This window comes from Fusarium subglutinans, assembly GCF_013396075.1.
Source record: "Fusarium subglutinans strain NRRL 66333 chromosome Unknown NRRL66333_c0000171, whole genome shotgun sequence".
NCBI lineage: Eukaryota > Fungi > Ascomycota > Sordariomycetes > Hypocreales > Nectriaceae > Fusarium > Fusarium subglutinans.
The window spans coordinates 1-107,227 of NW_023502234.1; the positions used below are offsets into that span (position 1 = coordinate 1).

The window sequence follows — 107,227 nt, forward strand, 5'->3', positions numbered from 1 at the left end:
TTTCTAATTTAATATTATTTCTTAATATAATATAAAATACTAAGCTAGTATATATTAACCTTAACTAGGTAATTACACTAGTAAAAAAAGCTTGTCCTATAATGCCTTTCTATTCTAGGTATATATATACTTTTAACTACTTAAAAAAAGAAAATTACTAAATAATAGCTTTTTCTCTAGACGCTATAGTTTATATAAGGGCTTATAATCTATTAAAGGGGTAAGGGCTTAAAGAGATATATATATATTCTCTAGCTAGGATTCTATAGTTAGGCTATATATAGAGATATGGGGCCTGAGGGCCTGAGGCATATATCTCAACAGAAATGACAATCAAGTGGCTGATTGATAAAGGTGGCTCCCAATCAACCGAACCAATCAAAGAAGAGATTTGTGCAAGCCAGCTAGCGTTGCACAAACCGGTCACTGGATCGGCAAGCATTAGATCATAGCCCGTCATGGAAAAGAAGCAGAGGGAACTCTTTCGCCGACTATCGATACAAGATAACAAAGACTGCATAATCGAGTGGAAGATTGTTATAATCCGGAGAAAGGATTCCCGTGGGTATATTTGGTGACAGGAGAAACAATATTTGGAGATGCTGAGCCCACGTGCATCTGGTGAGACAAACAACTGCACGCACTGACTGACTGACTGAGTGATTGATTAAGCATTGATTGATAACGAAATTGCGGCAAGGGAATGGCCCTGTTTCGGAGCTCCCTTTGTTTCTTTATGAGCATTGGCCAGAACAATGGATAGCCCTCAAAGCTCCTTTTTCAACATCATCATCTCAAAGCAATTACTATGCCTTTCTTCAATCTATTCTGTGGCCTGTTGCTGGAAGGAGAGTTGCTAGGGGCCTAGACCGGGTTCTTTCGAATTCGGGTTTTATGATGGGCTGGGGAAGAGAATAAGATGCCTGTCGCTGGTGACCCGACTGCCAGGTGATTGGGTTACAAGGGATCTAATTATCGCGTGTACCTGAAAAACATGATACAGATTTGATATAATTTGAAGAATTTAATGATGATATAGTGAATATTTATAATGCATTGCTCATCTATTGAATCTATCCATACCAACCATCGTATCAAATGGATATCGGAAGGCCCCAAAGGTAGCGATAGTGGACGTCCGGGACTGGCTACAGCGCAGTAAGGTAGGTAGTCAAAGTAGTATAGGGCCACACCCCCCTGCCCGCTGGTCTGATAGCCCCACAGTGGATATCCCCAAACGCATCGGGGGGCGCTCAGTTCAGGCTCAGGTTCCCTGGATTTTTAAAACCTCCCGCTGTCGGCCACTACTTACTATTTGAGTCTTTTGCCCCCTCCAGCTTTCCTCAGCTTCTTCCTTTAACCACACCAGCAAAGCTTCTTCATTCTAGCAGTATCTTCTCAATCGATTCTGCTGCAGCTTGAAGTCTACTCATCCTACAATCTATACCCTACCTATTAGACGACAGCACGTACTTGCATCCCTGTTGCTGGACCGTCATGCTCTTTGCGTCCTGACGTCGCTTTCGAACCATATCATACCACACAACTCACCACACAAACCGTCACGATTTACTCGCTGCGAAGAGCAATCCAACAACACCTACACTCGACCCTACTCAACTTTCAGCGGGTGGCTCAAACACAATTTTGGCCCATCATGACTGCTCCTGCTATTCGAATTGACGGCATCGTCAACCCCGCCGCTCCACCTCATCCCGAACTGATCATGGCTGAGGGTGCCCCTTCAATTGCGCCCTCATTGACTTACTCGGACGATTCTGACTCTCAAGAAGATGAGCCTGTCATCCCCCTCGAGCGCCGCCGTCGCGCATCTACACGTCTGATTGCCCAGAATGCCAGAGACATTCAGCGAATCACTGGTGAGACACCAGCTGAATATATGGATCGCTGCTGTGGTGGTGCTTGCTGCATGGGTGACCGAAATAATGTCGAGTATGAGCAAGTTACTCTACCTGATAACGATGCTTTCAAGTCTCTCGGTCTAAGGCTTGAAAATATCCCCGCCAACTTGACTGGCATCATCGATATGCCTGAGCAAATTGTGTCTTTCACCTCGATTCCTCGGCCAACTTCCTCACCATCCGACTCGGCCATCTCTCTCGGCTCCGACTCTGAGCCTTCGCCCACAGCCACCATTCCGAAGAGCAATTATCTCGTTCCTGGACCTGGATATGAGGGTGTCGACACCTCAATTCAGCCCCCTCGCTTTGTTCAACCTCATCCTCCCCACAATGTCTACCCGGCCAGGATCCACAACACTCGCGAGCTCACCAAGCCCGGCGCCGAGAAGAGAACCTTCCACTTTGACCTCGATATTACCGACTACCCTCCTGAGGAGGTTTTTGACTTCAAGGTTGGTGGTGCCATTGGTGTTATGGCTCCCAACGATGAAATTTCGGTCGATGAGATTCTGGATGCCCTCATGATCCCACGCTTCCAGCGTGATAAGCCTGTCCTCATGAAGACCACCAAGGGCCGCTGGCCTACCGTGTGGGGTGATGACAAGCCTCGTGAGCTCATTACCACACGTCGCGAGCTCCTCACATGGACCACCGATATTCAGTCTTATGCCCCTACCAAGGAGCTCCTCCGTGTCATTGCGGAGCACGCCACTGCCCCCAACGAGAAGAAGATTCTTATGTATCTCTGTTCCAACGAGGGTGCTAGCATTTTCTCCGACTTTCGTGGTGGCCCTCACGTCACCCTCTCACAGATTCTCAACGCGTTCCCCAGCTCTCATCCTCCTATGAATCAGCTCCTGTCCGTCCAAGCTCAGCTCATGCCACGATTCTACTCTCTCTCCAACGATCCCACGGAATCATACACTCTCCGAGAACACGCTCAGCGCCGCCTGATCGAGATCGCCGTCACAGTTCACGACTCTATGGATTGGCGACGTGGCTGTCGTGCTGGTGTTGGCTCTGGATTCTTTGAGCGACAGGCTCACAAGTTCATGAGAGCTCAGGCTGCCGGTGAACGTGCCCCTCAGATCTTCATTCCCATGTTCAAGGGTCTGATGGCCAACCCTCTGGCTAAGCAATTCAACTCGGATGGTCCTATGCTCCTAATTGGTGCTGGTGTTGGTATTGCTCCTTTCCGTGGCTTCGTCCAGCGTCGCCTCAAGCAGGCCAACTGTGCCAATAAGGTCTGGGTCCTCCAAGGAATCCGAGACTCGCTGGTAGATGAGATCTACAGTGGCGAGTGGGGTGTTCATGAGGAGGAGGTGAAGCGTGTTGTCCAGAGTCGAGTGGGTACCGGCAAGTATGTTCAGGAAGAGGTTATGAATCAGTCTGATCTGGTCTGGTACATCATCAATTCTCTGGATGGCCGTATCTTTGTGTGCGGAAGCAGCAAGGGTATGGGCGAAGGTGTCGAAGAGGCTCTTTGTGATGTGGCCATGGAGAAGGGCAACCTCGAGCGCGAGGAGGCCCGCAACTTCTGGAAGCTCAAGAAGGAAGAGGGGAAGTACATCTCCGAGACATGGTAGATGTTCTGGCCTGCGAATTTATTCCAGTCAGTTAATTGGGAAGTTTTGGATGACGTCTGGTTTATACTGAAGAGGAATCATGGAGATCATTGTAACAAGATAGGAAAAGTTGCAAGCCTGCGCAAGCTGGATGGCCGTGAAAGAAGGGTGGCATATGGCATTATCTGATTCGAGACAAGAGGAGCATTGGGCTGGGCATGGTAACGGCGTTATCGGAGTTTAAAGTATAGGGTGGCATTTTGCATAGTGCTACTATTTCTTCTACAAAAATACCCTCGGCAGCGGTCTGGACGGGATAGGATTGACAAAGAGCTTGCTCTATCCTCGCCGAGAAATGAATTTACAAATATTAAGAAATATTGTTCTACTAGAGTTCCAGTGACGGCGGTGACTGTATGATTTACTTTCATTCTAAGTCTTGGGGTCTGGTGTATTCAGCTGATTTCCCAAGGCTTTTTACCAGGTGCAATGTGCCTTGCACCTAGAACAATCAAGGATCATTCCCCTTGGCAAGGTACTTATGCAAGCAAGTGATTAAAATCTCACCAACAGAAGACCTGTCAAACGTGAGCCTCCCGTTGTCAGATTTCCTTTTTTGGCATCTGGTGAGATATGATAGGGCAGATGGGTTCGGCATCCAGTCTAAGCGGGAGCTCCAATATGCATCATGGGTTCGTCTGCTGTAGAAGAGGAATACCTATGGTTACCTACCTTAGGTAGGTATGTCAGCGGATCTTCATACCATGCGCCCGGATGCATTATCAATCTCGCGCGCGCGCGTATTGTAAATCACGAGCGGTCAAGAGTGAGTTGAGAAAGTCTCCGAGTGTACTCGAGTCTCACGATTAATCAAATGAGACAATTTTGGAACAGTACATCTCAGTCAGTGATTGACTCGCCCGAAGTAGATTTTGCGAGTGGAGATATCGATTCAGAGGATACGGCAGCTGAATACTCAGTATCTAGCTGATGCTTTGCTTACATGGAATTATCAAGCTGCCAGGGCTGTCCAGTGTGTCGTGTGTAACTAGATGGGATGGCTGGTTACGTTTGTCATCGGAATTGTAAAAGTCTTGTTCCGATTGATATATCCGAGTTTCTGTATAGCTCCACCACTTCATGCTACCAGACTCGACATTGAAAGCGACTACGGCGTCGGGGAAATATTCAAGTTCAAGACTGCTGATTGGAGACACCATTAGTCGCAGTGATGCTATTATGGTAATTAATTGAATGATCTTTCCCCTTCATCATCCGAGAAATGAATGAAGCCCAATTCAATCGTGGCTACAAGGCAACTTCTGAACGACGCTAACCTCATCTACTTTTTGTATATCCGGATGGAATCGCTCGGAAGGATATCCAAGTCTAGCGCGCGCGAGAAGAAATTGTTAGTGGGTGGCTGACAAACTGATTAGACAGGCACAGAACCGAACCCTTCCCTTCACTGATGCAATCCTGGCACCGCATTAGTCGCATTAGTCAGTGGAGCTTGGCGATTGCGAAAAGTTGGCAGGGTCTGATGTGTTTCTGCTCTTTACGGATGGGATAATGGGGAGGAGGGGTCGATATGATATGGCGGGGCCGTTGCTTTGATACAGTGGTCGGCAACTGATTGAGGGTTTTCCATTGTTATATATATTCTAGCTGTTTCCCCGTGTTGTCTTGTCTGTCCATCCAGTTCATCATCAGTCAGTCTCTCAGCTCAAATATCACTTACACCACTTACACCTACAAACCAACACCTACAAACTATTCACAATGGCCGCTAAACTCTCCGCCAACGCCCTCATCGAGCTGGCCAAGAACCGCCGCTCCATCTACACTCTCTCCAAGAACCTCCCCATCTCCACCCAGCGCATCACCGAGATCGTCAACCAAACCACTCTCGAGACCCCCTCATCCTTCAACTCCCAGTCCAACCGTGTCGTTGTCCTCTACGGCGCTGAGCACGACAAGCTCTGGGACATCACTGCCGATACCCTCAAGGCCATCGTCCCCGCTGAGACATGGGAGGGCACCTCTAAGCGCATCTCCGGCTTCAAGGCCGCCGCCGGAACTGTCCTCTTCTACGTCGACAACGCTGCCGTCGAGGCCATGCAGACCAAGTTCGCTATCTACGCTGATCGCTTCCCTCCCTGGGCCGTTCAGTCTGCTGGCATCCAGCAGTACCTCCTCTGGACCGCTCTCGAGGCTGAGGGTCTCGGTGCCAACCTCCAGCACTACAACCCCCTGATCGATGAGAAGGTTGCTGAGACCTGGAAGATCCCCTCTACCTGGACTCTCAACGCCCAGCTTGTCTTCGGAGCCAAGACCGCTGAGGCTGCCCCCAAGGACTATGCTCCTCTCGAGGAGCGTGTCAAGGTCTTTGGCGCTTAAAATAACTTTATGAAAGCATGAGAAACGTCAACTAGAATTGGCATAGAAACCTGCATTTTTAGCGAGTTGCAATTAGAACATGGAGCCCTGAGCTCTTGTTTTCCTTCAATAGACAAAATTATCAATCATACCCTAAGCACTTGCATTGACGATGCCCTTGTCCTCTGACCGACACTTGAATATCCATGTTGACTATGCATGTACCAACTGCGACCCAGCCCAAATCATACTACGTTCTAGCGATAATCTTTTTATAGCTAATGATACCAAAGTGAATTTTGAGATATTCTTCATAAAACGTGACATCATATATAGTAGTATACAATTATATATATCTTTAATTATCCAAACGCTTAACTCGCTTCGTCTTGGCTCTGCACCGCCGTACTGTACCTCACTCAATGACCCGTCCCAGAGCTTGTCCCATTTTCACCTTCTGTCCCTTCTGTACAGCCCACTCCCAGCCGACATGTCTATTGTCCTCATCTGTTTTGCTTAAAGGTGCCTCGAAAACGAGTACGATGGTGCTACCCAACTGGAAACCACCCATTTCTTCACCGCGTCGTAGCGCATGACCCCGCAGGACAGGGCTGGCTGCTTCATATGTGGCTTCAGCAAATCCATGGTACACTTCACCCCTACGGGCAGCTTCCTCTGCTGCACGGTCTGCTGCCGTATCAGTCAGCAGACTATTGGTTCGGAGTTCCTTATCAAAGTTGATCACAATGGAGCCGACATTGGTGGCACCGACTGGCACATAACTGAAGAAGCCCCAGCGCCAACGGCCTAAAAGTACCACGCGCTCGTTGAGTGTGAAAAGACCAGGGAGGGTTCGCTGAAGGTATGGGGACACGCTATAGAGTTCTCCTGCAAAGTGGCGTCGGCGGTCAACAACCCAATTCGTGGGAGAGTGAAAGCGGTGGTAGTCGCCGGGAGCCAAGTAGATAACGGCATAGTAAAGCGATGTAGTATTGTCGGGAGATATGAGATCGTACCAAGGTCGCTCACCAAGAGCGAGTTCGGCACGGACCTCAGAGACTGTACCAGGAGACGCGGGCATAGACTCGTCCTTTGCCGAAGGAGCCTGTTTTCCAGTGCCGGTGAGAAGATCGGGAAGACTGTATGAAATGCCATTGACTTGAGCAAACTCCTCATGTTGCTTAACGAGCGACTCCTCCTCTGAGACGTCGCCTTGACTTGTTGCAGGAGTTGAAGTACCAGAAGCGCCAGAGATGCTTGGAGCAGGAGTATTCTTTCCAAGGAGAGCATCGATAGTGTAAGTCATACCCTTAACTTGCTCAATGTCATTGCCTTGAATCTGGCCAAACTGAAGTACTTTTCCATCGGAAGGGCAGATGAGAGTATGGGGATCCTGATCAAGTGGTCGAGCACCGGGCTTGAGCGTACGGTAGAAGAAGGATGCAAGGTTGGGATAGACGTGGAGATCGGGTTCGGCGACTTCGTCGAGGCTGCTATCGTTAGCAAAAGGATTTCGAGCGTTGAGTTGAGGGTACAGACTTGACACCAAAGACCCAAGAATAAAGCTTGAAACCAGGAATTCGAAGATAGTAAGGAATAGTAAGTTCATTGAATCGTCCCCAAAGTCTAGAGATAGCCTTTAGGGGTAGAGTTGACATGACCTGGACTTGCCTGGGATTGATTGAGTTAGCATTGATGGGAATAGGGGCATGAACAATCAAGGCAACATACCATGGACCATCAGGTCGGATCCTGGGGCGCTTCTTAGGTGCCTTGGAACCCTCCTGTCCATCTTCATTCTCTAGTCTCTCCTTCTCACGGGAAGAGACCTTATAAAACTGGACGAGGCCGAGGAAACCAATACCTAGACCGACAGGGATCCGGTACCATTGAATTTTGGTGTTTCGCATGGCCTCGCCGAGGCGCTGGGAAAATCTTGGTCTCTTGCCCGAATTGGAGGCGAAGGTTCGAATGGAAGAGACCGAAGGCCGTGATAGGCATCGCGATCTCGTGGAGGCCAGAAACATGTGTCGCGAGGCAGATGGCGAGTAACAATTTGTCCAACGGCCGTGGGTGTAGAATGAGTTGCGGAGCATGTGACTACCGAGCTTGGAGGAGCCAGGCCCAAGGCCAAGGGTCGGAGCCATAGCGGGCAGTAGAGACTGACAGCGATTGAACGCTGCCTCCTTAACTTTTATGCAATTGCGTAGAGTTGCTGGGAAGAAGAGAGGTAGCTGAAGCCTCTCAAAGAGGACTGGACCCTTGTTTTCGATGGATGTTGACGTCAAACCCAACGATGACGATGGATTGCGGCTGCTCGAGCTTGTTAGCCGCACACAGCCAAGACACACAGCTTCTCGGGACAGCTCTCGGAAGCAAAAGACGCCGACCGCCGAGCGATGGCGCCCCTTGAAGAGAAGAGTGTGGGTTGAACAGGGGTCTCAGGACACTAGCCAATCAACACCAGCACTGTAAGGACCTGATCTCAACAGACCGACACCGCAATAGCGGGCTGTCACTGCCCTGGCCGTTCCCCATTGTCGCAGGCTAAGGTGAGTGTGTGCCTGAGCTTACCTGAATATGGCCCCAAAAGGCAAAAGGCCACCCTAACCATATTGTCTTCCGTGTCTTGATTGTTACATAGTAATCAACCACAACTATCAAAACCTTCTGCGCCCTCATTTCACCAAACCGTATTTCCACAGCGAATCACAGCAATATATTCTAGCACATATTCGTGCTGCTGCTAGCCGTCGCATTTTGTCATCCCTTTCTGTATCATCCGTCGTCAGACTCCCTTGGACATGCGACCCTTTTAGTGTTAGTAAGACGACACAACCGACGTCAGTTAACGAGCCGGTGCTTTCTTTCAACACGCGAGCTCTCGTAGATCGAAGCCACGATTAGGGAGGAGCGAAACCCTGTCGATTACCGATATATGTTCCTGAATCACAACTTCATCGACGACGACCCGACCTGTCCTTTATTCTTCGTCGCCATTCCTTGATCCCCATACTTCGGACCACTTCATCCTCCCTTAGTTCACCTGCCTACCTGGGAGTGGCATGCTATCAGCTTGATCATCATGGCTTCCATGCCTTCTGCTACTTGTCATCAAGAAGATGGACCTTCCGCCGCCTCTACTGCGACGACCGACGAACAGACTGTCAACCTGCAGGTCCTGTCACCGTCTGTTGGTGTGAATCGGCCACTGCTTTTTCCTAACCTTGCAGCAAATACTACGATTAAACAGCTCAAGGATAAAATTCGCCAGACTCTTCCCTTGCGGCCCGCCGACGATCATCAGCGATTGATTCATAGGGGACACGCACTCGTCCGTGAAGCGGATACACTAGTCGATATCTTCGGCGCTGATGCGGTACGTGACTCCTGAACGGTGATCTGTCCAAAGAGTTGCAACATACTAACCCGACGACTTGTCATGCCTACAGGTTCGCACTGCTGAACAGCAAACGATTCACCTTGTTCTTCGCGACATGACCGACGGCCCATCTTCAGCCCCCAATGCGCCCTCTGCGCCACCGTCCCTCGCCGCTCCTGTTCCTGCACCTGCACCTGCACCTGCGCGAGGTCCGAGTCCAACCGCTTCCGCACCACCGACACACCCTCAGCCTCAGCAAGCTCCCGGCCAAGCCTTTGGATACCAGATGCCGCCAGGTTGGCGGAACTCGATGCCCCCGACTTCCAACCCGTTTCCTCAACCACGCATGCCGTCCCCTTCGCCTTCGCACACCCCCGAACAAGCGGCCGCTTTTCAGCACCAACATCAGAACATGACACAGTGGTTGAACAGCATCCAACGAGAAGCCATGGCTAGAGCTCTCAACCAGAACCAACGAACGAGAGCTCAAATGGGGATGCGCGGCGTTGGTGACCCCAACAACACTGGAAACACTGGTGGAAACAATAGTGGCCGAGCAAGCCCAGCTCCAGGCCATACCGTTTACCGTGAGCACGTCGGACCAAACGGGAGCACCTATCAATTCGAGACTGTGATTCGGACTATGGTACCTGGACAACAGAGCACTGGTGGTGCTAGCGGCTCAATGTCTCCCGCTGATGTACAGAATTTTTTTCGAAACGCTGATATCAACCAAGCTACGTCGGCAATGGCCAGCGCAATGCAACGAAGCGCTTCGAGCACATCTCTTCACAACCGACCTCAACATGGTCTGACGGCGCCCATGTGGCCCATGTCTCAGCCCATGACCGGCAGTGGTCGTGGAACCCCTGATTCGTCTCTCAATCGACTCAATACCACTGCAGCTCCCGGAATTTCGCAGACAAGGCATGGGCCTGAGGTGTATATTCTCTCGTCTCCCGAGGGACCCAGAGCCTTACTTTTGAATAACACTAGTTCTGAAACGTATATCACCCCACGGTTGCGAACTCAGACGAGTCTACCTCACCTTCGACAAGTCGCTGCTCTCAGTAGTGCCGCTCTGGATGCTCAGAGTCAAGTGCGAGCGAGACACCACCACCACCACCACCACCACCCTCATCATCACCACCACCACCATCCCCGTTCCCAGATCGCGCCGCAGCCGATACCTCAGCTCCAGGCACAAGGACGACCTCTGAATCTACAACCCCTTCAGCCTTTTCAGCAGCAAGCTCAGAACCCTGCGCCGCAGCAGCAACCCGCATACCCTGCCCAAGCCCAGGGCCAAAATCAGGCGCAGGAACCGGACCCTGGGGCGATTATGGCTCCCCTGATGCATCGGGGAAACCCACCTATGGCTGCGCTTCCGCCTCTCCTTATGCAGCTCTGGCCGCAAATCTGGCTACTGTTCCGGCTGGTTCTGTTTGTCTGGTTCTTCACTTCCCCCAACGCAAGCTGGTCCAGATGGTTCACCATCATTGTGATTGCGGTGCTCATCTTTTTGCTTAGTACTGGAATATTTAACGGCGTTCCTGACCACGTTTGGCAGCCTTTGGGACGACACCTTGAAAACCTGATTCCCGCTGAGCCCAGACGCCACCAAGCTATCGCCGGAGAAGACCAGCAGAATCAGCAGCCTGGACAAAACCCAGATCCTACTGAAATGGCACGTCGACTTATAGCTCAACACCAAGGTCCTGAGAGTTGGCTGTTATCACAAGTCAGACGCGTGGAGAGGGCCGGCCTCTTGTTTCTGGCCAGCATCGCACCGGGTGTTGCAGAAAGGCATATAGCCAATCTGGAAGCAGCTGCACGAGCGGAGAGAGAGCGCCGAGAAGCCGAGGTGAGAGAGGCTGAAGCTGCGGCGGCAGCTGCGGCAGCTCAAAATGAAGAGAGCCATGAGAACCAGGACCAAGCCGAGAATCTTGCTGAAGAGGCGACCACCAGCACTGGCACAGAGCACAACGTTGAAGCACAGGCGGAGCAAGGAGGAGTTCAGGATGATGACCGGCGAAGCGAGCCAGCCAGGGAAGAGCTTATTGAATTGTAGCGTTGTCCCTTACGATGATAATTTAATTGGTTGAAATGTGTTGAAGTGAGATGCGGGATGAGTGGAAAAGTTAAGACCAACGCTGCATATGACAGGTATTGGAACGAGGTGAAACATACTGGAGTTGGCGGTGTTTTCTTCGTACCTAGGGAATCTGGCTTAGTCCAGTTTTCTTCTTATTTCTTGCATTTCTTCTATCAGCGAAGAGATTCACCACAGAATAAAGTTGAGCCCAGGCCTTTCTGTTATTAGGAAGCGATGATTTGACAGTTTTCGAAAAGATTTGCTGATACTTGAAGGTGAGAAGGACGCATTGCCTATAGATTTGATGTGGAATTTGAGTGTGGAGGTATGAAGAAAAACAGGCATTGCATCCTCAAGTTGAGAGTTACCAACCTAGGTTAGTACCTAGTTACATGTCAACTACTGGCCTTGTAAGTGTGGTCATATTGGAAGTTTTAGAGACATTACCTACCTAATTTCAAGATCAAGTACCTGCCTAGTAGTCAAGGCAAAGAACTGGAGTGTATGTAATGCCTGAGGATGGACTGCCAGGAATACTTTTAGTGTAACTACCTCGAAATGATGTCGTAGCTTGTTGCTGCCTTTGGCTTTTCTTATCTTATCAGCAACAGATGATATCAGTGTCGTGTGGCTCCAGGCTCAGCTGTTTGCATTTGAAGAGCTCCTACTTTTCATTCCCTCTCCAAAACAACTTCACGTACCTGGGAAACGTCCGCACTCTATCAATTAAGTTGCATACACTTTGAGCGACTACATTCATTTTAATTCGTTCTAATACCTTACTCATAACCTCTAGTTCTAGCTGGAGTTGCTGGGAGACGCCGGACTTGTCGCAACAATGAGTGGCGGATGGAATACCAGTTAGTTTCCTGCTCCGTACATGATCTCGACTGATAGACTGACTTGAAATTCTACAGTTGAGTCCGATGCGGTATGACTGAGTTATGCTTGCGAGCAGTTGAGATTGGGGAACTAATTTGAAGCTGTCAGGGTGTCTTTACCTCTCTTATCGAGAATCTCGGCGTCAAAGACGTACAATTCGAAGAACTCCTCACACTCGACCCATCTGAGCTTCTGTCCTTACAGCCCGTATACGGCGTGATCTTTCTCTTCAAGTACCCGACTGATCAACCATATGCGACACCCGAAGGACCCCGCGACGGCTCGTTCGACAATGCCGCATCCGAAAACATCTTCTTCGCTGCCCAGACGATTCAGAATGCATGCGCAACACAAGCTCTGTTGAGTGTACTCCTCAACAAGACGAATGATGTTGAAATAGGCGAGAAGCTCGGCGACTTCAGAGAGTTTACCATGGTGTTGCCACCCGAGTTCCGCGGTGAGGCGCTGAGCAACTCTGACCTCATCCGTGAGGTGCACAACAGCTTTGCTCGCAGCAGCCCTTTTGCCGACGAGACAGACAAGACTGGCGCTGAGGCGGAAGATGCTTTCCATTTTATTGCTTACACACCTATCAACGGTACACTCTATGAGCTCGATGGCTTGCAACCGGCGCCCATCTCCCACGGTGCTTGCAGCTCTGAGGACTTCCCCACCAAGGTAGTCGACGTTCTCCAACGTCGCATTGCACGATATGATACCGCCGAGATTAGATTCAACCTCCTCGCCATGTGCCGAGATCTACGACAGCGTGCGCGCGACTTCGGGGACGAGGAGCTGTTGGCAAGAGAAGAGCGCAAGCGACGAGATTGGATGTTTGAGAATGCTCTGCGAAGACATAACTTCGTGGGCTTTGCGGGTGAGGTGATGAAGGGCGTTGTGCGCAGTAAGATCGCCGAGGGTGGCGACGCTGCCTGTGAGAAGTGGGTGAAGGAGAGCCTAGAAAGGAGGAAGAATGCAGAGCAGGCTATTAGAGGTCGAGCTGGAGGTGGCGACGGTGATGGTGATGTTGATATGGGAGCTTGAAATACTTGATGAAGGCCATGGTGGAGGGAGATACCAGGTTCTGTGACTGAATATTTAGACAGACGTTCCATGATACCAGGTCTACAATACTCAGAGCCGATGGTTCTTGATAGACGACATATAGAGAGAGCGAAATCTCTTGTTGCATCGCTACCCAGTCCGCTTGTAATTTGCGGCATAACGATATTCGTGGTTCATAATTGCTTGTATACGTTACTACATCACATTTGACATTTCAGTATCTTGGCCCCCCTATCGGCAGTTCCCCTCCATCCCCCTTCCTCTGGTATCGCCCATACCAGGGTGCACAGGCTACTACTATATACTGCTCTGAGGGCGATACTGACCCTTTCAACTGTCATCATCCAGAAGCAAACATTGTCCCACAATTCCAAAATGAGGCACCAGCTCTCAGAAATTGATCGATACAGAGAATAGAAAGTGTCACGCGTCAAAGTTATTCGTTGTTCAGTCAACGCTCCCATCGTTCATTGGAGGGTGACATAGGCTGATCGTCTTTGCCGCTGGAAGCAGTCCTGGAGCTGCTGTTCTCACGACGATTGTCGTAGTCAAGATCTCTCATGGCATGACCAGAATCACCTGGCTGGTCTTCATCATTCTCCTGGCCAGTGTTTCGATTGTGGCGAATGGCGCGAATGAACCAAGGAGCGCGACCTGAACCCCTCCAGGTCCAGTATTCCTTGAGATCGTACTCGCGAGGCTCAACATAGCCACGTGTAACCCAGACAACGAGGCCGACGAGACCGTTGAGGACTGCGTAGACGAAAACACCGCTAAGGACTATTAATGAGTATATATAGGAGGAGATGGGAGACTTACGCAATGAGACCATAGGCTACACTGTAGCTGAAAGGGATAAATGTCATGACGACGAAAGAGGGCAGGACGTCGCCGATATATCGCCAGTTGATCTGGGTGATTTGACGGATCATCATGCAGCCGACCTACACCTGCTATTAGCTGTGATCTACTGCCTAAAGAATGAACAAGACTTACTAGAATCAGAGTGCAACCAGTTGCCCAAGGTGGTACAGAGGCAAAGATGGGCGCAAAGAACACAGCAGCGGTAAAGCATAGCCCAGTGGTCATGGCAGTCAAACCAGTTCTTCCACCTTCAGCGATGCCAGCACCACTCTCGATGAAAGCGGTAACAGGCGAACTGCCCAGCAAAGCACCGACCGAGATGAAGAAAGCATCAGTGCAATACGCAAGAGTTGAGCGAGGAAAGTCACCGTCGCGAGGGTTCACAACACCACAAAATCGAACCATGGAGTAGAGAGTAGCGGTAGCATCGATGATGTCGACGTAAAGGAAGGTGAAGAGGGCGAGGGCGAATTGAGATGCTGAACCACCAAAGGACCAGTCGAGTTGGTTAAGAGTTCTTTGGATCGGGTGCCACATAACAACTTGACTGAAGAAGTCAAAACGGGAGTCTCCTTCGTCAGTGTGCGGAAAGTACGTGATGGGAGTGTTGCGACTGTGAGAATGTTAGATGAGAGTAGAGGGTATAGGGGGAGAACATACGGCCATGACAGAACAGAAACGAGAGCAATGCCGAGGATGAGGGCGTACTTGACGCGGAACGCCATGAGAAAGGCAGTGACGATACCACCGCAAAAGACAGCAACCCATAACTAAGGTACCCGAATAAGCACACGAATCTCAACGGAGGTCAGCCGACTTACCTTGGGACTCGACATCTGCCCTTCTGTGCACATGCCAGTCACCTCATCAAGTAGTTCCTGGGGACAGCCTCCAAGCGCAAGAGGAGTAGCCTTTCCACCGCCGGTGATAGCGCCAATACCAGCAGAGTACGAGAGACCGATTTCAGTGAGGAAGAAGCCGATACCAACCCCCGTGGCAGTCTTGATGGTAGAAGGTATAAGCTTAACGAGCCACTGACGCATACCCGTGAGAGCAAGGAAGATGAAGATAAGGCCTTCGACGAAGACAGCTGTAAGTGCGAGACGATAAGAGATGGGGCCGCTTCCGTTGTATCCGACAACTTGGAAGGTGAAGTACGCATTGAGGCCCATACCGGGGCTATTAGGAATCAGCATCATATTATAGGCAGTGTAAGGAGGCGAGAGACTTACGCCAGGGCAACAGGGAGGTTGGTCAGGAAGCCGAACATGAAGCTTGCCAGGCCGGAGACTGCAGCTGTAGCAGTGACGATATCTCGTCGAATGTCTATTGCACAGTCAGGATCTATCTCCCCATAATCGGTGTGTCTTTACTCACCTTCTTTGCAAGCAACATATGAATCAATCTTGTCACAAGCGTGTCTATCCGTCAAGTCACATACACAAGTCCCGCCAGACTGAGCGAGCAGAGCAGCCTATCTATCGTCAGCCAACTGAACTGCGGCAAAAGAGGATCGAGAACTCATACGTTTACCGCGATAATGTACGCCATAGTCGCAAAAGTTGTGATACCAGCGCGAACTTCTCGAAAGAAGGTCGCTCCAGCAATCTCTTGAGGCTACAAAGTCATCAGCTTAGACTATTCTCAACATAGATAGATAGATAGATAGAGAGAGAGAGAGAGAGAGAGAGAGAGAGCGCATCATACGTGTCCAGTACCACTGAGGGTGAAGAAGTACCCAAAGGCTGAAGTGGTGACATAGTGGTCAACACGATCAAAAAAGTCACGAAGACCAAAGTATCGAGAGCGGCCAAGATGTTGAGCAAGGTCGACATCTTCTTGGTTTGGAGTAGGCGTAACGCCTTGCTGCCCTGGCGAGGTTTCCATCTTGAAGGCAATGTGCGTTTTGTGGTGTTTGCTTTGACGATGTGAAGATGGAGTGGGAAGAATTGGAGGAGAAAAGGAATAGAGGGGGACTGATTAAGTGAAGAATTAAGTGAAGGAAAAATGTCAGAAGGAGAGGAAGAGAGTGAGGTTGGTTGTGGCGTCGATAAATGCTGTGAAGAGGAGGAGGTGACACCAGAAGAAATGAGGAAGAGAGATTCTGTCTTGCGGCAAAGTTGAATGAAGAAGTAGAAGATTAGATTATATCAGAGAAAAGCAAACAGAGGCTCTCAGTTTCTGGCGTCAAGAACTGCAACTGGCAGACACTGGCAGCCGTCTCGCACTGCCAACAACCTCGACGTCAGTCAGTATCTACACCTCGAGCCCGATAAGATAAGTTGAGTACTCTCTCGCCAGGTTAAGTTACCGAATTAACGGGCATGCATCACAAGACTCGAAGTTCGAGTCCAAGTTGCGAGTTGCGCAAGATGCACGCACACGCACATGCACGCACACGTACAGACAGACAGACGGACAGACACAGCATAAGCCCAGAAAGAACAAGAACGAAAGTGAACAAGCAAGATCTATAAGGCTGTGGGTGGTTTTGGGTACCTTTATGTGTACACAGCGTTGAGAATGTTTGCCTTGGTCAAAGGGGAGGGCATTGTTTCCACGGGCCGTCTGTGTAATATTAGTTACCTTGGCTCAAAGACCGGACCCAGATTTTGGGACTTGGCTCTTTGTCCGAGCCTATTGTCGAGGTGATGTGTTTGAGGCGTTGTGATAAGTGAGCATGCTGGCAAACGGGCCTCATTATTGGCAAGTCTAGGATGAACAGTGATTAAGAAAGGAATTTGACCTGCGAGGATGTATACTTATACTGAACTGATAACTAAGATATAGATGAAATAAAATCCATCTCGACAGGAGCCATTGGATACCTGAACATGGCCAACAGTCCGAGTTGATTCACCTACCACACATATCCCACCCCTGAGCTCACCAGAAAAGGGTATTCTTCAATGAGATCATGATCCAGGAGGATCCCGTTTCCACCACTGAGTTCCTGGTACCGACCCCTAAGGACACGGGTTCAGTGTCGTACAGACCAGGTGTTCGTCCTACCACATGCAGCTCGCCGACGTTCGCGAAGCGAGAAGGCGTCGGGTGTGAATGGTGACAAAAGACGTGGTTGGCTGATACAGATGTAGGACAATGCCCGGTATGTCTGTAGCCGAAATGAACTGGCTCTTGCTGGTGTTCTATCGGCGTGGAATGCAGGCCGAGAACTGTTGGGCGAAAGGGGTACACTCATGTGTTTATGGTCGATACGCACATTCGAACATGAAAGAACATGTTTTTTTTTACCATATCGTATCGTAGGTTCTCTGGTCAATGCCTTGGGATGTTGCTGATCATTGGTTGATATCTAATGCACTGAAAGTCTCCCCTTTTCACTTACACAGAGAGCTGGCTGAAAGTCATGTGGTCTTTTTGTGAAACCAGTCGACATCTGGTATATCAATCAAATACAGGCAGAGAATATGATATTATTAATCAGGGGCGATTAGCATTGCCCACATGACTTGATGCTGACATTCTTACCAGGCTGCGAGGCCCTCAATGACACCGTGCTGCATATATCAACTCGTCTCAACTTCTGCTGTCACACATCCACCCCGAAGTCCACAGTGATTGACTGCAGTAAGGATATTTCTGGAGCTATTTTAGGCCAATGAATCAGTGACATGAGTAAACCTTGAGCTGATCATCCCATCACTTGATCTCCCACCTAATCATCGTCCTGTCTACCAAACGCGTATAAGTGACCTTTCAGGACCCCGGAATTACTCCTCACAGTGATGGAACAAACTCTCACCACTGGCTCTTTTTCTCCGAACTGGGACCGACGTTCTCGTTTGACACTCACAATCACTTGGTGTACCTGACACTGGCACGCGGGTGCTCAGCAACTGTCAACCGCACACTTCACTTGATGGTCAACAACAGTTTCAACTCTCCCAGTACAATAATTTTGACCTTATATTAGAGGCTAGTAGTAACTCTCTGAAGTCCTCGGCCTTTCGTTGACCTTCACTCCTCGACTTCTCGCAGTCTCCACCCCCACTCCTCTGAAAACACACACATTCATCTCACAACACCACCTCCTTCGATATCAAGAAATAGAAGATAAAGGCATCCGGTTTTTGTTTCCAAACCTCTTGAAGCCCATACGCATTCTACTTTGTAAATCATTCTTTCACCTAGAATAGATACACCTACCCACGAATCACTCCGATCTCATAAACAACAAACAAATCGCCCACCTTGACAACAAACGCAGGAAAGGATATAAAATCGTTGAGCACCAAACAAAATGTTCGACGTCATCTGGGTCGATCCTGACCGCGAACTCGTCGGCGAGCACCGCGCCAAAAAGGAAATCAAGCGTGAATTGAAAAACAAGGAGAGAGAAAAGGATCAGGAGAACTCAATCCTCAGCCGCTCCATCTCCGTCACAAGCACTCGATCCTCTACAGAATCTCGTTTCGGGTTTCTTCGACCTCGAAATGGCAAACAAGCAAAGGGCAAGGAGAAGACTCCGTCGGGTCTTTTGACTCCAAGTCATCACTCGTCACGCTCAAACTCGGGGAGCTACCATCGCTCGGCACTTATGGCAAACCTGTCGAACGTCTCTCTCGAGGCAGAGCGAGCACACAGAACGAATACCCCGGTTTCCACTGATGCTTCGTCTTCACACGTTGTTAAGTGCAACGAAGCTTCACAACCTCGACCGTCTGACGTGGAGAACCCAGACTTGTGTTCAGAGGTGTACGGCTGCTCTGAGCTAGAAGGCGATCACCCCCCTACGCCAACGGGGTCAATGGGAGATAGGTAAGTTTGTTTATCACTCACCCAAAAAGAGAAAACCACTGACATTTTTGCAGAAACTTCCCTGCCCCGATACTCCAGCCAGAGTCACCCAACAGTCTCGTGCCTAGTCTCAACCTCCCCAAAGAACCGAAAGCCCCAGTCGTGATCAACTTCCGACCCAACGATCCTGACTCATGGCGTCCCCCCGAAGAATGGGAGTACATCGACCGACAAGCAGAAGAGGCCCGGATGCTGGAGAACCAGGAGGATGTCGAGATGACCGTTGATGCAGAAGAGACGGTTCAAGTGAACCCGTGCACAGACTTCGAGAGCGTCAAGGATCAAGTCAAGGTTATGGCGGCTTCGAGTCCCAGCATGATTCTTGCACGTATCAAGGAGATCTGGGCCGTCACCGACGAGAGGCTCCATGGAGAGTTGAACATTGAGCTGAAGCGTTGGATGCTTTCTGTCCTGCATCATCTGGACATTGAGGCGAGAGAAAGTGCTGGTGTTGCCTGCGTTGTCACGAATCCGTCTGACAATCTTGGGGTACTGGCTCTATACGAGTCTGAAAGTGAGTGAACCAGTGACTACCAAAGTCACGTAGTGCTAACAGCCTTAGTTACGGCAACTTATCTTGCAGCTATTCACTCACCGAGAGAAGTATGCTCCCTAACAACAGCGTCTTTCCAAAACAAAGAGCTTCCGAACATTCACCCGGTATTGGTCCCATCCATGACGCTCTCGACACTCCCGATTGACCAGCATTCATTCACCACCGTATATTCGCTCTCTTTACCCGCAGTGTGCTCTTCACCTGAGATACCAGGTGTGCTTAAGAATATCAGCAACCGTCTAAGAGTCGGTGGTTCTCTACAACTCACTCTTATCGACCCATTGCCCTGCGCAAGTACACTCGGACATCGCATGCGAGCATGGCTTCAAGAGCATCTACTGATCAACCTCGAGCGACACTTCAAGTGCACGAACCCAAGTAGACTGTTCCAAGAATGGATGGGTGATGCTGGTCTGCGCGGCCAAGGCAGTACTCTCACAACCTCCAAGTTCTACGCTGTATCAGCTAGTATTCGGAGCCAAGCCGACGACAGCGACCCTTTCATAGACCGAATTCCTTCTGAGAGAGAAGTGAAAGCAGAAGTCCGTAGCATCATCGGTCGTCTACTTTGGATGGAAGTCTGGGGCAGTTTCGTCACCGGGGATAAATGGTGGTGGGAAGACGAAGGCTGCGTCAACGAATGTCTTCAGCTGGGCACAGTTTGGGAATACCACATGATAGATGGCGTGAAGCAAGGTCAAGAGGATATTCCAGAAGAGGTAGAAAGCCTCGAGAACTTGGAACACTAGAGTCCAGAAGAGATGAAAGATGTTGCTGATTTGTGCTTTTGCGCTGCAGTTTCTTTTGTCCATGCCTCATTAGAAAAAGAAAAGAACCAGGGAAAAGGGCCTCGACGAGAGGAAGATACCATATTATGGAAAGAAAGGGTCACAAGGCAAGGATATGCATATGGTCGGATTTGTTCGGAGAGATAGAAGCAAGTTTTTATTTTAAGATTAGCCAGTGAGCAACTGTGACAAGATTTATATGTAAGGGACTGACTGTATGATCAGACGGATTGTGGAAGACTTCGAGATAGAATTCATGGTATCCTCTGTCAAATGGACTTGTCTGAACTAGTATCTTACAACCTTGACGGTGTTTCGTGATTCAAAACTCCTGCTCGCTTCTTCTGCGCTTGTATCGACGAATCTTTTAACATTTTGACATCGGCCTTGATGCTATTCTGTCTGAATGTTGCCTTTATAACAATCGATGCCGCTAGTTTTATTCTCAGACGGCCTAGACATCATCATCACTTACGACCTATTGGTTGGAATCATCCGAGTTTTCAGATCCGTCCTCACTTTCAAATCCATCCTCACTGACTGATCCTCCATCATCAAATTCCCATAAGTAGCCGTGTTTCGATGGAATCTCCCAAACCGGAGTTGCGAGTTCTTCTTGCAAATCTAGTAAGTGACCCTCTAAATCTTCTGCTGCTAGACCCCATTCCGCGTGCTGAATCCGCTTGTCAACAGCTCGATACCAAGAAACCAGATTTTCACGCTCCCATCGTTTCTCTTTTTCGGCCAATAATAGTAGATGTTCTCGGGCGATTGCAATGTCCTGACCTTGTAATGCGTTAAGGACTCGCTCAAGACTCTGAAGATCGTTCTGTAGGGCTTGATCTCGAACGCCCTGATAAAGCTCGACAAAAGCTATCTGCTCAGCAAGACTTGGCCTACGACAAGCTCTCAGGATCCATTCGTCCGGATCACCAGAAATCATGACGAGATAATCAAAGGGGGTGTCGCCAAATGAGTCTTCCTGCCATGGATTGATACCGGATAGGTCTAGGATAGAAAGATACTGAAGTAATATTAGTGAAGCGTGATTGGCTGCAAGATGCAACACGTTCTGAGATTGGGAATTAGAAATGTTGACAGAGTAACTAACCTGCATTTACCAAACCTCTGGCGACTTCCAATTCATTGAAAGTAATTGATTGAAGAAAAGGTGTATCCCCGAAGTTGTTCAGTGCTTCAAGGTCAGATCCTGCCACGAGAAGCACCTCAATGGCTGCTTCGTTCGCTATCTTGATGACTGATGTTTCCAGAGTGAGCTAGCAAATGAAGTGGCGTGTAACCAAAGGCATCTCGCTGCTTTGAAGATGCTCCCGCCGCAAGCAAAAGGCTCATGACCTCGGGGTTGACTGTGTCCGAAGCCCAATGCAATGCTGTCGCGTCTGCCTCATTGCACAAATTTACATTGGATTTAGACTTGAGCAGCATCTTTACAGCCTCGACGTTTTCTGCGCGGACTGCGGCCGTGAGAGGTGTCCATCCCCTATACGATTGTTGATTAACATCAGCTCCTGCTGAAATGAGAACTTCCATGGACCTGACTTGGTTCGGAGAAGTTGCAAGGTAAAGGGGAGATTCGCCGGTGTCGTCAATCGTGTTGATGGCCCAAGGTTGCTCCTGTAATGCTTCTTGCAGGTTCGCACATTGCACGATCGCCTCGTGAACCTTGGTCGTTGTCACTTCAGATATATCCCGACCAAGATTTGAACGAGATACGTTTGTTTATCGTTGAGTTCACTGTATCGTAGTATTGAAGCTGCAGTAACCGCGACACGTCTATCATTGGTCAGATAACTCAGCAACTTCGACAACCGACATGATAAAAGACTGACCTGGGTAACCCATCCTCAAATAGGATGTTCTTCCATATATCTAGAAGAGCCTCTAAAGAGGAGTAAAGTTGCTTACCAAGAGCATACTGTTCATGTCAGTGCACACAGACTGCTCCGTAGTGATTGGGAATTTCGACCAACCTCTATGAGTCCCATGCCACAAATATCCGTATCATGGGGGTAAATCCCATACACAGCCACTGATCTCCTAACTACTTGGCCTGAGCCTTTTTGGCTAGCCCACAGGGGAGAAAGTTCTTCAATCAATCTAAAGGGTCGTAGGGCGCAAGACAATCCAGAGAGGCTGCTATAAGACGCACAAATCTTGAATGTCCTGATGAGAAACCATTTCGGAACTTGGTATTCCATTCTCAAGGCCGTGGATTCCATGCAGTGACATCCTGGATTCGAACAATCCTTTCGAGACGAGCTCTTACAATGTACAAGCCAGGATCCAAGAAGTGAATGCATCCAGCCAGAGCTTCGGTATTGGCTCTCGGAGAAGTGGCATCGGTACCGGCATGCCGAATCAGATGCTATTCTATGAGTCGATACGATAGAGTTTATCGGCACAGAGTCGTCCATATGTTTCAGGTTGCGGTCATGGCCATTGTCGATAACAACTGCATCTGACTCTGATGTATGAGCATCCTGAAGTTGTTGAACTGGTAGTGGACTCTCTAGTGGTGGGTGTGGTACACTCACCGAATATCGTTGGATACGCGAGACGAGTTCAGAGCAAAGTGAAGAGTTTCTTTGGATTGGCCCATCCTCTGTTGAAGCTTCTTGATGTCGCTTTTCTCTACAAGCCACTTTCTCTTCCTTTTCTTGCTCCTCTTGTTCCCGTCTGGGCCACTCTCTCGAGAACATATCCGTAGTAGCGCTTCGAGTTCTGCGGTGATCTCATTGAGTTTTCGCGCTGCAGTGGTGATAAGATCTTGTTCCAGTGCTGTAGGAGCCATTCTCGAGACAGCTTGCGCCATGGATTTGATCATGTCCAGCTAGGAACCGCATGTTAGGCCTAACCACAATAAATTTTTTCAGCAAGTTAGGGACAAACCTCCTTCATCAGATAGTCAAATTCTTTCTGAATGTCCGGAATTTCTCGAAAAAGAGAAACGGCATGTTTCCCGGCTGCCAAAGCCTGCACCACGGCGATGGAGCTGGCGACGGCACCAAGGACCTCCATCGTGTGTGATAAGTTGTGCTTGTTCGGAAAGATAACTTGTTTAGGTTCAGATTCGAAGGCTTTACAGAGAAAAAGAAGGAACCGGCAAGGAAGAATCAAGGTGATCCCAGCTTGAATAGAAGGAAAATGGATATCAGGCTCTAACAATGCCTACTTGGTTGGGCGAACCACCAACCAACCACACCAATCAGATCTACATCCTCACAGCCTCGACGAACGAACACAGCCAAGGCATACTGAGACAAAAACAATGAGATTGGACTGGTGGGAGGCCCAAAGCTGATGTCTTGTGTAACAATTCCCAAGCCTCAGATACAGCAGTGCAGCTTGATCTAAAGCATTGAGAGGCGATTAAATAGGTAGATTCGTAACTCCTTGAAAGACAAAACTAAAATATACGACCTAGTGTATTTTCTAGGCCCTGATTTCTTTTATAGCTGAAAATGAATGAATATAGCGATATCATTTCGATATTACGCATTGACACAATAACTGACAGTGACTAATGCCCGAATATCACTGGTGTTTTCAAAGCATTCTGAACGATAAAATCAATGAAGAAGGCTAAATTATCACATGAAATATCAACTCTTCACAGAGTGATAAAAGTATCGCCCTTTTTCTTCCGCTGAAAATGTCTGGAATCCAATTGGATCGTGAAAAGCCACATCAGGCGAGTCTGTAGATGGCTTCATCTTCCCCGCAAACTACAAAAGCCCATATCCAACCAAGGCGCAAAATACAAATCCATCCCTCTTTCCCCCGCATTCTTCACAGTCCCCGACCCTTCCAGATCATACGATACCCCCCACCAAGATGAATCTACCTACGTACATCACAGAACAAAGATACGGCTGATGAGTCGTCGAGACGGCAAGCCCACCCTTGGGGTAGGCAGGAAATCTTAGGGTCTCTTTTCTAAGTGATGAAATGACTTTGGTCAGTTTAAGATATCTTAGAGGGCCTTTGGGTCACTTTCTTCCAGCTTCTTGATTTACTGTCATGAGTTTTCTCTCTCCCCAAGGCCACCCTTGGCAAGCCACTGTCGATATCAAAGGGACCTTAACTCAAGCCCCCATGTCACATCCTTGACGGCATCGTCCATTAGAACCCCAGATTTCGCATCACCTGTCAATCTGATTGCGTGAGTGTGTTCCAGAGTCAAACCTGCCAGTGCTTCCTCCGGACGACCGGGAATGCATCGTCGAGACATGGATATCAAGCCATCCTGTCCTTGCAGGTGCTAAACTAGCTTTACCTTACCTCGTGTTCCGCTCTCGACATGAGGAAGTCACACTCCAGCCACGTGTGTTGAGTAACTGATTATCAAGCTTAAAATAAGGTTGATTCATATTCGCGTGGCAGATATTAGTTTTTGAAACACAGTGCTGTATCACAAGATGGGAAAGGCGACAAATTCGATCTGTAGTAAAATCACTTAAATGGCTCTCAGACTTTGATCAGCATTTAAATACTATTTGTAACAATACTGGGGTATCCGTTCTCCTCCATCTTTCGACGCTGGTGAAACCAACAAATGTCTCCCAACAAAACTCGCCTAGCTGTCTGGAGCACGCCTTGACCATCAAAGTCGTGTCTTCATTATATATAGTAACAAAAGAAAAGGGGTATCTGCAACATCGTTTCCAAGCAGACCCTTAGAACTGTTATACACGCACGTTGTCTCTCCGCTCATCGTCCGAAGTTGGCCGACTCTCGTTGGCCAGTTCAGTCATGCTTTCCGTCTCGAACTTATTCGATCGTCGGAACTGACCGAGGTTGTGTCGATGATGGCTGGTCATTGTCCTTGCGTTATTGGCCCCGACCTCTGGTGCCATGCCACCAACGAGTTCTGTCACATCCGGCCTTCGACCCATACGTAGGTCAGTAGCCAGGTTCTTGCACGCACTCCAAGATGTAACCATGTAAATGAGAGCATTCCAAAAGCCCTGAAGAGGAAGCACGAAAGCACTCATAAACTCCAGAGGTACAGATGAGTTTTTGGTGTGGAATACTGAATACACACGGTTGGCGCTTGATGGAACCCATGTGATCAAGATGGCTGTGAAGAACAGCAGGGCACACTTTGTGTATTGCCATGCTGCATTGCTGAGTTCTCGATTCCTCCTTCGAGCGGGATTACCTCCCGATCGCTGCTGCTGCGGTGCAGGAACTTGAACACTCGCCCGTGTCTGTTGTCGTTCAATAGGGAGAACTTCATCCCCAACATCCCCAGAGCTAGGCTGCGCTGAGATATGGACCGAGTATGCGTTAGAGCTAGGGTTACTAGGGTCGGGTGCTCGGCGACCCCCCATGGGTTGAAGATGAATCGCATTCGGAGTAACGACCTCTGTGGTGACCGAAACCTCTGTGGTCTTAATAGTTCCCAGATGATCTCCAGCCCCATAAGTCAGATCTCGATCGGTGGAGCTAAAATCATCAAGCTCCTGTCGCTTGCGATAGATGGTGCTACCAGCACGGATGTAGATAAAAAAGGTAATGGCAATGACAACCCTGTGATGGTCAGCGCCCACTCCAAAGTCAAACGAGAACAATTACTTACCAGACAGGTCCGTAGAAAGTGATGATACGCCAGATATCCCACTCCATGCTCACCCAACACCAAAGTGTGGCATTACCATACATTCGGTGTCCCTCGTCGTTCTTGATGAAGATGTATACAAAGGCGGGGACGAAAGGAATACCGTAACATCCGATGAGATAAGGAATCTCCATCTTTCGTAATTTCCGAGCATCGAACTTGAAATAAAATGTCAGGTAGACATTGATGGCCATGGACAGTGTCCAGAAGGCATCGGCAGGCATGAACCTAATGCATGTTAGTATCCAAGAGCTTCGGTATGGTATAAGTGAGCCTACATCTGGATGAGGAAGGCCTGGAATTGGCAGCCCACAGAGTTTGGTGAGCCTATATATGATCTTGACATTAACGTGCCGACATTGGTCATCATGTTTCCAAAGGAAGCATAAAAGACTAGTCGGTTGATGGGTTTATGGAAGGCCTTGGATGACAAGAATGTGGCGATAATGAAGAGTGAGCCGAGCAATGAGAAGACAGAGCATGTTCGCTCAATGATGCTCAGAGCGCGGAGCTGCGAGTCTGAGAGATGTTCGGCGGAAGACATGATGAAAGCACCGAGACTCAAGAGGATGGACGGTAGTTAACTTGGGTCTTGGTGGTGATCACCAAGCAATGGGTGGTTCTCGTCGTCGAGCCGTGGTGGGGATGGAGAGTCGGTTTTATCGGTAGTTCACCATACTTCCAGCGTCTACTCAATATTTATGATGAGGTGTTGTTGGATGAAAGTAGTAGGTAAAGTCCAATGCTTTATTGTCGGTCAAGGTTGGTTGGTTGGTTGGTCAGGTGTCCTCGAGATAGAAGGAGCGTTGGTATGCGCAACGGTCAAGTCCCAAAGCGTTCGAGGCTAGGTTTTGTCTTATACCCAACAACCAACACTAGCAATGATTGCACATTCAGGACAAAGGTGCAATTCCAAAGCGTGGCAAGCAAGGAGGAAACTATGCAGTGACCAAGGGGGAGGGTGATTGGGTTTATAAAGAAGACTGCTGCAGATCCCTATTGCATACACAATCGTAACAAAGAGGAGGGCGAGCAAGTTGATGATGGCGGGGGGCGAGAGGGAAGGCAAGATAAAAGTAGTTGAGGAAGAAGTAAGTGATAATTAGTCTAACCAAGAGTCCGGCACAAAGGAAGACCTGCTAGCATGTAAAGGAGGGGGGACTAGATCTGTATGTAATATGGCTCGCGGGGAGACTGAGAGGCGAGGGCATGGCCTGGCATGGCATGGCATGCATATGCCCAAAGAGGAACACGGACAGAGCAAGACAGACACAGACGGTGGTGATATTGGCGCTTATGCTTAGGACATGGGGTGTGGGAGGGTACAATAGACAAGCGATGAACTCGACGAGGATCCCCTGTAACCCTTGAGCTGAAGAAGGACAAGCCTAAAGTCGATGTCTTATCCATGTCCCGGGGAATGCATGGGGATGGGAAATCTGTAAGACGGCTAGGACGGGCTACGGGCCAGCAAGGCCAGTTCGGGCTCCACAGCTGCTGATGTGGTAGATCCTACAGCAGAAGAAAGAACGGACATGTTGCCGATACCGATAAAAAGAAGACGTAAGCAAGTCATACATTTACCCAACGCCTCCTGAAGCCAACAGCATGGGAGAAGGATCAAAGTTTCAAGCCACGGCGTCCTCGCCTAAAGAGGTATGATAGCACAGCATCTTGTGTCAAGTCTGCACAGCGAAGGGTATCACAGAAACAACAAGAGGTGAGTGAGATCTTCTATATTGATCAAGTGATGATATTGCATTGGCTTAGACTGAGAAATATCCCAGCATCTGCTGAAGATCCCCCAGAAATGATAATGGAACCATGCTTGCATGTCCCCGGGCATGAGGAATTAAAACCACGCACGTCAGAGATTAGAGAGTGGTGAGTGATATTGGTAATTGGTTGGTCGTCATCTGTTGGACCAGATGTGAGAGAGAGACAGACAGAGACAAGATTCTTGGGTGGCGTCCAGCCCAAGATCTTCACCAGTGGAGAGGGATTGTGGAGTTTAGCCCAGTTTGTGGGGAGACCCCACTAACTCTACACTGGCCAAAGCCTGGAAAATCATTCAACTCATCTCATCTCAATCAGTGCAAAACACAACATTTGTGTTGGTCAGCAGTGGATGCAAGATGAGCATTGACATTTTTTCCTGAATCAATTAATCAAAGCCAGATCGAAAAAAGAAGGCGACAGCACATCTGCCTTCATGGTTTCAGGAACGGCGCCCCCTTTGCCGGCCCTTCTTTTAGTTGCCTTGACGCTCACTCACCACACATGGCACGGACAGAACCCCCCCTGAACATCCCCTAAAAGAAACCCTGGGCTAATGCGTGAGGCATGGACCAAAGCCTCCTATCAAAGGATTTGCAGCTGACATCGAGTCAACTCTATGTATGAAATGCTCCGAGCACATGGCCGCCAGGCACTTTGATAGTAAAGATCATCGCTGTCAATGGATTTTGTTTCAATGACTGTCTGTTCGCATGTGCTAAAATGCTTCTCTCCTTCTATCTTGGTCTTGGCGCTGTATATCCTGATATCCCCATCGCAGAGAGTGAGACCCTCTCCCAGGTTCTTCTCTGTCTAGATGTCTCTCGCATGAGCTCCTTTTCAGCGTCGACGTTGCACTTGGCACGCGGGGGTTCTGCTGCGTCGACTGGCTTGGAGCTTGGCTTGGCTTTACGGGGACTCGGTTGCTGTAGACGCTTGGCATCTGGGGGAGAAGAGACAAAGAGACGAGAGTGAGATATGGGGAACGGTAGATGGGGGGAGAAAGAGAGGGTCCGGAATTAACAAGAGCCGACGATCACCTTTAGGACTTGTAAATCAAGTCAATAGCGCGAGTCGTTGAAGAAAGAGAGTGGCTACCGCTAGTGGATATCTCAGATGCCTTCTTTTCCGTGCTGTCTCCAGAATCAAAACTCACTGAGCACTCACCGTCCGCTAACACGCTCATCACAATGACTAACGAGCCGTATATGCCGAGGAACCTATTCTCGATTCGTCCTGTGTCGTCCAACTCCAACGTCGCTCGCTGTCGCTTTGACCGCCAGGTGGAACTTGTTAATGAGCGAGTCCGCTTGGCTTACGCTTGCCAAGCCACTCAAGCTCAATGGCAGATATCGTCTTTGTCTTGTTTCATATGACCTCCCCTCTTCTGTCTTTGTTTTACAATCTAGGTACCTAGTTGATTAATAACTCGAGTCAAGCCAAATGTTTCTGTTTCTTCCCCCCTTTGAACGCCTCTGCCGTTATCCGGTAGAGCCTTTTACTCGCGCTGTAATTAACCACGTGCGTTGGACGAGTATCATCCCCATGCTTGGAAACGATCGCTGAGAGATGCCACGCGAGCAACAAGGCGAGACAGGGCAAGACAAGGCAAGACAAGGCCTGCTGCAGTAGCCAGTAGGTAACATGTCGACTATCGTGTTACATCGTTTGCATGAGAGCGGTCTGCTTGTTTCCGCTATCCCAGTATCACTTGCGGTGCTCAAGCCACCTCAAAAATCGGTTTGTCCTGATGGATCAAGTTACCCGTGAGCTAGTTATATCATTATGCCACGTTTTTGATATCAGCTAAGATGGTGTCGTGAGGTCTAGACTTGGGATTAGATCCTCCTATAGCACCCTCTTAAACAACAAGTGTGTGGTATCGTGCCATCACAGACGCAAGCTGACGGCACAGTCTCAAATCCTTGTCGCATCAACCTTAAGACCCCGGATTTCTACGTATGTACGCTTCTCTCTGCCCATTCTTTTTATCCCGCCCGCCCGCCGGACTGGCTTACTTACATCTTAATCTGGCCCATTGCATTTGCTTTTTGCTGTCCCCGCATCGCATCGCTTCGCATCACATCACATTTTATCACATCACAGTCCACTCTGGTGGGACTGTAATGGCAATTCAAACTCGTTCGACAATCTCAGATTTCTCATAACAAACCCCAGAATCTGGGGTGGCGAAACCTGGGGTATCTTGCACCGCCGTCTGGGGTTTCTTGGCTATGACCTCTTTGAATGCCGCTCATTCATCGTTTTGGCAATTGAGCACCGAATTCTTTGCCCTGAAACGTTAGCTCCCCACGGTCAGGCATCCAATTAGTCTCCAAACATTGACACACCAACACCGGTCAAATTAATCCCATAAGGCGCGTTCCAGCTAGCCAGCCTAGCCTCCATTTTCTCCAAGTTAGCCTGTCCGGCTAAATAAATGCACCAACGATAGCCTCATTTCTGAGCCATGTGTCGGAGCTTCTTCTGTAAACAACGATTGACTTTCTCGCCTCGTAAGGCGCAGACACTTGCAGGCTCTTTTGTATGTCTCTTTTCCTGTGCCTCAGGTCAAGTCAATAGTTGATGGCCTCTGAATCCTTCTCGGGTCCGTGATCTGGAGTCATCAATATTACCCCTTTTTCGCCTCCTTTCGCCATATTAACATGTCCGTTATCGCTCTCTCTGAACAAGGAGACTCTGCCAAGCTGTCTGATGAACAAGCTCCAGAGTCCAGACTTGACTCACAAGCCAGAAGTTCCGGAGCTTCAGAGCCAGGCACCTGATTTAGTTAGCCTCTACGTTGCATCAAGACCCCGGGCTTATCCTTGTTGTCGAGATTATGCTTCAAACTCTGTTTCTTCTCTAGATCCTCTCTCATCGAATCCATCGATGCGCGATACCATGTTCTCCCTAACCAGGATCCCCTCTGTTGCCTCCCGTCCCCCCTAGCCCTCAAAAGACGATGTTTTGTAGTTTCCTGGACAGCGAAGCGAAGTCATCGTAAGCACAATGGACGGCTAGACGCATCAAGGGCAGGTAACACTGCCACATGGATGTCGGGGTGGACGGTTCGCATCACACAACTAAGCCAAATGGATAAAGTCGTTCCAGATGCATCGGACTTTGCCTGCCATCTTCGCGATTTGTCTATCATGTTCCTTGCATCGGACTCCAACTCTTTCCTTCCTAGGCAGGCTCCGCAGTGGCTCCCGGTTCGCGATGCTCTCGGATCGATTCGCGACAAAGTCTCTCTGGAAGAGTCACTGACAATGCTACAGTATCAGTACTGAGCCCTTCGAGAACCTCTGGCTCGTGTATCACCTTGATATGTAATCAACATCTTCCCGAATATGGTCATGGTTTCGAGGAAAACAGATCTCACACTGGTACTCCAAAAAACTTCAAGATTCTTTCGCAAATATCACGGCATCGCCGAAACTCTGACCAGAGTCCCCGGCCACAAACAGGCATGCTGCTATAAACAGTCACTTCCATGTTTGCCCAGAAAACCCCTCGAGCCTAAATGCTTCTTTTTAGTCATAAGAACTCAAAGTCTGCATCGACCTCGATGCACCTGTAATGGTTCCGGGTTCTTCACCGTTTGGTCTTCCGCATCGAAGGAGGCTGGGTGTTAGTCAGTCATATGACATAGGAAGACCTTGCTATAGTAAGGGGCTCCCCGAGCTTTTGGCTTGGTCTAACACTGGGTTGTTACAACTGCGGGTTGATAGCCCAACTGGGAGTCAAGTTCCCTTGGCTGTTACTTGTCTCTACTTTCTCGCTTGTTCCTCGTGACTTCGCTGTGAAATGATCAATTTACCATCGAAATAGAACTGCCGAAGCAATAGCGAATGAACTCGGTAATGAATACAAACTGTTCTTTCAAGCCCAAGTCAAAGACAAGGTAAAACTCCGTGTCAGAATGACGCTGTTTTGTAACCTGTCTGGACATATGAACACTTGAACGGTTTAAATCCAGACAAAGAGCGCGATACAGGCTGGACATGGGGACAGTCATAAACAACCACCGACCCCTTTGCGTGCTTTAGAAGTGATATAATAAACATGTAAGGACGTGGTTTGCAATCCTTTGTACGAAACCGCTGCTTGGTATATAGAACAGTGAAGAGTTACCCTACGCATCCGCAGTCATCTAGGAATGATAGGAATTGCGCTATTTCGCAGGTGGTTCTTTCGATCACTAAGTAACGCCAAATTGCAACTCGCATTTGATTGGGTTGGTTGCACATCCCGTTCTTGGTTATATTTAGCTGTAGTCAGGATGAAGCCTCAGCAAACCAAAGTCATTCAGGCAAGGTAGCTTCATTCGTTCATCAAAGAACCCAGCCTGGGTTAGACTCCAACATGAAGAGAAACTTCAATGAATCGAATCGATAGAGAAATATCAGTCAATGAAGTCAGTTGCGAATTGATCCGTATCTCCTGTGACTCGTGATATGATGTCCAACTCACCTACATCCGCCTCTGATGAATACCTTGGCTTAGAATGAAAATCGTTACCCAAATCACTACACGATAAAGGCACATGGGAACTATTCGGAACTGGAAAATCCTTTCTTTTACATACCGAGTCCTCCCGAGCCATCATTACTATCGTCGCCGGTGCCTACGACGATCTAATATAACCTTGATCATTATGATCAAGGGACAACGGGCAAACATTGCTGCCAAAGCCAATAAGACATTCAAAAAGCCGAGACCAAAGTCGAAGCCAAAGTCGCAGTCACGTAAGTAATCGATTGAACCCAAAAGACGATATTATGCTGACCAGAAGATTAATAACCGTCGAGGACCCCTAGAAGGGCCAAGTTTGCGACTATATCCGGAACACGTTGATAGCACTGCAAAGCGCCGTCTTCAATAAACGTAAAAATATCCCAGCTGAGGTGCAAGAGTTCTGCTATCGTGTCAGTATCCTACATACATGTGTGCTCGAGTTTGCCTTGGAGGTTGGCATCGAGAGACAAGATGGAGAATGTATGGACTGGCAATGGTAACCGAAGATCCCTGTTCACCTCGTTCGTACGGTCTATGAAGAGTCATGTTATCCTGAGGGAGCGGTCGCGAGGCCTTGGGATAGGTATGGGTGATTCTCAAATACCTTAGGGGATGCAATGTCATGATAGACCTCGCCATTACTCAATATGACCGCAACTTGAACTTATTGGTACTTGGGTATCCTTCAATTCGAGTTATGCATTCAGGAAAAATTCTGTCTGAGCTGAAGATTTAGTATTTTTAGTCTAGGTACAGACTCTTCTATACTGAGTTCAAAAGAAACTTCACTGCCCGGCAAAGAAGTGCAGACCAACTGCGCGGAACCTTTTCAGAGACGCCGGTAACACGCTTGGATTGATATCCGCAAAGCAAATGCATGGCTTACTTGGCTCATGCTTCAGTTTGACTCAGCATAGGAGAAAGTATGGTAGGTAGGTGTAGGTAGGCAGGTACATAGAACAACCACTAGATACTCTAACTTTCCATAGATGAGCTCTTTGCACTCTCTACGGTAGGTACTTACCAACAATGACCTTCGCCGACACGGTATCCAATAAATAAATCAAGGAAGGCAGTTAAATATCACCTTACTACCTACCTTATCATAAGTGTTGGGGCCTCCTTCTCTCATATAAACAATCTTATCAAAGCCAAACTTCTATTATCTTCCAACTCCTGGCTTCGATTCCATTCCAACACTCAAATGGACGAATCTTTATATATAAATTCTACCGTTACCTCTAGATATTCTATCTTTCAATCATGGAAGACGTAGGGCCAAGAACAGTCGTTGCAGCAGCCACGGCAGCAGACAGTCTTACGGTCCCTCCAAGTACCTATAACCACACGACTCTTCCAAGCAACACCTATTCTTCCGATCAATCTCGTGATCCGTCGCTCTCCAGCCGCCCTTCTTTGCCTTGGACCCCTTACTCTGACTCTTCAATTGGGCTAGACAAGGACTCGATCGATGATTATCATTCACGATTCTCGCATGTGCACACCCCGGAATCTTCCTATGGGACAAGGCCACCATCAGTCAACGAGGAAGCCATGCGCTATCATCGAAGACGACAGGGAAAGTTCAAGATCCCTGAAGAGAGGTTCAACCCAAGTGACCGCTACAGACGTTCTCATCGTGGACGCCGTGGTCGCCATGCTCACTCTAGCCATCGTCATCCGCAGCGCAACGAAAGGCGTAATAACACAAATACAGGGTGTCTACGGTCTACCAAGCATACCGAAACCCCAGCCGACATAGTCTTAGAACCTCAGCCAGAGAAAGCCAAGGTTGTGGGTGACAAGTTGACCAAGAAAACTGGGAACAGCGGCATGACGTGGCGGCGTATCAGTCAAGGCTTAGGAATCGGGAAATCTAAAAAGAAAGAACAATCAGAAGAACAGCCGCCTGTTGAAGCTGAGGATGTACCGAAGAAAAGGAGCAAGTGGAGGTTCTGGGCCAAGCAGCCACCTGGTGACGATGCCGAGGCTAGTGATGCTCCCAAGACGTCAGACCCTAACGAGGAACCTATGTTTTCGGTCACCTCAGATTCGAGACCAAGCTTACTGGAAGCGCATGAGGAAGCTCCTATTTCAGTTCACCTGCATACTGTAATGAGACGAGTATCCAAAGGCGAGTGATCAGGGGCATTCGCCGGGACAGAATTAGACCAATTTGGATAATCGAAGGATACAAGGGATCAGGACCTCTAGTTCTTTCTCCAGTATAATCATCTCTACCTAATAAACACGAGATACCAAGTTGCTATGTTGTGATCGTGGCAAGTGCCCCAGTGCGTATACAAGCAACGCAACGTAAGGTACTTAGGTTACAACTTAGTACCAAGTTCCTGTCCCTCTCAGGAAATCATGGCTTATCAGAAACATTGAAGTGTCTCGGAAAGTTAAGGCATAGTTATTGTATTTGACGCTAAAAAGTGTGAGACTTAAGCCGACCCGAGATCGATATAGACTTTCAACACCAACATGAGGTACCCCAAGGCACAGAACCAGCAGTAAGATAAGGTAAGTACCTATGGAGGCCAATTTGTTCTAGACCTCAGGCACTCAGCTCAAGTTAAAGAAGCTGATCTTTCCCCTCGTGAAAATACCAGCATGCACGTCATACCCAAACCGGTGCAAACCAGCCCCATTCAGCTGTATGTATAGAAGAGCCGCACAAACATCACGATCTGTTCTCCTCTGACCTTGGAAATCCGAGCATTATCGCACTGCACCCTTTACAACTGCTGTATGACGTCGGGGACGGCTCGAGGGATGATCCCCCACGAGAAGGGCTTGGTGGAAGACCGGTATGAAGCGGCTTTTGAAGGGTCTGGCCTGGAAAACGTGGGGAAGTATGTTTTGCATGTGGTTTGATGGTTAGTCTGGTGATTGATTGTACTGTGCTGATATGGGGTAAGGTAGCTTACCTAGTACCTAGGTATGGACTCTGCTCTACCGACATGGGTCTGGGCTATCTGCTGTTATTTGAGAGTGAATTATATGGTTCGATTTCTGTTTCATCTGGATAAGCTATCGATAAAGATAGGCAGACACTGCTCAAGGAGGTGATGATGACCTGCATTGTAAATGTCGTGATTGTTCACTCTCATAAACAAGATGTGCACATTTACAAGCGCACTCGCATCATCCCGTCCCGTCCCCCAGCCTTACAGGGTAAAATGAAACTGCCAAAATGGGGGAATCATTGTTAGTCAAAGCACTTGGTCATCCATTTCTAGCACACCTGGGGACATTACAATACAGTGCACTTGAGGGAACTAATTGTGTTTTGCTGCTACTGCACGGGCGCTTTGTCTCAGCACCTCAGCTGCATCGCCAATCAATCCTGGGCATCTAACACATTTTTGTAATTTATCAAACTAAAGTCTCATAACAAACCATGAGCTAGAAAAACAAATGAGACTCGCCTCAGTGGCACGACATCACAAATGAGGCAGTAAGAAACCAAACAGCCAAGCCAGATCAATCCATTAAACCAAAATCAAAAATCAAAATCAAAATCACAAACGAGGAGGTAGTTCCCAGTCACATGCCTCCTCATCTCGGCCGTTTGATGCACACTCCCCCACCTTCATTTGGGCGAGCCGAGAGAGGCTTGGATGGCGTCCAAGTACCAGTACATACCGTTCTTCCGTCGCTAGACGGCCAAAGTGGAGAAACTTGGATCTTCCCCCCGCGAGGCTCGTCCCGAACCCTCTCATCTCGTGGCCGCGGGCCCACCGTTAGAGCTTCAGGACCCGCCTGTTTGCGGGAACTATTCATTCGTGGTGGGGAAACTACAGTATGAAAAAGAATGGACAAGAATTACAATGGAATGGATGGTTCGTGCCATTCTCGTGACAATTCAGAGGCCATTTCTACTACTTGGTAGGTAGTTTCTCTCTATAAAGATCAACAACACCCCGAACCATCAAATATCACGCATACATAATACACCACGCAAATAATCATGATACTCGCCTCCGCTACTCAAAACTCCATACGCTAACCAGTCAAATAACCCTTATTATCTTCACCTTTTAACAAAACTTTAACCAATCTACATGCTCTTTCCATAATACCAGCCCAAGGGTATAAACATCCGGATACATTACCTCCTTTCTCAAAGTCCAATAACAACAAGAATGGGGTATATGACATCGCTTGCGCCAGAAACAATTCAAGAACCGCAAACATTAACAACACGCTGAAAGAAGAAGAAAGAAAAGAAGAAGAAGAAGAAGAAGAAGAAGAAGAAGAAGAAGAAGAAGAAGAAGAAGAAGAAGAAGAAGAAGAAGAAGAAGAAGAAGAAGAAGAAGAAGAAGAAGAAGAAGAAGAAGAAGAAGAAGAAGAAGAAGAAGAAGAAGAAGAAGAAGAAGAAGAAGAAGAAGAAGAAGAAGAAGAAGAAGAAGAAGAAGAAGAAGAAGAAGAAGAAGAAGAAGAAGAAGAAGAAGAAGAAGAAGAAGAAGAAGAAGAAGAAGAAGAAGAAGAAGAAGAAGAAGAAGAAGAAGAAGAAGAAGAAGAAGAAGAAGAAGAAGAAGAAGAAGAAGAAGAAGAAGAAGAAGAAGAAGAAGAAGAAGAAGAAGAAGAAGAAGAAGAAGAAGAAGAAGAAGAAGAAGAAGAAGAAGAAGAAGAAGAAGAAGAAGAAGAAGAAGAAGAAGAAGAAGAAGAAGAAGAAGAAGAAGAAGAAGAAGAAGAAGAAGAAGAAGAAGAAGAAGAAGAAGAAGAAGAAGAAGAAGAAGAAGAAGAAGAAGAAGAAGAAGAAGAAGAAGAAGAAGAAGAAGAAGAAGAAGAAGAAGAAGAAAACAGACTGAAGAATACCGTGCTGACCTAGGTTTCTGCCTAGTCCTGTTTTGCACCAGACTGGAACTGGTCTGCTCAGATCTTAACCTGGAGATAAGCAGATGACCATCTTTGACCACCAAATGGAAGCCGAAACAGATTTTGACACAAATGAAAAAAGAAGGGAGAGAACGGAAGCAAAAGAACGGGCGGAACAGAAAGAAATATAACAGTGACCTCACAGCATTGGCATTCTCGTCACCAGGCAGAATGTGCGACACTGCTCGACGTCAATAGGCTCTGTCTACCGCCCGACACGCCTGGGGTATAGGTCACTGCCCTTGAGAGCTGGTTCGTTCCAATTCTTGAGCCGTCATTCGAGTGTTCGCTTGTTACAAGCTGCGTCATGTCTTCTGGTAGTTCTGCACCCTCGTCGTTCCACCAATAGTGCAGTACATCACTCTGCCAGCGATCAAGATCACGGATCTTGAGTCCCCGACTCTTGGTGAAGGTTGTATGGAGAAGCAGCGCATTCACTGACGACAGCCTAAGCTGGTGCAAAAGCCATCTATTAATAAAATCACCCTTGCCACCCTCTCCATGATCCAGCATTAGCCGATCGATGGAATACTCTTTGGATGCAAGCTGCATGCGGCTTGGTTTCCCCGGGTCAGTCACCGGTAGGGCTGCTGCTGCCTTGAGTGCATCACGCGGTGTCAGGGGGAATTCGTCAGCCATAACGTGTTCAGGCTGGCTCAGAAGAACAGGGAATGTGGGATGTGCAAGATCTGTCCGGCTGCGCAGTATCACGGAGGCGTCATCGAGTTCTATGTCCTCATACCCATTTTCAGGATTGAGAAGATAAGCAACGCGTGACGACAAATGCTTTTGCATCACTCCCTTTTCCTCGCACAGCTTTCGGAGAGCAGTTGCTTGTCGCTGCAGGCTGGTGACACTGTTGCGCATTTCTTGCTCTTCCAGAGGGAACTCATCGAAGAATTCGATCTCAGCCTCGTTCAGCTCCATACCCGCGGCTGCCTTCATCTTTAATTCTCCCTCATGCTGCTCCTTGAGAAATAGTAGCTCGTCAAGCTCTTCCTTGGCGTTCTCAAGGTCACCGACTGCAGCCATGAGATCCAGATACATAGGATGCAGATCCTCGGATGGGCCATCTGGAGATATGCCCATTAGATCATTGGGAACATTCTTATCTTCCTCATGCTTTTTGTCGTCTTCTTCAGGAGGCTGCTCGAGAGGAACGGCTTGGCCAACCGCAAGCAAACTAAAGAATCGAATCTCTAGCCTGTTGAGGATTTCCTCTTCTTCATCCAAGGTGATCTCAAGATCTTCGTAATCGTTTTCATAGGCTTGGTATTCAGTTCTCAGCCGCTGCAGCTCTGCCAGATGTCGTTCCAGAGTGGCAGGTCCTGTTACTATCTGCCCTTGTTGAGCAATCAGCATGGGTCGAACGACACCCATGAATGTATTGTCTGCATCGTCCCTCTGTCTCCTCAACTCTCTTAATCTTTTTCGCTTCTTGGCCATTTGGCTCTTGATGTCGTTCAACTTGACCCGTTGATCTTTGAGTTTGACCCAGAGTAGCTCCAAAGTATCCTCAGCAGGGGCAGACCCTTTCGATCGATGACTTCTGCTACCCCTGGTGGTTTCCAAGACAGGATCGAGGCTGGTGCTCAATTCCAGGCGATCTTTCGGGGCGCGATCTCGCTCATATTCAGATATCCAGTTGGTTATACGAGTTGTCATAGAAGTCTTACGATTTCCTCCTTGTGGATTCAAATTGGAAGCTGTAGGATATAGAGGGGGAAACTGACGCGAGTTTCGGAGGACAAGAGAGTCCTCATCGGACAGAGAATCAGAGAAAGATACCTCATCATCAATTAACCGCGGGATTGTATGGTTTGAAGATTGAGATGTAGAAGTGGTATCCCGAAGTTCGGGCTGAGTTGATGCTTTTGGGGCCAAGTGGAATGCCAGATTACTCTTGTTTCGCGACTGGTGAGCGCTGTGTGGTGGTCCAAAGCTAACAAATCCTCTCGGTGGTCCCAAATTTGGTGTTTGAGTCTGAGCGGGTGCATCACCTGGAGAATTGGATACAGAACTAAAGGTCATTCGAGGTGGTGGCGTCGGCAATGTCTGCTGAGAGAGCCGCTGTGGAGGTGAAACCGTGTCAAGGTTATATGTGAATGGTGGGCGTAGATTTGTATTGGTGATGAAATTGCCAGGTGGTGGTTGAGGTGGAGGTGGAGGCGGCGGTAGATAGAACGAGGGGCGACTTGACGCGTGCGGGGATGACGGAGATGATACAGTTGGAGGTCGAAGATAGAATAGACGTGGCGGAGGAGGAGGAGGTGGTGGTGGTGGTGGTGGTGGTGGAATGTCAAGGCCAGGTTTCCATGGTGGAGGAGGATGAGAAGGCGGAGGCGGGCCCGACATGTCTATTACGCTGGCCTGAGTCGACGGTGCTTGATTGTTGGAAAACACCGTCTCGACTTCGGACATAGGGAAGCTTGTCGAGACATGAATCGGGGTTGATGGCGGTAGAGCATCGTGGATCGGATAATGCCCCTCGCCTTCAAGCTCGTGCTGGTAGCGGGAATTGCCATGGGTCCCAGGCACGGGAAGAGGCGAAGTCGAAGAATGAGGATATTGGTGATGCGAGTTTTGGTGGATTCGGGCGTAGCTCGAGTGGTTGTGGTTGTCGTACGCTACGGCCTCCATCGACGTACGTAAGATCAACAGAGCTAAGATAAAGAGACGAACTCATTAGAACTGGAGGCGGCCTGTCCATTTCTCTTCTCAGATAAACGGATGTGACGATCAATGCTTAGTCGATCGTTGAGGCTCTTTGCAATGACTGTCGACGAAAGGGAGAGGGAAAGGGAGTTGACAAGGAAATGAGAACAGCCAAAGCCAGCCAGGGATTTGATTTGCTTTTTCTTCATTTGGCGAGATAGCATAACTTGGGGCGGACGGCATAGCTCTCTGGCGGCTGATTTGCACGTTTGGAATGAGATTCGTGACACACAACAAGGTTCGGTTTCTAGGGGAAACATCCCGGCGTCCGGGGGGGCAGCGGCCACTAAAAGCTAGCGACAGTTAGCGCCTGAATGTGAGAAAAATGCATGTGGGAGCTTCTGATTTATGCATTGGCGATTACGCGACAAAGCAAGTCCAGGACTTGTCATCTCATGATCTGGACTGACCAAATAAGAACGTGACAGCAGAGCGAGGGAGGGGGAGCTATGAGTCTACACAGATTGTGCAGGAAATGCTGGGCCAGTGAGAGTGACCGTGTCAGACAATACTGGGCGGCTGTTAAGGAGTGGAGGTCCACTACGCGATGGACGGGTAGGTACCTATGCAGCCTGGTTTATCATATCCCGTGTAAACAAACGGTGGAGAGAAGAAGGTAAATAACTACCTATCCACGTCATTGGATCATAATAAAACGTTCAACGGACGGGAGCTTGTCAATTAAGTTACGCCTCATCTCATCGCAAGCTTGCTTCACTTGACTTGACTGAGCTTGCCTGGTCACCAGACTTTTGAGGCCAGCGCAGATTCCACTAATGGTGGATGCTCAAACGCACACTGTGCTCTCCCCGTCCACTTATCCCGTGTTAACTTACCTTGCTAGAGCCTCGTCGTTGTAACTCTACCTCGACACCAACAATGACACCCTGCAGACATTCCCGATGGACGCCTTCCAAAATCGCTCACTCCCCTCCAATTCACCCACTTTGGTCCAATACGCTCTCGGCTCTTTGCATATTGCCCATGTCTGTTCCGTCTTGGACTGTGTATTCGACGGAGAGGGGCGTGTCTTGCAGGTTATGTTCAGTGCCTATTCAACATGAAAAGCCCATATCATTCACTGCTCTCTGCCCTCTCGAGAGCCCGCAACTCGGCGTCTCAGCTGGTGTTATCTTGGACGGAACTGCACCTCCTTCAGGCCTTTACCTTATTTCCTCTTTAGTTGCCTGCTAAGGGTCTCGTCATGCGAGTTTGCAGCTCGACTCCTCCGAGAACCCCTCCATGAGTCCACCTCCTCCACTTGTTGCATCCATCCCCACTCGACTCGTTCTGTTACTCGCTGGCTGATGCGCGACATTAAAGAGATGCTGGACTGCATAGTCAGAAGCGACTGATAAGCTGCGGTTGCCGCTCAGTTGTCCACCCTCTGAGCCCTTCCGGTTTCTACCTCTTGTTTCCCGTACCGATCTATTCTTCAAAGGTCGACCGGAACTGGGAGATTCAGTTGTGACTCAAAGCTCCAGCTCCAGCTTACTGACATCAGGCTGCACGCCATTCCTTCAGGCAGTCCTGCAACTCCTGCAGCCAAAGCAGTTTTTCTGCTTTTCTTATTGCTGGTATTTGGTTGTCATCATCGCGTATCCTGCGGGCAGATGCTAGGCTTCCTGTTGTACCACCTCGACCAGCCCGCCTTCAACAACTGCCTCTGACTCCTAGTTCACCAGCAGCACCACCACAAGAGGCGCACGAGATACCCCTTTAGCATACTTTATGCAACTCTGAAGCAACAATCCTAGTTTTGGCGGCAGAATCTCACCTGCCTACCCCGACCTACATACGCCACAGGCATCAAATCCCTACAGGACACTGGTCAACCTCACACAGATACAGGAAGCCGGTATAGCGCTAGAGCAAAGACGAGACAGTCGTCTCAGCGGAATCTCTCGAGTACTTGCATCTACAACAATCAATCCAATTATCCCGATCTACGCCAACGCACCCCAAGGAACCCAACGAGAGCCCGGATCTTCGTCCTCGTGCGACCAAGCTGCAGCTCCCTTATCCAGTCTCCATCCCGAATCAAGAGCTGAGCCGCATTTTTTGGTTAGCCAGCTAACTTCTCGGTTTGCGGTTCCACTGTACTGCTCTTGCTTATTTCTACAAAAGCCCCCAACCCACCATCTCCCAGTTATTGGTACCGCTTTACTTCAGTTCGTTACGTTCTAAGCAACTAACAAGGCCTCGAGCTTTGGAGGCGAAAGAACTCATAGTTCTTTACATCAAACACTTCCTCTTTCCTAGTGGTGCAAAATATTTATGCATTCTTTGCACGTTTGACGCTTCGCGTATTAATTACTGCGGTATCATATATCCACATCAGTTTTCACACTTGGTGGGTGTATCAACTACATACCTGTCTTAACCTCCTCCGGGTTGATCATATTTATTTCAAGACCTGCAATCGATTTGTGGTATTGAGACGCTTTGCTTGCATGCGCAAAATGCTACTATGTATCAAACAAGCAGACCAGGATGGAGCGAGTGGTCTAGGTGGATATGGAATCCAGACTACCAGCAATATTATCGCCAAAGAGTAGACGCTGCCGGTGTGTATCTCTATATAATCTTCCCCTCTCTTCCAGACTTACTGACCAAAGTTGCATAGGCAACTCGGATATTCAATGGCAGAGCGAATATGAGTCTGCTCAGAATAGAGAGGTCCCCCGGACTCCTGTTCAAGTCCCTGCACAAGTTCAACAGATGGACCAGATGGACCAGGTGACCCAGCAGTTTGGTTCCGTCAACATACAGAGCCCTGAACAAGCGGCTGGAGACGAGCACGACAGTACGTTTTGACTTGTGTTGGTCCCCTGATTTTTCAGCACAAGCCCCTTGGCTCCTTTCCACCTCGTCAGCTCTATAATGTGCTAACGTGATGGATGGTCTAGATAATGAATATGTCACGGGCGGTTCATCGTCGAGAGTAAAGTCCAAATCATCGAGGTCGCATAGTAGTTCATCAAAGTCGAAATCGAAACCGTCCAAGTCCTCTAGTGGGAAAGGCAAGGCACCCGCCCAGGAAGCCATTGACGAGGTTGATGAACACGGCTATGAAAATCGTCATAGTCAACGGAGACCATCTGCATCTACAACCGCTCAACAAGCAGAACAGACCTGTAAGTAAGCGGAGAGTTGATGGCATCTTGGTGGGAAAGACTGCTAAACTAGCCAGATTACGACCCGAATACTGGCCAGTATTACATATTGCCACAAGCTACTCAAGGTATGCGAAATACTCTATTTCAATTTGAGTATTAGTATTGACAAAGGTCACTCAACCACAGGAGATCCTGCATCCAACCAGCCCTATCCAAGTGGCTCGGTCGAAGGGGAAGACCCAGAACTTCAGGCAGCCCTGGATCAGAGTCGACAGTATTCGCGAGATCAATATCGAGGTGGCGAGCCGTCATCTGCTGCATATGCCCCCTATGGTACGTGACTTAAAGGACAAGCTGTAATTTAATTTCGGGTTTCTAACATGCACAGCAGCTCAAGACGAGGAAGAGGATCCCGGGCCAGCTGTGGCCTCCACCAACCAGGAGCACATTGTAGGCACTGGGGGTGAAACAGAGACTCTAGATCCACGTATGATTATCTGCTCTATGTAGTGCAGGGCCAAACTAATTTGATGCTAGGGTATCGTGTTGCACAGTCTCATATGTTCCAACCCGGCGAGGTAAGCTGACCCCCCCCCCCCCCCCCCCCAAGACTCCAAAACTATGCTAATCGCCCAACAGGTCTTCAAAGTCCTCTGGCCAGAGCCAGCAGGAGGAGGCAGTGTTGTTGAAGAAACAGTCTATCGCGACCGGTACGGCGGTCAAATATTTGTTCATTTCCGTCGATTCATCGTAGTCGCAAACGATCGCGGCCACTGCACTTGCATGTAAGTGTCATGTCCCATCGGCTCTTGAGCCCGGAACCGTGCTAACATGCCAGACCTATCTCTACGTATGGTAAAAAGGGCTGTAAAAAGAGTGGCGTCAAGGCTGAACAACACGGAATTGTTGTTGAAAGCAGCAATCGAAACCCTACTGCCCTACCTGGCGAGCCAGAGCTTGGATATCCTCCTGTGCGTGTGCACATCCACGAGCCGGATGAGCGAATCGCAAAAGAGTCCCGAGTTAATTACTCAAAACTCACGACGGTAGAACATAACGTCAAAGTGCTCTTCATCGGTCGCGTGGTGACCTCAGATTGGGATACTGTCACCGAAGCGGTCAACGCTAGCTGGGCAAAGAAGACGCATGTAAAGAAGAAGCATCGCAGACCATGATCCTGCGAACAGCTCTAACATTCACGTTTTAAGGTGCCTGTGTAAGCAGGTCCCTACATCGGGTGTCATCAATGACATCTGCATATATACGTTCCTCAGGAGCAGCCAGCTTCTCTGGCATGCACCTGCGAAACTTGTCTCGGCAGCTTCGCAATCTCGAGACAGACACGGTATGGGTTAAGCTCAACTTTCCAGACATGCTGCCTGAAGTATCGTGGTAGCTTCTTGGCTGGAAACCGAACACCCTCGCAAGCGGCGCGCAGTTCACCAATGTGCGTCCACACAAGGTAGCCATTTTCTTCTTGTTCTTGGTTCGGACTTTTGCATTGTTTTTTCTTTCCTCTTAACGTCTTCAACCATTTGGAAAGTGTTTCTAAGTACTCTACTATGTTGGACAAGATCTTTTTATATAACTTGACAGCAAGATTTGGTGGAACAGCACACAACTCCGGATATGTTGATAAAGGTATTCCTGATATCTGATGAGTTTGGGTTTTTCTTTTTGTTTCATCCTTTCCGCAGTCCTTCTCTTCTTCAGTGTTGAGATAGTCTTACAGAGACTTTTCAATGGTTTTAATGAAAGACATGATCCATAAGGACTTCACTGTGTTTTACAATGCGTTGCAAATGCCTGGTGGGCATCACAATCATTTACGAGGCACTGTCCGGTTTTTTGGGAACGCTGAAGGGTGTCTCTTTGGTACGAGTCCGGTGCAAATATCAGAATGAATACATGAATTTATAGGAGCCTCCAAGGAAGGCTTCTGATTATATAAACATGAATGAATGAAGAGCCTCCTTGTGTGTAGAGGTTACCGAGATAGACCCACCCACCGGACGTCGTGCCTCGGCATCTTTTTCCCCGCAACCGGAGGCTTAATTAATGAACCCCGGACGTACCCCAGCGCAGACAAAACTCCGAGGCTCGACGCTCGTCACCAAGATCAAGGGGAGACATTGCTAATCAATTCTCTTTCCTATAAAAGATCCCTCCACTTCAATATTCTAGTGAAATATTTCTGCTTCAATCTCATTGTAAAAGTTCTTCTTATTCCATCACACCACTCAACCCCGTATACGTCACCCCTTCTACCCTTGTACTCACTATCCACTTCACTTTTCGCAACCACAAATACAAACACAGACACAATGGCTGAAGCCCAGTTGGAAGATTTCCCTTCGCTTTTCTCCCTGAAGGGCAAGGTCGCCGTTATCACCGGTGGCTCTCGCGGTCTGGGTCTGCACGCAGCTTCAGCGTAAGTAATTTATTGCAAAACATCTACAAACGCGACTGACATTGTCTCAGATTCCTCCAAGCAGGCGCATCAAAGGTCTTCATCTCATCCCGCAAGGCCGCTGCCTGTGAAGAAGCATGCAAAGCTCTCAATGCTCTCCCCAACCGTGCTCCCGGTGCTGTTGCCATCTCAGTTCCCGCGGACTCAGCCAAGTTCGAGGGCGTAGAGAGTCTTCTCGCGCAGGTCAAGAAGCACACTGACCGCGTCGATATTCTCTTCGCTAATGCTGGAGCTACATGGGGTGAGCAGTTTGACACCCATCCTGACTCTGCTTTTGCCAAGGTCATGGACCTCAACGTCAAGGCTGTTTTCAACACAATCCGTCTCTTTACACCACTCCTCGAGAAGAGCGCTTCTCTTCAGGATCCTAGCCGTGTGATTATCACTGCCAGTGTTGCAGGACTCGGTGTCGGCACGATTGGAAAACAGGGCACATACGGTTACTCCGCCAGCAAGGCTGCTGTGCTGCATCTGGGACGCAACATTGCCATGGAGCTGGGACCTAGGCACATCACCGTCAACTCCATCTGCCCTGGCTTCTTCCCTAGCAAGATGTCCAATGGTCTGCTGGAGATGTCTGGTGGTGCTGAGGAGATCGCAAACAGCAACCCCATGCGCCGACTGGGCAAGCCTGAGGATATTGCCGGTGTGGTTGTTTACCTCGCTAGTCGGGCAGGATCTCATGTTAATGGTGAGACAATTGCCATTGATGGTGGTGCCCTGTGGCAGCGAGGCGAGCTCATGGTCGAATCCAAGTCAAAGCTGTAGCGGCAGTGGATGCGAAATGTATGATAAAGAATGACCATTCATTTATGGGGACTTAACTAGAAGGCAAATGCCTCTTGATGTCTATTTATTTGTTTATTTTATCTGTGCCAGCCTTGATGTTATTGGTTGGCCTCATGAACTCACCTGCTCTAATGGCTTTCGAGCAATCCAAGTACTTGCTCTATATGTCGACTGCAAAAGACTGTCAGGATCATGAATATACGGTGCATGGACACCAGTCTCGTGCCGCTCAACAACAAATCCCATCTTCTCCAACAGTGCAATAACTTCGTCGTCAGCCAGCTCAAAACTTCCTGGGTCAGCGATGCCCGATGAACTCTTTGGGTCATGCTCCGCTTCCCCGTCTTGTCCATGAGTACCAGGCGCATTGTTCTCAAAATGCCACAATAAGGGCCCCACGTTGATGAGAACACCCCCAGGCCGAAGACAGTGCCGTATGACTTCCAGGTACCGAATCAGATTCGGTGCTGTGTCGAGGAAGAAGACACTTGCCACAGCATCGTACTGTGCTTCATGGTCTTCGTTAGAATAGAGGCAGAGAAAGTCGGCGGCGCACATGGACATTTCTCCAACATTAGGTGTGGCAGCTAGAACGGAGGCTGGATGGATGTCCGGAACGCGATAGCTTCTGAGGTGGTTCGCTCGGGTGAGGTGATTGGAGAAACTGTGAACCCAGGGGTAAATAGTATGGTGTTCGGCCGCAGGACAATAGTTTAGAATGTATGATGAGGCGAGGAGTTGATGATAGGAGATCTCGTTGCCTTCAGCGGTATATCCATTGGCAACCAGATCAAATACCAATCTTCCTAGACCTGCGCCTGGTACCAATACACTTAGAGGATATCTATCCGGATATCTCTCCTTTTCCGCCTCAAGAGCTTTCATGATGGGACCATAGCTAGCTTCTCTCTCTGCAGCTCCCGCCTCGGTCCAGTCTCTGTAGAACTGACGAATAGTACTCCTTGCTTTGTCAACATCAGAGTGCTTGGCGACGCCGGCCCATTCTTGAGGCATCTTGGGTTCAGGGTCTTCGGGTTCTGTCGTCATCATTCGAAATGACTGTAGGCCAACACGGGCAATGGTACGAGCCAGCTCCGCATTCTCATCGATTGCATCATCAGTCTTCTCAAGCGTGTCTAGGAAGTTGAACGGAGGTGCAGCCAAGAGTTTCCATTGTTCTTGAGGAAGAGCATAAAAGGCTTGACGACGGAGGTGTGTGACGTTGAAGTGAGATACTTTTGCGTATTGGCTGTTGAACGTTCAGTATGAGTAACAGTACCCTTGAGTCGGATTGTAGATAGGGTTGAACAGATACTGAAGGTCCTATAAGGTTTGCCAACAGAGCGAGAGGAGGATGATCCGACTCAAGTGAGTTTCTTGGGATAACTCACAAGAATGAATCCAAGGCGCTGAATATAACCCGAACCTCTTCAGGGTCTTCAGCATTGTCCTCTACTCCAGCCCATGCACTGTCGTCGGGGACAATTTCGATGTAGTGGCCATCTTCAGATCCGGCCATACCGTATGGCTTAGAAGTGGATTTTGATATGCTGCGTTTAAGTAAGGGTCATGGAGGGGTAGAGAGGATTTTTTGGTAATATAGCACAAGGGTCAAATTCTTTGGTTATTTCATAAGTCCTGCCCTTAGAAGTGATTTGGTGAGCTCGACAAGTAGCGAAAGAGTGCGAAAAAATTGATGAAAAGATCAGAATGGACTCATGCCGCTCACTTTCTACAAGGTACTAAGGTTGACAATGATTTATGCGGGCCTGCTCCGAATGAGTTTGCGTGGGGTTGAGGAGATCATGTGATTACGGATTTGAGCAAACCGACGACTTGAATAAAGCATCATCAAAGAGAAATAACATCTTGTTAGCTTACTACTTACCGTCTTATAGTTGTTCAGCTGTTAGTAAGTATAATCTAGGCATTGTTGTTTTGCTCGCAAATATAGTAACCTCTTCAGTTGCGTCAGACGCCCAGACGGATTTCTACTTCACCTAACAGCACACACCCACCAAAGCCTCTCACTCGCCGTCTTGGGATCAAGAGATTTCTGACACAACAAAAAAATAACGTGATACTTCCTCATAAGACACATCATGGCTACAGACGTAATCGAGCTCTCTGTACCCCTCCCCCGCTCTCTAGACACGCGCATCTACCTCCGCCTTTCCACCAAAGCAAAGTCCATTGTGATATTCCTCACAACCGCGACACAGGATGAGCTCGCCACTCCTGTCCGCATGGGTTCTTTTGTCTACGCTCTGCCCAACGTGAGTACGGCCCGTTTCTGTTCCGGTAATACTTTGCTGACCTTCATAGCGGCTTGACCAGGCACAGCCATTATCTACCACGCTCTATTCTTCAGAGGCATCAGTGGAGTTTACAACACGCTTGGCCAAGCTTTTAGCTCGGAAATCACAGCTCCCGGTGTACGTCACTAACTCGATTAGTTTTGCTAATGCGGGTATGGGAGGCACGGTGGAAGAGGAGATGGAGGCTTTCAAGACCATTGTTCAAGTTGTGTCAGAGAGGCTACAGCTATCGGGTCCCAAGCCAACGGCGGCCTGATAGGATAAGGATACCTTACCTGCAACCAGGTCAAGGAATACGAAGTTTCAAGACTTGAGAATGACAATCTTGGGGGAAGAAGAGCTACGGACTTGCATCACCCACCACCTTAGCCTCTCCGTCAATACCTGATATCTATCCTAGAAACTCTCACCGACAGAACCGGAACCACTCAGAACTATGGTGCACAGCTTCGTTCACGTCACCGAGTAACATAGCTGTCAAGAGAGTCCTGGGAGAATTACGGCATCGACCACAAACAATCCCGGATGAATCCGCAGTGGCACACAGAGGCAGACGGCTTGTAGCAAATGTTTGTCACCAGGCGGGATTGCGCGTGTAACATCATAAGACCCAATCCTTATTCTTGTGCTGGGGAGGCTTATTATCGTTGTGCCTTTTTAATAGATATTACACCGAAGAGAAACAATGAAGGGTCTGTGAGTACACGAGCTAACTATCTCGCCTCCATGACCACGGCTTCCATTACTTCAGGCCTTTGTATTCCTAAAGTGCTTCGACAAGGCGATCGGACCTCACCATGTTTCTCGGGCACAAACCAGTGGCAGACTGCTTTATTGCAATAGCGACTGGCCAGGAAATAGTGTCGCACAAGTAATACACGAGGTTCAGGCTGGTGCAACACCAAGCTGCGCGGCACTTACGACGAGACTGATCCCGCAGTGACGCTTTGGTGAAACTAGACTATACTCTGGATAGTTTATCGGTTCATATCCACGGGAGACTGCCTAGGCAAGAAACCAGCTGAACATGGATGTTGGTCTAGATATGTTATTTGAGTTTCTAGAGTTGCAAATATGGCCTGAGTTTGAACACTGTATTACGGGTTGCTCAAGGCCGTTAGAAGCTGTCTCAGGCAGGGCCGCGGCCCGTTGCAGCCGTTAATATGAATGGATGATTCAGAGACCATATCGATATTGTTGAAATGGTTGGATAACGGATTCATACAAGCGGCTACCTATTTCATCTCGTCGACTCTTCTAACCAGCCCCCGGGGTGCAAGAAGACTTCTGACGTTAAATTGAGTCGCTAAAAATACCCAGTCTAAGATCCTCTGGATCTATACTAAATTATGCTAGGTTTACCTAAGGCTTTTTGTCACTTAGGTCAGAGAAGTCCTAAGTTTTGTTGCATCCCCTTGCCAGCCACGCACGAGAGGAGATGAACGAACGATATATAAGATGACAACATTTCTTGCTTGCTAGCTTGCTCTAAAATAAAATAGAACCCAACAGTTTATTCTAGCTCCGGCGATCCCCGCAGCAAAGAAAAAGAGCCTGCTAGCCTGCCTTGCATCTTCTTCAGTGACAAATTTTCTCGGTTTCTGCGGACGGGTTATCGTTATCGCACCCCGCGCCACTAGAATCCCGGATTGGCACGGCCTTATTGGGTGTTTCAGGCTATTTTACAGTGCGTCTGATACGTGACATCTCGCCATCGCTAGTCTCAAAAGGGCAATTTCTTGGTTGAATGCCCTTGACCTTGAGCCTCCGCTCTCTCCTCGAAACTACAGTACCTACACCAAAATCTTCGTCCCCTACTCTTGGTGGGCAGCTGAGCTTCTTCAACTCTAACTCGAGAGATCTGCATCAACCTCTCTCCCTCGATTGTCTATTTCTTAGCAGCAGCGTCTGAAGACGCACAGCGTCCTTCCAATCCTTTTCTTTGATATTACCATCAGGACCGCGATAAGCAATCCCAAGGAACAAAGGCGAGGCTGCTAGGCGTCTCAGTAAGAAACCAGGTGAGTAGACTTGTGTTGACTTGAGCTTTGCAGTGTGGCCCCACGGTGTTGCACATCCCTGTATCGGAGGGGCACATTCGCTTCTCGCCCACTGCCATCCCATACGACGACGGACGGATACTCTATCCCACTACCTATACAAGGAAGAGTCCACCGCTGGTCTCTCGTCTCCCGTCTCCGTCTCCGTCTCTCCCCTCTCCCAGATTCCTTCATCATTGTCATCTCTATCTTGCCTTGGCTCAAGGTTTGCGCATTGCTAACTGTTGACGAGTAGGAGCTGTGGAGCTAAGCTCATGTGAAAGTCGTTCACAAAGTTTCCATCTCGCTTCTGCGCCCCTCTTCTCTACATCCGCCTTCTGCGACGTTCAGAGACGTTGTCAACACCACCGCAGCCATGTCCTCCTGGGAGCCCGCCCCCGATTCGCTGCAGCAGCTTGCTGCTTGCCTCAAAGACTCCCTCAGTGGTTTCGACAAGAGTGCTCAGAAGCAGGCTGACCTGGTAAGACTTTGCTTGTCCATCGCAATCCATGCGCCGCCCCTCAGCTAATCATTCTTTGCAGATGCTTCAGCAAGCCAAGAACTCCCCCGACATCAATAACTATCTCGCATATCTCTTCTCAAGCTCTTCACCTCCCAATGGCCTTCAATTTTCGGAGCAAGATTTCCACCTCGTGCGCTCCGCCGCTGGCATCATGCTCAAGAATAATGTCCGAAGCGAATGGAAGTCCATCCCCGAATCCAACCTCCAGCTCATCAAGCTCGCTGTCCCCATGTGCCTGCAAGACAAGAACTCGCAGATTCGCAACTTTGCTGGAAATATTGCTACCGAAATTGTTCGCCGTGGCGGGTTGCTCAGCTGGCCGGAGCTACTTCCTCAGCTTCTCGACTTGGTCGGTAACACATCCGGTCAAACTTCCAATGAGGCGCAGGAGGGTGCTATGTCTGCTCTAGCCAAGATTTGCGAGGACAACTTCCGTCAATTGACCAAGGAAGTCAATGGCCAGCGACCCCTCAACTATGTCCTTCCCCATTTTATCGCGGCCACCAAGAGCCCTCTGGCCAAGGTCAGGGCTGGTGCGCTTACTGCCATCAATGTCTTCACACCTCGAGAATCACAGGCCATGCTTAACTCCATCGATGACCTCCTCCAGCATCTTTTTATCCTGGCCAGCGATGACAATGTCGATGTTCGACGACAAGTGTGCCGTGCCTTTGTTCACCTAGTTGAGACGCGACCCGACAAGCTCCAGCCGCACATCAGTGGCCTCGTCGACTATATAATATCCCAGCAGAAAGGCGACGACGAGGACTTGGCCTGTGAAGCGGCCGAATTCTGGCTCGCCGTGGGAGAACATGACAATCTGTGGAGGGCATTGGAGCCGTACATCAATAAGATTATTCCGGTCCTTCTCGAGTGCATGGTTTACAGTGGAGAGGACATTGCCCTCCTTGGAGGTGCTTCAGATGACGAGGAGGAGGAGGATCGTGAAGAGGATATCCGCCCTGCATTTGCCAAGAAGGCCCTTGCACGAAAGGCCAACGGTGAGGTCAGCGAGTCCGCAGATCAAGCCAAGAATGGAAACGGCTTCGAGAAGCTCGGTGGAATGGACGACGATACCGAGGAGGGAGAAATCGATGACTACGACGACGGTGATGACGCCAACCCTGACGAGCGATGGACCATCCGCAAGTGCTCCGCCGCCGCTCTCGATGTTTTCGCCCGCGACTTCCAATCTCCTGTTTTCGAGGCCATCTTCCCCTATCTGTCACAGCATCTGAAGCACGACGAGTGGCCTCAGCGAGAAGCTGCTGTTCTCGCCTTGGGTGCCGTTGCTGACGGATGCATGGACGTTGTTGTCCCTCACTTGCCTGAGCTTGTGCCTTACCTCATCTCTCTTCTCGAGGACGAGGAGCCTGTTGTGAGACAGATCACCTGCTGGACCCTTGGTCGATATTCGTCATGGGCTGCCAATCTGGAGGATCTAGAAAAGGATCAGTTCTTTCTCCCTTTGATGGATGGTATCCTCCGCCACATGTTGGATAAGAACAAGAAAGTACAAGAAGCTGCTGCATCGGCATTCGCCAACCTCGAGGAGAAGGCAGGTAAGATCCTTGAACCTTACTGTGGTCCAATTATCCAGCAATTCGTCCATTGTTTTGCCAAGTACAAGGATCGCAACATGTACATTCTTTACGACTGCGTGCAGACTCTGGCGGAGCATATTGGACCTTCCATGGCCGCACCAGAACTGTCTGGCAAGCTGATGCCTGCCTTGATCGACCGATACCACCGTGTATCGGATCAGTCACGGGAGCTGTTCCCTCTGCTAGAGTGCCTCTCTTATGTGGCGATGGCACTCGGTGATGCGTTCGCTCCCTATGCTGAACCTATCTTCCTTCGATGCGTCAACATCATTCACGTCAATCTCGAGCAGACTTTGGCCGCTGCTGGCAACCCCATAGTTGACCAGCCTGACAAGGATTTCCTGGTAACTAGTCTGGATCTTCTTAGTGCAATCGTTCAAGCTCTCAACGACGACAAGTCGGCTGCGTTGGTCAAGAGCTCCCAGCAGTCCTTCTTTGAGCTCCTCAGCTTCTGTATGGAGGACCCCAGTGACGAAGTTCGACAATCTGCCTATGCACTGTTGGGAGATTGCGCTAGATACGTCTATCCTCTACTACAGCCCTACCTTGGTACAATTATCCCCATCTTGCTGAAGCAGCTTGATATGGACAGCGTCCTCGATGAGGATATGGACAGTGGGTTTGGTGTCGTTAACAATGCTTGCTGGTCAGTTGGTGAAATCTCAATGCAACACAAGGAGCACATGGGTCCATGGGTTCGAGAGCTTCTGCAGCGCTTTGTTGAAATCATGACCAACCCTCGTGTCCCTAAAGCACTGAACGAAAATGCTGCCATGGCTTTGGGACGCCTCGGCCTCGAGAACTCGGAACAGCTTGGACCCCATCTTTCAACTTTTGCAGAGGAATGGATCAGCATCATGAACGAGGTGGATGCAACTGAAGAGAAGGCGACAGCTTTCAAGGGGTTTTCCATGATCGTTGGACGAAACCCCCAGGCCATGGAGAAGGAGTTACTCAACTATTTCACGGCCATTGCCCGTTATCGTGACATTGACTTGAAGAGCCCAGTTAGGCAGGAGTTGCATGATGTCTTCCAGAAGGTCAGTGCCTATTGCATTGCAGTTGTTTTTTTGTTTGGTTTTGTTTTTCCCCACACAAGCTAACGTTTCTCAGGTCATCGATATCTACAAGCAAATAATTCCCGAGTTTAGCAACTTTGTTGGCCAGATGCAGCAACGAGACCGACAAAATTTGGAGTCGCATTACACTCTGTAGTATGGGATGGTGACTGATCTCGGCCTTCTTATTTCTTGAAGGAATGACTCAAGGGCGGCAGTGGGAGTGGTTCGACGTTATTACATAGTTATAGATAGCACTGATTCTTTTATCGCAGTAGATAGCATGGTACGGGTTGCATGGCGAAGTTCAAGGGGGTTTATGAAAAGTCTTGGAGCCATTTTGATTGATGTTGAATGATGGTATGAACTGACAAGGGTCGCAGTGCGACATTGGGAGGAGGACGAGATACCTGATGGAAGCTGGAAGCTGGAAGCTGGAGCTGGGAAATGGGACTGGGAGAATGGCAACATGTTATGCCACAAGTAGATAGAAGTACTCGGATTCATGGGAGGAGTTGATGGGCATTTATGGGGTCCGAGTTAGATAGATAGGCCACTTTATTACGCTGCTGTAAGCTGGAGCAATGTCTCTCAAGTGTGGAAGATCACCAAATGGAAAAATAGTATCACTGTGGTAGTTGAACCCCAAAGTTGTTCTGTGACCATCCTGTCACACTACAACGTTAGGCACCTAATCAAATTCAAACATCGATGATGGTGCTTTGCATCCATTGGACTAAAGCACTTACAACTTATTGGCAATTTGTGAATTGCCTCTTTAAAAAAAAAACAATGATGCTGTAGGGTAGCCATTGTCAACCACGACTAAACAAGGAGAGAAATATTTCAGTATCAGTTCCACGCTACGGCATAAGAAACGTTGCACCATCTCTCATATCAAGCGTATGAGCATCGTCTTGTGTTGATTAATGAGTCGTGAGAACTGCCTGTCGAGGCCGTGGGCAGCAAAGACCAAGTACTGACTCTGTAGCCGTCTCATGTGCACTTCAGGCCGTGCAAACAGCGACATTCCGCCTCTGAGCAAATTACAAAAGAGTCATTACAATTAGCTCTCGGTAGTGAGCAGGCCGGGCTCTGGTATTGGCTTTCAGCGTCTATCTATGCGGTGATAGTACTGGTGTAACCAGCAATGACAAGTTGGACACTCACAATTTGCCAAGACCGCGGAGTCTCCATCGATGCCATAATATAATGCCCAATGCCCTTTGACTCGCGTAGCCACTTAGCAACGATCATCCATTGAACTCCTGAAGTTGTCGTGAGGAGGTACATAGTTGACTGCCGGGTTTTCGCATGTATGCATCAACACTAGGAAAACACGGAAGATCGCCCCTGTTCTAGTTTCCGCTTTCAGACTTAGAGTTTCTAGAAACCAGCTCTTGCAAGACTTGATTCGATGAAAAGGTGTTGGGAGAGGTGCTTTGACATTCCCAAACCTAACCCAGGCCAGAACTCGCTAGCTACGCGAGTCGGTACTAAGAGCCGAACAGTTTGGACGATCTTTTAGTCTGCCAGTCTATCAATAGTCTCGAGATATGTAATAGTCTCTGTATAGACGAAATACTTGCCCGGGAGGGTAAGTACACAGACGTTGCGGATACGCTGGGGAAATTGAAGCTCAATAGCGGAGACAAAAGGCCCAAACTCTTGGCCGCATCATTCAGAAGAGACCAACTGTGTACCGAGGAGAACTAGACAGAAGCTAGCTACTAAGATAGATAGTCATGAACTTGACAACATGGCCTGTTGAGTGAAAACAATTTCACACACAAAATGAATCAATTGGTACGTCAATCGAACTCCAGCCATGACTCGCGTAGCATGCATAAACACCAACGATCTGAAATTGGTGAGATGCTCGTAAGAGACGTCTAGACGTCGGCGAATCTTTGACTGATGATCGTCAGTGACAGGAGGAGGTATAGAAACACTGCCCATGCCATGCCCTTTTCGATTCGTGGCCGCAGGGAGAGCAAAGTCTCTCGGTCGAGAACAGGTGTTTGGTCTTTTGCCTCAACTTGGACAAGTAACTAGAAGCTAAATTTATCTTGGTGGCTTGCTTTCTTCTGGTAAGCTTCTGTAGCTCAGATGCATCGACCCGTCTGGACACAGAATATAGCCGTCACCGCTGGCATCGGGAACTATCCGTATGATTCCGTCCAGTGATATCGTCGTACTGATATGATGTGGGTAATGGAGACAATATACATACATACAGTATGCTCGGCAACCGGAGCAGGCTCACCGGACGGACCCTGCATGGTTCACGGTTAAGGCCAAGGTCCTTGTGAGGCTCGCGATATCCAATAATCCGAGCCAGAAATCAACGTCTAGCTCAACGTCATTCCTGCTCGCTCACTGGCGTGTCGTAGACAAATAAATACATACCTATGCCATGGTAAACCACCAGGCAGGGCCAAGTCTTGTGATTCTGTTCTGTTCTACTATGGGCCTGCCATAACTGACTGTACGGAGTAACATATGTACTGCATCTCCCCAACCCAACCCAAGCCAAGCCAAGTCGAACCAAGCCATAACAGGAGAGTAAATGAGAGGGCAACTCACCCAGTGAAACCACCACCAGAACCAGAACCAGAACCAGAACCAGAACTGAACCAGAGGCTCTGGTGCTGCTGTTCTGCTGTGCCGTTTAAGCTTTGGCACTAGATGCGTCGGTCTTGATTGGAAGAGCTGCCCACACCGTGTCATAGTCCCCTGCCCGTGTCGCCATTAATAGCTCAGCCTCGCACTACTACCCCTGTCTTATGCATGGCATGGTCCGCCCCGGGTCTCCTCCATTTTCCCCATTTCGACGCCCTTTTCGACCAAAGAACCCTGTCAGTTTATTCCCTAGCCTATTCGGCAACCCTGTCCGACGCTGTGAGCCATGGCCTGGTCTAGAACAACAAATGCATTTTTGGACATCGTCATTTCAACATTCGAGTGGTTGGGTCATCAACAGGCAAAAACCGACTCGTGGGAAACAAGGAAAAGGACCCTGCGAGGCTGTTGGTGACATGCTCTCCACGCTCCGTGCTTTTGAGAAGAGCCCGCAGATCCAACTCCAACTCCAACTCCAACTCCGACTCCGACTCCGACTCCGACTCTGGCAGCAAAACCCAACCAAGCCCGACAGGCTGTTGTGGGCCATCTCCAGCGCCCGAATGGGTTTCCGGCTACAACAGTGACATTCGCGCAATCAGTCGTTGCCGATGAAACTTGGCCCATGGCCTCGGGCTTGGCTCCTTGCTAGTGGCAGAGATTGAAGGACTGGAATAAAACATCGGAACCTCCTGGTCAGGCGCCGTCGTGTGCGTGCCATGTGGTCTCGAGCCCGCACCACTCACTAGCTTCGCCCTGATATGATGGCCTCACTCCTCAGTACCTAGCCGAGTCAGCAACGAGATCTTCAAATGATACGTTACTGTTAGCCGTCAAAAGACCCTGAGAGCTGAGGCCCAGCCATCTATGTCATTCTTGTTTGACCCTGCGTCCATATTCTGCCACAGGCGTTGCTTCTTTTTCACGGCTCTGATCCCGCGGCGCGGGTGTGCCGGCGCCCCTACTCAGATTCGCATACCTAGCTTACTCAAGGGATCAGCCTCTTTCAACTTCGTCCTTTTCGTCTATTGGCGCGCAAGTGAACTACCCCATAGATAGCCTTCATAGATTGTGTACCGTTGGGCGTTGATGTTCATCACCATACAATCTGATACAAATCAAACATGTTGCTGTCTAGAATTTCTCCTTTTCACTCCTCTGTATAGCGCCGGTCTTTTCCGACTTCAAACTGTGATCGGCAGTCTGAAGTTTTGGCTATTCAACTTTAGAGGGGCATCAGATCATCATTAGTACTTTGTAGTTGGGTCATACATACACTGGTAGTTGTGAAATGGTCCACGCCCTTGCCTCGGGGCCCACGTTGTTGTATCATTCTCAAGTCAACAGGTCAGGCTAGGAAGCAGCTTCAATGGGGTAGGTCATGGGACATCCTAAGAAGTGATGTTGATCTGCGATACTCACAGCCCGAGAGGGCCTCAACAGCATCGGCTTTCAGTGATCGTCTCGTCTAAGTATACTGAACGCGCAATCGAGTCTGAAGTATACAAACTTGATGCTACGAATCCGAGTTCCCGCATATCACACCGGAGACTTCAGACTGTGATACTAGAGTCAATGTGTTACAGGCTCAAAGTGCGGTCAACCCAAACCGCCATTTAAAGCACCGGGTCATTCGTACACAGGCTGTGGTAATTGCGAGACTGATGAGCATGTCTCGGGTGTATGTCCCATATCTTATCATCGAAGCAAGAGCTGAGAACATACCAATCAATTGTTGGAAGTGGTAACTCGAACAAAACATAGACATCAGAATAGATTTCACTTCTTGGGAGTATGAGATCGAAAAGTGGGTTTGACATCAGAAGACTGCGGTTCAACAGCCGCTCCTCTCCATAAGATAGGACCGGGAACGACATTCTATTATTATCGTGCGGCATATCTTGCGGCACGAGCCTTGTGGCCATGCCTCAACGAATCAGAAGCATGCTTTGCATGGCTGTTGTGACCAAAGGCAGTGGACTTGTAAACGACCAGCTGCCGAGGATAAGATCTTCTTTGGCTCCTAGCAAAGGCCAATTTCTAACTCTGGTCAGGGGAGTATCGGCAATGGGGTGAGGTGTCTGGGCCCGTTGTAATGCTCACTCTTTGAGATGTTGATCAATTCTGAATGCCCGAAGCTGTCACATTCTCGCAGACCTGCGGATCCATGTGGGGACTGTTGGCATTGACCCAATTTGTCCCGTTGAGGTAAATCGAGAGTGCCGCGGCTTTGACCGGGTCGTGATGGTACGAACTTCCGTGAGCGGACTGCGAGCTGAGGCACAAGACATTGATTGTGAAATAGATATATATGAATCCTGTTCCTGAGGCTATTGACAGTCTTCGAGGTGAAGTCGTGAAGTGATAACAGCTAATATGGATCTTTCCTCTTGCCTCTGCACTGATAAAGTAACCAGGCCGGGCATGGATCCCACAGGGATCGTCGGACTGCATGCATCTCGATCTTCCGTGCCTCCCAGCTATACGGAACATGCTTCATTAGCGCCTTTTTGAAGAGGCTAAAAGGGTGGTGCGATGCACAAAGGTTCAGCTTTCAGGAACACCAAGCTCTCCACGGTGATCACCTCACCGCTTTCGCTGTCTATTTCTCACAGTGCAGCCTTAGCTGGAATGTTTGCGACACCCAGAAATCTCGCATCGGTCTTCTCAAATCGCCCTGCAGCTTTCTATAACGGGATATGAGGTCATTCCGTGCGCTAGGGAAAAAAGTTATGGTGTGTCAGTTGTGATTGCTTAAGAATCCTTGTTCGCCTATCTCACCCTCAATCAATTGAAATAGCGAACACAAGTGGCATTCCTTCGTTCCACGGCGGACAATTGGTGACAGATCTGAAACCTACAGCTTGAATGGCACAAAACAGCGCGTACCTACGTTTCTTGTCGAGTCAGGGCTCGTCTATTTTGAGAAGCGACCAACCTCCCTTCAAACCTCAGCCAGACCAGATTCGGTAATGACATCGCGGCCAGGAGGAAGATGAGAGGCATACGCCTATGATGATCTTGATTGTTCAGTGACAGGGGATAGCCTGTGAAGGACTGGAGCAACAGCCAAGGCCAGGGCACGCCATGAAGTTGTTGATCCCTCCCTGTCGTGAACATGTCCAGAAGCGACCATTGCAGACATAGTACGGAGTACGGAGTATGGTAATTAATAATGAGGCTAGTTTGATGGTTTGGAGCGGAAAGCTGTTTAGTCAATGCTTGATGGACTTTTTGAAATGCCCTGTCATTCATGGGTCGAGTTTCCCAGGGGAAATCCCATTTCGGGACACGAGGTTTGTGTTTTTGGCCAAACAGAAGCTCCAACGACCTTCATTGTTGAGCCAGATCTGAACCAGGGCAGGGGACCCTGGCACACCCTGACCTCTTAGTCTGTGGAGCTAGAGTAGGTTGCCTACCTGCCTACCTCCTACCTCAAAGTATTTAGTGATGGCCCCTAATAACATACTGATGGTACACTGAAAACACAAAGCTGATGCAGAATGCGGGACTCACAAGAAAGGAGTTCCGTACTCCCAAATTTATGATATCTGTGGCATGTTAGGTAGCAAGGGAAACCACCGCTTGTACTAGATCTTCCATCTCGGGGGACAATATGCGGCTTAGAATGTTGTTCCACGGGCGCTATTATATAAAAAAGGCCACACTGAACCCCGCCAGGAGGGCAAGAGAGTCGTCGGAACGACAGGGTCATTGTAAAAGAGGGGATATCCATAAGACGGAGTGAAAACCACTCGGTCCATGACCTCATAGCGCTCTGCTAGCCCTAAAATCTGGGGACAACCACGGACGAAAACTAGTGGTTTATTTCAAGTCGCCATTGAAACTGTCGTCTGGTTGAATTGCGCAGCCAATGGTAGATTGCGCTGGCAAGACTTTCGGCCGAGATGGGGACTGGTGGACAGATTTGCAATTCATCGGCCGAAGTCAGTAAAGGCCTCTGTTTCAGCTGTGGAACCAAAAGGCGGAGGACCAGACCTAGAAGAAGAAGGGAGCTGATAAGCAGCTAGAACCGTGCCCGACCAAGAAAGATGCGCACGGGTAGAGTGACGCTGAGCCTCGTCAAGGAAAGGTAACGGTACTCTGTCTACTGTCCAGAGAATGAAAGTAGTTTTCAACTTGTTCCACCGCTTGGGGCGGGGCTTGAGTTCCCCGAATTCAGGTGGGGGAGGGGGAGTGGGAATGTTGTGGTTTGCTCTCAGAACAAGATAGTACTTGGCGGAACTTCCTAGACCATTGACAAACAATATTCGAATTTCTGTACACAACCGCGGCATGGCAACAGAGGACCAAGACCGGAGCAAATGCTGCTTAGGGTGCTTGCTTGCTTACTTTGCTTTGCTTTGCTTGGGACTGAAGCTGAGCCCGAGCGTGAGGTATGTGTGACTTCGGGAAGTAGCAATGTCGGACGAAGCCAATCGTGGCGTGGCTTGAAAGTTGGTGCCAGGACCTGTCGATCATTTTATTGCCGTAAGTGTAATAATTATCCCGCATGCTGTTCTGCGATGTTTTGTTTTGGGCCATGCTCAATTTGGGACAAAGTCTCGGGGTCTTGTCTGTTTTGATTGACGACGAAGAGCTGCTCCCCTGATGATCTGATACGCTGATCTGATGTGCTCATGAACTTTTTTTGCAGGGTGAAAGAGGGGTGAGCTAAGTGGCTGGAAGAAAAGCGAAATGATGCAGATTTTTGTTGGTGATGATGATGATGCGACGACACTGCTTCAAGAGAAGAGGGGAAGGTGGTGGGCAACAAGCAACTTCCCCGAGGCACCTCATCCTGAAGATTGGTACCACTTCTTGTCTCTTTTTTATCGCCAGCGCCGTGCAAGGTGCATGAACCGATTGGGTTTTCAGAGTACAAGGCGCTCCTGCACAAGCAATTGCCGTAATTGTACTCCGTACTTTGTTGGAAATGCCAAGGGCAATAGACTTAGTAGCTTGTTGGTGAATGTAAGTGTGAATGTTTCTATCAAGTGGTACAATCTCATGCAGCCCAGTCCAGGCACTGAGTGAATGAGTGACTATGAGCTGACCGGTAGGGCCCCTCTATGCACATGAACTAAAAGGCCTCAAATCTAAAATGGCTTTCGGTCAGACGGATGTCCACCATGTTTTTGTGACTGTGACTGTGATTATGGCCATGACCCTGATTGTAACTATGAGATATTGCCTCTGTTCAATGTCTCATTCTAATTCTTCCGCGGTGCCATTCCGCAGTGCAACGCAACTCTGGAATGGGTTACCAGGCTAGACGTCGATTGCTTCTAGAAGCCCCTTGCGCCGAGGGCGGCCTGAAAACTACCGAGCAGACATCCATGGTCTCCATTTGACCTTTCCTTATCAAGTACTTACAGCCACAGCCTTTTGTCTCATAAACAACTCATAGTGAGGCGCCCGCACGAAACTCAATAATGATCTGCAGCCGCTAACTGGTGTAACACTGAACTGCAAGCCAAAGGACTTTTCAAGTCATTTTCAGCTAGATAGACACATGCAAGTCATGCATTGATGAGTTGTTGAATATATTCAAGACCGGGGATGCCAATGACAAGCAACGAAATGACATGACCGCTAATTGCATCGGAGAGAGATCCAAGGTTGGTCGTCAAATTACCCACTTGTCCATCAGATGGTGAGAAGTCTCTTGTGACTGACGGTGGGGGAGACTGTCATGCTTTCTTCCAAACCATTCATGATTACTCCGTACCGAGGCACTTATTGATGATGGATCACATTCATCCATACAAGTCGTTGCCCTCTGGAACACAGCCGCAAACTTCCCATTCGCAATTTAGATAGGGTTGGCATTAATCAATCTGAAGCACGGGTGGACCCTTTGCAAGGAATTACCAACTAGGGGAATAACGACCGATTCTTGGGAGGTTACTTTGAAGAAAAGACCCTTGAACCATGCACCTGAGAGTTCTTTAACCAAAGTTCTTACCCACGCTAAGTTCCCAGCATCTTGGTGCTCTATTTTGACAGGGAGTTCATCCTCGCCAACCTTCGATATGTCACTGTCCTTATAGCATTGCAAACCACGCGGGACGTTTCCCGATTAGGCAGTTTTTGCTTGTCATATTCTTAGTACCCATTTTCTCTGTCTATCATCAGTAGAGGCTTCGCTGGAGTCCCTGAGACAAGTCTCACAACCCTAGTGCTATACTAGATATCTCAGGGACGATCTGGTTATTTACCAAGTGGATAATACTCTTGGGTGTTAGCATTTGTCACTTCATGTTCGGCCAAGTTTGACTTTCTGTCATCTGAAGTTTGAGTTCCATCATGGTAAGTTCCGGACTTTTCCTTTACAAAAGTCAAGGGCAAGCTACTAGCCTTACAAGGTCGGTTCTCATTTCCTATTCGTGCACTTGGCTTGTCAGATGTCTATGTAACCGTGAATCGCCTCTGATTCGCACGCAATAGGTGACTTAAACGTGGTTACTACGGTAGTCTACTTTTGGAAGACACCCAGGCATCATGTGATCAGTCATCTTCTCCTCCAATCTTTCTGTTGACCCTATCCTTGTCCCGCGCAGGGGTTGTGGCATAGTCGAGAGGTTGACGGACAAGGGGCCGATGCTAAAAGAATGTCGTTCTCAAACTATCGTCAAGTCCCGAACTTGAACTACAAAAGCACCACTTGGCCATGAAGCGGATGCTACACTGCCCACAGAGCCGGAGAAATACTTCCTTGACAAAAACAGGGACCAGGCGATGAATAAAAGCTGGGGCTAGAACGAATAGGGCCATGCTCAAGATAAGTAAACCCGTCATATAATCGGGCGACGTACTACCCCGAATTGCCGTTTGTGGATCTTTTACTCCGTACTGTGAAAGAAGTTTCAGAGCACTGATACTATGGCTAGAAATAGCTTCATTGTGCGGTCAGGAAAGATTGTTTTCTCTAGTTATACAAAGCCTGGTCGCACTCGGTGTCTTGAGCTAAACCTTTGGTCGTTATCCTTGCGGCGCAAGATTCCACCATGAATCTGTCATACGTTTCTCGACAGCCTGTGAAAGGCCCAAGTCTGTGGTTGAGCGTTACACCAGAGCAAGAAGCCCGAATACGCGAGCACCCTACGATCTACAGCATACCCGAAGTAATCCCGCACAGGAGCGTTGGGAGCGGGAGGATCATGTCTGTCAATAAGCATGCCATGTCATACCGTAACTTTCCAGCTCGTCTGCCTGCTACAAAAGTACGTATGTACGGAATGATAGAAGGATGTACTTGGGTGACAAAAATAGCGAGCATGAGAGATGCTGACGGAGAGTTGTGTAAGACGGCGTCAAGATAGGCCTAGCCAGACTGACTGCGCCTACAATTGCTACTGCTACTGCTACTACTACCGCAACATTGAGATCCTTGCCTACATGATCGTACGCAGAACGCTGACCAACGACGTCATATCTTATGTTTTCCAGCTCCGAAAAGGCACAGAGACGAGATACTCGACTCGTAGGAGCGGCCCGTGGCTCTGTTTCAGCTGCAAGATGAGATACCTAGGGCGACACGAGCCTAAGATTTGGAAACAGACGAACAAACAAATAAGGAGCGAGGCCACTGCGAAAGCATTCGTGCGGCGTTTATCTTACGGTGGGCCGTAAGTAACGTTCCAGCGTTACTCATCTACAACTATACCGTGCCCGGTTAGACTGTCACTTTTTATAGATATTCTCCATATTCTGATCTCGAGCCTCAGGGTAAAATGTGCCGTTTCTGGAGCCATGTCGCCACTGAGATGGCGCTTGTAATGCAATGCAAGGCAATTTGTTTGACCCCAGCCTGGCCGTTACCTTACTTTGAACAGGGCTTTGGATGTTTTGGGCCGGATTCAAATGGATTGGATTTGGATTTGAGATGGCTCGGTTCTCGCAGGGACCCAATATCAAAGCTTCAACTACCGGCGGCCCCGGCTTGTCCGTCTCTGGTCTATGATGCCGACGCCCCGTCCGTCTACCACCGCCTGAGAGCCCGCCCGCCATCCCAATCCCAATGTTATTTCGCCCTGTCGTAAACGCAAGAGCCAATCAACGATTCGAGCCTGGCACAGCATGAGCGAATGGAAACCAAATCCGCTACTTGAGCCAAGTTGAGCCGTAGACCGGGGTCCACGGGCACCGTAGCCCAGTCCAGACAGCCCAGCCCAGCCTAACTTTCATATCCGTTCAGTAAGGTAGTTACCAGTCCAGTGCACTGAGCAAGCCGCCAGCGGCCAACCTCTCTTTCTCTCTCTCGTTCTGTAGGGAAATTCAGTGGTTGAACCTATCAATGGCTAAAAAATCCCCCCTGGTTCTCAAGGGAGAAAACAACCTACGCGGGGCACGGACATGTAAAGTTATTTTTACTTTGTCACCTAGTGTTTTTGTCACCCTTCCTTCCCCTCGTTCGACTTTCAGTTTAGTCACCACTTACCTGTGAATTCCTTGGCGATACGTCGAGACAGGACTTCTCTCGTTTTTACTTCTTTCTTCTTCCCTTGTCTCTTTCAAGGGATCTCAGCTTCTCTTCCGGACACCGCGGAAAAGCGGAGGACGGACACTAGTCTCAACGATCTAAGACAATGGAACTCTCCCTAAACCCTTGACCCTGGGCCAGGTGCGTCATGCCCTCTGCTTGCAAGGTTGTATCTCGGCCTCAGGGAGCAAGAAAGCTTCTGACCTTGACAAAGGACATCGAAATAAACCCATCAAAGAACCACCCTGAGTTCGTGATAACTTGCTTAAACCTTTATGTCAGCTAAAGTCGAGGCTTAAGTTTTCTTGTCTCCCCTAGCTCGGCCGCCATCTTTGTGATTGAGGATGACAGAAAATTTAGGACTAAAGTCCCAAGTGACAAAACTTATCAGACTGTATTAGGATAAACTGGAGAGCCGATGTGGCTGGTTTATTTTCTTCCCCTGATGTAAAAGCATACAGTCTTTCGACACCCGATGGTGTTGTGATGAATGTCTGGTGTTTGCTGCAGCTGGATGACAAAACAGCCAACCTGTTGAGAGGTTGATGAGAGTCAAAAACTTTAGGTAACTGGGCGCTGCAGTACACCACTCTGTAGGTGCCACCGTCCGCCACTATCTCTTGTTGTTCCTGTACCTCATGTACTCACATTCGGTTGCTGTATTTGTGATTTATTATTATTGTTTTATTGCTATTATTTGCCCATTCTAGTCTGGACTGGGATTCTGCCCGCCACCACCATCTCGGCCAGACTCAACCTCATGATTTCAGGAACATTCCGCCCATGTACGAAAGGGAAGCATTGCATTGCAGTACCATCTCGGCGGTCGTGTAGAACCATGGGACGAGCACAAGCCAGCAAGGTCGCCCGGCCACCAATGAACCATCTCCAATCGCCTGCTCCCCAAAATAGCACAGCAGAAGCACCTGGTATGGATCGATGCTATCTTCAGGTATGGACCATTGATCCGTCATACCTTTACCGAACCGACGCCTAGGCTAAGCATCTCCAATTGCTGCTTCAGCACCCCTACCTACTCCGCAGTCCTCCCGCTTAGAAGGTTACCTCTGCTCCCTGACCAATCCTTACGGTACCTTGAGCCCCTCTGATCTGGCATGAAAGGGATGTGTTACTAAGGTTGATGGTCTGTGACCGACGCTTTCTCTAGAGAACCCGCAAACAGATGAATGGGTTTTTTTCGACTATGACAGATGCCCAGCCCAGGGATCTTTTGAAGAGCGGCCCTATTACTGATGAGGCTGCAGGACGCCCCCCCCCCCCTGGCCGAGCTGGGCACCGGACCACACCCCATCTCTAGCGTCTTTTTTTTTTTTTTGGTAGACCAGACCAGCACCGCACCATGGCAGGCGGCGGTGCGGATACCACAGAGTTACAGCTGTACTCGGGGTTCACGGCCAAGAAGCAGCATCCGATTCATTGGGACTCATCCATTGCTGTCCGCTGCCGTAGTCCCGGGGCCCGCACTCCACAGCCCACAATTCCCCTAGTCTGAGGCCGAGCTCGCCGCTTGTCTTGATGTTCCCTCGGCTCATTCCTGCGCTTCTGAATGGCAGGTCAAGTATCCGTAGTGTAGTCCAGTGTAGTGCGGTGTAGTTGTTGGTGAATCTGATGTTATGCGATGCTAAGCTGTTCAGGCTCAAGCACAGCAGGCAATCGGGAGACTAAGGCTGGCTGGTGGTGGGTGCCCATGGGCTGTACGCTTTTAGGACTGGTTGTGAACTGGCACTGACGCTGCCGTCTGTTAGGTTGCTGGCACCTGCATCATGGCACATGGCACGCTCTTACCTCACCTTACTCTTACAGTTTCCTGCTCTTTTCATCCATTGCAAGCAGTTCATGGTACAGTACAGTACAACACGATAGGATAAGGTAGGTACCCTTACACAGCCTTCCACCCGTTCCTTCCATCCCACTCTTACCTTACCTGTCTAGCACCTACCTTACCTTACACTCACACACACCTCACCTCTTACACCCCGGTTGCTACTCCCCTCCCCCATCTGAGCTGCTCCCGCACCGCACTTGCCTGCCCTGTGGATTAGGTCCGCTTGTATTTAACAATGCCATCGTCCCCAGCTCCTTCTCGAATCCCCTCTTGATTCCCTTTCGGTCATCTACAACAAACATCCGAATCTTTACAAGTCAACACCACGTTCGCTATCCTCCTCACCCTCCTCACCTCTCTCAACTCTCTTAGGAAGTCCTCGTCGACTCCTGTCACTCGCTTTTTATTTCACGGTGCTTTGGTTCTGGAACAACGATCCTCCTTCACGATACGCTTCTTACCTCATCTCTGGGTATTCAATCGTTTCCCATTGTATATAATCAGGAACAAACGCGAAGTGCAGAGACCAACTTTCAGATAGAGACCAAGGCTTACACCAAACCTTCTGGATTCAAACTCAATCTGCCAATAATCGACTGCCGGTTCAACTGGAAACGAAGCTTCTCAAGTGCACTTACATAGTCATCTTGGCTTTCGATTCTACAGACAGTTGATATCCTCACTTCTGCATACTCACAGTCGCTTCCAAAGCTATCACAGCTTCTCTCCAAAGGAAGGAAACCCAAATTCACCGCCATATTCGATCGCTACCACCCGTTTGGAAGACTTGGATTTAGACAACTACCGTACCACACAGCATCACTGGCCGGGGTTTTAGATATCTCTTCAACTCATCTGGCCTTGATCATCCCTGCTCCGTAGAGTCCATCGAGCATCTCAGTCATATTAGATTGTTGAAGCCCTCCGTGTATAAGTTTGAATCCTCGACTTGCACCTGAGTACATCCTCTCGACGCTCTACGCTGAATTGTTGTCTATCACGAGACCCCATTCACGAACTATCTCTAATACGGACCCCTTGGATCGATTCCTGGAAACCGATTGACTGGGTAGATCACTTACTGCCCTTGTCCTCCAACACTCGCTCTAAATCCACAAGCTTGTCTTTGTGGATCACTTCGTGTATGTCACTTGAGCCTCATTACAATCTGTGCGTGTACTTATTTACTCAACAGTTCTAAGTTGCAAATACCTCTGTAACATTTGCAAAATGGCTGGTCCCGGTGGTGGTCCTCCTCGCCGCAGTCACACCAAGTCTCGCAAGGGCTGTGATACCTGGTATGACCTATCAATCCATGATGGCTTTGCATAACACTAACAATTACTCACAGCAAGCGCCGCCATATCCGATGCGATGAAAACTTTCCCCAATGGTGAGTTGTGATTCGAAAAAGATTTCTTGTTCCCGAACTAACAGATGAAGCCGAAATTGCACCAAGCACAAGATTCGATGCCCATACAATGACGTGCAGGTTCCTGATGCTGAGCGCTCTACAACTCCCGACAAGCCAGACCTGATGTGGACACCCCAGATTGAAGCCGCCATCGTTGAATGGCAGTCGACAGGCATCTTCCCGCTCCCCAGCCTGGGAATATACCCTGCCCCAGTGCCACAACTATACTCTGTTGAAGATCTCCGTCTGATCTACCATGTTGCGACGCTATACTACCAACTCGCTACCATCGATGCTAATAATTTCACCCTTTGGACTCGCCATATTCCCACGTACGTCGAAGTAACATAACCATTAAATTGGCATATACTGACTCCGACCCTAGTCTTCTTCGAATTGGTGCCACGACACCATATGTGATGCACGCTCTGCTCGCTTTCTCTGCTATGCATATCGCTTTCCTCACCGACTGCCCTTTAGTTGGCAGCATGGCCTATGAGCACCGCGGCATTGCCCTCAAGGGGCTCCAGGAAGCCATTGGGTCTTTTTCTCGAGAGACATCAGATGCTATCCTTGCTGCCTCCCTCGTTCTTTCCTGGCAGGCCACTGACTGGTAAGTATCATGAATTCAGCATCTATTGACAGAAATTAACAGAATAATCAGGCGCAGCTGGACCCAGTTAATGCAAGGCACTTCATCGGTAAGTTGACCCGATTGTAGCAATAGAACTCTACTGACCTGGATATAGGTGATCGATGCCATGGACCCCTGGAAGCATGAGTCCCAGTTCGGAGACTTCATCGCCGAGAGCAGCACGTTCCCAACCGCCCCGCCATCTCCAGGAAAAGATCATCGACCAAGCCAGCCTCGCCCTGAGGATCTGGACGCGTACCAGCGGACGCTAGAGCAGATTCAAAAAGTCGAGGCTCACCTTAAGTACCACAAGGAAGATACTACACAGATTCAGCATCTCATTGGCTTTCTCCGAGGCTCCCGCAAGATCAGCCCTACGCTCTCCATTGCTCAGCAATTCGAGCGTCTCCAGCCTCTCCGTAAATGGCTCTTCTGGATGCCCGTGGGTTACTTGCAGAACTACCACGGCTCTCCCAACTCGCTGGTCATCATTGCTTATCTGTATACCGTGGCTCTCCTTATGGAACGGCTCTTCCCAGAGATTGGCGCCGCTTATTTTGGCAGTTTGTCTATTTCTCCCGTCGAAGAGATTGCTCGGCGACTCATGTCGATCAATGTTTCTGGTGCTGGAAGCGAGATGCAAACTCCCTTGACCCTTATGGAGTTCCCCATCGACACAGTTAGCCAGTTTCGGTCGCGTATGGGATGGATGCACCCCGAAAGAACTCCCTCTTTCCCTCAGTTCAATCCTCGCAATTTCACTATCCAGGAAGAGGTGCCCACCCATGAGTCGTATCTGTACGGAAACCCTGCTTTCAGCTACAGCACTGAGGAAATGCCCATGCTCAACGCATCCGGACCACCTTCTGCAGTGAGTCCACTGGTTTTGTCGCCGTATCCAAGCCAGCAGTACCTCAATGTTCCCTCACCGGCGTACAATGGAGCTTACAGCCCAGCATCTTCGACTTTCGAGGGCTCTGTCGCATACAGCGACACCGAGGAGTATGGATCATGGGACATGAACACTCTACAAGGCGGGCCATCCTCATCAATTCAGGACTCCCCTCAAAACTATGGCGTCGGGTTCGTTACTCCTGTCCAGGCTGTGTGGATCTAGGCTCCTCGAGACGACCACTGGCTCAATTTACACAAAGAACATTAGGGGATTGACCGTTACCACCCAGGATGAACACGACACCTGCATACCCGCCTCCAGAGGACCCGAGTCTATACATGGCTTCCATGACGAGCACCCAATCTCCATATATCAAGTCAGAGCAATTCGGCATGCTCCCCCTCCCCGAGTCTCCCGTCTCGTCGAACGCACCGCTCCCACGACATCGCCATACCTCATCCATGTCCTCTGCCCCGCACCCACCTTCTCCTCTGGCACGACCCCCTGTGATGCACCAATATGACGACAATACCCGACGTCGAGCCACCTGATACCAAGTCCGACTTCGATTCACCCTCATCTGATTTTACTGTTATGATTTAATTCGATGCTCTGCTATTTCCGAAAACGACGCAGGCGCCATGTATATCACGCTCCTTCAACACTCGCTACACCCAAACCTCTGCGTCAACGACGCTGACACTCCCTACCACTCGACTAACATGCGCATTTGGAAGTGCCGTGTTATATTCCACACTCTTTATGATACCCACTCTCAGAGGAACGACATTCCTTCATACCATGATACCCGATAGACACTCCTTTATGACGACTTATGAGATTTCGATCGGTTATAGAATTCACTCCTTACGGTTTCCGCCACAGATGGCGTAATAACCGTATCCGGAAAGCATAGCGACTGTTTTTTGTTTTTTTACTGCGCCTGGAAAAAAGTTTGGCGTTGAAGGGAGTTTTGAGTTAGCATTTGTTTGGCGCTCTAAATCGTGTTTTATTGTTTGATGCATGTATGCTTGGGATGTGCTTGCAGCGCCTGACTCTTCGCAGAGCCTGGAGCAGCGATGGAACAATACGGAACAGAAGCACAGTTGCGTGTTGGCTCGATTTTACCTGGCTCTTTTAAGAGAGGCCGTAGCTGGATATGCACGCTCGGATGAAATGAAATATGCGATGGATATCGTGTGAGGATAGACTGCTTGTTTGTTATATGTTAGCAGCTACAATCATGTTTTGGAGATGTAGGGAAGATTGATGTCTGATGGTAGTTCTTTTATGTTCGGCCCGGAGGTTAATTGATAATCTACGATGTTTACCTCATTATGCTATGTAATTGAGACGAATGTGATTGCTACACTGGAAACCGTGATAGTTGACGGCGACCAATTCCTAAGCCATATATGTATGTACCTTTCATTTTCAAGTACATGCACCAAAATAATTGACTCATTCAGCTTTTGGCCACTCCACACAACAAATCTCGATAGCAACCCAAAAATGGGATGTTCAATATGAAATATGAAAGTCAATGTATCTAGATAATTTTCTACTGCCTCCTGGTTGAGTTGGGGGATTAGAATTTCTTGTCGCCGGTTTCTTTCTGAACAGGGCCATTGGGATAGACTTGAGTCGCGAGTACCGCGGAATGAAAGGAACATTTAAGCAAATGCGTTTTACAGTCTTCGTGCCGCCATTCTGTATATCCCGTAAATTTATTTAGTCGATGCTGAAATTCAGGAGACAGTTGCTGAGCTGTATGATCTCGGCGTTAAAGCCAACATCAAAGATACCTTGTCTTGAGACACCGTACTTGAGAGCGACAGCTCATGATGGGCAAGGAAAAGAATGGTTCTTGTGCCTAGGAAATACATTATGTTATAGTGCAGTGAATTGTTCACATCAAGTAAGAAAGTAGGGAAATGATGTGTAGCATAGAGTCCTATGTTTTGCTGCTGGTACTTAATGACTGTCTGTAGCGGATCGGTGCTATCACCACCTCAACTAAACATCATGAAGCCTACCTTCGTATATGGAAGCCATTTCACACCACCTGGCTTCACGATATGGACACATGAAAAGGTTCGATAGTATAGTGGTTGGCAATTCATATCGGGACTACTTCCACTACTCTATACTCAAAGTCGCCCCTTTTATCGTGAGGCAGCGACCGAGGCCTCATCCAACATCAACGCCCTTACAGCCATCAGTGCATAAGCCACTATCCAAACATCCATGCGCTCTTCGACCAGTCCCGAATACATAGTAGCGGGCAATGTTAAGGAAAGAAGAAGCGTCAAAATGAAAAAAGGAGCGCAAATTCATCCAGGTTGTTGGTATCAATATTCCGTTCCGGCCCCCTTTCCAGGAACTCATATCCAGCTGGTTCACAACCCTGAGACCGAAGCGGATTTCCTGTCTAAAAATACAACAAAAAAAGACGACTGCCGACCGTTTGGAGGCTCTTCTACCTCGGAAACGTGCGCCTGTCAATGCTCAAAACTCCAAGGCGCCTGTGCGAAAAAACAACGATTGAAATGGATCATGTATGGGGATTGGTCCTCTCAGCTCCGGTATCATATGTCGTCGATGCTGCATCTCTTGAGCATCGTCGTTCGTCTTCGATGTCATGTTCAGACGTTCATGGATAAATGTATCAAACTTTGAATCAGCAGGCCGCATTCGAATGCCCACTCAAGCCGAAGTGCTACTGCGAGGTCTATTGGACGGCGTTGAGTTTGGTGGCGGTAAGCGGGCACTATCACTACGGTCACGACCAGCTCCCTCCCGCATAGCGTCACTGTAGCTGGGTACTGGAGGTTGGCGAGGACTTGGAGTTTGCCGTGAAGGAAGCACCGTGGCGGAAGAGTTACCTCGGCTGCGGTTCATTACACGAATAAGAGGCGTATCTTCCTCGCTGTCACTTCCATATCGACCATCTTCGCTACCTGAATGGTCGGGACTTTGGTATTCAGGAGGCGGGTTTGTCGCATCCTCGAGATGCAGATGCAGAGGATTGTGGTCGTGGGTCTCCTGCCGAGGTGCGGCATTGCTGCTAGCTTCGCCGTTCTCCTCGTTGGGTACAAAATGAGCCAAAGAAATATCGGTCGAGCTCCTAACTGGTCCGGGACTTGTAGGAGGCAGGACGCGAAAGTTACCACTACGTGTTCGTCCATGCGAAGGGTTGAGATCGTTAGATGGGTTGCGTGTGTTGTAAGAGCTTGCAGTGATGGAGTGGCTGTGTTGCCTGCCTTGAGGATAAGTATTGCCGTCCTTGGTGCCAGCTTCCAGCAGTATGCTACCCTGCTCAGAGCCATAAGGTGGCGGAGGAGCCAGGCTTCCAGTCACAGGAGCCAGACCCCATTTCTTGACGTTGGCCTCGATGAAGACGAAGCCGGCCTGACCAAGGTTGACGTGAATAGTAGCAGGACCGTTTGCACCGATGGCAGGGAAGAAGTTTTGCGCCTTGAGTCCATGAACAACCTCCTCGAGCTTCTTACCATTGCGAGTGAAGAAGATAGCACCGGTTCGAGGACGATAACCCACCCCAACGACATCGCCCTGCACTAGTGGGGGACCATAGGGAGTGGCGCCGAATGGTTGATTGTAGCGGCGGGCACCGGTAGATTGATATCCAACAGAGTACTTGTGATAACCTGGCATTAAGTTCAGTAAATGGTCGCGAAGAATCAAATTGTGACAAACTCACCCGGCAGTCGGAAGAGGGGATAAGGCTTGGTAGCCATACCGATACTGAGCAGAGTGTTTTCGGGTTTTTCGTAGATCTTGGCTTCCCAGTAGTAGACATCGTTTTGCTTGGGAACAGGAAGATTGCTCATGACGGTGCATTCCGAGTCAAAGAATTCGATTTCGGTACGAGCTTCGACAAAACAGTTGGCGATCTCCAGTTCAGGCTCAAATTCCCATGCGGAGACACCCTTTTCTTGTATGGCGAGGTATTGAGACAGAGAGATATCAGTCTGCATTGATTCGGGAGGGTTTGCAGTAACCCAGGCTTTTGGACGCAACAGACGTTAGTAAAATACATTCGCCAGCTTAGCGAGTGCGAGCGCGAACGGTTGGTGACATACCCTTTGCACGTAGATATTCCTGGCGAGACATATCATCCATGACCTCGAGGGCCTCAGCCTCATCGCGTGCGAACGCTTGTTCATCATCGTACTCGCCAGGTCGACCGAGACGATCGAGGATGATGCGACCGGTACTCGCACAGCCAGAAACCCAGAAAATGAAGATGACTAGGGCGATGAGGACGATTGAGCCGAAGGATGACACGAGGCCGATGACGACGCCTGTAAAGGCAGACGACGGGTTGGAAGAGAGCCCCATGATGGGCGACGGACAAAGTATTTGGTGGCCGCCTCTTGATTTTGATTCGATTTGCTTGTTCTTGATGGGGTCGAGAGATTAATTCAAGGAGAATTGCGTTTGGCTCGGATTGTATAGATCGTGTTGTGCGGATTAGTCGATCGATCGGTCGGTCGGGGACAATCAAGGCACGGGTCTTGGCGGACGGCGTCACCGCCGCAAATAGTACATGTAAGAATCAATCGCGCGGCGAGATAAGCAGAAGGAGACGTGGCTGAGGAGTCAGTCGAAGATGAAATCGCTAATATCGATGAACGGAGGAATCGAAAACGCCGAAAGAAGGTGGGAATGAATCTGAGGAGGATGGGGAATGAGGCCAAAAGATTTGGTGGTGATGGTGAAGGAGGAGAATGACGAAGACGGGGGAGGGAGAGACGAGAGAGGCGAGCCCAGGCGTCCCTGGGTGAAGTGAGATGGTTGGCTGTTAGTGTTAGAGGATTGGATCAAATGTGGAGGAGGAGGAAGCGCAATACGGATGGGCCTAACTACCTAGATTTTAGCCCACGGGACATCGCCACCCGAACGCAAACAGCGGGCTATCAGTAAATCAAAAGTTGCGAGATGATTCTTTGAGGCGTTCTCTTTGAGGGACATTGATTTAACACCAGCTTTCTGACCACAGGCTCGTCTAAGCTGCGAACAATTGTCTCCAGCACTAACAAATCACTATCGTCATAAGCCCACTGAAGCAGGCAGTGGATTGACGTTACCAGTGACCTCCTCATAGGTAGTGGGGTGACCTGAGCCTCTGGGCTATAGGTGTATACCACTTCCAGACGGAGGCATCCGCAGGGGGGTCACCTTCAGTGGGAAGCCTAAAGAGGGGCCGAAGGGTCGACGGAAGCAGCGGGAGCGGGCTGATGGGACATGATAGCGCTTGCATTGTGTTAGCGCGAGTCACCACTTACGTTGCATATCACTAACACTCGGCGTGGGGCCTCATGTCTCCCAAGGCTGAACCAGAAACGATCATCACCAGTATGTAACAGAATCTCAAAGTGGCTGATGAACCTGGACCTAGAACCTGGAACCTTGTCAGACCAGGACAGGAACCAAAAGAAGCGAAGAAGCGAATCGAAATGCGACGCTGATGACGACGTTGAGAGTGAGTTATGTTACGGACTGACTTTTACGATATTGTAGCTGTGACGCGAGCAGTAAGAACTCACTCATTCACAACAGCAGCTATCGCATGATAATACCAAGCAATGCAAAATGCAGTTTTGTTTCGGCCCGGTGCCTGTCCCCTCGCAGCTACGACGCCCCCAGGTTTCACATCTTCCATGGATTTTAGCGCCTTATCCATCAAAACAACAGAGCACCTCAGCTCGTATGCTATTTTGAGCCTTCGCGATACGCCTTGCGTCTATTAATTTTCATTTAGTACACGCCAGCCAGCGAATTGTCAAATCCTACAATCCTGACGTTTTTCTAATCAATATCCCAAAAAAGTCGAAACATGAACTGCTTATGGAAGGTAGTAGCATGTTTAGGGAGACATGTGAGACATTGGACGATAGTTTCACTATTCGCCCTTATTCGCCCTTTTTGGTGAAAGTAAACAAGGTGTTGCAAAGTCGCGATCATAACCTTGGCAACTATCATGGCTGAAACCTTCATAGTTTAATGCCTCGAGTACCTTGACATTAATGTTACGCCGGCTTATACCTACACATTCACGACCAGAACTTCATACAAGCCAGGGCATCATGTTTACTCAATGCATTGCCTATCTCGTGTTCTAACAATCTCAACATGTCAATTCATGTCCGTGAGAAACCGTTACCATGCCTATTTACATTAACGTTATACATCTACATGCACGCAGTGAACCCAGCCCAAACCCAGAGTAAGAAAATCGCATTTTACCTTATAGCCCATTCAAGACTTTCGTCATTCCCATATCACGTCAACCTTAACACTCCTCTCCTCGTCCTCGTCGGTATTCCCTCTGTGCTCTTCGTGCCCGTCTCTCCTCCCTTGCCCTCTCCCTCTCAAGCTCCCTCAGCTCAGGCATCGGGTGGTGGTAGCTCTTGGTACCCAGATCGCCGCTATCGTCTGTGGTACGGGTCACCTGTGATCCATCGAGAAGACTCTCACTGACCTGGCTGTCGGCGCGGGTGTAGCTCTCAGCACGCTGGTAGCTGAAATCGCGACGGGCAGCTCGGCCAGCTTCACGAAGACGACGGGCCTCGGCGCGCATGCGCTCTGCCTCACGGTTCTCCCGACGATCAGCGGTAGAGTAGACCTTGCGGATGCCGCCAGTGACTTTGGTAGGTGTGGTTGTAGGAGTGGTCTGACGGTCAGAAAGAAGGTTTGTCGAGACGTTAGATTCAGTGCCGGGGTTGGTAGAACCGTCCCATTCGGAGCCTTCACTCTCCTTGTTCAGTCCACCGACACGGGCGGGTCTTTCGTGGCGATAGCTGCGGAGTTCCTTTTTGGCAGCAAGTTCGGCCTCCTCATCTTCAACGCCTGCTTCACCAACGTGACGGCTAGTCTTCTTGCCCTTCTTCGCACGCTCACGGTCTCGCTTTTCCTGCTTGCGGCGTCGCTTCTCACGTGCACCAATGTCGCTTGCTCCAGCTGTGACACCGGTAAGTGTTGTGCTCTCTGTGACTACAGTCGTGTTGTCGTCATCGACGTCCTTGTATACACTTCCACCACCTAGGTTTGTTGGCCGAGTTGCATTAGAGAGAATCGTGCCGTTAGGCCCAGTGCGCCGAAGAACCGTAGATTTGTAGTCATCCCAGTCTGTTTCCTTGAATTGGAAGCCGCCGTTCTTTGCCCAGAAGAAGAACCAGATACCGGTACACACGAACGCCACACCGATCAGGGCAAAGAGGAAGAAGAAACCGGCATTGTTGATGTTGTGAGGGTCGAACGAGCCAGATTCAGGCTCGACTGATGGTTTGTGTCTATCGTTCTTGTCGTCGTCTTTATCATCTCGAGCTAGCAGCACTTTACTGCCCTCCAGCAAGTGTCCCGAGAGTGTGGAAAAGGCCTCGGCAGCACGAGGGGCGTGCTGTGTGATTGAAGACGCACTGCGCAATGAGCGGATGATAGCGGGTGCCATGATGGTATGGAGTGGAATGAAGAGGTCTCAGTCGAGTATAGATATGTGCAAGCTAGGCCCAGGGTGCTGTAGCCCAGCCGAGCTCAATCGTGAATAAGACCAAGCTTGCAGTTGAGGCGAGTGAGTATTCTTGATGTATCGATCGAATGAGTGTGGTCAGTAATAGTTATCGTTAAATGAGTCGTGTGGTGTTGATTATGGAAATAGTGTGTTTTCTGAGCTAAGGAGAAAGAATAATGGAGAGAGAAAGAGTGTTGCGTGGCTCAGGCTGGGCGATGGTGCTTGGTTAACCCAGAAACGAGGCCTGTAAAGTGTGTGGCTGGGATGCGTAGCGGGTGGTTGGGCAGCTTCAACGTGCGCGTCAGAATGCTTACAACGAACGCTCTTGGAGTTTGAGAGAAAAATGAAAATAAAGCAATGATCTTGTACGATGTCAAACCAGGGCTCCAATAATTTCCTTGTAGTAATCGGACCAGCTTCAATGGCTTTTTTTTTCTGATCTCATCATCAGAATCCAGCCGCAATCTTCAAATGACGTCGAAAGTAAACAAGACCCTATCGCTAACCCGGCAACCTCGCACAGAGTGCCCATTTAGTAATCAACCAATGGCAGCTGTCCACGACCTTAATGCTCCAGATTCGCAATGCACACGCCCCCCTTCGAGTTTTATTCTTGCATCTTGGGAATGTGACTGACGAGCTCTATTTTAGCCCGCATGAGAAGAAGTTTCTAGGCAGTAGCGCCGGTCTTTCTGAGACAGCTATTGTCCCTACCTAAGGTTCGCATGAAGAGATTGTGACACTTTGAACCATTCTTTTCAAGTTTGACATTGGAATGCCACTAGGCTACATATTTGAGACCTTGCGGACCATGTTTGATTCAATCCCTGAGACAGCGCCAGGCACTGCACTGCTCACATTTGCATGAATATCTCGGGCGCTTACAACGGATGAAAGCTGCTCTGGGGCGGTTAATCTACACATACTACAGATCGCCAGTTTCTTATGCACAAACTCAGACACCTGAGACAGGAGAAAAAGGGATGGCTAATAACATGTTGCCATTGTTATGCTATGGTTAAACCCAATCATATCCATACAGTCTATGTCTTGTTACTCTCTCGGTCTCTCCATCCCCAAACACAATATCTTCCGTTTCGACCAAAATCCTTCATCTCCGTTCAACCCACTCACAATCAATATGCCACCCTTGATCAGCCGAAGATCTTGTTACAGGTCACCATTTCATGTCTCGGAACAAATAGAATAGAGAAGCCAAACATGCATGTCATGCTGGTTGTAACATAAGATTATTCTCTGCCGGGCAGCAGATAGAGGCGCGAACCTCGTTTGCCCGTACAATCTATCGTTCTGATGACAAGGGTCCAATGGTAGTTCTAGCCGAGTCTCAAATTCCTCCTCTTACACCATGCTCAACAATGCAATACACAAGCCAAATCCATAACCGTCTCTCATGCAGCCTCCCACAGGGATCCCCTGTTGATCAGATCGCAGCAAGAAGGGGTACAGGCAAACAATGGGAAATTGTCTAGTTCCAGTCCAATGAAGGCCAGTCCACTTAAACATGAATCTACACCCTGTAAGTAGCAGCGACCATGCATCAGAAAAAGACACTTCGGTTCAAAGCCACCAAAGGTAAGACATATGTTCATTGTGGACGTACTGGTGCCCTTCCACTACCCAACCAAACTCCAAAACAGCCCATCTGGGCGTACATGATTTCCGAATAGAAAAAAGTTGAGCTTTCAGTAAGCGCTGTTGGTGCTGGTACTTCGAGGTACTAGAGCCGGGCTGGTAACTCAGCTGGGCCATCAACTGGATGCTTCCACCATCACCACTTTTGGGGTATCAACTTTCTGCCACGAAGCCAACGGGAGGGCTTGATCCAAGAATACAAAAAAGATGAGCTCAGTGTATGAGTACAACTCTGAGTCCAAGACCGCAGCTTGAATGTAATCAAAACGACCACCGGAATGCTCATCAATGACCAAGATTCAAGATTATAGGCGAAACGCTGCCCATCCCGTAGACATTTGTATGCAGGAAATAAGAAAGAAATAGATATAGTTCCGAAAAAAAGAAAATGCAAAAACGCGCTTATCATCAACTTTGTCATCTCTCATAAGAAAAAATCATCAGTAAATGTAGTCATCCATGGCAAAGGATGGATCATATGGTGCATGGTTTCCAGAGTACCCACGATGATGCGAGTCAGAACGACTGGGAGTATGTGGTCGGTAAGGGAGAGCCTTCTGTTCAACTCGGCTGCGGACATCTTCAAGCTGGTAGTAACTGCTAGCGCGGTCGCTGCCAACTCTAGAGCTGCCGGTAGGTCTTGAAAATGTGATCTCACCTCCATCGCCACACTCAATCTCTGCACCCGACACTCGCACGACGGCCGAGCCTGACACTTTGATCGTGACATTGTCAGTGTCGCTTGAAGAGGAACGGGTGAGACCAGTGGTGTTGCTTCGCTTATACTCGCTATCATCATGGCTGCCACTACTTCGACTGCTCCCGCCACCAAGCCGAGGGTTGCTAGCTTTGCGTAGGGTTTCAGCAGTCAATGGCATGGCGGGACCGCCATTGATGTCATCTTGGTATCGCATGGCGTCCAGGTATTTATCCTCATCCAAACTGACACCTCCACCACCAAGTGAGCGATCTTCGTAGTAGGAATCTCGTCGGGTTCGGGCAGGCACAATGTCGATTCCACGCTGTTCATACGCAACGGAGCCTCGTCGAGTGCGAGCAGGAACAAGATCAGCACCATGATGCTCATAGGCGACAGAACTGCGTCGAGTACGGGCCAAAGCCGTACGACGATCGAAATTGGCTTCAGGAGAGTCCGCAAAAAGGCCGGGACTGTCATTGAAGTCTTCATCGTCATAGCCTTGGTCAACAAACCCAACACGACTACGACCCGAAGGGGGTGGCCGCGAGGGAGTCCTTATCTTTTGCCTTGTCAATGACTGAGGAGGGGGGCGGAATGGAGTGGTTGGAGGAGGCATTGCAGACTTGGGCCGTGGGATGCTGTCAGGAGGAGGCATACGCCGGCGATCCTCGTCATTCTGTTGAGGCCTCTTAGAACGAGAGGCACGTCTAATAAGACGAGGATCGGGCTGCTCCTCCTCCTCAAAGTCATCCTGAGGATACCCGACGTTTGACGGTGAAGGCTGCTGTTGACGGAAACCCATGGATGAAGCTGGCCGCTCAAAACGGTTTCTGAGGTGAGCGCTGGCCTGCTGCGAAGGCATATCAAAGAACCCAGGTGTTCCAGCACCTGGGCCGGGCGAAGGCGGAACGCCGACCACTGAGGGAGACTGTCCTCCAGGGAAGTAAGGTGGTGGCGGGAATGATCCGACTGGGAAAGAAGGTTGAGAAGCTTGGGCATGGTGCCAGCCAGCATTGGAGATTGGAGGGGCGGTTTGTCCGGGGTAATAGCTATGAGGTCGAGTCTGAGCACGGGGGCGCATGCCAGAGACGGCAGGCTGCTGAACACCGTAAGAGGAGGGATCCTCGACACGGCCTCGGCGATATTGTTGAACAACAGGCTCAGTCTTGGTGTGGGTGAGTGATGTTGGGCGAGGTCTTCTCGCAGGCTTGGGCTCACGTTCCTTGGGTGGTTTGGCTTCGGCTCTGACCCTCCGTTGTTGCTGCTCAGCAGCTTCCTTCTGCTTGCGCTCTTTGCGACGTCGATCTTTGTCGCGCTGTTCACGAGCTTCACGTTCATAGTCTCGGCGGGGGCGCTCTTCCCTACGAGGGGGCTCTTCATCAGAGAGACCTTCACTAGGAGGAGAAACGTGTCGCCGGCTGGAATATCTCCTGGTTTCACCTCGAGACTTTCCTGTGTTGGGGCGTTCCTTGGGTGGACTGGCGGGGCCGGGAGCTTCAGAGACAGCATAGCGACGGGTGGCTTGGATGCCCTCGAGGACAGAGCTGCCGGAATCCTCCTCGGCATCCTCGACGTAGCAGACGTGGTTGGACATGGTGTAGTTGGAAGATCGGAGAAACTTGAGAGTGAATTCGGCTCCAAAAAAAGTCAATTCGATGAGGGGGTTCGACGGGATCGAACAGGGACCACGCTAGGTGGGACGGCGCAGTTGGTGGATGAGATCGCAACTCCAGGCGGTGAGAGCGCCGGTGGCGTTGGTGTTGACGGTTACTGCGATCGCGAACGCAATGCTTTAACGTCCCCTTTCGTGAAACCTAGCAAGCGACATGTGAAGGAAGTCGAATTCGTTGACCAAGACAGCTGCAGCCGAAAAAAGTCGTGAGCAAAATGTCGCTGCTGAGTTGGATACAGAAGGCGGTGACGATAGTGGCATAAACCAGGGCGCTTTTCGATGGAGACGCTAGTAGCGATGGATATGTAATGTTCGATGCTTGGTAGATGCTGGTGCTATAATGTTGATCGAGGTGAGTATAATGTTGATCGAGGTGAGTATAATGCTCGACTGGAAGTGAAAGCAGAGCGAGGAATCGAAGAAATATGTTTGTTTTAAAAAGACAATGTATCAAACTGTCATGGGAGAAAGACAAGACAAGAAGGAGGGGAGGAGGGGGGGAGAAGCGATGGGCATGGATGGACGGGATGGTCTGTTTTTAATAAAAGTGCCCAGGTGGTGGTAATTTCAGGGCCTGGGGGCGTCCAGCATTTTCTGAAGCAGACCTACCTTACCTTACCTTACCTCAGAGTGAGGGGGGGCGTGTAGGTATTCAGATCCATCTGTTCCCGGTAGTTTGAGTGGTAATGCAGCACTATTACCGCCCAGGGCGGACACGCAGCCACAGGCCGTTGTGGCCGTCCGTGCCAGCGATGAGAGGCTACCTAGGTACCTATTTGATTTAAGCCCAACGAGAAGTTATGCGGACAACAAGAATTGGATCATAGCCTGGAAGACTCGATACCTCGAGTTTGAAGTGATATGTATATAGAAAACCCTACTCCGTACACGATTGACAGAAAAAGAGGAGGGAAATGAGCAAGAGTGAGAGTGTGGATGGGCGTGTTAGTAAACTCACCTCAAGGTGCGACTGTAGAGGAAGCAAGGGAGAATCTCGCCAAAAGGGAGGGGGTGGCTCTACACCACGGGACGATGGACGATCAATCAAGCGACTCGACGCTGGAGCCAGCACAGCAATGGAACTGCACACTGCAGTCAGTCAAATCAAATCAAATCAAATCAACCACATCAAGTCGCTGAGAGCAATGACGAAGGCACTGGCACAAAAGCAGAACAAGACGCAGATAGAGAGTGGTTGTCGTCTGTTTCTACTCGTTCGTTTTGCCCAGACCAAAATATCTTGATTCATCAGCACCAGAAAAAGTCGGCCAGTGAGACAGACAGACAGACAGACAGACAGACAGACACTCGCTCGATCCTCGTTCATCCAGCAACGGATCACTACGTGCACTATTATTAACACAGCAGCCACAAACATAGACATCCGTCCGTTCGTTCATGCTTCCTGCCTCTTGCTTCCCGACTCATCAATCACGGATAGGTAGGTAGGTTAGTAGGTAGTGAGTGTCAGGAGTGTCAATGACGCCTGAATGCGCTGTATCTGTATCGTATTCGTCAGCATCTGTGTCTCTCACCATGGACACTTCAGAGGTGGCAGGGGAGCCTTGAGGTGAGGGTCTCTCGCTCCGGCCCGCCTCACTCAATGCGTTGGCAGTTGGCATTTTCTCCTGCTCAGCTAAGCAACATAGTAGGTACTAAGTTAGTTGCCCCAGTATCTTCCTCGCTCCAAATTACCGTTCACCATGCCCTTCTGAATATTGAAAACTCAAAATACCATAAGAAAACAGTCATGTCAGAAAATTGAAGAGGTGGGGGTGGCTACTGTACTCAAACCAGGGTCCTCACTCTTGCTTTGGTGCTTTGCTGGTCGAGATGGATTATGGAGCCATCCCGCTCACGGCCACCAACAAGCAAGCGAGCTGGATGATGGAGTTTTCACTTAGCACCTAGGTACTTGGGTAGGTAAGCTTCGAGTCACTCTCAATACCATGCTGGGGTATGCCTGTATTGATTCAACAGTCAAAACGATTGTCAGTCGATGTGGCCTCCGATTGTTAGATGAAAAATCTCTTCTTTCTGGTCTCGTCGATTACTCTTAGCCGTTGATATGGTCACGATATCGAAACTACAAGCGCATTATCGATGATGGCTAAAGGTAACTTGGTACTCCATAACTACACCAAAGCCCCAAAATCTGGCTCATTTTCACCGACTTCAGCCATCAATTCAGACCAACCCATGTCAGGATTACACATGGACCCTGGCTATGTACTGAATTGTCATGTGAGTTGTTCCAAATTGTGAAACATTCACGATGCAAAACAACAGCAAACAATCGCTAAGTCATATACATACATTCATTCACAACAAACCACAAGTGAGGCGGTTAATCACTGGCTCGCTGTCGATAAAAGCTGCCCGCTAACTTGGACGCACGCTTTCCAATCCCGAATCCTAGCGACCCAGCCCTCTGCGCCGCCGAGAATGGATCTGATCTGTCGACACAACCCCAGATGGTGCCCTGAAAGCCCGCATTTGAGGGATTGTTGAGAGACTTTCTGGCGGGTCTGGGTGTTATCTTACAGGGAATGCCTTTGTATGACTGGCGCCAGTCCCAAGCAGTCAGGCCCAACTGTGGATCTTGTTCAGAGCGTTTGGTCCAACGATTCTTTTCAAATCTTCCTCGCCTTCGCTGTCTGCCAGTCACCAACGATATTCGCTGCCAAAACCCGCATTGCACACCTGAACGAGGCTGATGGCACACCCCTCCCAGATGAAGAAGAGAAGGATTGTGGCTTACTCTTGAGGAATTGTGGTTTCTTACCAGAGAACAGGACTGCTTTGAATACTGCACTCAACACTGTGACGGCCATGTTGAGATAACCCACGGCTGACTACAGATTTTGCTCCGTGCAAAGCCTCGAGGAAACAAAACAAGAAGAGGCGTAACAGGGTTGTTCGCCGTTAGATGGACCGTTCCCGATAGGTGACAGGTAAATGACAGGCCCGAATCTCAACCGCTCTTCTAGGCAGATCGGGCTTGTGCACACATGGCACAAAGGCTTGACGAGGTAGGACAAGATACACAGAGTAGGATAGCCATGCCGAACTCACCAAACGGCTGTGCCTCTGAGAAGTCAATCATGATTATTGAACCTCGTACTACAGAGCTGAGAGATGCCCGATTATCCTCAAGAGGGGCGTAAACTCCATCACGATTTCTCATGTCTCCGTTGATCTACGCCTCCACCAAAGTGCCGTGTTTAGCCCGCCCCCGGGGCCTTCTTCACCTTCGTGCCTAACTGGGCGTAGACCTTTGCCCAAGCTGGCTCAATTCCCTTGCTCGGGTACCAACAATGAACCCGGTCTACACCAAGTTAATGCCAGACGTGAGTGCAGCGCGGGGTACACGTGGGATATCGAAGCACCGCTGCTAAACCTGGTCGTGACAAGCTGTCTGCCATCCATGTCTGGCACTTGCGACTGGTTGTCGCGATTGAGTTGAGGCTCCGGGCTTGGCCGTCTAAGTTATTGTAAAGTTGACTCATAGCAGGAGCAAGAACGTGTTTCGTTTACTTGTGACAGTGCCTCTTTTCATTTCTCTGCGATTCCTCCTCAGAAGGCAAAGAAAGAAATTGCCCAAGTGTGCTGTCACCTGTTTCATCGCGCTTGCCGCGCTGACGTTTCTATTTGACAGGTGCAATAGGTTAGTAGGTAGATAGCTTTGCCGCAACGACCATCCAATCCATGCTTAATGCTTGCTTGCACGGGCCTGGTGCCCAACCTCCAGCGGCCATATACAAAGGCCTCGGAGTCATTCCATGACCAAGTTCGGGCGGTTAGTCCCGCTCTCGGCGATGCTGCCGCCAGTTCATGCCCTGTTGATATTTGGCGATCCGGCCCAGCCTCCGTTCAAGCATCGCGTTGCACGATTCGTCACGGCATGAATACGTGTCCAACGTCCGCTTGGAATTGGTGCCGTGCCCCGGCCGAGCGACTCCACTCTCTCCGGCTTCACCTCCTTGTCCTTCCGCGCCCAGACCGGAGATTGGCCTCCGCTTTCTCTGTCCTACCACCGACGAACAAGAAGCACAGAAGCGCTTCAAACATGTCATGTGAATCGCTTTTGTTTCATACTCAAACTTATTATATTCGGACGGTGGCTTCGAGGACAACAATACATCCATCCATACAGTTGTGACTCGGTCGCCATTTTTGCTGTGCCCGATTACCAAGCAGCCAGCACTCTCGGACAACTTATATCGAGGAATTCTGATACCGTACTGAGTCGGTGACATCTTTATCAGCTGACCTCGATGAGTCGCAATCGAGGGGGAACACGCTGCTAATTCTTATTCGATCTACTCATCCAATAATCAACATTTGTCGTCCCTGTCCACGCCCCTGCACGACCATCACCTTGCACCCTCTATCCTCATGTTTACCCTTTCCTTTATACATTCGCCCACCAACTTTCCATTTCGATGTCTCGGATTTTAGACCACGATGCAATATTCGGTCAACTCGAGGTTGTTGATTGGCTTCGTGTCTGCTTATACATGCCACGCTGACAGTTTGTGTTTCCCAAGATCTCTGGGACTGTTACGAGCTCGCTGCTGTGTTGCCCTCGCTCTATCTTGGCAGGCACGAAGACGATTGAGCATCTCCAGTTTGTGAATTGCCGGGTTCGAAGCTGCTGCTCGCTAAGCCAGACGGGGACATCTTTCAGCCGGGGTTCTCTCGGATGTCTTGCCTTGGCTTTCAGATTGTGTGGGGATAGGCTAGACGTGCATCCAAGGCATTGACGCAGCTCTACAGGGCCGTCAGCCGGCATGATTAGTCCACGATTCCGGCCATTCACTGAGGTTATGTCTAATCATGTGTGGTTACCATCAGAATATACGTTTATGAATGCGGCTCCCGGTGGCCAGTTGAGACAGTTCTGTACAGATCAAGTTGAAACAACTTGACAGGCAACATATCGTGAATCTCAAGACATCTCGTACACCGATGACTACCAGCTTTTCCCTTCTCTCAACGAGTCAGACTAGTTCTGAACTACAGTGGGTAGTGCAACTATATTAGCCTTGTTCTTATGGATGACAAGCATAATTGCAACCATCAATGGCGTAGCCATCGGATACTAGACCGTGGCCGGGTCTTCCTGGTATCGGATTCCTGGGGCCGCGTATAACGGCTCGCCTTGAATATCTTCAAGAACACACTTGAGACAACAATAGCTCCTTGTGGTTGCATATCGCTGCATGAAATCCTAAGTTGCATCGCACCGCTTGAAGATCAGTGGAGGCGACCGCTCCTTTGTCAAATCTACTGTTTTCGACTTGTGATCAAGTTAGCACCCTCAGAGAACGACCGTATCTATTGTGTCCCCGAACTCAACCGTCAGCGCTGCTAACCACCACAACGTGAAGTTGGAGAGCGCCCCAAACCCCTCTTCTCCTCCACCATCTTCCACACACCGCTTTTTGCGTTTTGCCCCTCAATGCATCCAAATATGGGGATCATATTCGTTTTTGCCGAGCAGAGCCTCATCTTCCGAAGATTCCCATCTTGGACATGGCTCATTGGCATGGTGTCTCGCCCAGGCAGCCAGCCACGGTTACGTTGGTTTGTCGTTGATAGGTCAGTTACCGATGTTCGGCCAAGAACATGTAAGTCTACGATAGCGAGATGCGTATTACTCGCCGAGTTGCTATCTGTACTTGGTGATGATCAGCACCGTGATATCTATGGTTATGCATGTTTCCCGTTCTGCTAGCTTGCATGGCACTGCGGTTGAAAGGATCAATGTGAGAACGGGTAGCTACCCAATCGTATCAGTTGCAGTCGATGCAGTGATTCTACGATCGATGGCGTGGGATTCGAAAGGTGGTGCTCAATCTCGTCATACATTGAGAACGAGTTACATGCTCACGATGGCTGCCCGTTGACGGACTTGTATAGCCGCTAGAGAATTGATGTGCAAAGATATCAGTCGAGGGCTTTTCATCCGACTATCAGTAATCAGATATGTTTCAATTGTCTTTCAAATACCAAACTACAACGTGGGACAACTCTTAGTGTATGAGTATTCCAAAGGCCACGGCAACGGTGTTGAACTAATGTCTCTGCTGTCTTGTTGGCATGTACGCAGTGAAGCCAGCACCACAGCATCATCGTCAAACATGCATGCACCGTAATTGAGGTATTTAGCTATTGGCACTCTGTAATTGTCTGAAGAAGCATATGTCAACTTATCACAGACTGCACTCAGGTTGGGCACAGTACCACCCTGTGCCCGATCAAACCACAATGTCCAAGTCTGACACGACAGGTCGGTGATCAGAAACACGAACGCCATCATCAAACCCATTCGCCAGAACCCCAAAAGTCTTGACATGAGCTGTTCTCGGCTCTTGGATGAACAGGAAGTCGATACGCGATGGTTCCCACCCCTCCCCGAAGCTCGTGTACGTCGTTTCGTTGCCGTAGTGTTTATGCTTGGGCACCAGGTCCGACACGTCAGAGATGCCTGACCCAGACGCCGTGATTGTCTTGTACGCGCCATCCTCGGGTTCGCTGTTGAAGTCGCCGCCGATGAGTACTGCTGACGCCTTCTTGTCGCCTGCTTGGCCCCATTCTGTGGCGAACTTGATGAGGAGCTCGGCACTGTGCTGACGGGCCTTGACACCGATGTGGTCGAAATGCGTGCTGAATACCACGACACGGGTACCTGTGACTCGGTGCTCGAATTCTCCCATTGTGACAATTCGGTTCAGGACTGCATCCCAGCCACGAGAGGGCTTCTCAGGTGTCTTGCTCAGCCATCGGACCTCCTTGCGTACGTTCTTCCATACATCGTTGCGATAAAAAATAGGAGAAAACTCTCCATCCTCGGGTTTCTCTCCGCGTCCACGACCAACATGTTTCCAATGAGAGCCCAGATCCTCCTGGATCTCGTTGACTTGGTGATTGAGACATTCCTGGAGGCAAATGAAGGGGCTCTCATGACCGGCGGTGACGAAGTTCAATTGATTGATGAGCTTAGGCCGACGCACGTCCCAGGGTTTCTCATTATGTTCACGATTGTTTGTTGCGTAGCGGACGTTGAAGGTGAGGATACGCAGAGGCATTCTCTGGTGCTTGTTGAGGACTTCCATTCTCAGAGATGCGGTCGAGGGGATGTCGAGTTGAGTCATTGTGGGCTTCACAGTGATGATATTGGAGGCTTGTTAAGAAATGATACTCGGTCAAAAATTGAAGAAAGATAGATGCTATCTAGGAGCTTTAGGCTTGGGAGGACAAAGACGAAGCTGTCGCGATACTCTGTGTTTACCATGAGCGTCGTAAGTCGGGTCTGAGCGGACCTATCCAATGAGGTCATCACGTGGAGATACATGCTGCGATAGGCATAGCGTCCATTTACCCCAGATTCGATGCCGCAGGGGTCCACAGCCACTAAGTATACTCTTGCCTTTTTTATGAAGTTCCGCGTAATTCTTCTTCGATTTGCGACCTTGCATAAGCCAACACCTCTCTTTTCTGTGGCTGAATAGAACTTGCTGATGGAGATGGGAGGATTGCACTCCTCAAAAGGAAAAGCATCAACTGCTCTCAAGGTTCTACAATTACTGGGTTTTTAGTACATATATCCAACCCTCTCGAATAACAGGGAGAATTCGGCGAGAGTCATCGTAAATCGAATGACATGCGAACTTGCTTGGGGAACATGAAGCTGTCGTTGTTCCCCATTAGGTATATTAGTGTTCTCCTATAGGAACCTACTTACCTTAGGTACTAGTAGGTAGCTGATGTCAAAACTCCAGGTCATCGCCATAAGTTCACTTTCATACTATGACGTTTAACCATGTACTCTTAATATTCGACCCTCCTTTCACTTGAACCCGATGCCAAATCCTTAGAAGGATCGGCGATAGGTGTACGAATTATGGCCCATATTATGAAAGCCACTTTCGTTCGAAAGGTTTGCAAAGGCTTCTCAGATAAGGTTTAAATCGTCTCACCATATTAGCAACTAATTTATTTAAATAATATTTAATTTATATTAGGGGGGGATATACTATAGGACCAGCCTTATCAAATAGATCATAGGTAGCATCGCTAACATGTCTATTATATTCTGATTTACTATTAGGCATGTCTGCTTCATAATATGCATACAATATTCAGTTCCATGGCTTCTTCAATGGCCTATTCTTTTCCATTTTCACTGAAAACCCTGAAATTCTTCGTATGATCTGGTGTGATGTGTGGTAGAGCGCAAAGTTGGATAGAATACATATCCGTATATGAATGGCACTTTAATATCGCCCACCGTGATGGAACTGCAAGATATATCAAACTATGTCCTCTCAGAAGACCCGCACATCTGTCTATAACTATTACATAGGATTTGGGATAATCACTCAAGCTCCATGACCTGTCGTTGTCTTGAAGATCACCACCCTATACCAACCTCGTGGGCTTTGGCTTTTGTGACGATCATGGCACCGGAACTCCACGACAACATCTTGACCATTTACTATAATACTATAATTACCTAAATAGTAATTTATTCAGCACTTATGGCTTTTTCTTACGTTATAAGTGATGCAATTGCAAGAATAGCTATGATTTTACGCCTTTCCTTCTTCTTGCTCTCCATAACCCATATCACCGGTGAAAGATAGATAGAGTTATCTAACCCTAATTCTAATCGCGTTATTTGCACTTATGGTAATTATTGACTTGCCAAAAATTGTGATTTTCTTCTCGCTCTCTCTTAGTCATAATTGCCATGCCTCATCATTCTATGATTCGATTAACCTGACATGTCAAATAGCTGTTTTTCAATAGTTCAAACACTCACGCCACATGATTCGAATTGAGTTGGAGGCCATGTTGAACTAATTCATGCATGTTTGAAAAGGTGGGATACACACTTCTTGACGATGATCAATTGTTGACCCTTAGTTTGCTCCGTCTTGGCACGGCGAAACGCCATCTTTCCATGGACACGCATTCGTGGGTTCTTAGTGTCACATACAAAGCTCACTTTTGCTGTTGAATCCTCTGATGCAAACTGCAATCAGAGATAAGCTATAGGAGTGCGTCACTTTATCTGGAACAACTCAAGGATGGCAGTCATGGGTGGTTCTTACAAAGTTTAGAGAGTCCACTTACAATGCAGTCGTTTGCAGAAGTAAATATCTGTTATGTGTCGAGCTGCTACACTAAAGCAATTTCACTATGGTCATTATCGCAGTGATTATGCTTACTCTAGCCTTAAGAAGAGCAATTGAAGCTTAAGGCGTCGAGGCTAATACAGCAGGGCCAAGTCTTGCAATATAATTTCCGTCACAATCCATACAAAGTAGACTAGCTGTACGCCATTCTCGTAAGCAAGCAGCATTCAGTTGAGATATATCACTAAAAAGTAGCGAGTAGCTCGTTCAGAAATCATCGGAGCCAGCGTAACCAGAGATTTATTTTCCACCATCACTCAAGAGCTACCAATTGAGCCCTAATACGAGTCAAAGCGCCAAACAAATGCTACACCGTTTGTCGGGCAATGTCATAAACATTAGACCAAGGCAACCTACTGCTTAGAAACTTATGCTTCGACTACGATATCTCTTGTTTCGAGATAAGACTTGCTTTATATAGGCAGAATTACTATGGAAGTGGTCCATGGCCCGAAGTCTTTACTTGCGCTTCGACCGACGAACATGTCGCCACAACCGGCGAATTACGGTCAGAGTCAACTGTGTCACCAGAAGGACCTGTAAGCTTATCTTCGCCTATGACATGGCTCAGACGGTAACCAGTCATAATTGATTGACCCCGGTAATAAGTCGACTGCGGCTGAGATTGAATTGTGGCCTCCGGGAAATAGTGGATCAGAACTCGGGGGGTCTCCGGGTCTAGACCCATAATTGCGGCCGGTGGACGGGGTCTTCAACCAGAAAAGGCATATTCTTCGGTGGGTGGGCGTTTCGACTATTACTTTTAGTCAAAGTTTACTTGCAAACATATCTTGAACTAGCTACGGGACGCATCGACGCCGTTCGGAACGGCACATGCCCACTGAAATCCAGGTCTAACGAGAACAGACAAGGCCCCATCTTATCATGCGGGCTGAACTTTAAGTGATGATTCATGGCTTGATACCATGTGGTCTCAAAACTGAAGCATTTACAAGATAATGACGGCCAAGTTTTTTAATGTTTCGAGGAGAATAGTGGGAGATAACCTCTTGTCGCCGCGTGTTTCTCAACTTGGAAGTAAAAAAGACAGGCCTAGGCCTGTTGGTGGCTGGGGGGAGGGACCATGGGTGAGGTGATCATAAGACCAGGGAGGACCACTAGATTGGATCAAATCGGGGTTGGACATTGGAGAATCTGGGGGAGGCTAGAGAAGGCTAGAGAGGCTGGCTGGACTTTGCTGATGGGACAATGAGAAATCCATCTGTTCTTTTCGAGGCAGCCTACAGAGGACAGGCGCCCGCTCACCACACCCTTTCCTCACTCATGGCATCTCCGGACTTGCGTACTAATCCACGTAATCGTTGATGATCGTCGCAAGGGTCCAACATTAACATGGGGGAAATGCCCGCAACTTGTGGCTGTAATGATTGATAACTTGAATCAATAGAGGCGGCCTTCGTTTTTGACTCATCACTCTCACCTCACAACCCGCGTATCACTCAACTCCGTCCTTGGCCGAAGCAGCCGACCCTCCAGTTCACGATGCCCAGCTTTCAACTTGATTGCCCTGCAAGTCCATGGAAAAGAAAAGTTGGCAGTAAACCCGTAGAAAATCCCGCGTGCTTGACATCCGACTCAAGCGTGATGGCCCAAATATGGAGTCTCCGCGGATACGCTATCCAAGCTGCAAGGCACCATGCACAACAGACAGGTCCGGATGGCCTCAGTGCGATCGATCTTGCAGGAAATGCCCGATCGTGAATTTGAATCATTGTTAGTTCCTGAGGAGTTCAGCATGACTCCCCCGCCATAGTCCGGTAAGGCCGGTGGAGCTGAGAGACGTGAAGGCACAGTCAGATGAGATGAAATGGCCCTGTTGGTGGTGTCGACCATGTCTCACTTGATATAGCATTCTCCGGAGAGTGTCACCGACCCCGCGACCGAGTTTGTCAAGGAAATACCATCGCAAATGTCCATGACCAAGCCAACCTCCATGTTCATGTGAGCGAATGAAATGCCATAATTCAAGCCGACTATGGAGGCATCTCACCATCTTTTTTGTCTCTGTCGATCACGGCAGATCGAGTTGGCTGCGCTTTTGTGGTTTTTACTGGCGGCTGCAGCGCTAGACCGTGGACCCTATGTGCATTTGAACCTGTTTATCACTACCAACTCGAGCCCGTGGCATCCAATATTGCAGCCCAAAGAGCTGATTTATCGTCAGCCACCAACTTCTCTCAGCTCGTTTCTCTTGATTATCAACCCGCTAACTCAACCCATGACTTCCATTTTCAGACCCGGCGCCTCCCGATTATCCTATCGACGGGCCGCGTGGCGTCGTGAGCGCGAGACTCTACAGGTTCGTATTCATCTTGGCTGAATAGCTTCACGTGCGAAGATAGGCAGCCCCGCCTATTGGAGGCCGATGACCACCCACAGTGCTCAGAGTCCTCTGCCTACCACTCACAAGGCCCTCGGGGTTTACAAGAATTCCATGATATGACTGGGAGATGGACCGCTTTTGTGAGATACAGCCCTGTTTTGGGTGTGGGTTCTTGCAGCCCTTTCTTCCCTGGCCCCATTTCGATGCCTTGAAAGGTACCACACGGCTGATGCCTGTGTCTCAGGTAGTATGTGTGCAGTAGGCTATGAATTGGAATGTGAGCTCGTCGGGAGGCTTGTTTATCTGGCTGACTGACTAACTGGTATATAGTTGAGGCGTGCTCGCCCTTTCATTGTATTGCCTCTCTGAGTCCTATACCGTCGGCCTTCTTCGTGTTCTGTTCAGTCCTCTCACATAAAGCACAAAGAAACTCTTCTGCCTGCGGTGAGTGACTCCAAAGGGTCTTCCATGGAAAAGACGTCAGGGCATCCACTTCCCAGCCTTAAGACAACCGGTCTTTGTTTCGCCTGGTTCATACCTGTTTTTAAACACCAAATCGCGGTGAAGCTTTCTAGCACCCACCCACTTCACTTACGAAGAGGTCCCTGCATACATATATACCTCGCAGGCCTCAGTAGACCCTTTGATCATATCAACTTCACTTTACTTTACTATACTTTACTTAACTCGAAATTCATTCTTACGAATCTCCACTATGCCGACCGAGTCTGAGATGCGGTCTCGTCGAGACTCTTGGCCACCTACCCAGATGCGCCTCAAGCCTACCATCTCTACCAAGAACCGGCCACTTCCATCTCTTGATGATATCGATGATGATCCTCTTACCTACTTTCTCACACCAGCGCCTCTTCTTGACGTCGATGATATGGACGACGTCTTGCTAGGCTTTGATGCGGGTATTGAGGATGCCAGTTCTCCTCGGCCCTTTGTTCGTAGTGTAAGTCCATCAACACTCGATGGACTACGCAAGCCTGGCCTGCGTCCCATGTCACCTGATACTAGCTCTGAAATCTCAGAGTCCAACAATGAGGATGATTATGATGACGACGATGAGGACTATGTCAGCTTCTCACCCAGCAAGCATGGAGGACTCCTCTCTCTCAGGGACCTCTTTGCCAACAGCCGACCACCAGTCCGACCCAAGAGCCCTGCTTTCAACCAGTCGACCAACAACTCTCTCCTCTCACCTACTGCCCTCTCAAGCAGCCCAAAGCTACGTGGCCGATCCAGGGGGCGTGGACGCCACGGAGCCAGCTCCCGAGGACACTCAGCAACACGCCGCCCAGGACAACTATGGCGGGAGCCAAGCCCAGATGTGTGGTCTATTGAGGAGGAGACCGAGGAGGAGATGATGAGTGAGGTTGGAAGCAGTGTTGGTGCTCGCAGTGACACCAGCGATGATGAGGCTGAGAGTAAGAGGCGCAAGGGGAAGAAGGCCAAGTCGAACAAGAAGGTTCGCTTCGTCTTGCCTGCGCAGGAAGTCTAAGGGAGAATGGATGGATAATGCATAACTAGGCGTTTAGGTCTACATCTCTTGCGTATTGATTTCTTATAGCATCACCGGAGGTTGCATCTGCATAGGCGGCGTTGGCTAGCATGGAGGGAGTGGTGGATCAAGGCTAATGGCTGGTCCAAGGAGGATATCTATTTGTCTGACTTTGGCTTGCATTTATGGGGCGCATTCATTGGAGGAAGATTGAAGCTGGGACACATAACTGGCTGGCATTTTGCATACCATAGTTACATTTCTTGAGGAGCAATCCGCTTTCGATACCTATTTGGATTTGGAGGATTTGGGGATAAATTGACCTTGGCTTGAATCATCGGTTTTCCTCATGGTTTCTTTGATGTTACAGTGCATAGTGATACAGAGCGTCCGATCTTGTGGGACAAAGACTGGTGATCATCGATGGCCGTGCTGGCCTCGTGACTTGACTGCTGATTGCGTTGCCTTGGAAGACTAAGGACAAAGCCTCTGAAGGAGTCACAAGGTACAACACTAAAGAAAGGGTATGCTCAGGCAGAGCAAGAAAGACAGTCAGCAGCTTGTAAAGTCAAATTGAGAACCCATACGGAGTACCAAGAACTTCCTTTGTCCTCCTTTGAGACATGGTGGTGATTACAAAGAGGTCGAAGCATCTGGGGCTAACCTCTAAAGATACTGTATTCAAAAAGATGTTCTGATACCCATCCAATCGAAAGACATGCGTACGAGGGTTCTCTAGAGAGTTGCTCGCCGCAAGCGAGTAGGCAATACTCTCTCCAAGTGATGATAACTTTGTCCCTCAAAGCAATCTAGAGGTGGTAGTTAGACTGCTAATATTCCCCGGTTCAGATACCAAGCCATTCAAAACATGTCAAAAGTCTATACAAAGTATATCAAAGCAAGTTTCGGTCTTTCCACGACCTTCAAGATAATATCCAAGTATTTACGCCGTTTTGGCATCGAAAGTCGATAATCTTGCAGAGACTCTCGGCACTGTGGAATATCGACCAGGACTCAACTCAGTCTCCAGGCATGGCTCGATTAAAAGTGCCCTTCACTGGCCATGCAACTGATACAGCTTAGGTCGAGAGAAAATAATACAAATATGATATTACTATGTAATGTGATTCCGGACAGGCACGCGGGGAGCCCGAGATTCATTTTTGTTTGCGAAATTGTTCATATCGCTTCAACAACCTGACCATCATAGCCATCTTACCACACAAATACGTAGAGTATTTGCTATTATGCTTTCTATAAAGTTACCAATACACTAGCATGTTATGACGGTAATTTCTAACGTCGATTTGGATTAATCTATGCGTTTTCGATACAATGCTTACCCCAATTGCATTTGTTACAGGGTAAGTATCCCAAGGCCGGTGGCAGAAGAACAGCACCTGGCTACTAAGGTATCCGTACTCATGGCCAAGTTATCCACGGCTTTCGGGCTCGTTAGCTTGCCCTTCAGTTTAAGGGATAGGATACGAACTTAGACAGTCTTGGAGTTGACTAAGCCAACATCTAGACCATGTTCTTGGAAAAATAACTGTCTATGGAAGCTGAAAATCATCGACAAGGTATGCGGGACCATGAACGTTGAGATCTCGGCAGGGTATTCCGGCGCCACGATTCCATAGAGTTCCAGGGTCAGTCATGAAACATCAATCGTTGATACCGAATATTGCGGGTCGATAAAGAGCGGTATACGAGGGTACTGGTACTTGGCAAACAATAAAGGGCTCATGCTCTTCGCTTGCAAGCACGGGCACAATCCTTGTTTTTGTTTATAAGTGGGCAGAGAATAGCGAACCAGAACAGGACTGATCAGATTCAAGGATAGATGCCCAACGACATACATAAGCAGGCTTGCCGCGTGTAACTGGACTTGTCCGCAGTCACGAAAAGTCTAAATGCATAAAAAACTTGGATATTCGATACTGGCTTAAGTCAATGGCTGAAACGCACATGACTGCAGTAGAAACCCATATTGGATGGCCTGCCTTTTGTCCTCGCTTGGTGGTTGTCGTCAGCAACGAAAACAAGGCCGGACGGTGCATTGATACTAGCAGGTGTTTGGCCAAGACAATGGAGGGTCACCCATGTCGAGGTTGTGTTGTCCATTCTCGATATGCGTAATATGATGGTAACGCAACGCAGCAGTCCAGAGCCATCTATGGAATTCTGGATGCTGTCCAGTCTTGGTGTAGTAGTGTGCTTGGCTACCTAGCAAAAAGCAATGGAGATGGGATAATTATAGAAGCATACTCAAGACATCTCAACTCACAAAAAAGAAGCTTATCGAAGATCTTTCCACGTCGAGTCAGGAAAAGCGGCAGTCGGTTGGAGAAAATTGGCCGAGATACAGTAGCACCGGGAGATCGGATTCAGCCAGGCTCGGGAGGCTTGGACTTTGTTGCAGTGGGCTTGATTGACTCTGAAGAGGAGCTAGCCTATCACGCAACAGCCACCCGCCATATCCCACTCGTCTGCAGCCATGGCCTTAAATGATTGACCCACTGAAGCCCTGGAAATGTCCCCTGTCAGTCGAGCGCCACATCCCTCTACCCCTGACCCTGATAGGTGGGATGGTCTCCAATGTTGTTTACACTGAGCTCTAGTGTGGATCCCATTTGGTTACTGGGACACCCGCACCTCAATAATGGCCAAGTCCAAGGTCAACGACGCAACCTCCAAAAGGTCCCTCCAACGGCTTGAGACGTGGATGGCACAACAATCTTAATCTTGCGGTGCATTTCGCTTTTGGAGAACCCTCCACTTCCTATCATTTACACGAGGCTTTTGCCATTGTCTTTGTAATCACAACCCTTTCGTTCTCCTACATTTCATTTACCCACCATCCAATCTAATTCGTTCGTTCGTTCTTCTTATTCAGTTGCATGTGCAACTCCAACGGCTGCTCCGCCCTCCCGCTGCTTCTCCAAAGCTTCCTGCAAGCTTCCCGGACGGTCCGATAGCACATTTCAACGACGCATAATCGATTCGAACAGTAAATTGTTGCCAGCCATCAAGAGACCGAGTTCGGCCTCGACTGGGACCCCACCGCTTCTCTGCTACACCTGCACAGCATGTTACCGACCTTCAGGTATGAGTCTGACGTGCTCTCCCGTCTCCGGCGCATCGCACAATCATGGTTCCCCGCCACAACTGGGTTGCAAAAATAAGCTCACCAGTTTTGTCTTTTTAGGTAGCAGAGATCATGTCATCATCAAACCCCGCCTCTCCTGAGGAAGCAGTGCTAGATCCTGAGCCTGAACCCGAGACTCCTCTGAAGCCTTCCGCACAAGACGAGAATGATGGAAATGAAACGCCCAAGTCAGCACCGCCGGTGGCACACCGTGGGCGACCGCGTGCCAAGTCGACCAGAGAGCCTACACTCCTTCACGACTTCCTCCTGGGCCGGCCCTCAGCATCGCGACAGGCTGCCGAGCGTCAACGGCGAATGAGCTTGGAAGCTGTCAAGGCCGAATTGCGCCATGAAATGAAGCAGTCTCAAGTCAAGCGCATCCAACCCCCGAACGGTGTCCGAGATCGTGTCAAGAAATGGCAAAAGGCCAATGCTGCCGCTATGGAGAATACCCCTGATGACGCAGCGACAGAGCCCCCTGATATCGCGTTTGAAGATGAGGAGTTCCAGAGTGTAACAGAGGAGGATCGAGTTCGCATCAAAATGAGGAAGAAACTCAAGCGACCCAATAACAAGACGAAGGAGAGCCTGGCCACAGGGGATGAGGCTACACCTGATGAAACTCCAACTACACCTACATCGGCAGCAGCGAAACCACCGCCTAAGAAACGTGTTGTTAGCGACGAACATTGGCGGAAAAATCGGAAACATATACCAAAGAAGACCTCGCCTGCTAAAGCACCTGCTCCGGCCAAAATACCGAAAGATTTTGTTTTGCGCACCGCCGCCAATCCTCGCGTCGCAAGCAGAGTCAAGGCATGGGCAGAAAGGGTCGAGATTCCAGATCCACCTGCACCCAGAAGTCACAAGTCCTCCAAGTCGGTCGGAGCGAAACCGTGGATGGATGATACCGACAGCGAGTTCATGAGTGACAGCGAATTTACAGTGAGCAATGTCACTAGCAGTCGGTTCACAAAAGCGCGATCCGCCAAATCAACACCAGGGCCTGATGATGGCATTCGCGTGAAACCAATGCGAAGGGGAAGGAATAATGATGATGGTATTCGTGTGAAAGCCGTCAGGACAGCACTTACCGATGACGAAGGAATCAGAGTTAGACCTATGAGCGATATCTCATCCAACGCCGGAACATCGGTTCGCACGGCAAGATTGCGGCTCAAATCTGCTCCTAGCTCACGGAGACCTAGTATGAGTTCCGTGAAACGGGAAATGAAGAAGTCGCAGTCAGATAAATCCAAGATCGAAGTCATTGAGGATCCTTCGGAGGTATCGACAAACAAGTTTATCGAGGTCATCGAGGATGACTCGGAACTGTCTAAGACAACAAAGACAACCGACAAGTCGCGTTTATCTGGGACTATACCAATTGAAGTTATGGAAGACGATTCGGCAATTGACACTCCAACCAAGAAGAGAAGTGTATCAGCACACAAGTCAAAACCTCGACCAAAGAGTTATCAGCCTCCCACGACAAAACAGAAGGGTAAAGAGACGTGGGTGCCCGAAGAAGAATCTACGATCGAGCCCTCTCAACTTGACGGCTCAGATCTGTCTTCAAGTATTTTGGCAAAGTCTATAGCAGACATCCCTGGAGAAATCCCCTGGGGTAACTCTGCATTCACAGAACTTGATCTGCCCCTGCGAGCGCGTGGAGGACCTCTTCGAAGTCGACCTATTCGCCCTGCTCGCCCTGCCAAGCCTGAAAGAAATACCAGCTTCAAGTCCATGCCCAAAGTCTTCAAGAAGGTGGTGGAAGGCGCCAACAAGATAATTCATGAGATGAACGAGCATCCTCCCCCAAGAGATACTGTTCCAAACAACCCTCGAAGTATTGAAAAGTGGCTCAACACTACGGTTGACCCCTTCGTTGAGGAGCCCGAGGCTGAGCCAGCTACAACACCTCTGAGTGAGCATGTCCCAGATAAGCCATCATCACCTGAGACGATCAAGAGTCATCGCCGCTCGTCTCGCACCGAAAAACGAAGGGTTTCATCCTCAACTATGAGTAAACCAGATACAGCTGACAGAACTGTATCGAGCGAAAAGTTACCCGTTACGCCGGAGCCCGTGAAGGAACCCATCAAAGAGAAACCTACATCATCACCTGTACCGAAACCCGGGCCTGTCAGACAACCTGCCAAGGAGCCTTCCCCAGAACCTGAGCCACCGAAGAAGTCAATCCCAAAACCTAAATCAGAGCCCAAGCCTGAACCACAGCCCGAACCGGCTGCTGTGAAAGAGCCTGCAACAGATCAGGTCTCGCCGCTGTCCTCACCAGCTCCTTCGCCAGAGCCTGAAGCCAAGACGAAACCGAAGCGGCAAGATACGAAAGCACCAACCAAAGCTCCGGGTGGTTTGGGCCTCAAGAGGACCAAAGCAACTCGAACTACATCTTCACCTGTCAAGTCAAGCCCCAAGAATTCGCTCTTTGGGATGCTGAAGGAGGCCTTTACTGGGGAATCAGGCAATTCTCTTCCCAAGGTGAAGCCTTATCTGAGTCGAGAGGAACGACCCTACGATGACCAGCCCGAATCCATGTATACCGATTCCAGATACAGTGATTCTCGTTATGATGACTCAAAATACGAAGGGTCAAAATATGATGATTATCACTACGAAGAGTCTCGTTATGACGACGAACTTACATACGATGATTCGACTGAAAATTGGACTGAAACAGAGCTATCAAAGACTGAAAAGTCGAGAAGTGTCAGATCCCCGTCTCCCTTGGAAGAAAAGAAGAAGCCCCAAAACCCAGAGCAAACACGGGAACCGATTCGGGAACCGGCGCGAGAACCAGAACAAAATCGTGATGACCGATCGGCTTTGCCGTCGGCACGTATGGCGGGCCCACGTCTTCCACCGCCAACTCGAGGTCAATATGAGTTGTCTACAATTCTTTCTGAGGAAGCTTCCAGCGCTGTCGAATCGGATCTTACCACTGATGTCACCCAATCCACTCTTACGCAATCCACTGGCGTAACGAAAGAGACGAGACGTTCGAACTCTCGCTCGAATTCCAAGAGCCAAGGATCTGGCCTCAAGCGACGGCTTACTCGTCACTCTGATCTTGTCTCAGTCCTCTCGCTACCTGATGACAAGAACATCCCCAGTGCCATCACAAGTAACCGCTCAAGACCCAGTATGCGGAAGACTCGGGGTGGGGCCACAGATGTGACAAATGACGACCTGCTCAAAGAATTTACCGAAGACGAGAGTCTCTATCTTAGAGAGTTGAAGACACTGGTCGACGGTGTTATCCCAGTCCTACTATCACAGGTCGTCAATGGTGACAATGCTACTGATCTGTTTGGCACAAGCACCCCAGTCACCAAAGCCGATGCTCTCTCCAAGTCTGTGGTGAACATGGGTGTTGCCCTAGAGAAACTTCGCATGGCTCACCGCAAGGCTCCCATTCATGATATTCGTCGACTGGCTTCCTGGGGCCATGGCGTCGTACCCATATATCATAAGTACCTCGATGCCTGGAGGCTGGGCTTCCAGGATCTCGTCGTTAATCTTGCCCCGGCCGCTGGATCCCCAGAAGACGAGGATTCTCTTGTCGGTGCCATGCCCAGGAATGAGTCTGGGGATATTGTTGATGCTACAGGAGAGCGGGTTGATGTGGCACACCTTCTCAAGAGGCCCCTCCTTCGACTTAAGCAAATCACAAAATTCTTCAAGTGTGTCGACTCTATCCTTGGGACCAATGATACTTATGATCTACTGAGTGACTTTGAAGACCTTCAAGAAAAGGCTCGCCGCCGACATCGAGAAGAAATGGCTCGATTGACTGACGAAGACGCGATCAATACCGATACAACCAGATCGCGAGACCTTCGAACACTTGCTCCAATGGAGGCTGTGTACATTGAGCCATCACGACAAGTCAGCGCCAAGGACTTCTTCTCTCTCGACTTGGCACATTCCAATGGCCAGCGCCTTGAGTGCCAGATTGAGTTGGTGCACCGGGATAACCAGCGTTATCCTGAAGATAAGGGTGATATCCTGATCCGCGAAAATGGGGTCAAGGGTCGATCCTACCTTCTATTCCCTCCTGTACCTATTGAATTGATCTCAGCCAGGACAGGAGACGGCAACTTTGACATGGTGGTTATGATTCGAGGAACGCACAACGACAGGCCATGGCACGAGCTACTCACACTCACCACTGACAACGAAGACCAAATTTTGGACTGGCTCGATATCCTTCCAGTTTCACCTGTTCCTCCCAGAGAGCCAGAGCCAAGTATAATCGACGATGAAGAGCCATACTCACAATCTCGGATGCCTGATGTCCCAGTTGGCGTCCGAGGGTCCTCTCGCAAGTATTCTGCCCAGTCTCTTCGGAACTCACACTCTCGCCGCTCATCTGCTGCTGAGTCTCCCCCAGCCAGCCCAACTACACCGAAGCGAGCGCTGCCAGCCAGATACCGTCCACGATCAGCATCTCCAGTAACTCCTCCTCCTATCAAGTCGCCCGATCAGTACGATCTGCAGAGGACTCCAACACAACACGACTACGGATATGATGATAGACCAATGACCTCGCAAAGCATGCAGCCTGATCCTCTCAACATACGCAAGAGCCCAAGTAGTTCATCCTACAGAGACGATGGCGCGCCGCCACCTCCAGCTCATCGAACTTTTAGCCCCAGCCCTAGTCAGCAAGCTCCTTCGAAGCCCAGATTTTCCAAACTACCTCCTCTTGAGCCTCCCAACAGCAGCCGCGTCAAACGCCGAACCTCATCTCCGCTCAAGCACGAATACCTACCTTCAGACCAGTCCTCAATTTCTGGCACTGATATCACAGGCAGCTACGAAAATACCGAGGATGATTACACCGAATCAGACTACAGCTATGATTCCTCGGACGACGATATCGAGAGCGTTGATCTTCCAGAGACTGAGCTAGGAGTTAGTATCAGAGGTGAACACCCAGCTCGAGACATTATCAGAGAGGAGTTGGAACAGCAACTTGAGACACTCGAAGAGGAAGGATCTCTTCACGATTACCACCAACGACACGAACTTCATGAATCCGTCGTATCTGGCTCAATTGATAGCCTGGCTCCATCAAACTCGGCCTCCCAGGCTGGCCTCCATGGACAAAAGGTTGCCCCCGAAGACAATGCTACAAGATACGTGGCTACTATTTCCAGGTGGTCCGACAAGGGATTGTGGAAGGACATTTCTGGGGGCAACCTCGAAGTCATCGTCACTCCAGGGTTAATCGAAGCGTATGTCGTACATAGCGGAGCCGAGCAGGGAGACAAGCCCATGCTCGCACTCGACCTCACCCCACTCGTCCTCATCCGCCAGAGTACAGCTCTCGACCTTGAAATCCGCTCGTCAGTCCGATCTGACTGTCAGCTTGCCAGCTCACACGGTGGAGGAAACTTCCGCTTCCGATGCCACAACGGACCTGATTGCTACAACCTTTACATGTCAGTTCACCACGCTCGTCTCAACAACCAAAAGTTCATTGAACTTGAGAATGAAGCACGTTTCAGAAGCTTTGGTGAACATAAACCACCTTTCGACAACGATGACACAAGCAGTCGCCGACGACGCAGCTGGTTCGGCCGTAAGAACAGCTACCGTGGTTCAGTTCGTGCGCCTGCCCAATCTCATGATGGTGCAAGCACTACTCCCTCATCTACTCTCTCTGCGTCAAGCTTCCTCAAGAGACTCACTGGTCGCGGACTTCCTTTCAGTCTGGCTCGCTCCTCTGTTAACCGAAACAGCCGCTATGGTGGCACCAACACTCCTGGATCCTCATCTTATGGCGGCAACACACCTCGCTCGCCTTCCATCAGTGTTGAGAACAGCGGTCGTGGCCCCGTAAGCTTTGGCACTGAAGACCTTAAGATCCGCCTACATCTCCTCGTCGCAGCCGCCAAGTGGGAGGACTTTGGCAACTGCAGACTATCCATTCGGCGACCTCCTCCTGGCTGGCACCAGGCTCTTCGTGCCGACCACGGTCTGGAGAAACGTGTCACTGTCACCACGATTCCGCGCAAGGACTCAGAGAAGCCAAAGATTTTGTTAGACGCTGTCCTGGGCAGTGGATGCTTCACAGCCATGGGCAGCCGTGGTATTGTATGCGGTGTCTGGGAAGAGATGAAGGACAGCAATGGCGTTGTTGGCGTTGTTCCGGCTACGGGCCCTACAGGTGGCAACGTCAAGAAGTGGTGCTTCCAGTGCGCCAGCGTTGCAGAGGCAAGCTGGGTTCTGAGGCTTGTCCACCAGGAGGTCATGACAATCTAAGCGACTCTGCTGCCACCCCCTTCAACAGTTTATACATTTTCTTGTATTTGATTACAAGCACATTCGCAATCTGGCTCATCCCCAGACTCATTACATTAGTCAATTTTCCTATTTTGATATCCCGGTGTTGCTCAGCACACCATCATCTTTACGTTTGTTCTTATTACTCTCGATGCATGGCATGCGGCGAGACTTAACGATACCACATTTCCTCGAACCTTTTAATACGATTGTATATACCAACCTTGTTTCTGCGTTCACGCATCTAGACATGGGCGGATGGCGTCTCGATGACAATGGTCTGGGCTACTGGAGAAGTCTTGGGCCGGGAGGAGTACATCAGCATTCATTTTGCAAATCACCATGAGGAGTACGTATGCAGCTTTGTTTTCGGTGAACACGGTAGGGGGAGCGAAGAGAGCATAGCGAGGAGAGAAGTATATAGTCGATGACAATTGAATCATATTTAGATAACTCTGTCCGATGTGAACTGTTCAAGAAATTAAAAGGTATTATCAACTTCAGACTTAGAGCTGCTTGCTACCACTTAAGCCGAAATCATCATGAATCACAATACTGTGAAAGACTGATATAGAATAAAGCATGAAAATGAGTTCAAGACTCATACGTAGTATTTAGTCGACCAAAACAACTCCGTTCCCCATCCCGAGACTATGTAATGCCGTCGTTAACTCTGTTTGCTGTTGTATGCAATGAGAGGTGGGATATTTTAATTGTTATACAAGAAACCCCCTGTTCAAACATGCTCCTTGATGCGGTCCCATGACCCGTATCTTTTTGTAAACGAGAAAGGACCACAGCGTTCTATAGACGCGTGGCAGCTGATCATCCCAAAACACGAAAAACAATAAGTTCAGAAGAGGGACTTTGTCCCGAAAATGTAGAGTGTCGTAAGCTCATGAAATGGGAGTGATAGGTTGAGGTTTACCGCCATCGACGATAATCTGTTGGTGTATCCGGCCAGCTATGTCTCCGTACTCTAGACGTTTCCAAGTCTTGATACGAGCTTCGTTTATATCGACTTCAAACAAGCGTACTCGGCGATGGTAACCACCGTAGCCGGCGTAACCGCCAAAACCAGAACCGCCAGCGTAGCACATCCACATGGCTGGGACCTTGGCCTCGCCTTCACCCATAAGAGATAGGGAACAGTAGTCATTGCAGTGATCACTAAAATATCACTTAGTATTTTTCAAGATAAGATGGGGATCCAAAACTTACTGTCCTGCGCTGACCATAAGGACACCCTGCTCTACAAGGGCATCGCGGAAACCAGAGTTATATATTGGAGCAGTGACTCCTTCTTTCCAGTCGCCAACACGGGGTAGTTCCGGGTTAGCATACTCTGTCAAGGGAATATGAATGAAAGCGATGTCCATGTGCCTGCCAGTGAACTCGTTGTGATTCTTCTTGAGACCAGCAGCAGTCTTCTTGAACCATTCTATCTGGTTAGGTTTAACCCAGTCGTAACCGGGAAAGTTGCGCTCATCGGGCGAGTAGGCGTGCGTATCGAGAAGATAGATGGTCAGAGCAGAATGATCCGTCTTTCCACGGGCCAAGACTTCGATATAGTAATTCCCAACACCCTCGATATCAGCTGGCCCAGCAATGGAGAGAGAATAAGGAAGCGTCTCCATAATGGCCATTTGAGCCTCACGAGACATGGTTTGTTCATCGTCGTGGTTACCGAATATGGCAGCGTAAGGGATTCTTCGCTCAATCAGGAGGGAGATGATCTTGAACATGGCCTAGATAGTGTTAGAGACGAACACTAAAATGCTGAGCCAGGCAATACTCACTGTAGGTGCATCTGGTGCTGTGTCACCGTTGACTTGGTCGCCACTCAAGACTACCAGATCGGGCTTCTCGTCGTCAAGGACTCGGCTAATGAACTCCAGTGTCCTGGGATCGGCCTCGCATTTACCACCGTTATAGGAATCAGGAACTGCCTCGCGACAAACGCCGACTCCTGTACTGAGATGCAGATCACCGATCTGCATGATCTTGTATCGGCCATCACTGTTGATCCTGGGCGTTGGCTTCTTGACCTCTCGTGGAGGACCTCGGCGCACGCTTAGCTGGACAGAGAGAAGGCTACCACCCGTGTTGAGGAGCAAAGGTGTTCCCGTCACAGCATATCCGTCTCTTGCCTCAACAGCATCATCTCCGAAAAGAACATCAAGATCCGTCACCGCCTGCTTCGAATCGCTGGCTTTCTTCTTGGCTGAGCGCTTGATCCAGATACCTGATGGACGAGATTCCCATGGGTCGTCCGTTTCTCCCTTGGGCTGAGGTTGGAGCCTGCCGACCGCAATATCCACAACAACACGATCATCCGCAGTAAGATCCCCTTCATGCTTTCGCATAATATACATGTATGCGCTCGTTGTCCATGTCTTGCCGAGATAGAGCTCCTTATCGATCCGGTGCCATTCTTTGCCGAGGTCACACGAGGAGAAGGGGTTAACGCTCGAGCAAGTGACTATTGTGACATCGGTGACGACCAGCCCGGGGTGATGGGAGGGCATATAACTATGGATCGAATTGGGAAGGACACGATAATTGCGGTCGAGAAAGGCGATAACTAGAAAGGTGAAAATGGCAGCGCCAGCGAGCTGAGCAGCTGTTCGAACCTAGTGATGGGAATATGTTAGTCAACAGCCTCCTCTGGATCAATACTGATCATGAATTCATAGAGAACATGGGCCACATACAATTCTTCGAGTCATGATGTGTTAATTATGGGAGTTTAACGGGCTGACAGGAATCGCTCTGAATGTATCCAAGTATGATATTCAGGCCACTTCAAGTATGGACGGCCAGATAACGACGTTCGAAACGGACATTCGGGAGTTTAATGGCAGGCCGAACTTTTCGCATCTTCTAAGGGGCGGGATCGGGGGTGCTATTGCATGATTCGTGGGGCCAAGTCGGTAATGGATATGATGGGAATAATGCGCTCGGGTCTCTCGAACAGGTTGAAGCTATTGCAACGGTCGCGAGGGCGTTCTCTGCAAGTTGAGAGGTGATGGTTATAAATGTCGATATGAATTGAATGGGTGATGATGCGATCGACAGACAAATCGTGGGGACGGGAGGGGATAGTCCGTCCGTGTTAACACTAACAATGCTGGTAGTTGTTGATGGGAACAAGTGGCGAGGCAGACTACCTATTTTACGAGATAGGTCATAGGTACGGAGTAAGGGAAAGTACCTTAGCAGGTAGAGTCAAGAAAAGCAAAGCAAGGCAAAGCAAAGCAAAGCAAAGCAAAGCACCTGACATTCGCCGTAACAGGGGACGGAGGAACCAAGCTATTCCGCAGCTTCCTGACCGTAAAAAAGGGCCAAAAGCCAAGGAATCATTCAATTGTGATACTCGATCTCCCCCTACTGAACCGTAAGAAAAGGGTACTCTCAGGTAGGAGGCACCTAGGTAGTTAAAATTATGGTCCAAAAGTCTGTGAACACCTCAC

At 49.2% G+C, this 107,227-nt stretch overlaps 25 protein-coding genes across 25 annotated transcripts; 14 read left to right on the forward strand and 11 right to left on the reverse strand.

Moving 5' to 3' along the window:
- Window positions 1–1,657: 1,657 nt before the first annotated feature.
- Window positions 1,658–3,508, forward strand: FSUBG_10162 (methionine synthase reductase; the record flags this gene model as incomplete). Its single annotated transcript, XM_036674713.1, has 1 exon — window positions 1,658–3,508. The coding sequence occupies one exon, from the start codon at window positions 1,658–1,660 to the stop codon at window positions 3,506–3,508; it is 1,851 nt and encodes a 616-aa protein (XP_036534325.1).
- A 1,761-nt stretch (window positions 3,509–5,269) lies between these two features.
- On the forward strand, window positions 5,270–5,887 carry FSUBG_10163 (nitroreductase family; the record flags this gene model as incomplete). The annotated part of the gene is made up of 1 exon (XM_036674714.1): window positions 5,270–5,887. One exon carries the CDS (start codon window positions 5,270–5,272, stop codon window positions 5,885–5,887), a length of 618 nt encoding a protein of 205 aa, XP_036534326.1.
- Window positions 5,888–6,281: 394 nt separating this feature from the next.
- On the reverse strand, window positions 6,282–8,013 carry FSUBG_10164 (phosphatidylserine decarboxylase; the record flags this gene model as incomplete). The annotated part of the gene is made up of 2 exons (XM_036674715.1): window positions 6,282–7,503; window positions 7,598–8,013. The coding sequence occupies 2 exons, from the start codon at window positions 8,011–8,013 to the stop codon at window positions 6,282–6,284; spliced, it is 1,638 nt and encodes a 545-aa protein (XP_036534327.1).
- Window positions 8,014–8,951: 938 nt separating this feature from the next.
- Window positions 8,952–11,319, forward strand: FSUBG_10165 (uncharacterized protein; the record flags this gene model as incomplete). Its single annotated transcript, XM_036674716.1, has 3 exons — window positions 8,952–9,059; window positions 9,120–9,245; window positions 9,319–11,319. The coding sequence occupies 3 exons, from the start codon at window positions 8,952–8,954 to the stop codon at window positions 11,317–11,319; spliced, it is 2,235 nt and encodes a 744-aa protein (XP_036534328.1).
- Window positions 11,320–12,181: 862 nt separating this feature from the next.
- Window positions 12,182–13,269, forward strand: FSUBG_10166 (ubiquitin carboxyl-terminal hydrolase L5; the record flags this gene model as incomplete). Its single annotated transcript, XM_036674717.1, has 3 exons — window positions 12,182–12,203; window positions 12,261–12,274; window positions 12,334–13,269. 3 exons carry the CDS (start codon window positions 12,182–12,184, stop codon window positions 13,267–13,269), a joined length of 972 nt encoding a protein of 323 aa, XP_036534329.1.
- Window positions 13,270–13,741: 472 nt separating this feature from the next.
- Window positions 13,742–16,041, reverse strand: FSUBG_10167 (major facilitator superfamily transporter; the record flags this gene model as incomplete). Its single annotated transcript, XM_036674718.1, has 9 exons — window positions 13,742–14,063; window positions 14,110–14,234; window positions 14,287–14,767; window positions 14,815–14,924; window positions 14,976–15,333; window positions 15,387–15,480; window positions 15,532–15,628; window positions 15,688–15,771; window positions 15,862–16,041. 9 exons carry the CDS (start codon window positions 16,039–16,041, stop codon window positions 13,742–13,744), a joined length of 1,851 nt encoding a protein of 616 aa, XP_036534330.1.
- A 2,377-nt stretch (window positions 16,042–18,418) lies between these two features.
- FSUBG_10168 (uncharacterized protein) lies at window positions 18,419–20,280 on the forward strand (the record flags this gene model as incomplete). Its single annotated transcript, XM_036674719.1, has 3 exons — window positions 18,419–18,936; window positions 18,990–19,489; window positions 19,538–20,280. The coding sequence occupies 3 exons, from the start codon at window positions 18,419–18,421 to the stop codon at window positions 20,278–20,280; spliced, it is 1,761 nt and encodes a 586-aa protein (XP_036534331.1).
- A 517-nt stretch (window positions 20,281–20,797) lies between these two features.
- FSUBG_10169 (ankyrin repeat PH and SEC7 domain protein) lies at window positions 20,798–23,358 on the reverse strand (the record flags this gene model as incomplete). The annotated part of the gene is made up of 6 exons (XM_036674720.1): window positions 20,798–21,343; window positions 21,441–21,577; window positions 21,621–21,954; window positions 22,246–22,255; window positions 22,875–23,170; window positions 23,230–23,358. The coding sequence occupies 6 exons, from the start codon at window positions 23,356–23,358 to the stop codon at window positions 20,798–20,800; spliced, it is 1,452 nt and encodes a 483-aa protein (XP_036534332.1).
- Window positions 23,359–25,025: 1,667 nt separating this feature from the next.
- Window positions 25,026–26,504, reverse strand: FSUBG_10170 (G coupled receptor like; the record flags this gene model as incomplete). Its single annotated transcript, XM_036674722.1, has 3 exons — window positions 25,026–25,872; window positions 25,922–26,188; window positions 26,239–26,504. 3 exons carry the CDS (start codon window positions 26,502–26,504, stop codon window positions 25,026–25,028), a joined length of 1,380 nt encoding a protein of 459 aa, XP_036534333.1.
- A 7,016-nt stretch (window positions 26,505–33,520) lies between these two features.
- Window positions 33,521–34,399, forward strand: FSUBG_10171 (uncharacterized protein; the record flags this gene model as incomplete). The annotated part of the gene is made up of 1 exon (XM_036674723.1): window positions 33,521–34,399. The coding sequence occupies one exon, from the start codon at window positions 33,521–33,523 to the stop codon at window positions 34,397–34,399; it is 879 nt and encodes a 292-aa protein (XP_036534334.1).
- A 1,694-nt stretch (window positions 34,400–36,093) lies between these two features.
- FSUBG_10172 (histone H5) lies at window positions 36,094–37,077 on the forward strand (the record flags this gene model as incomplete). Its single annotated transcript, XM_036674724.1, has 2 exons — window positions 36,094–36,105; window positions 36,478–37,077. The coding sequence occupies 2 exons, from the start codon at window positions 36,094–36,096 to the stop codon at window positions 37,075–37,077; spliced, it is 612 nt and encodes a 203-aa protein (XP_036534335.1).
- A 226-nt stretch (window positions 37,078–37,303) lies between these two features.
- Window positions 37,304–39,784, reverse strand: FSUBG_10173 (uncharacterized protein; the record flags this gene model as incomplete). Its single annotated transcript, XM_036674725.1, has 1 exon — window positions 37,304–39,784. One exon carries the CDS (start codon window positions 39,782–39,784, stop codon window positions 37,304–37,306), a length of 2,481 nt encoding a protein of 826 aa, XP_036534336.1.
- A 2,545-nt stretch (window positions 39,785–42,329) lies between these two features.
- On the forward strand, window positions 42,330–44,153 carry FSUBG_10174 (uncharacterized protein; the record flags this gene model as incomplete). The annotated part of the gene is made up of 9 exons (XM_036674726.1): window positions 42,330–42,426; window positions 42,486–42,665; window positions 42,769–42,996; window positions 43,053–43,103; window positions 43,150–43,311; window positions 43,370–43,465; window positions 43,516–43,556; window positions 43,618–43,763; window positions 43,817–44,153. 9 exons carry the CDS (start codon window positions 42,330–42,332, stop codon window positions 44,151–44,153), a joined length of 1,338 nt encoding a protein of 445 aa, XP_036534337.1.
- A 1,149-nt stretch (window positions 44,154–45,302) lies between these two features.
- Window positions 45,303–46,216, forward strand: FSUBG_10175 (NADPH-dependent beta-ketoacyl reductase (rhlG); the record flags this gene model as incomplete). Its single annotated transcript, XM_036674727.1, has 2 exons — window positions 45,303–45,409; window positions 45,460–46,216. The coding sequence occupies 2 exons, from the start codon at window positions 45,303–45,305 to the stop codon at window positions 46,214–46,216; spliced, it is 864 nt and encodes a 287-aa protein (XP_036534338.1).
- Window positions 46,217–46,348: 132 nt separating this feature from the next.
- FSUBG_10176 (trehalase) lies at window positions 46,349–47,756 on the reverse strand (the record flags this gene model as incomplete). The annotated part of the gene is made up of 2 exons (XM_036674728.1): window positions 46,349–47,486; window positions 47,629–47,756. The coding sequence occupies 2 exons, from the start codon at window positions 47,754–47,756 to the stop codon at window positions 46,349–46,351; spliced, it is 1,266 nt and encodes a 421-aa protein (XP_036534339.1).
- A 583-nt stretch (window positions 47,757–48,339) lies between these two features.
- On the forward strand, window positions 48,340–48,811 carry FSUBG_10177 (20S proteasome chaperone domain protein; the record flags this gene model as incomplete). The annotated part of the gene is made up of 2 exons (XM_036674729.1): window positions 48,340–48,513; window positions 48,563–48,811. The coding sequence occupies 2 exons, from the start codon at window positions 48,340–48,342 to the stop codon at window positions 48,809–48,811; spliced, it is 423 nt and encodes a 140-aa protein (XP_036534340.1).
- A 2,159-nt stretch (window positions 48,812–50,970) lies between these two features.
- FSUBG_10178 (Importin subunit beta-2) lies at window positions 50,971–53,936 on the forward strand (the record flags this gene model as incomplete). Its single annotated transcript, XM_036674730.1, has 3 exons — window positions 50,971–51,075; window positions 51,137–53,761; window positions 53,835–53,936. 3 exons carry the CDS (start codon window positions 50,971–50,973, stop codon window positions 53,934–53,936), a joined length of 2,832 nt encoding a protein of 943 aa, XP_036534341.1.
- Window positions 53,937–67,962: 14,026 nt separating this feature from the next.
- FSUBG_10179 (UPC2-like protein) lies at window positions 67,963–70,226 on the forward strand (the record flags this gene model as incomplete). The annotated part of the gene is made up of 7 exons (XM_036674731.1): window positions 67,963–68,030; window positions 68,084–68,125; window positions 68,176–68,478; window positions 68,532–68,759; window positions 68,811–68,847; window positions 68,896–69,863; window positions 69,965–70,226. 7 exons carry the CDS (start codon window positions 67,963–67,965, stop codon window positions 70,224–70,226), a joined length of 1,908 nt encoding a protein of 635 aa, XP_036534342.1.
- Window positions 70,227–72,381: 2,155 nt separating this feature from the next.
- Window positions 72,382–74,037, reverse strand: FSUBG_10180 (ssh-4; the record flags this gene model as incomplete). The annotated part of the gene is made up of 3 exons (XM_036674733.1): window positions 72,382–73,343; window positions 73,397–73,702; window positions 73,779–74,037. The coding sequence occupies 3 exons, from the start codon at window positions 74,035–74,037 to the stop codon at window positions 72,382–72,384; spliced, it is 1,527 nt and encodes a 508-aa protein (XP_036534343.1).
- Window positions 74,038–75,991: 1,954 nt separating this feature from the next.
- On the reverse strand, window positions 75,992–77,149 carry FSUBG_10181 (cytochrome oxidase maturation; the record flags this gene model as incomplete). The annotated part of the gene is made up of 1 exon (XM_036674734.1): window positions 75,992–77,149. One exon carries the CDS (start codon window positions 77,147–77,149, stop codon window positions 75,992–75,994), a length of 1,158 nt encoding a protein of 385 aa, XP_036534344.1.
- Window positions 77,150–79,305: 2,156 nt separating this feature from the next.
- Window positions 79,306–81,159, reverse strand: FSUBG_10182 (uncharacterized protein; the record flags this gene model as incomplete). The annotated part of the gene is made up of 1 exon (XM_036674735.1): window positions 79,306–81,159. One exon carries the CDS (start codon window positions 81,157–81,159, stop codon window positions 79,306–79,308), a length of 1,854 nt encoding a protein of 617 aa, XP_036534345.1.
- Window positions 81,160–87,500: 6,341 nt separating this feature from the next.
- Window positions 87,501–88,397, reverse strand: FSUBG_10183 (endonuclease exonuclease phosphatase family; the record flags this gene model as incomplete). Its single annotated transcript, XM_036674736.1, has 1 exon — window positions 87,501–88,397. One exon carries the CDS (start codon window positions 88,395–88,397, stop codon window positions 87,501–87,503), a length of 897 nt encoding a protein of 298 aa, XP_036534346.1.
- A 5,105-nt stretch (window positions 88,398–93,502) lies between these two features.
- Window positions 93,503–94,294, forward strand: FSUBG_10184 (uncharacterized protein; the record flags this gene model as incomplete). Its single annotated transcript, XM_036674737.1, has 1 exon — window positions 93,503–94,294. One exon carries the CDS (start codon window positions 93,503–93,505, stop codon window positions 94,292–94,294), a length of 792 nt encoding a protein of 263 aa, XP_036534347.1.
- Window positions 94,295–97,514: 3,220 nt separating this feature from the next.
- On the forward strand, window positions 97,515–103,733 carry FSUBG_10185 (uncharacterized protein; the record flags this gene model as incomplete). Its single annotated transcript, XM_036674738.1, has 1 exon — window positions 97,515–103,733. One exon carries the CDS (start codon window positions 97,515–97,517, stop codon window positions 103,731–103,733), a length of 6,219 nt encoding a protein of 2,072 aa, XP_036534348.1.
- Window positions 103,734–104,650: 917 nt separating this feature from the next.
- Window positions 104,651–106,483, reverse strand: FSUBG_10186 (DCR2 Dosage-dependent positive regulator; the record flags this gene model as incomplete). The annotated part of the gene is made up of 4 exons (XM_036674739.1): window positions 104,651–104,924; window positions 104,976–105,502; window positions 105,554–106,387; window positions 106,469–106,483. The coding sequence occupies 4 exons, from the start codon at window positions 106,481–106,483 to the stop codon at window positions 104,651–104,653; spliced, it is 1,650 nt and encodes a 549-aa protein (XP_036534349.1).
- Between the last annotated feature and the right edge of the window lie 744 nt (window positions 106,484–107,227).